The sequence below is a fragment of the Haemaphysalis longicornis genome, unplaced genomic scaffold (genome assembly GCF_048455015.1).
Source record: "Haemaphysalis longicornis isolate Haplotype H1 unplaced genomic scaffold, Haemaphysalis longicornis Haplotype H1 scaffold_2, whole genome shotgun sequence".
In the NCBI taxonomy this organism is placed as follows: Eukaryota; Metazoa; Arthropoda; class Arachnida; order Ixodida; family Ixodidae; genus Haemaphysalis; species Haemaphysalis longicornis.
The window spans coordinates 121,402,879-121,530,484 of NW_027526295.1; the positions used below are offsets into that span (position 1 = coordinate 121,402,879).

At 47.2% G+C, this 127,606-nt stretch overlaps 1 protein-coding gene across 1 annotated transcript; it reads right to left on the reverse strand.

Annotated features, from left to right (window-relative positions):
* Positions 1-20,276: 20,276 nt before the first annotated feature.
* Positions 20,277-77,551, reverse strand: LOC144168255 (uncharacterized). Its single transcript, XM_077697274.1, has 6 exons — positions 77,353-77,551; positions 52,481-52,832; positions 43,329-43,549; positions 28,698-29,061; positions 20,918-21,060; positions 20,277-20,317 (listed from the first exon to the last, which is right to left on the reverse strand). Exons 1-6 carry the CDS (start codon positions 77,411-77,413, stop codon positions 20,277-20,279), a joined length of 1,182 nt encoding a protein of 393 aa, XP_077553400.1. The 5' UTR covers positions 77,414-77,551.
* Positions 77,552-127,606: the final 50,055 nt, after the last annotated feature.

The window sequence follows — 127,606 nt, forward strand, 5'->3', positions numbered from 1 at the left end:
ACTTTCAGGACTTCAATAAAAAGCATGCAATTCCAGAAAAAAATTGGCTGCAATATACGCTGTGAAGGTGGTTGGAAAGCTAAGCTCTAAACAATAACCACTACAATTGCCCATGCGACGTAACTTGAATTCACACACGTGGCTCTAAAAAGAGTGAAACCAGCGATTCTGCCAGCTGTTAACTGGATTTCGCGGGGTCGGTGTCCCCAACGCAGCAGCAGCGTCGGCCACGGCCGGGCTAGAGCGGCGAACGACCCCGCTGTAGCCCGGCCGTGAGTCGGGAGGGAGAAAACGGCGAAGAGCGCCTTTCGAAAGGTGAGACAGCGGAACCTAGCCATCCTAATGGGGGTGGCTCCCCCCTAATGGTTCCCGCATGCTAATGGGGGAACCTAGCCATCCTATCTTGGGGCTACACCACCGCGCGGCACAAGCGCCGACACCGAAACAATTTGGCATGTGAGCATAGCGATTCCCATTTATACCGATTTAAACTAGCTAGTTTAGTGAGCCTGAGAATTGCGAGAAAGCAGAGGGAGCTCTTACATTCGCTGTTGATTAGAACCAGTTGCTAATTTCGCCTTTTGTAATACCTCTTTAAACACAAATGAATTGGTTTCTACCAATGCAGAAAACGGAGTCCCATTCGTGGCAAGCAGTGCGCAATAGGTAACGTGTCTCTACCGGCCAGATGTCTGTAGGTGGTATGTACATTTTGTTTTCCCGCCCTTCAAATGAATCCTTAACATATGTCTGCCGTACGACCGCTTAATCCCGTCGGGTGCGCGTTACCGTGGGGGTGTTGTCGAACAAGTTAATCAAGCCGTGCGAAGGCAGCGCGCATTGAACGCGATGCTGCGCCAAAACAGGACCAAAGCAACCGTTGCTGAAGCAGACGAGAAAGCCGTACCACTGATGTCGCCGCCGGCGAGCAGGCGCTACCGCACGGGGAACGCTGGGTAAATTCGCCGCGCCTTCTAGAGTGTGAAGCTCTCCGCTCACTCCCTTCCCCAGCCACCGCTTCCGTCGCGTTGGGAGTTTGTTGTTCCGCACGCCACGAAAGAATAGTTGGCTGGTAGAGCTAAAAAGCTTTACCTTAAAAGATTCCAAGAAACGTAAAGGAACCGTAATTTTTATTTCGATTGACAAATGTCTGCACACGCTGAGAATACGGTAATTGTTAATTCCAAAGTGCAAAGATCGATAAAGTACATGAAAACAGCGTCTACCTCGTTCAGGATGAACTTCACATTGATGACGACACGTTTGTGTGGAATGGCGATATCAACCACCGGGTGAAAACTCACCACTGCCCGGAAAGCGCGCGGTGTCGCAAACTACGCAATTGGACGATCCACGGAAAGCACATAAGGGGTTCCTTGCTTTGCAACACAGCAAGTAAGACTTGTAAACATTAATTTTGAAAGCATGCTAAAGAAAAGCCTTGAATTAGAAAGCGTCCAGTTGTGTTATAATGCTCATGCGGTAGTGTCAACCGAAGCTTAGCTAACGGATAGCATTAGGGATGGCGACAGGTTTCCTCTCTATAAGAGTTATAGAAAAAACCTGCCATTTCGTGGCGGTGGCGCAGCTGTTAATTTGACCAAAAACCTGTTAGTCGCTGTGCTCGAGCAGATACCGGACCATGAAAGTTTATGTCTGCGAGTAAATACCTATGAATGTGCGTTTAAACTTAGTGCGGCTTACCATTCACCTTTTGCTGACCCGGTTTTTGCGGCCAAACTGCATGATCACACAATCAGCTTCTCTAAAAACTGCGTCATCCTTGCCGGCCATGTCAACCTCCCAAATGATAAATGCAAAAAAAAAATTGGCACAGCTTGCGCTAATGCTGAAAGGCTGGAGGAATAGCGGAGCTGGTGGCCACAGCTAACTGATTCTTTGATCGGTTGAGTTTGAGTGGATATGCTTGAAGACTCGGTGAACGTTTCTGCATGGGTATGCTTGTAGACTCAGTGAAGGGTTCTGCCTGTTGTCGTCGTTAGCTCCCCAAAGAGCAATGAACAATCTGTCATTCTTTAGGTATGTACAATGTACGTGAACTCGTAACTCCGGATTTTCTGCAACTCGCGGACGATTCGCCGCCGCTTCTCGGGCACAATATTCGGTACGGTACCGAATTTGTCGCATCAGTTATCGAGTTGCGGCGCGGAAGCTTTCGCGCCGCTGTTGCTCTTTTTCGGGAGTGCCACTCTTCTTCTGTCGGACCATCTCTCGTTTCGGGCGAGACCGGGCGGTTCTGTCTCAGATGAATTTACGAACCTGGCGCTAAAAGTTCTCCATGACTGCAGGTCCGGATCGTTTTGTCCGCAGTCGTTTGTATGGAGCAAGAGATAGCTGGGTGCAGCCCCAATAGGAATGACGGATGGAGGGGTATGAAGAACAGGTGAGACAGGAATGATGGCCAGGGTCCGATAGATGTGGTGAAGAACGGGATGGGACGGGAGTGAAGAGGTTTGAGCCTGCCGAATGGCGCACGCAGCCTTATGTGTTAGCGAAAGTGACCCAAGGAGGGAGTTCCGGTGGTATGGGAGGCAGTTGTGAAGTGGGGTAGTTAAGTGTGTTACGGATAGAACGACCTTGGGCAGAAGTCTGCAGGTGTTCTAGTTGGGCCTGCCGATGGCACGCGATGCGTACTTCAAGAGTATTATATATCCCGTATTCTAAACGGGTGGCGCTGCGGGCGTAGGATGATGTTTGCACAGCGATGCAGTAAAATGTACGGAGGAAGGCCTCGAGGAACGAAAGCTGAAATGGTGAGGGTTGCAAATTCAGTATTTTATGTAGTATACAGGACCTAACAAAAGCATCGATGAAGCGGAGCAGGTGAGGTTCGTGCAGACCAGCTCTTCGGTTGGCGGCCCGGCGGATGATATGCGAAAGCTGAGTGATCTGTTCGTGGAGTGTCTGCACAGTCGGTACAGAGCAGCGCGCATAATGTAATGTGACACCAAAGATCCGGAGGGTGTCGACGTGTGGTATACAGCTGCCAACATTAGGTCCTGGGGAAGAAAGCGGTCGTGTGCCACCCCACGCTTGTTACTGACTACACGGAGAGGATTTTTAACACGAAATAGACAGGCCGACAGACGGGACATAGCCTTGGATGACGTCACAGGCTGGGTGAAGAGTGTCCTTCAGTCGGCTGCCCTTGGTTGACTAGGGCATGATATTATCCGCGTATATAGAGTAGGAGAGGAGGGGGATGACATCAACTAGTGGGGAAAGCGAAGCTAAAGCGATGTTAAAAGGGTGGTTGATAAGATGAGGGGTATCAGCTGATAGGTAGAATGGGGGAAAGGTAGAGCCAACGATAGAGACATAAGCGTTACGGTTAGAGAGGAAGAATTAGATGTAGCTATACATACGAGATCCGCCGTTAGTGTTGGCTAAGTTAGCGAAAACGGCACTGTGCAACTCACGCTGTAACTAGAAGTGTAGATATGCACATCAAATCGCTAAGCACATGGTGCGTTCTGCGTTCCTAAAGGCTGGTCGCTCAGTGTTCCAGAATTCCTGGTCGACCACTCACTGCAGTAGAGAACTGTCTCCACGGACCCCGAGTGTTTTGGACATACCGAGGTGTTTCCCGCCCCCCCAGGGAACAGACCACATTGTTAGCAGGCCATGGATGCTTCCCGCACTACTGTTATCGCCTGCAATTACAGAATAATTGCCAGTGTTTTTGTGGACATAGTGTTTTGTGGACCCACATTAGTTACTGGACGGCGTTAAAACAAGACCCTACATCCATAAACTGCTGAGGCTCACAAAGCATCCCTTGGAACCACCACACCTGAGATTACCTGGTGACAATGCTGCAATTAAAATCCTTATAGACCTTGTGGACTACGTGGACACCTGAAGTTTGACTGCCGCGCCTGTCTTTGCGGAAGCCAACTTCATCAACCGAAGAAATGAAACGCGGTCATGTGACTAGTGGGTTGATATACGTTGTGCAGTTCAATACACTAGTGCGATTGTTTGTGGTGGGTTTCCCATCGACCTAATACGCGTTATTAGTGGCTCCTACGTCATCTAAGTGTGGTTTGGTGAATGGTGAACTCTAGTTGTAGAACACAGTGATGCAGACACGGAAGTGCAGTGAACGGTATTTAAAGACAGTGACTTTACAATGTGAAATACGGTGCACATCTTAGTGCACGATAGTGTTTACTTTCAGATCGAGTGCTGTTTCTTTGAACTATGTGGTTTCGTGTCAGTTCTATTCAGTTTATATCTGTTGACCCGTTTTAGTGTGAATATTCTGTCCATAGGCCTCCATGTGATGAGAAAATGGTCTTTGATGCACCATCTAATTCAGCATAGCTCCAGAAGTTGCTGTAAAGACATTGTTAGTGTACTGGTTTGCATGCATTTTTTGTGTTGTCATTTCATACCGCCCTTCAACTTTTTTGGCATCTTCACCTAATATCGTTAGATTTAAAAAATAGCTCGAATAGATATGATTATTTTCGCGTGGCTGTAGACAGCAGTGGCCTTGTAAGTGGAGTATGATTTCTTAATTTTTTTAAATCAACATCAAATCGGCTTTTTTCTCAAAACTGTTGCTGGCCTAGTGCCCTTCTATTTATTTTGAATTGGTTTAAATCTGCCATAGCCTTGTTGGTGCGGGTTTTGTCCTTGAATTGGTAAATGTTTTTCTGTTTTTATATTGGATTTATAGACAATCTTAATGTCGAGCTCTTGCAGGCGCAAGCTGTATCGCCCGAGTCGTCCGGAGGAGTCCTTCAAATTCAGTTCCTCTATAATGTATCCATACTGTGAGGGTAAAATAAATGAAATAAATAAAAACAAATTTGTTGAGCCAAACGTGTCTGGTGGTCTGTCAAATCTTGCACGTTGTGCCATACACGTGCTACGAAATTGTGAAATGCCCAGCATAATAGCAAGGCACTCTTTTTGAGAGGATGGGCAATCTTCTCTTGTTGGAACAGACCATGGTTGGCATACGGGAATATTTTTTCGCAACTGCTTTGGCTGTGGACGAAAATGGTACCCATGCCTGAATTACTGGAATTCGTATGGTTTTCTTTGTGTGCGCTTTTGTCGAAATGAGCGAGCAGAGGAGGGCTTTGCAGGCGTTGTTGCATCGGGGGGGGGGGGGGGGGTATCCTTCGTTTAGCGTCTCAGTGGCTGTGCAGTGCGTGGAAGGTTTGCGACGTAGCGCCGGTAGCAGGTGCACTGTTGTAGAATTATTCGCAGTCCCTTATTTTCCTTTGGCATTCCAAAGTTCGCTATGGCTAAAGTTTTCGACGGGTCAGGCAGGACTCTCGTGGCGTTGATGCCGTGGCCCAAAAACTTGAGTTCCTCCTACGCGAAGCGGCACTTTTCTGATGGCCTCGAGCACAGACTCCAACCTTGCAAGTTGTTCGTGGAAAGTCCGGGCAAATAGCACAACGTCTTCCAGGTGTACGAGGTAGGTGTGCCACTTCAGGCCAGCTAGCACACCGTCCAAGACCCCTTTCAAACGCTGTTGGCGCCATGCACAGGCCAAACAGCATCATATTGTATAGGCAGTTGAAAGTTATAAACGCAGTCTTCTTTCGGTCTCTTTCGTCGACGTCGATTTGGCAGTAGCCGGTCTTAATATTTGTCGAAGTGAAGTAATTCGCTTGGAGAGGGTGGTAGAGGGCGCCGTCGATCCGTAGCAGGGGGTACACGTCCTTTTTGGCGGTTTTGTTTGGGAATCGGTAGTTAACGCAGAACCTTAATGTGCCGTTTTTTTTTTTCGCGAGTACGACCGACGCAGCCCAGGGGCTTTCCGATGGCTGTATAATAGCATCGGAGAGCATGTCTTCAACTTGGGTCCGGATGGATTTTAGTTCTGGTGAAGACACGCGATACGGGGACTGTCGGCTGGGTCGGGAGCAATCCTCGCTTATAAATCGATGCTTGACTGCAGGTGTCGGAAGTAAGTCCGAGTTCGACAAAAACACTCGCTGTAGCGAAACAGAAAAGCCAAAATTTTATCTGATTTTTTAGCGGTAGCACCAGATTGACGTCGAAGGGATGTGGGAGCTTGAAGGAATGCTCGCGTGCGCCTTTAAAGACAGCGGCCGCGATCATGTTACTTTCTCCTTGAATTCATTGCAGGAATAAACTACAGCGGCCTTGTTTTAAAGCTAGTACTCTTCGATGAAGGTGGTTACCAAAACGAGGCTTTTTTTATGCTCCATTCATGCAATGCCTCCTGAGGAGGAGAACCCGCGGTCAGGAAGCAAAATTTAGTCTCTGTGAACAATAGCTTCCACGACAGGGGCAGCATCTTCGCAGTAGACGGTGATGATAAAGTTTGCCAGGGGTGGTAGGGTGACGTGATATCTGCTATCCTTACAGACCACGGTGTTCGGGACTTGGATATACGGGAAGGCGGGATAGGCGGGGAAACGTTTGGACTTGGCCTGCAAGTCAGTAATCGCACCTTTATCAGTCAAAACGTCCATTCCGAGAATCTTGTCGCAGAAACAATAGGCAGCATGACGAACGCAGCAGCCTGTATATGCTGGCGCATGAAGTACAGGTTCCACATAGCGTGCAGTTTCCACATAGCATAGCACGGCTGGTCTGAAACAGATAGTCAAGGATTTCAGTTGGCCGTTGGCAGGGGAGAGGACGCGGCAGGACGAAGGAAAAAAAATCTGAAGCCGAGTTTTTTGTGGAGACGGCGATGGTAAATGTAGGCAGCTTCTACGCAGTGGTTGCACAACGAATTGCGGCCGGCAGCGCGCCATGGGTCAGTCTTTCTCGGCGTCGAGGTTAGACCGCAGGGAGTGGACAGGCCCTCCTTATGACGAGCTGGAGCTGGGCCTGGCCGATGAACAGCTTGTGCGTAGCTCGTAGTTTGTTGCTCGCGGGGTGCTTCCATAGGCGTAGAAGTCCACAGTGTGTGTTCAACTTATCTCCGATCATGCCGCGTAGTGAAGAGGTGTAAGGTAGGGGTGGGGCAAGCAATTGGTACTCCGCGGGTCGTCTCGCGGGCGTGGCAGAGAAAATGGCGCCGTCGGTGACCTCTATTACGAGCGCATTTACTAGTCCGTCGTACTGTCTTGTACGAATCAGAAGAGTCTTCTGCATGGCGGCTGCCTCAGACTAAAAAGGCAAGCGATGAACTCTTGCTCTACTGCTCACATTTTAAAAAACCTTTTTGTTTTCTTCCGTCGTTTCAGGGTGCGCACGAAGAAAGAATCTTTTCATCTCTTTCGCAGAGACCGCGACCCCATCGTTGGGGTGCGCGTTTGCATGTGCCCTAAGAGTGCGGCTCGTTCCTTACGTACGACGGTGGCGATTGCTTTAAGGAACTCGCTTTTGAAGTTTTTTTATTTGGTCAGGGACCCTTCGTCTTTATCGAACGAAGAACGAGCTGCAACTTGTAAAAAGAACACATGTCGGAAAGTTCCTTCGTCGTCCCACCTGTTAAACATCCAGACGCCCTCCGGATTCTCGAACTATCCCTCAGGGTCATCAACGGGAGATCCGTGGAATGGTGGTGTTTCCAGGAGGTGTTGCAAAACAATGGAAGGGCCGGCTTCGTGCACCATGTTATCACTTGCGGCGGTTTTACTCTTGGTGTTTTCTGATAGAAGACCAAATTCGGGCGGTAACCCTTGCAGTCAGCAGCTGGCTCTAGTTAGGCTGGCTTGGCGGCTTCGAGAGGGCGTAGGTGCGCAGGTGCGAAAGGTGCGCAGTCTCACCGGAACTTAAACCAGCTGTCATGCAGTCAACCACAACAAAGGCTTTTAATAAGGAACAAGAGTTTACTGGAGCGAACTTGTGTTCCACTAACAACACAAAATATTACACAAGTGATGACGGAGTAGTCAACGACGCGGCGTGCGCTGGCGATTGTCGGTGAATCGGAAGCCACGGTATTTGCCATGCGAGCATTCGTGCTTCGGCGTCAACCCTTCAGAAACTATCGATTCAGATCGCAAACGTTGGCAGTGAAAGATGAACATTTGGTTATAGTGACGACAGGTGATACGCTCTTGGTGGCCTGCGCGTCATGCAAAGAAAGACGAAATCGCGCGCTTCAACAGTAGCTTATATAAGACGGCTGGGTGCGGCGGCCGCACGCTGGCAACGAAACATATAAACAAGCAAACGAGTGGACATAGTCCGCGGCAGTATATACACCGCGAACCGGAAGCGTGGGTTTCGTTCTGCATATCGCACGCGGCGCTGCCGTGGCAGGGTGGTGATAGCGCGCTAAATGGCTATCGCTCTCGCATGGGGAAGGTCGTTTGAAAGACGATATTCTTGATCGAGCTACTCAGATTTCAAACTTCTGGTCTGTGCATGCGTGCGTGTGCGTGTGTCCGTGTTGAGGAGTTGACTTGGTGAAATTGATGGGTTACATGTTAGCATAGACAAAACATTTTCAATCCGATCTGCAGGGTCATGCCTAACTCAACACGATTGTTGAGCTGGTGCACCAACTCCGCTCTGCCCGTGCCTGTAAATTCTCGATGATCGGTGCAGCCGCTGCGCTAGCCCGGTACATGGGGTATGTTGTACCGATTACCACTGTGAAACGTTCAAACATTCCTCCGTGGCAGCGAGTACACCTAACAGACAACAAACCAATCAGTCGCCTCCGTCAAGCAGTACCTCGCCAGGACACGGCCAAAGTCTCTCGCCTGCATAGCCCAGACACGGAAACAGCAATTGCATACGTAGACGCCAGCGTCAAAAACGGCATGGAGGACACTGCACTCACCTGCTCCCAGCTACAATAGGCTCATAAAACCAATCTTGCTTTTATGAGCCTAAGTTGTTGCCACCAGCGTACCTTGCTGAACTAGCAGGGGTACACGATGGGATGGCCGCAATACTGCCTATTGTAGAGGCAGGGCCATACAGTCGAATAATATTACGCACTGACTCTACGCAAGTCCTCCACGACATCCGCCGCGTAACACAAGCTACATCGTTCGCCGATGCCATTCACCACTTAGCACGAAGCACTCTATTGCAGATCCGCATAGAATGGGTACCCCGTTCAGCTGTACCCGGCGGTATGGAGCAAGTCACGGCTAGTTGCCCGCATAGCCTGATGCGACCACTAACAATTTTCCCCGAAGATCCAAGTGGAAACTTGGCACAAGAGAAGGAAATTCTCCGCCGCACCACACGAGCCCTCATACCCCGGTGTGGTTTAAACTTCCCGGGTGGCTTAACTCGCCAAGGAGAGGTTGCGCTGCGGAGAATAACCGTTATGACGGCCCTTACGTCGTCTGTGACTGCCTCTTGGCCATCGCAGTACCGCAGCCCATACCTGCCTACCCTACCTGCAGGTAGCCATACCTACCTGCCCAATCTGCGACTCCGCCCTACAGAATGTGAATGTGCAGAATCTGCTGTGGACCTGCCCCAGACTTTATCAGATCCGATTACGGCACCTTCGTGCAAAATGGCCTCCACCCTGGCCGCCCTCCAGACCTGCAGCGCTTGGTTCATGGACCATTTTATTGGAACCTTCTGAACTTTATACAGGAAGCAAACTTGTTCGTGTACCTGTGAATCATGCGCCCTTATGCCGCAGGGGAAACTATCGAATACAAAAAAATCCAATAAATCCGGAAATATGCTCCAATACGTCAATACGTAACCGGTGTTTGCAGCGTTCTCTTAAATTCAAGTAGATTGGTCATCAAAATTTGCCAGAGAAAACGAAACAAATAACCTTCTTGAAAACAATGTTTACTCACGAATTTCAAACAAGGCTGACGCCGGAGCCTCGCGCTCGGGCTCAAGGGTTAAATCCCCCACGTCCGAGCGGGTGGAGCACCAGTGCGAATGCGTCAAAATTGAACTCCGCCAACCTTCCACTATGAACACAGACAGAAAGAGAACATCTTGAGAGGTGGATAGATAGGACAGGAAAAGCAGTTACGTGAGAGGGGTGGCTTCGTCTTTCCATGTCATGTGCCCTGACACGAGCAGATCCGGAGCCAGTTTTTCATTTTTTTTTTCTAAGTAAGGAGGTAAGTGTCTTTAGGGTTCTTTGTGTGAACAGAGGCAACAGAATCCGACCTTTGTGTGAAGTGCCGGTCTTATCGGAGCCGTTTGCCAAAGAAAGATTAAAAACAGGCTCATTTACATCTCTAGCACGCCGCATAAAAAGGCAGTAAAGACACGCGCACACATAAGCGTGGAGATACTGACACAGGTATGTTAATAAGAAATCTAAATAGGCTTCTGAAGGCTGAGAATTTAAGCGCTGAGTCGCTGTACAGTTAAACCTGGAAGCAACGAACCTCTATGCAAGGAGTTCGTGGATTTAATTTCCATTCCTCATTGCCACCCCCATTCAAGACCATGTGTTTGCGGCCTTTATGTAACGAAACGTCGCGGCGGTTAATTTTGACGTGACTAAGTCGGCGAGTTGATCAGTCATGTTTCTTGCATTCTTATTCAAAATCTACGGGAGAAATGAACTAATTTAGCGATTGCTAGCACTACCGTAAGCAGCAAGCACCAATGAAAATGTGTGGAATCGCCTAAACACGAATTACTCATATTGGTGACGATAATCAATGTAGGAGCTAGCACCATTCCATGGCTGATGTAGCAGTCACTTCTGGTTTTGCTTCTGTAGCGTGACACCACACCACCTAGAAAGACTAACTACCCTTCACTCTTTTTAGCCCGCACTGCAAACCTCAGCGAGTTTCTACGAGTGAGTGAGGTTCCGGTAGCAGACGTACCTTTTGACCTGCTAGGCCATTCTGACGGCGTGTAGTCGCGCGTCTCCACTTCTTTCTGTGGTATCGGTTTGTCGGTGATGAGTGCTGCTGCTAGAAAACGAAACGTTGTGTCTTTTCAAGGAAAGCGCACGATTTTAAAGGCAGTCTCCGCTGGCGAGAAATAATGTTGTCCGCCAGTATAGTATCCAAGCTGACACCCTCTCAACAATCTTAAATGCGGTAAAGAGCATCAAGGCCGCAAAAAGGCACCCTTAGTATCAGTTTGCTTCCTGTAACGCGTGAGGGAGCTGAAAAGTGTCAAAAGACAAACTGATACTTAAGCTACGTTTATTAAAAAGGGGGTAAGTGACCTTGCTTCTGTAGAGCACCGTGTAGTGGGTAAGCTCGTGCGAAAGCAAAAGGACCAACTCACGCAGCTTCTCACTGCAAAACCTATGAGTTCACCTTCTCTACTGCATAGCATTTTGGCTTCTTTTCTGCTGAATTTCCGGGAGCATTACTTCGCAACCTGCATGTACTGAACACCTGCATTCAGAAAAAAAAGCGAACCTTTGTCAACTCTGTTACACCCAGGTTTAACTGCAGTACGAGCTAAAGCCTGTCCCACAAAAAACATGTTTCAAGTGTTAGACGTGGCCTTGTTATCGTTCACACAAAGCTGTATTGATAAGGTTTGAGGCTTTCGCTCTTTTTTCATGTTTGAAATGTGGATGCTACGGGTTCGCAAACACAGACATGAGTACCTAGATACATTGTTCAGCAACCTTGTTTCTCCGCAATGTCCGCAGTTACTAACTCTGCACGATGGTATTGCGCGCATTTTTTTGCACCCGTCGTGGTTGCTGAGGCCAGTACTTCTTGTGCCCGTTCGAGTTACGACATTCACCGCGCTGGCATTATTCGGAAAGTTTTTGCGTACTTTTCGCAACGAGAGACGCTGGAAAAACTACTTTTTTTTGTTTTTTCTTCACCCCCCCCCCCACCCCTTCCAGGTGGGGCCCAGAGCAGATGTCCACAGAGAGCTCTGGCACCAAGGCATTCACTGAGTCGACATGGAGGACCTTCTATTCCTGAAGATGCCTACCGCCACTCAGCAGCTGCTCTACAACCTCAAGACGACCGGCCTCACGCAGCGGCTGTAGCCCAGACGGACGTGCTACTGACTGGTGTGCCAGCCTGACTTAACCCTGTCATTTGTTCTTCATTCTCTTTCTCAATTTCCCTAATACTCTTCTCTGTTCTTTTACTCCCATTGTACTTCGCCTCCTCAGCGCTGGGTTGCACGTAGGGGGGGGGGGGGAACCTGCTGGGTCCAATAATATTCGCAGTGCACTTGCTTTCTTTTTCTTTCCCTCAAACCACTCAATAAAAACAACTACAAACGTTTTTCAGTATGGGAACCTAATATTTGAAAGAAAAATAGAGGGCCCAAACGCAACACACTAACCCACAAGTTTTCGAAAATTCCCACGTTTATCCCAGTTCCACGTAGCACGCGGCGCTGCTCCGTGGAACAGTCCCCTCCTTCGTGAGTTTAGATAGAACACTTTAGGACTAGCATTTCAGATTAGGACAGTATGTTTTCGCTGTGTGTTGCGTACTGGCGACCGGAGGCGAGCTGTAGCTGGTGCAGCCTACACCTCTTAGTAAGCCTACATCGTGTGCCGTGTGAAAATGTGACTTGGGCGTCGCGTGCGCGGACTGTTCCCGCCTGCATGGTCTGACCTAGCTGGAGGCATAACACTGCATTAGCATGCGCGACAGCGTGCCTGACCCTGGATGAAGCGCCTCGAAGCTAATCATATGAAACCATTATTAAGCCTCAGCTTCAACTCCACAGGCAGAACATTTTTGACCCAAATGTGCCTGCGCTCACGGCTGCAACACTGCCAACTGATGCGACTCAGCTTCCCCATGAGATTCTCCCATTCATTGATGTCACCGCACTGCCCGGGAACATGCATCCGACTCAGCACTAGGATCGTAGAGAGGCCTGAGCAAAAGCTTTTTTCAAATGGTATGACCACAACTCTAGCACAGTGTACACTGATGCAGCCTCCTTCCCCGGAACGACAGCCATGACCGCTGTTGTGACTGCAGCACAAGCCCACTCACAAGTGCATCAATTTTTACAACGCATGCACTATAGGCAGAAGTGGCCATCACCCTAGCAAATCTCCAAACCCCTCAAGAGATCAGCATTACGGACTGCCAACGAGCGTGTTGAGCTTGCTCGAGCGGGTTCCTCTCACCGTACGGTACACAAATTTTACTGCAGCATCCTCTACAACACTGCATAAGAACCATTTGGGCTCCAGCCCATGCCGACGTTGCCGGCAAAGAAGCTGCCCACCAGCATGTTCGAGATCTGACACACCGGGCTAGTCAGCAGTTCTGCGTGCAGTGGAATGTCTGTACCCTCTTGTCCTTTAAAAAAATCGCGCAGCACTACCGCCTGGAGCAAAGAATGTGCCCCTCCCGCATGAAAACCTCACAAAAGGTCAAGAAAGCCACCTTTGAGAGAAACAGTGCCAACTCATTTTTCCACCCAACTAGAGCCCACATTCTCGACCCCGCGCTACACTCCTAGCAGTGCCACTTTTGCGAGGCTCCGGCTTCTACCATATTATGTGGGACTGTGTTAAGAACACCAACATACCCGCCCTCCTGCCCTTACCCTCCTCTAAACACTGGGAGAAAGCATTGTCCAGCTCGGACCCTGACGATCAGCTTTGAGTCGTGAAGAGCGCCCAAGAAGTCGGGCGGTCTTAAGGGATCCTAGAATAATGACTCTTGCCCGAGACTAACTGCTCCATAGGGAAACTTAGTCCTGTTCCTCCTGAAGCTCTTCCGCTGCCTCACTCGGGACATTTCGCCGCCTACTCCGGATGTGCTGGGGAGCGACCACCACTATACCCAACATAATACCTCGCTTCATTATTCTCTCAAATATAAAATCACTCATACTAAGATCAAACTTTGATACACCTTCCAACTATATAGCCAACACATACAATCCACAAGGGGGGCCCTAATGCAATGGGTTTCTATCTTTCTACGCACAAAACCGCACGATCTCATAATCCTTCCGGACAGTGTTGCGCAGTACGTCGGCATCGAATTCTTCCACCTTTGGGAAGGATATGGTAGTCCCAAGCGACGGTGGAAGCGTTACAAACACCGTGGTTACCTCCGCCTCAGGTTTAATTTGCTTCGACAGGAGATAAGCACACATGCAGTTTATCTGGCCAAAACCAGTTAGATCCACACGTGAGACGATTTAAAGGCCAATCTCTCCATGCGGCGCACGTCAGCGTTACTCTTCCATACCACAAACTGTAAATACTGCAAACTCAGTTTCTTATCACTCCTGAAGGCCCCCGCATCACGGCCACGGCCGCTTCATGATGTAGCGCCATCCTTTGAAGACTGCCGCCACCTAGTTTCGCTTCCACCCGGTTGGAAAAACGTGTTCCCTTTAGTTTCCATCGTTCGGCGTTGGGTGAGAGCAGTCGCGGTCCGGAAATAAGGGCACGCCTATGCGAGCTTTCCGAACGCTCTTACGTTGTCGACGGCGGCTTTCTGCACTGCAAACTAAAAATGGATGCATCGGCACGCCACGATGACGGGGTTGCCGTAGCAAGCGGTGGCGGCTGAGAATTTCCGGACAAAAGTGTCACGGCGGCACTTTCGCTTTAGTAGCTCGTAGGAATTGAGGAAAAGGATGAAGCCCCTCCATCCTGCTCGCTATGCGGCAGACGAAAGCACTACTCGAGAGGATTACATAGCTTGGGAAGCAACTCAACAACATAGCTACGTCCAATGCGTGTACCAACAGGCCGTGAGAATACGGTCTCGGAGTAGTTCGCTTAAACACTGGCAACAAAAGATGGGGGAACATCCGCTATAATAGCTCGGAGAAAATGAAAGTGAGAGGGCCGGTCGGCGCCACTTAATCTAGGCAACGGAAGATAGAAGCATGGCCTTTAATCACTCCGAGTCTTCCTGGCATTAACCACACCCAAATCTACCGTGATGCATGTGCATATTCTCGATGTCATTTGCATCACTGCAGCACATCCTACGGGCACGAGAATCCATCACATCGGAGCGCAAGCGCCTACGCTTCAGCATTATCCGCGTCACCTCACTCTCGCAACTAGAAGCCGCCCTTGACTTGCTCAGACCCCTCCATACAAGAATAACTTTGCCACGTTGCCGAGAATCTCGTATTGTCCTGAGGTTGCAGGCTGCACCAAAGAAGACTAGCGCAGGGGACCGTTCGCGACTTACTGTTTTTCAAATAAAGCTTTTTGTTTCTCTCTCAGTCCCAGAAAACCTCGGACGCACCAATACACCCGCATTATTAAGTTTCTCCCAAATCGAAACCTCTTCCAAAAGGCCATCCTTGGTCATCTTCAAACTACATCTATACCACCCAAAGCGATCTCCATCTTACCCGACCACTGTGTATACCCCGGCGTCCCAATCAGGAGAAACAGCAATTTCGGGCTCTTGTATGCTATCCTGTGTCTGTATCTTTATCAGCTATTGCTGAGTGTTCTGACGGGTTGTCAAAGGTCGTACCAACATAGCGTGTCCAGTTACGGAGCTAAGAAACCGACGTCGCTTTTTGCCAGAGACCTGAGCGAAGCGCGACATTTACGACTATAGAGATATGAGCGGTTGAAAACAAGAACACTGTTTTTTGTTTTTTTTTCCTTGGGGGTGTCTTGAGCGCCGTCCAACGGTACTATTCGCACCTCTTGAAAGCTACGTCCATTGGCGTTTCAACAAAAAAATTCCGGCGTCTGGGGCTACTTAGCCCTCCCTTACCTAACTGTAACGGAAACTAACCTAACACAACCCAATGAACAGAAAAATCTTCCAAAATGCGGAAAACTAACCCTAGCCATTTAAATGTTTTTGGAACAAATGATTTAAGAAAGAAACAATGGATTCCACAGCCGGACTCGAACCACCGGTTTTAGTAACAGGAAGCTTAAGCGGAACCTTTATAGGTTGCGACGGATGGAGGCCTGGCAGGCATCAGTCCGGTCTTAAAGGGACCCAGAAAAGCCTTCTGTAAAAGTTACAAGAGGCCTGTATTGTCACGTAGCACCAATATAGCGATACAATGCCGTTGGAATTATTGATCTACATTCAGTATTAGCTGCGCCAGAAGCAATTAAAGGCACCTCTCCCCACTTGCCGATCGACTCCTCCTCCCTCTCTGCCTCCTTCAAAGCAGCTAGCTACATTCCTGCGCCTAGGCTCGCGTCAATCACTGCGGACCCGCCTTTGCCGCCTTTGCCTCGGGATCGCGCAGGAAGGAGGAAGAGCAGCCGGAAGCCAATGGCAGTGACGCCGCCGGCGGCCGACCTTGCCGGCGGTTGGGCGAATCAGGGGGCGCCTTCGCCGTTGCGTCACCCGCGGTCGCCGTTGCGTCAGCCGCGGTCGGCTCGCTGCGGCGTCGCGCTCATCGGCTGAGAAAGGCGATCTTAAAAAATTGTTTACAAATTATCTGTACAACGTATGGGGCTCACACTTGGCTCAAAAATCCCCCGTTATGTGTTCTACCACCTGAATGCATTTGATTGCCACCTTCACAAAGCTTTTCGGGGTCCCTTTAAATATTCGAACGCCGTCGCACGCACTCTAGCCATGGTTGTAGCTCTGAGCAGGACTGCCGTCGGACGACACTCAAGACACTGCGTTTTTCTTTCAGAATAGCATTAAAAAATCCAATACAAACAGAGCTTCTTCGTGGAAATGTGCGGTGAATGGACCAACCTGCAGTGACGGGAATGATTTCTGAAATAGATGCCTCGATATGCAATCGTGCGCAGATTTTGAGAGCGGAAGCTCTGCTGGGACTTTTGCGACACAGCACGTAACAATTATAGCTTTTTTAGTGTTAACAGAAAGTATCATCAGGCACCTAGGTCTATTAGGCGATTTCAATGCGAACGCCTGCGATTATCGAAGACTTCTTGGCTGCTGCGTCATGTTTGGCTGCAGCATCACAGTGGAGTCTACCGGCACGCATCCGGATCATCTTTGTTCCATCCTCGGACGGTACCGGTGCTTTGCTGGACTTACCACACTTGGCTAGTGCTCTGCAACCCGGGTTCAAATCTCATCCTAACTCAAAGAGGTTTTTAAGTATATCGTAGGATTTTCTTTTTACAGCGGCTCCAATTCGGTTTTCGTGTATACGCCAGCAACTATGGTCAGTTTCCGCGGTTTGTAAGACATCTAAGCATTTCGCCTAAAGGTGTATGTTGAGCTTTATATGGATCTCAGCGGAATCGTGTTTTCGCATCTTTTCATGGTTTCATAGAAAATAAACTTGAAAAAAGTAGCGGAGCTTCCCTTAGTGGTGCAATGTTGGAGAATCCTTAAGTGTATGTACTCTTTCTTTGATAAGGGTGCATCTGAACGAGTAGGGCCTAGATGCCAACATATTCTTAATCTGAACGCGGTACTGAATGGTTGGTCTGACGGCGAGATCAGCCAGATTACCCGCAATCTCATTGCTGCTGATTCCCGTGGGGCCAGGGACCGTGCCAAACGCACCTACTTCGTGTGCCTGGGAACGAGAAAAGTAGTGTGAGGTAAAAGAGAGAGCTGGAAGAGGAAGTTAACGCCGAAGTATCTTACACTAAATCGAAAAATATGATGATTCCGGTTACATATTGTGGTGCTTTACATAGAGCGAGAGATATTTTTACGTCCTGCCGTAAAAATCGGTTTGTAGTCCGGAATTCCTAGCAAATAACCTCAATTAGAGACTGCTAGAGTATTCCAGTTCCAGCTTTCTCTACGTTTTGAGACCAGTCTGTGTAAACTACGGAAGACGCAGGGTACTGTGATATATAGTCTGTTCAAAGAGCTGTTACATTATTGTTATTCTCGAAGACATTCTCGGAAAAGATATCCCCTAGCAGTCCATGCGGCTGCTCGATAATGTTTTCTTCCTCACCAGCCTTGCGTTCATCAGCGCCACTACAACATTGGTAGTGACGCCAGTATAAAGCTGAATTTATTTATTAAGTGCCTGTATGATCATTCCCATTGATGGATCCAGTTAAAGCCAAACACGTTACGCAAACAGTAATGTAGAAACAGAATGAAGTCAAAAATTATTTTCAATATTTATTAACCGCACAAACATTCCGTTGACAAGTGTATTATGTGACCATGCCGTAAATTTATTACTTTCTGGAAACGTAGTTTCCATTTATTCGCTGCAAGAGTATTCGTTTACAGTGTTCAGGCAGTCTTCGATTGTGTCTTTTACGAGTGAATAAAAGCTATCCCGAATTATACCGGAAATTATTTTTGTGCCGGGCATAAGGTAATTAAAAAACGAAGCAATACCACCGATCGCCTTGACACTAGCATGTGTCACGTTCACGCCATGGATTTGCAGCCTTCCAAGCACAGCCTTGGTGTTTTCTCTGGGAAACGAATAAATGGGCACACTGTTAAAACTCTGGCAATCAGAGTTAATGCTTGCAAACACAAACCGTTCACCATCGGGGTGATCTCTAACGGCCCTCAGTCGAGTATGAGCTTCATTTATTATAAAATTTATTAATAATTTAATGTAGCAGTTCGCAATCAATTTCTGACTTCCAATATCAACGTAAAAATCCTGCTGTCTACCAATTCAAGGAATAGAGGGCTGCATTTAAAGGGATTACAAAGGGGACAGGCGAAAAGTGAATGAAAGGAGCAGCAGCGAAAGAATTTATTGTCAGTACTGGCGGTGAGCTCGACCTCGGGCGACGCTGCAAATCGCGTCTCCATAATGTCGGCTTAGCGATTCGCGCATTTCTCATCTGTTTCAATCGGCCTCACTCTCGCAGCTATTTTTTGCGGTCGGTTATATTGTGATTCTTGTCGGCATCAGATTTTTTATGCGCGTAATGTTTTATGATAATAAAAGACCTGCAATTGCACAGACTAGCTCAAGGCGTGATTTAAATCAATAGTTTCTGAAACCGCTTGGTGAAAAACATTGCGGGTGTCGCCACATAATTTACAAAACCTGTCCTCTGGAGAGCGGGATGAGTTGAAACTAGGCGTCACCTTCTGTATCAAAGAATGTTTTGAACAAAGGGAACAGCCGACAAAAGAGAGAATGCAAGGCAACAACAAATCGCACGCCTTCGGGGTTGTTGGCTTCGACAGAAGGCCAACGTTGGATCGGTGGTGCGAATGCGGGTTCCTACATTTATTGGAACGATACACCACCAAGAACTCGGGGCGCCGATGACGAGCGACCACCAAAGAGCACACTCGCGTTAGCCTGGCAAAGTGGACGCGCCCCTCTTGGTGCCACCGATGGCGGCGATGACACTTATGAAGATGGTGACAATGGCGTCGCTAAATGGCTCCCACAAGCGCTCAGCGTGTTAGGATGACGAATAGATGCAGTTTATTGCAGGAAGCAAAAAAGAGACTGTACAAATGTGTACAACAAAGGTGATCAATAAGATTTGGCAGAGTACAATGTCCCAATTTCGTCCCAGTCAGTCCTGGGAGAGAGTCTGGTGACTGCACTGCCCTCTGGTGCCCATGCCTGTGAATGGGGGAGCTGTATCCGGTGGCCGTGGGTCTGTTGCAGTGTGGAAGCTGTTGGGAGTGCCCAGAGGCAATAGCATTTTTCCATAAAGCTCGATGGCACTGTCTTGGCAACGATGTCAAAAACCCCGGGTGGAAAGTGCTTTCGGGTGTTGGGCGGCTCCGTCATGCACACAGCTCTTTCGTAGCATGGGGCGCGCTAACGTGTGCGGCGCTAGTGACGCAGTCGACGCTGTGTTCGTCTAAGGGTTGGCGAGTTTGGGGCCATGGACCATTGCGGCGGCATGAGGTAACGCTTCTGATGACGTGTGAAGGCACGCATCCCAGTCGCCAGTGTCAAGTTTCGATGCCGTTTATTGCGTAAGCGAGTCAGAGTCCTGCCACTGGGTGCGGCTAAAACATGCCGTTCTCGCGCTCTCGCATCATAGACGCGAGCGCGTGAACCCCGGGTTACATAAACACGTGAATGCCTTGCCGGGTACATAGCAGTATTGAGCACTCCTCCCCCGCAGTTTTTGAGGTTTTGCATTATTTTACTCATCACAATGTCGGTTGGGGAAGTCCACCACCCTACATGTTCTCTGATTGGCGAACAGGTCACTCGAACGTGTTTTCACATTGTCGTTGCAGCTATGGGCGTCTTGCACCAGAGTTATGCTGCTCACAACGCTCTACTAAGACTTAAGATGCAATGTCAGAAAGGAGATTGGTGGGTGTGTCGTTGTGCGTCTCATCCGTGGTCGACTGTACCTGCCGTGTAGTCTGGCACTAAGGATGGAGGATTGCAGTGCACAGGTAGTGAGGTGACATAGGTCATGGCTTGCAGTGGTCGTAACTTCGTAGTGGTGTCAACCGAGGAGGAAGTAAGCTCGACGCAACGGAATTGCTTGGCTCACCGGTGTTTTAGCGTTTGATGATAGTCAAGGGTGAGGAACGCTATGGTCGGAGAGTGTCCGCGATGTGATCGGCTGCAGGTCCTGTTGGGGAATGTGGGAATGCCCCGCTGAGGAGAGCGGCCCGATTGGTTGAATATGAGTTTAACACGCCGAAGCTGCACACGTCATGAGACGCACCGTAGTGTAGGTCGGATTAGTTTTGACCACCTGCGGATATTTAACGTGTGCCGAAATCTCGAACACACTTGCGTTTTCACTTTTCGCCTCCATCCGAAAAGCCGTTGCCGTGGCCGGGAAACTGAAAGCCGCGCCCTTCGGCTCACCAGCACAAATGTGTAGCCACTGAGCCACCGCGGCGGTGGAGAATAGCAACCAGGGTGTCTGCACCGGAGGTAGAGGATGTCGCCGTGCAGGGTGGCATGGAGGGTACAGAGTGCAGCAGCGTAGCGTGCACAATGGGTGGGGGGACCTCCGGTGCCACCGTTAGAGGCGGGTTGTCGCGATACCGGTAGTGCGCCAGCACGGAATCGCGCAGATTCTGCATAAGGGGTCGCACTGGTCGATGGTACGGCTATGTCACAACGCAGCTTAAATGGGAGCGTCTCTCAAAGATCAAACGTTTCAGCGGCAACATTGTGACGCCGCTAAGCCACAAGATGCTCTCAAGATGCTGAAACCAACCTTTGGGGCTAGCGTGGGTGAAACTCAGGTATCGTGCCCCAGGTCGCCATGCCGGTGCGACGCTGGTCGGTTCACGGACGCCGAACTTCCGGTTCACCACTTGTTGGAAAGGAGACGAGGGCAGCTGGGGCGGATGCCGTTTTCTGCATTAATTGAAACGCAGGCCCGCCTAGAACTGGGAGCGCAGAAGACGAGCGACCACCCAGGTGCGCAGTCGCGTTAGATCTGTCGAGCTGCAGAACTGAGACGCGCATTCAGGTAATGCTGCTGATGATGATGGCGTATATGAATGCGGTGACGATGGTATCGCTACAAGGGTAGGGTTCCCAGATATCATAAAATTAAGTTTTACCTCTGCTTCTCCCCGTTTTTAGATATTCGTTTATGGAAAACTTCACGCAAGAGAGCGAGAGCTTTTTCTTATTTTCAAGGAACGTCATCCAGAGCAGGCTAGGATTTGTTCTTTTCTCCTGAAGGGGTTCGAAAGCAACAAAAAGCTGCCTGGACGTAGTCGTCGGTTGCGATTGTTGTTATCCGGGAAACGGGCACCTATACTATTTATTGCATTCGTTATCTTGTATATGAAGCCTTCAACACCGTAATGACGTCGCAACCGTTCGAATTGAGAGTGACCTCGTTATAACGGTGGTTACGATATAAAGTCGGAATGCAAAAGTCACATTGGAGTACACTGCATAACTCTGTCTTCGCCGTTTCGCGGTGGCGTTTCACAAACCTACTCGCTGTATTTGCATGTGAATAAAGAACGCGCGCAGCGGATACGCGCGTTCTTGCAGGCCGCTATCACTAGAACCATTTTTTCAAGACGAGAATATATGCCGTACAGCCTGAATAAAATATCCTCAGGAACTTTGTGCTCGTCGCGAACATCCGAAAACGTCGTAATAAGACTTTTTTTACGGTGACGAGAAATAAAGCGTGGGCAACAAAAAAAAAAAAAACGTTTCGGATACAAGTCAAGAATAAAGCGTGGGCAAAAAAAAACAACGTTTCGGATACAAGTCAAGAACTACGGAAGAAAGCTGCTTTTTTTCCTGTGGGGGAATGCACGGATACGGGCCCGCTTGGTGATGCGCAGCCTTTCAGACTGTTGAGTCTTCATAAGAGCATCACAAAAATACCGTAGGAAAAGGCTGCGTATTTCAAGTATTTATCGCAGGGCGCTGAACACTGAATCTCGCCAATAAGCTAGAAAGAATGAGTTACAGATGATCTTCTCTGAGAAAAGTTGTTCCCTCTCTCCTAATAAGTTGGAAATTGTGCGGGATGCAGGCCAAAACTATTCAGAGGCGTGAGAAACTAGGAAATAACTGAAGTACTGGAAATGCGATTTTATTGCTCTGCAGCAGTGGTTCTCAGCCATGACTGCCCCGGGACCCCTTTTGGGCTTGCAATAGTGATGGGGGACCCCACGATGGAGCGTATGTTGATCTGTGCCATAATGTCAAACAATTTGTACTTGAATCTGTAAGTCTTCTAGACACCTATATGCTGCCTTTTGTTGGTTTCTTTTCTTTGTCTTTCATAGCTAGCGTGTTGGACAAAATGCAGATGTCAAACTATGTGCCACGCGGAGAAGCTAAATGTACATTTAATCCGGCGGATCCACCTTTTTGCTTTGCAAGCAAATGCTGGCAAAATCGAGAGAAAAATGGCGGGTGAAACGTTTGGCGGGAAGCTTCGCGGACCCCTGAAATGCTATCGCGGACCCCCTGGGGTCCGCGGAGCCCCATTTGAGAACCACTGCTCTACAGGATCAAAACAGGTGATTTCTAGCACAAGAAGCTGTGCCCTTAGAAGCGGATGTAGAGACAAAAGCCCCTCCAGTTTCGAAGCTGGCGCCAGGAGCCATGGGGCACCTCTCAAACTTCTCACCGCCAATAGCCAGGCGAAGCTAAGTTGACCACGTGAGCGCAGCGCATAAGCTTTTGATTAGAATATGTTTTGGGCGCAATTGGGTCTGATGCCCGCCTGGCTTGCTACGTGCTAGGCTGGCCGTCTCGTGGAGCTTCCGGCTACGTTGTTCCTAGCCGGAAGAGTGGGCAGAGCCGGAGGGTGCGGAGTCGCGAAAGGGAGCTGCGAAGGCGCCCGCAGACGCACATCAAACCCCCACTTGCGATTGGCAGAGGCGCTTTTTCAGGTCGGAAAAGATGCGAGCGCTGGAAGGCCTGTTGGAAATCGCGGCAAGGAGGAAGAAGTGGTCCCTTCAACATGCCTCTCGAATCATCATCATTGTACGAAGTGTTCCATCCTGTCCCATTAAAGCGGCGGCTCCCGTTCGAGGTCCCGGCTCGGTCCTTTCCGCGACATGGTTTCGAAACGACGGGAAAAGCGGCTTTCAAAGACGTGAGACACCCTAACGTGCGCTGGCCCCATCGACCTTCGAGAAGAAGTTTCCGGCGGTGCATTTGTGTCCTCGTCAGGAGCCGCGCCAAGGGAACTTAACGGTGGAAGGTCCGAGCCAATGACAACGTGAGCCGTGGGGCGAGGACCGTTGAACCTGACGCAGAACGAGCTTGAAGCACAAGGGAGCGACCCGAGGGGAACGAGCTTCTAGCACATGCATTCACGATGAAGACACCACCTTCATACCTTGTAACGACGGTGTACTTCTTTGTGGCCATACCAAGGAACTCCTACCTACCAACGATTTTGTGGACTCACTAACGCCGAGGCGAACATTGGAGGAGCTTATCAGCCAACGACTCCAGCTACGTGACGAAGATCTCCACAATTATTAGGCAAGTTGAGAAACATCTTTCGTCTGGTTCACTTTCGCCAGTAATGCTTTCTAGCTGGAATAGGACACTGCTAGAGAAAGAACAAGCTTTAAAGAAACTGGATGGCGAAGTCGAAGATCTCATTGTCGTAGACAAGATTGCCGAGGAGATCGAAAGTGCTGAAACATGGGCCAATACCATCGTAACGATGAAGTGGAAAATACAAGAGGTTATCGGCGAATTACAGCAGCCTTTTAAAAGCTCAGTTCGGCAACGAATCAAACGCAACGTGAACCATCTAGACGTAACATCGTTCACCGGTGACGGTTCGAATGGGGAGGAAACTTCTCCCGATATGTCCGCTACGTCACTGATGGGCATTACGGGAGAAACATATAACAAGCAGAGCATCACCGACTTCAGAAACGAGCCAGAACTGAAGCGGAATCAAGACTCCGACATCGGTCATTTTGCGAACAGCACGTCATTTCCTTCAGCACCAACAGAAACTTTTCAATGCAGCCATCTGGAATTTAAGGCAGAAAACGACGGTGACCTTCAAAAAAGACTAATCCGCGCGGTCTCTCCTGTGAACGTCTACGAAGAGGCTCCAACGACTAACAACGTAGAAGAGCGTATGCTGTGTGCGAAAATAACGCACCAAAAGAAATGCAGAACGTATCGAACGCGCAAAGAAGGAAAGAAACGGAGAGGTACTAACCTTCCGGGGAAAAGCCTGAAAAGAAGTGTCTTCCTAATTTCATGTGGGTAAAGACGAAACGCTCTTCGAATGGCAGTAAAGAAGATGCAGAGACATACAACGGTGAAACCTCGCAAGCAAAGATGTAATGGCAGGGTTCCACGCCACCTGACGATGTCTCAACGCTGTCAGGAGAATCCTCCTCGGGGGGATACTACTGTTTCCTGCGGAGCTGTCACAGCGACCTATGTGCCCCATTTTACGTGGTACAACTCCACACTCCGACGTTTGGGCAGACGGTGCAAGCACCAATGGCGAAGCAAGTGCACTGGGGCTGCGCCGAACAGCTTTCTAGACTACACCGGCTAGTTTTTGAATTACCCATGTACTTTGGAACGATACTGCTGTGTTTGACTTAGTCGTTCAGTACCTTCTTCTTTTCGTGGTCGGGAAGATGTTGGAAATCACGGCAAGGAGGAAGAAGTGGTCCCTTCAACATACCTCTCGAATCAACATTATTGTTTGTAGGGTTCTATCCGGTCCCATTAAAGCGGCGGCTCCCGTTCGTGGTCCCGGCTCGGTCCTTTCCGCGACAAGGCCTGGTCACTGACTCATCACACGCCGTCGTCTCCCAGTGTCTAAGTACAGATTTAGGCGGTTTGAATGCAACAAGGTGATAAACTAAAAACAGTCTTTTTTTGTTTTCCCAAACAGGATAAAGGTAAGAAAACGAGTATAGCTACCTAGACGAAATGTGTTGTGATGCGGCTCCTTTCGACGAGCTTGAAAGCCTCTATTTCCACTTTTGAGATAGAGTTGCGAGTTGCCGATGGAGACGCGGTAGTGGGAGCGGCCATGCCGAACCAAAAGCAGCAGTTAGGCAAACCCATCCAAATCTTAAAGTCATCTATTTCAAGCGGTGGACGGCATAGAGGAGAGCCTGCGCGGCACGGGTCTCGGATGCGCCCCGCAAAAGTCGCAACTCCTGGTCCTGCCCCCGACGGGACGTCACCGCAAGAAGACCGAAGCGGAGCGCAGCATCGTGGTGCGCGGGAGCGACGGCACGGCGATCCCCGAAGCGACGAGCATCCGCATCCTGGGTATGCACATCGACGCGAGCCGACGCTACAACAACACCACGGTCGAACGGTTGGTAGCAAAGATGGGCATCGCCACGCGCCTCGTCAAGCGTCTCGCCACGCGGGCGCGCGGCATGCGAGAAGCGGGCCTGCTGCGCCTGCTGCAGGCGTTCGTGGTCAGCCAGGTGGCCTACGTGGGAGCCTTCCACGACTGGCGGACCCAAGAGCGCGCAAAGATCGACGCGGCGATACGCAAGTCGTACCGGGCGGCCCTGGGCCACCTCAATAGCACGAGCAACGCGGCCCTCGCGTCTCTAGGAGTACACAACACGCTCTCGGAGATCAGCAAGGCGCAGCGAACGTCACAACTGGAGCGCCTAGGGTCGACCCGCACGGGCAGAAGGTTACTACAGCGCGTGGGACTAAGCTGCTCCTTCGACGAGGAGGACGAGCTAGTACCGCTGCGCGGCGACATCGCAAGCAGCCTGGTGATCCCGCCGCTACCCAAGAACGTGGCGCCGGGGCGAAACTCGGAGCCGAGGATGGCGCGGGCGTGCGCGCTCGCCAAGGGGTACAATGGGAGGAGCAACGCGGTGTACGTGGACGCTTCCAAACGCCGCGACAGGGAAGACACCTACGCCGTGGTGGCGATACGAGACGCCACAGGAGAAGTACTGAGTGCGGGCAGCGTGCGAGCCAAGACCGCCAGACAGGCGGAGAAGGCGGCCATAGCGCTGGCCCTGCTTCACCCCGACACGCGAACGGTGTTCAGCGACTCGAAGTCGGCCATCGCCAATCTCGCCAGGGGTATGTTCTGCAAGACAACGATGCGAGTCCTCTCCGGCATCGGGGAAGGCGCGCGCAAGAACGCAACGACGATCGTGCGCTGGTTTCCGGCCCACATGGACGGGAGCTGCGAGGCGGCTACATTAACGTCAACGAGGCAGCCGACGCTGCGGCCCGTGATCTCGCCGCGTGCCGGGCCGCGCCAGCGGCGGACGCCGACGTCGACGAGGAACCAAGCATTGACGAGGACGACAACGGCGCAGAGCCCCTGACCACATACGGTGCTACGCTGTGTTGGTATAGGACAGAGAGGCAGGCCTATCCTCCGCCCCACCCGGGGCTCGTGAGGAGAGAGGCCGTGCTTCTACGACAACTGCAAATCGGGACGGTGCTTACGCCGGCGCTCGCGCGCCACGTGTGCCCGGACATGTACGAGGACGAGGTGTGCAGTGTGTGTGCGCGTGAACGCAGACTTGGCCCACTTGATGTGGGGATGTGCGGACCACGACTCAAGTGCGGGGAGGCCGATCCTCCCACCGGACATTGCGGACTCAGTGCGCTCTTCGGGGCGACAAGATCAGCTAAGGGCCATCCAGCGGCTCGAGGCTGCACTGGACAGGCAAAGGCGAAAGGGGAACCCGCACTCCACTCGGCCTCCTCCTGCGGGAGCGGGGGCTAGGGGCGACAGCGGCGGCACTCCAAGTAGCCCGCGCCGACCAGGCGCAGACCTCGGGGTCGGCCCGACGCCGCGGTGAGCGGTGAAGACTACGGGACGGTGAAGCCCGGCGTGGCCTGATCCGTCCCCGACTGCCGGTACCTCAATAAAGTCCTCTCTCTCTCTCTCTCAAAAACAATGGGCACTTTTCCTTTAACCTTTCACAAAAAACGCGTGCCAACGTCTTTCACACAAAGACCAATGAATTCGGTGAATTATTTTTGGACTATTGTGTAGGAGGGAAGCACTTTTTGAAATCAACGCCTTGACGTAGAGTCACGCACAATTGTTAAACCGGACGCACTGCTGGGTCTAGGCAAAGCAGCTCAAAAAGAGAGACAGGGAGAGGCACACGGCAAGAACTGCGCTGATCAGCACAGTCTTTGATGTGTGTCTCTCTCCGTCTTTCTTGCGCTGTTTTGCCTGGAATGTGTACCAACACGCCCAGCTTTACGCGCTGCTGGGATTTTCGTAAAAAAGCATGCGGCACGTAGGCCTTCTAAGCCATCTCAAGGAGAAAGACAGAGATTAACAAACCCTTTGCCAGTGCTGTATCGTGTTTGCGGTGCCCTCTCACTGACGTGTCACGCGCACCGCATCAGACTTACTATCGCTTCATTCTGGCATGATACCGGGTTAGCGCTGTAGCCCCCCCAATCAGCTGTTGCTTTAAAACCCGCGTTCAACACCTGTTTTAAACCAGCGTTTTACGTTGTTAAAATGAACCCGTTAGAACCAAAACGTGTCTTTTTTGTTTAATTTATTTATTTTTCATTTCCAGCCCCCATTCTTTCGGTTTCATTTGGATTCTCGCCGAGAACTATGGTATGTCTTCCCATTTGATGAGACGTCCAAGCCGTAATAAATTGGTCGCGTTTTTTTAGGATGTGTGCGCAATCATCTTCATGAAATCTTTCATATTTTCATAAAAAGAACGTCGATATTTTCCCGTCCCTCGAAAGATTATGAAATATTTCATCTTTATGTCTGTCGCGCTACAACCCAATGCCAAGGCCGGTTGTCGGTCGGTTGCAACTCTATGCAAACACTGTCAATCTTGCGCTGCACTGTGACCAGGAAACGTGGTTTGCGTGTGACAGCAACGAAAGGCATAAAAACAAACATAAACCTCTTCGGTATAGCCCTACTTATCTTAAGCAACGCTAAAGCCGGCCAAATGTAGTATTCGTGTAAAAGCTCGTTTCTACTTCCTACAAGACGCCAGAAAATGTAACATAATTTACTGGGTCTAACGTTTCTCATAGGTTCAACAGCGAAACCTGAGTGGTATTCAGCAGTGTGGAATCAACTGGTGCTCCATTTATTATCTGAATTGGTGAAAAAACGCTTTGATTTCTATGCATGTTCAAGTATCTCTACTTTGAAAGCACAAAAAAATATGCAATTACAGTTTTAGCGCTGCGCTACACAGCACATGTCTTCTGGCAGCGCTGGGTTTGTAACCTCGCAACAGAAGAGCAGCTAAAGAACGCAGAAAAATTTCACTATTTTCATGTATATGCAGTGGTGCAGTTGTCTGTTAACACAGTCAAATAATCACGCTCAAACTACTGGTGGTGTATCCGAAAAGAGGTTTAGGATTTCCTTACCAAGCCGCAACACATGGTGGCTCCGTGAATAAGAAGCTTTGGCAGCTACCTGCTTCCGGCAACAAATCGCTATTGCTTTAGCAGCTGAAGGTTTCTTATACAGGTCATTTTAACTGTTAATTACCTTCATTGAAAAGATGAGTACTTACTCCCGTATGTTTAAGGCGAACCTCGCCGACAGGATTACTTCAGCACAGATGGCAATATTCATGATGGCAGTATGAAGCACCATGTTGACAATTACCGCGATATTCTCGACCTTCAGGTGCACGTACACGAGGAGGCCATGAACTTCATCTACACGGATGGAGGCGAGACCGGACTGGCGCGTCCTGGAGAGGCCATACACGGCGCCGCTGGTGATATTGACTCTTCCAAGCACCCCCACAAGGTTTGATAGGTAGCTGATAGAGCTTGGCAAAAGGGGAGCGGGGTCCATTCCGAACCTTTGCATGGCCTCCCATACAAGGGCTTCGAACGGGGTGCACTGTAGCTTGACACACTCTTCTGTTTCTGAGGGGAAATAGAGAAAAGTTTCATAAGGCACGCATTCCAACTAGCTTTTATTGGATCCACCCAACGAGAAGAGCTTTGTGCTGCTTCCCGTACATGTTCGACGATTTGTTTATTTACGTGAGACTATTAGTAAATATAGGTATTTACACATGATTTTGTAGAGAATTCGAAACAAAGGCAGTAGAGCGTCGATGAGTAAAGGATGGTTGTACGCTGCTATCAGCACTAATGTTAAGAACAATAGGAGTTACAACGACGTGGCAAACCATTCAACGCACTCATTGTTTTCATCCAAGTTTCTTCCCTTCACGTTGCTAGTGCTACAGTTTCTGTTACAACACAAGCATGTACGCGTTAACAGTTTTCTAAGAGGCGTATTTTCACGTTCCGCGTACCTGTCACCTTCTCTAAAGAGTTGACTTCCACTCAACCTGTGATCTATTAAATACGGTAGTCGTTGTTTTCCAGCTCCAATGCAAAAATTCAGACATCTGTCTGTCTGTCTGTCTGTCTGTCTGTCTGTCTGTCTGTCTGTCTGTCTGTCTGTCTGTCTGTCTGTTGTCATGAAGTGAAGAGAAAGAAGACTACGCAAGGCACGCGCAGCCTAAGTCATCTACACAAGCTACGGCACCGTGCCTCTCGAGACCGGAGCACGAGCTGCGCAGGTCACCGGTGAATCGCAAGCCTCCAGCAACAGCGGCCGGCGGCAGAAGGCAATCCCGGAGAGAAGAACACGGGGAGAGAAGAGAGCCTCAGACGTGTGGACAGTGACCGGGATGCGCGGCGGTCGGGCGACCGGACCCGTGCCGCGTCCCAAGAGGTCCTCCACAGGCCGAACCTCCAGAACATCTCCTCCGCGAGGAACTCGTCTCGCCGGACATCGTTAGAGGACCACGACACCCCAAGAGAGCTGCGTCGGCTACTACGCGACGGGAGCTGGGAGCGCGTTCTACCGCTGCGGCCACGACACGTCGCCTGGACCTCGCAACACTACAACACCACCGCACTGCTTCTCGGAAGTGTGGTACAACCCCGTTCCAGCAGCGAACTCGTATTGTGACCTTTTTCCATTCCCGACCTGGACTGTTTCCTGTTTGTTGAACAGTTGCCCGTTTGCTCTGCCGCATTCTCGCTAGTTTCTGCCTTGTTTAATAGCTCTTCCCTATTATTCTTTAGTGTGTCTCTGTCCGTTCTGTGATTTTGATTTGGGTTTCGGGTTATCATAAACTAGTCGCGTTTCCTCAGTTTCTGCTTCTATTTATTATTGTCCTCCGAACCTGACGTCTGTCTGTCTGTCTGTCTGTCTGTCTGTCTGTCTGTCTGTCTGTCTGTCTGTCTGTCTGTCTGTCTGTCTGTCTGTCTGTCTGTCTGTCTGTCTGTCTGTCTGTCTGTCTGTCTGTCTGTCTGTCTGTCTGTCTGTCTGTCTGCGTTGCCAGGCAGAAGCCTCGCTACACTTACTGGCAACTTCTTTTCTGCAGCATCGCATTTGCATCGCTTTCTTCGCTTTCGTTTTACTGCTTTGGCGAAGTTTACTACAACTGACTCCTTTTATGCTGCACCGTGTGCAAGGCTTTTTCACAGCTTTTGTTTCTTCGTCTTACGGCACAAATGTTGTCAGTAAGCAGGCGAACGCACGCCAAAGCTTTTTCCAGAATAAGGTTTCTGCGGGGATGCTCTGCACCAGTTCTCCTCACGTGCCAATACGTTCGCACGTCACAGCGCAGGCAATATTCCACAACTTGTCCGTCAAAATGTGCAGTTTCGCGAATTTTTGGAAGCAAGTATATTTCCCCTTAAACGATCAAATCCTATCGGATGACAGACGTGATTTTAAGGCAAAGCCCTTGATGGCCCATTTTGCGGCATACCTCCTGTTTGTGTTGTCCGGTCAAGGAAATGGTCGCCGCTTCGAGGATGATTAGGATTCTGTGACGGTGTATGACCAGCCTCACAGCTTCACAGAGTCAAATACTCACGACCTGTTTCGGTGCTGTTCTAGAGGTTTGCATATCGTTGTAGCATATGAATGTTTATTTCATATTATACCTATGCTGACTTCCTTTGCAGTCGTGGCATTAGCTTAGGCCAGTGCATCGCCAAATGTTACTTTGGTGCGTATACATAACGGATTCTTCGTATATAATGGTACAGTGGTGATACATAACTAGATGACGTTAGTGTGCTCACACGACTAAATCCATTTCGAGGAAACTTTATAAAAAAGAAAAGATAGGAAAAGTCGGTACATTGTAAATAAGTATAACTGTTCAACAACTAAGCACAAAAATTAAAGTATGGGCACGTCGCACGGTGTTTGTCCGTATAATCTTTCTTGTGATTTTTGTTTTTGCGCTATTACTTCCTTAAATATATTTATCTCATTAGTTGTCATGGACATGTTTATAAGTCACACCACTCTAGCAAAAAAGTGCCAGCATCTTGTGCTTTCATGGTGGGGATTATGCGAAATGGTATAACAGGTATTGAGTTATTTGCTTCGGGTCATAATTACTTAATCGTGGAACTGTATTCAACTAGGATCTTCCGCGTGCCGTCATTACAAGGGTCCTACACGAGGCGTGTTGTTAAAAGAAATGGCAGAAGCCGTGTTTTCCTAATGTTATTTAACAATATTCTACGACGTTGGTGGGCTAAAACATCAAATTGGTACCGTGAACATGAAAAAAAACGCCCACACAAAAACATGAACGCAATCACAGAAATAGCGCTATTGTTTTCCATGCAAGTCAATATGCCGCTTGGCGTAGTTAAAGTAACAAAGCGTAAAAAAGTTACACTATTGGTGCAAGACTGGAGAAACAGCAGATATGCGAGATTATCGTTCAAGATCAGATCAAAGTTGTCTTTCGACCTCGAGGCGGATTGAATCTGAGCTGCCAGTATCCGCTAACCCTGGTCAACTACCTGCAAACGCAAGCATTCCGCCCTTCTCAATCACGAGGTGAAATCAGGCTACACCTGCGTGCCAACTACGTTGTGATAAGCACTCCCCCGGACGACCGCGCCAATCAATAAGGGGCACTCAACAATCTGCGTGTCAACAACCAGCTATACCCCCTTGACACCCACGTGGCGGCAACAGCAAACTCAACTGCCTGGGTACTGTCCGTTACTCTCGACAGGATTGATTGTTTGATTGTAGCGTTTAACGCGGCAACGCAACGCAGGCGATAAGGCGCGCCGTAGTGGAGGGCTCCGGATTAATTTTGACCACCTGGGGATCTTTAACGTGCGCCGAAATGTCGTGCACACGGGTGCTTTTCCGTTTGGCCTCCATCAGAAAAGCGGCCGCCGCGGCCGGTAATCGAACCCGCGACCTCGTGCTCAGCTGCGCAACGCCAGAGCCACTGAGCCACCACGGCGGGTCTTCTCGACAGGAACGCCGATGACGTCCTCAGCGACCTGACACACTTTAACCCCCATCTTGACATCCTCTATGTCCGCCTCATGGGCTCCTTTTCACTCACCCAGGCTACTATCCATAGATCCATGGTTCCTTAGATGCGCTACCATTTGGGAACACGACGCTGCAGCAAACGCAATAAGGATCCGAACCTGGAGTTTGCCTTGCGATAATAGCGCCATTTTTTGTCGTAGCGGTGAAACGCGGAAGTTGTGGGCAGGCGATTGATGATCTCACCCAATCTTGGCGCCACTTTGTTTTGTGTGCACGGAACCCGCGATGCGGTGGCGGCCGAGCGACGCGTGCTCACACAGGCAGTCCCGCTGAATTGACGCTACTTGTCTCACGCGGCGACGGACACTTTGTCCTTTATTTCTCCCTCATTCCATCGTCGCGACGAACCCAGTTTCAGCGGATGGCAGAAAAAAATGTCAGTTAAAATAAGGAGATGCCGAAGTCCCGGTTACTCGTTCTCCTCGTGAACTCTCTGTCTCTCGCTCTCCATTTAACAAGACCTAACTGACGAAGCATTGAATCTGTGAAATGAGCCTCGGTTCTTTCCAGTTTTTGGAGCCTGAGGGCGAGTCCATGTTTGCGGAGGGGACGCGATAATATGCCAGAACTACGAGTGTTGCAGGCAGAAGACAAAGCCGTGTGGGCCCGGCCGTTAAAGCTGCGAGGCTGTCGGAAGAGGGAAGAAAGTTTCTTTATCCGGTTACGTTTAGCGGCCGCATATAGCCACGTTTGTTGAACTGTTACGCTGTGTACTCAGCGCATGATTTTTGCTGGTTCTCGGGGCGTATTCATATAATGATGGTTGCGGCAAATGCGTACCGTGTAACGCAAGTTCGTCTATCTAAAACAACCGTAAGCAGACAAAGAATTTGGTGAGGGAGAAGCAGAGTTCTTCCTTTGCCCGGTGATTGGGTGCAGTGCTGTGGGGGGAGCCAGTGTCTGTGAAAATAACCTTCTTGTGGCTGCATATTCTGAGCTCGTCACTGCTTGGAGGTTTGTCAAAGGTAAAATCGGAATCTTTTGGGTTGCTTTAAAATGTTGTCTGTCTATACTGACTTTATCTTTTTGTTTTATACCTTTACTCATGTCGGCTACCATCGTGTGAAGTTTTTTGTTACGTAGTGTAACAATTGCTTTAGATTGAAGAGTTCGCTGAGTTGTTGTTTTTGCCCGTTTTTGTTCGTGCTGCGTGCGGGCAAGGTTTAGTGGCCGTCCCATGTGGAACAAATTTGTCATGATACCTGGGAAAACGTGTTTAGAGTTGTTCGTTCTCTGTGCCGCAACACCGTTCGATTGTTTTTGTGTGCATTGCTGATGAGTTAATAAAAGCAATAAAAATGTTCGTACTTGTCGTCTCATAGCGTAAGGAGTGTTTTTTAGATTGTCATAAGCTCGTACCAGAACCCATACAGATTTTTCTTTGAAGTGACTGTGAAGAAAGCACTCTGCTGGTTTTCGGGTGATTTATTGGCGTTGGATGGTTAGGCTGCTGTACCGTACTGTAGCCGCGCCGACGACACATTTATTTGGATTCACCGGTTCGCTAGAAACTGCAGGAGATAGGACGGTCCCTTCGCCCAATGCTACGGCACATTGTGCACGATACCTGGTTTGGTATATTGGATGGGCGTCAGTGCGTGAAAAAAATGGATGGGGATTAACTCAGTTATGCCAGGGTGTGCGTAGTGAGAGGTACGGTTAATGTTACTGCTAAGCTTGCTTCTTTGTATGGTTTGACGCTTGTCGAGGCTTGCGGCACGTTCTTCCTTCCGTCTCCTCGGCTCGCTGTGTCCTCTTTGTTTCGTTCTGACGACAACGATTGGCTTCTTACAGTCTCACCGACTCACTTTCCACATCCGACGATGAATCCCCCTGAGCGGCCCAATCTATAGGGACTGGGCAGTTAGACGGGTGGCGCTACCACTCGACACCCAACTCGTTAGTGGAATGAGCTGGTCGTTGCAGTGGACTACGCAGCCTTCCGCAGTTTTTGCCGTGTTTTCTTCGGCGTTTTGAATGCTTTGGGGGTGTTGTGAGCGGATAGGGGCTGTGAAATGGAGTCCAGACCGATGTGTTGGGTTCATAGATGCAGTAACGGCTGCGTAAACTGGTCGGACGCTTCTAAAGTTGGGTATGGGCTACAATGACATGAGCGCTTCTTGCAGCGATCTACGCTCTGCTCTACCTGATGTGAGTACAAATAAAACTCTTATTATTCGTATTATTTCTTCTTAAACGCGTTTGGAACGGACCACATTGACATGAGCGCTTTTTGCGGCGCTCTGGGCATGGCTCCGCTCTATCTGAGTAGGAATAGAACTATTATTATTAGTATTCATTTCTACCACTTGAAATTATCTTAACTGGTTTCAGTGACTATAGGTTTCCACGCCAGCATTAACGGTGGGATACCTCGATACGTGGTGTTTGGAAAGAAAGGCACTTACGTACGAGATTGATCACTGTGTGGCAGTGGAAACGCCGCGGCAGTTTACACTTTTTTCTGTAACCGTGAGCATTGTGCCTTCGGTTTTCTTTAGTGATAGCACGGGAACCTTAGAGCTGAAATGAAACTCCCGTGTTAGCAGTGGCATTTTATGAAGAGCCAAACAGCCCAACCAACCTGCCAACCAACAGCCCAAGCTACAGACCATCCGGCCTCCCCTCCTCATTTTACCACCTGCGTGGAATAAAGGGTGGCACCGACAGTTGGAAAATGTGGCAGTGTTAACTTCAGCCCGTGTTTTTTAGTGGTTAAGTATTCTTGGCACAGAACCTAAAGAAATTGTACATTGCCTTGTGAAGAAATATAAAACTCGAGACTAGTTGCCTCAAACAGGGCTGCATCAGCCCTAGTCCTTCAGCACAGACGCATTTTCGACAAGTTGGGATCAGCTAATATTTGGAGTGTTCATGGAAGTGCAAAATAAACAGCAAAACTATGCACTTTTCAGTCTAACGGCGACAATTGTGCAACGCGAAGATTTCTTCGTGGGAAATAAAATGGACAAACGGTTAAAACAAAAACGCACCGATCAAAAGACCAAACTGCGTGCTGGTCAAATTCAAAGCAGAGCTAGTTAAATCCAGATGGAAACCAAGGAAAGCCACACGAGAAATCTTTGCGATAAATCATCAGCGTTGTTAAACGGGGGAGTGAATGATTTTTCTTGCGTACGTGGCAGCTTGTAAAACTCAACCGCAGAATAGGTTTCTGGAATAGAATAGACTGAGAATAGGTTTCCGGCGCCCTCCTGTCTATTGTCATTCAGCCACGCAGGTTCTGTTTTTTGAAAAAAGTATTAGTCAACTAGCCACCAACCTTTGCAAGTCTTAAAAAGCAACGCTTTTCCGTGACAGGCAATAACGTTCTATCAGGCGGTATTTGTTCGATAAACCATTCCCGATGGCTGTAGTAAACGCATTTCTGTGAAATCAAACACGTTTCTACTGTAGTTAAAGAAGTTACGGAGTGTCGTATATCACAATTTCTGCTTTGGGGGAACTCTTAGAAGGCACCCCCTAACTTTGTCTTTCGCTTGTGTACGACGCCATTTCATCATCAAATATCAAAGACGAGCGCCGCAGCATTCCTGAATCGGGAGCACACACCGGCTTTGTAGGAGCATTTAGCTGCAATATATTCCTCGATGCGCCGAACTGCATGCAGACATAAAAAGTTTGCATGAACAAACGCACTCGCACTTCCAGCTTTACTTCCAGCTTGGCGTATTGAGCGTCGTCTGCTATTTCTAATTACTGAAGATGGGCGTGAATCACACACATGACATTCTTCGTAAAGGTCGCCTCTACTATGAAGATTTACCGATCTGAAAAAAAAAAACGTTTTGTGGTGTTTTGCGCTTTGCAAACGGCACTTCAGCAGAACGACAGAAAGCCATGCACATCTAGGATGCGCTCACAGTCACTGGCATTCCACATTCCACTGACGAGCGGTTCGAGGTCATGCAACCTTGTTACTACGAAGAAAAGCAGCGCAAAAGACAGAACGCAGTAAAGAACTACAGAACAGAGGCGCCTGTGTTTTGTAATTTTTTGCTTAGTCCTGTCTTTCGCGCTGTTTTTCGTCGTAGTACAACGTACCAACTGGCGCTTCAGCAAACCCTTCTGGAACCTTGCGAGCTGCCCAAATTCCGTACTTTGCGCCGTGCGACTTCCCAAATAAATTCCCCCTCACATGCATTTCACATTATATCTTGGATTGACACCCTCAAAGCCGACAACAAACCACGCACAGCACAGACTATCATTACAGAAAGGGCACTGAACCCGGACGTGCACATTGCGCATCTCCTGGAAGCGCTTGCTGAAATTATCCGGCGCTAAAAAAACAACCGTTACAACCGCCTCCTACACCTCTGCATCGAACGAGTCAAACAAAATGCAGAAAAGTACGCCCAGCAGCTCTAGAACGCACACTGGCAATCCGTCTGCCACTCATTACACAATGAAACCACTCGTAAACGCCCCTGGCATCTTCTTCAGCACCTGGTTGACCTCACGACGACCGAAGGAGAAACTGGGTCCCGCCTAGTTACGCTTGCACACAACCCATCTTCCTCCCTATTCCCCTTGACACCATGCGCGATATCGTTATTGGCCAACCTCCAGCCCTTTTCGCCCCTCAACCACATTACCGCGCAACCCCTAACCTTAAAACCGACGCTCTTTTCACAAAAGCAGAGATTACGGCCGCCCTGTACCCCCGTAACCATAAAACCAGCCGAGGTTCAGATGGCATTACACATTCAACCCTCCCAAACCTCGAAACCGAGTCCATCGATAGTGTGCTCGAATATTTTAGCGACTGCTCGGCTCATAGTGCGCTCCCAGAATCCTACCGCACAGCCATAGTTACCCTTATCACGAAATGCCACAAACCCGTAAACGCCCTAAGAGTCAAGGGACATTCCCAGTGGCGATTCGCCTCGTCGCGCGACGAAACGCGACGTCGCAAAGCGATGAGCCCGCCGTCGCTTTTCGTCGTTTCGCGACGGCGGAGCAGATCGCTCTCGGTCCGAATTCCCTCGTCGCGCACGGCACCGCAAAACCGGATAGCCAGTCATGGCCGCGGAGTAGGCTGACGTAGCCGGAAACGAAACGTTTGTTTACATCCGGCAATGCAAACGGCGGTGGGCGGGCGAGCCGCCGCCGCTGGGCTCGCTCGGCCAGTGCTTGGCCCGCTATCGCTGGACCCGCCGGGTCGGGCCGCCAAGCAACTTCCCGTGCGCTTCGGTTCTTTGGTCAGTGGCTTCCGCGTACGCCTGCACTAATCAACGAATAGCGTGTAACTCTTCAGTGCGGAGAAACGTGTATGGGTTGTAAAAGCAAGTATTCATCGTATCTAGGTGGATAGCGATACGGTAGGTGGACTTGCAGCCTCGTCGTACCTCTATCGGCGACTGGTAAACACACGTAGAGTTCGGAGGCGTCAGAACTTTGCGCGTGTGAAAAGAAGAGAAACGTGTATGGATTGTAAAAGCAAGTAATCATCATATATAGGTGAATAGCGAGACGGTAGGTTGATTTGCAGCCTCTTCGTACCTCTATCGGCGACTGGTAAAGATGCGTAAAGTTCGGAGGTGTCAGAACTTTGCGTGTGTGAAAAGAAGCGAAATTTGTCGGCCGTAATGCGGGTGTTGTGGCGTGAAAGCATTTCTTCGTGCAATAATATGTTGAAAAAAGCCTTCTTGAGTTTGTTATTTTCTGCTCATCCCTGAACCCGCAGTGCTTTGGGCATTGGTACAGGTTAGTAGCATGTGTTTTAGTTTGATTTCTACCTGCTTTTTCGCGCTCGTGTAACATAATTTTCTTTGACTGCGAATGGTTGACGCACAAAGGAGGTCGTACACGTCGGGAAGCAGCTGCGCTGAACGCAGGCGCATCATCGCTCATCGCAAGTGCGAACACCGCCCCATGGCCTCATCGCCCGGCGCGCGCCGTCACGCGACGAGGCAGATCGCCAGTGGGAAGGTGCCCTCAGACACATATCGCTCCCCTCCTGCATCGGCAAACTCCTAGACGGAGTGGTCCTCGCCCGATTGATGCAACATCTTGATGACATCGCTTCTTGCCCCTACAACATCTCCGTCTTTTGACGCCACTTCAGCACCAACGACATTCACCCTCAAGTTCACCATCAGCTATTAGCGAGCCCAACCCAACAAGAAACTTTAGCCATAGCAGCGTTAGACCTCACCAAGGCATTTACCAAGATCAGTTGTCACGCAATTCTGGACAACCTCAACTCTTTGTAAGTCGGGGAGTGATGCTGTGGTTACGTAAGAGCTATCCTCGCTGAACGTAGAGCAGTTATTTCACTTTGTCCATTAATGTCCTTCCAATTTTCACCACCGGCCAAAGGTAAACCGCCGGTCTCAATAATCTCCCCACTCTATTTCTATGTTGCTTAATACCCCTTGCTCGGTGTCTGCTACGGATACCCACACTACACAGCCCTTCGTACAGTGACGACATCACGGTATGAATATCATGAGGCAGCGACGCGCATACTTCCCACCCGGCTCCAACTAGCGGCCACAACGATCACAGCGACAACGGTGGCAGCAGAACTAGCCCATACAAATCCCAGCTCCTCCCACTCCAACCGGCCCACTGACTCACACAGCAGACACCCAATATTCAAGTCGCTTTGTCGGGCTCAGCCATACCCCTGGAAAACCATATTACAATACTAGGTGTCACTAACCAACAAAATCGACTCAAATCACACACCAACCACCCTCTCAAGACCACATAGACCAGTACTCTTACTACGCGTCTCCGTGCGAGCACACGGCCCACGGGAGTCAGATCGCCCCAAGAACAGTCACGCGCTTTTTACCTCATCCATCACGTCACCGTACCATACCGAACTGGCCCGAACCGAGACCGCACAACGCGCAATATATCGCCGTACACTACAGCTACCCCCTGCGGTGGTTCCGGCGCTCTCCTGCCCACATGCACCTCTTCCGTCTTGCCCTAACCGACACCCGCAGAACGGCCCTATTCTCCCTCAAAATTAACCCGCCCATCCACCACTACCCATGCCTTCACGTCCCTCCCAAGTATCGAGACGTTCTTTATCCTCTTCATATCCCCTGCGACATGCGCCCCACCTACCACACGAACCATCGCCTGGCACGAGCCCGATGCCATGCCCAACCCGTCATTCCCTCCCCGGACCCAGTATACGTTGATGCCGCAGAACAGCAACGGCGCCATAGATAGACTGTAGCACCAGTGAACAACACCACAACACTCTTACATCAGCCACCATCTGGGATGCCCCGACCATGAGGCGGAGAAAGCAGCAATTGCTTTCGCCACCATCCTCCACTCCACACCTACCCCGATACAGTCAAATCTGGTTACAACGAACCCCACATTAAAATTTTCGCAGAGTTACGAACAGTTAGAAAATCTTCTCCAGGTTGCCTATATTACCAATGTAAAAATGTTTCAGTACTACGAATTTCAGTCAAAAGCCTATTTTAGAATAACGCGCATAATTTTTTCTCCTTTACAGTCAAGGAACACCAGTATTACGAATTCGGGTAAAGTAACAGTGCCACAGCTCTTGCGCGAAACAGAAACCGCCATTTCTGTGTGTGTTCCCTCAAGTGAAGTAGCTGTCATCATCACCATGTTAAGCGCCACTTGTTAGCCCCACCACAAATCTGTAGTTTAATGTGCAGTAGCCTAGCCAGCCTAGCCATCTTTGACCCTATTCTCTCTGGTTGCTTTTAGTGTCAGTCGGTGGCGGGTTGGCGGTTCAGTTGTTTTTCAAGCTTTCACGTGTGTGGGCAAGTATTGCTTTGTTGTAAGGGATCTAGCTACGAAATTTGTGCGTGATCCAACCATGAATGTAGCTAGCGACAAACCTAAGAAGATGTGACGGCAGTCACACTCCCGACCCAAATGAAGCCGTCTATCGGTGACAGAACACAGGAGATGCGGTAGTGTCAAAAATGTGGTTTTACCGCACATGAAGTCCACACTTTAATCTCTCGTTGCGATGATGTGCCGATGAGGTATAATGCAGAGTGAAATTCGTTGTGCGAATTTTTGCACTCTGGAGAAGAAAATACCAGATTTCTTCAAATAAAACAGCTTTGAAGTGAGTGCAGCGTTTTTGTTTTAGAGTTTGCTTGCCTGCACACGCGTATACTGCCAAGGCACGTCATTTCACTCCTAAGAATAAGCTCTGGCTTATTCTTAGGAGTGAAATATCCATACAACGATATTTCGAAACAGCCACCGATTTCGGACAGCCCCGCGTGATTCGTTATCTCGACATTGGACTGTATTCACAGATTCGCAAACGGCAGTTAGAAACTTGTACATGGGAATCATTTCGCCCCCACCCGAAAACGTCTTTGCTCGCGTCCCTCTCCTGAACCCTCCATCTCCCTTTTGTGGACTCCTGGCAACGTGGGGTTTGGCGGCGCGGAGACGAAGGCCCACGAGGCGCCCCGAGCTTTGACACAGCGGACTTCTCAACAGACGGCCCTCCTAGTATGCCACCTTCCTCCTCACCTGGAGCCACTGCTCACCTTCCGTGCCAGCAGCCGCCGTCACAGGCTTTCAAGCACCACCCTTCCGCCCTCTCACCCCACGTTTTCTCCCGTATAATAAGCACTCTGGAGACATATTCAAACGTACTCCCTCCTCTCTCAATCCATCCTCACCCACCAATCACCATCTTTCTTTCCAACCCCCGCTTGTCCACACTTCGGGGCTACAAAGATACTCCCATGCCATCAAGCACCTCCACGCCCTGCTCCCTATTCCCCTACCTAACCCCTCGACTCCTGGGAGTCTGCCCACGGGCGTCCTGACGCCCAGTCCCAGCGAGCCCTGGTCGACAGGGCTCGGGCCCACACACCTGCGCTTCCGTCTCTCAACCGTCCCTACCAATCCTGGCCACCAGGAATAAGACTTTCTTCTCTCTCTCTCTCTTTCCCCATGTGAATTGTGAAGGGTAGGCTTAACAGACGTGCGCTCGGAATTTCTTTCTTTTTTCTTTATAAAGCCAGCGCGGGAGCTGGCACAGCTCGGCAGTTGCTGGTAAGCACGCGCTCACGTGCGCTCGGTATTTTTTGCAAATTGTCACGTGGTGCCCACCTGTACGACGCCGCGCTCGTTTTCCTCGAATTTTTTTTTTGCAAGCATATTTTGCCAACGCCGCCCGACCAAGCTCAAGCTTTAACAGATCTGCTGCTACAAAAACAACGCTCAAGAATGGAGCGTCAAACAGTCGCGCACATCGCAGAACGTGGCACGCGTGCAGCTTGGACAATAGAAAATTGTATGCAACTCCCAAAAGTCTATTCATTTCTGCACGGAACTTTGAGAGGGCAGGAGAACATCATGTAGAAGGGAGGATACGAGCTGTAATTAGGTGCAGGGACAGCAGAACTCTCACCTTTCGTCGTTATTTTTAACAAAGCATGCCAATACGCGGCTGATTATTCTCACTCTCTTAAGGCGATTGTGTAAAAATTTGGCTGAGGAGTACAATAAACCCTAGTGCGATATGTGTGCGCACGACAAACTACAGTCTCCTGGGTGGCGGTGCGTTTCGGTTGCGCCTCACGAAGTGACCTGCCTATCAGCAAACGGGCCAGAGCGCAGAGTATTTTCTGACGTTGCCACATCGCCGGTCGCCTTGGGGCACCCTGTTTCGCGCCTACCGCCCTACTTTCTTTTTCCCCGGTCCTGCTCGCTAAATCTTTGCGGGACTCTTTGGCATACCGCCGCCCCCCCTTTTCAAACTTTTGCACTACTTTGATATTCCGCTCTCCTGCTCATTGTATGTCTTTTGTCTGCGAGTCACCTTTGTTCGCTACGTTAAAACGATAGACGACGGGGACATGAAAACACAAAGCGGACGCTTAAGTAGCGCTCTAAAATAGAGCAGAACGGAGTGTCTTCATAAAAATTAGGCAGTACTCCTGGAAGTTCACATCTGCAAGCCCAGAATTTTGCAGTGGGTGGTAACAAAACATCTTAACAATTCTCACTTCATGAGACGTGCAATTTTAGAAATGCCGGTGACACTTTTTTGTACTAACGAACAAAATCTTGACAGTGGTTTTTGTTGATTTGTAAATACAACCAATCGCACATATCAACGGCGGGAACACTCATCGTCAAGTCCGCAAACACTTAATTTAGCCTAAATCCAGATTAGCCCTTGGAAGTGTTGTTTAGGAGAAATCGAATAAAACTTTACAGAATCTGCATGGGCTGCCCCTCAGCAAAAACTAATTCGATGTCTTATTAAATGCGTGAGATATGATGAGCAATTTCTAAAAAAATATTTAGGCCTTTTTACTTTTTGAGAGAAGGAATATTTTTCACCCCAGAATTTCTGGTGTTGCCAACATTAACAAGCTCGCATAATAAGCAGACGTGCTGGGCATTGATATAACCCGCATTTTCTTTACAGTCCTTTAAGATGTAATATAAAAAATACTCCCGCCATTTTAGCCGCGTTACAGTGCAAAATCCTTAAAATTGTTTCTGTGTATTGCCAGGATAAAATATATCAGAAAAAACACTTCGATATATATCAAGCCGCCAAACATAAATTGCGGAATCTGTACACGCCCCAAAGTGTCCCTCCGCTATACAAGGAATGCAACAACGAAAGTTCAAGTTTATGTATACACCTCCTTAGGCTGGGCGTTAATGAATAAATCAGTCATTCAGACGGGCACTACCCCATGGGTGCATCAAAATAGTAATATTAATTGCTGCATAAGTTATGAAGATATATGTAAAAATGCAAACTTACTCAGCTTTTTTGTGTACTCCTCAAATGCTCCCTCCAGCTGTTCTGTACCATGTTGTACGAATTGGCTTTCTAGGTAGCCGGACAATGATGATTTAATGTTCGCTGCTATGAGGTCTTTCAATGAATTTGCTATTTCGGAGTTGCTGCCCACAAATTTGAATCCTACGTCGAAGTAATCTATTTTGGGTTCAAATTTTATTACCTTCATTCCAGAAGTCGACCTGTGCAAGAATAAACATAAAAAGTACTTTTAAATATGTTCTGTAAAGTTTAATATCGCTGCATTGTTACAGATCACGTTATCATATGTATTCTCAAGGATGATCTAGTTGAGCATGCGTTTTTGTGTGTGAATAAGTACATACAACACATCGGAAGGGAATATGTATTGACATTGAACACAACTAATAAAAAAATGTACAATTACTGAATGGGTCTCAAGTTTGGCTAGCACATTCAAAGAACGACCAAGTGTTAGTAATGCAAAGAGTTCTCAACCTCCGTAGGAACATCCTTGCGGTTTATTAGCAATTCAGATAACAGCGGGGAGCCTTCGGCGTTGCTCTGTCTTCGTGCACAGGCCCATTCAAAGTGACATCAAGATATCTAACCTGATCATTTGTTTGCAAAGCAGTTCCAGTTACTGCGTATAAATCTGCTGGCTTATTTGTTTGATTTGCAAACTGTATATGGATGAACCGTGTATTTAGGACGAATACTCTCACCATAACTTGCAGAAATGTCAAGGCCTGTCAGCAAAACGTCGTCATTTGTACGTATAACGGGAACGCCGAACGCACAGTGATATGCGTACAGTATAGCGGTGTACCTAGTGTCAGCGGAAAAATAAATTATACGCTACGAGCGTAAACTGTAGGGGGCTGTACTGGACGCTCCCTATCGCCTAGTTTTGAAGGCAGCCGCGGGTCGCTCCCGGAGCCTCCACACTGTCTCCAGTGCTATTGCGGTACCTTAAAGGCTAGGATTTAGGTGTTGTAGGAACAGAAAATGGATATTTATGCGTAGCAGTCAGTGTGCTCACAAATAAGGTGTATAAAAAAGAGTTTAAAAGCTTCTGACGTTATTTGAGTCGGCTATATTCGGTGTGTATGAACGCCAGGTGTGTTTTATATAATAGCTTGGCGAAGCATCCATGTCGGTAGAGTTGATTGTAGTTCAACCAACATAAATTTACTAGCAGCGCCTCCGTAAACACCGTTTCTTAAGATGACGGTGGCCCGGATATGTGCTGCGACCTAAATCGGTTTTATGCATACACACAATATAGTGTAGCCTCGATATCTTCAGCACACTAGTTACGGTTGTTGGTGCCATATCGCGGATATGGATCACTACCCTGAACAAGCCAATGTAGCAGAAATTTCGCGCACATTCCCCTGGAAGAGTAAGGCAAATAAAAAAATGTGCTCGAGGATCAACACACGGCAGATAAAACAATGCTGGGTAGGCTTGTCCTGAAACGAGCCTTCGCAAAATCGTCGGCTGACTCATGGCCTCCGCCACCATAGTGCCGACGGGCTTTCCCATTTGGCCGCGTCTGCATCCCAGTAATTCTTCGAAACATTCCCAGATATAATAAAGGGCATCTAGAAACTAGCGCGATCTAAATTCGCAGGGCCTTAATAAATGCCACTATCGTATAAAGACACATTTTTGGTTTGTGGGCTGGCGATCCTGCGCGTCGAAAAATTCACTGCCGTTTCGCACTTTCAAGAAGGGGAACCAACAAAACTGGGCGCTTTACAAGGCGGGCACAAAACGAAAGATTTGTTTATAAAGAGCTACTAAGCATACTTCTTAATGAGGTGAATGAATTTTGGAAGGACTCGATGATAATTCCAGCAGAAAAAAATCGCGCCAATCCACCCCGTGAATGTGGTTGGAAAGCAAAGCTGTAAACGGCACCCATAACGATTACCCATGCGACGTCACTTTAATTCACTCACATCGCTCCACAAATAGTAAAACCAGAGAGAAGTAAAATGCACTTAACCACACCATTTATTACTTCAAAAGATATTCTTGGTAAGGTTAAATCAATGCATGATGCATGAACGGTGTTTGGTTGAATTGCATTGGTGTAGCCCAAAAGTGGAAACTTTTTTTATTAAATTAAAGTAAGCTCCAACCCGGTGTTAGGCGATCTGACTTCTCCGTCTCTGCGCCGCGGACGGAGGCGACGAGATTTGCGGCACAGAAGGAGGCGGAGGAGGAAGAAATACTTCTGTTCAAATTTCTGAACGGCCCATGGAGAGTGCTGCCCTGGGGAGTGATTCCTTCGTCTGTGGGGCCCATATGCACTACGCGCGTTCTGTGTTCCGTCCACCCGCTGAAGCTGGGTAGGTAGAGAGGGGCTGGAAAGCAGCATCTCCCATTGCTCTTGTTGGGTAGTTGACAGAAAGAGAGGAGGGTGCTCAGGGCTAAAGTCGCACACCCCGATTACGGGGCAGAGTGTTCCTACTTCTGAACAAAATTTACATTCAGCGTCGTAGCGATTCGGATGCATTAAGTGAAGACGCCATGCTGCGGGAAGGAGCCCCGATTGTATGATTCGTAGGGTAATTTGTTGTTCTCTGGAAAGGTCACGGTAATGCGAAGGTACGGTCTGTCTCAGAAGGCGATAATGCTGGGTTATCTCCCTGAACGTGACAAGCGGGTGACTGTCCTCGTGCAGCTCCATAGCACGGGAGGTAAAAGCGCAGGCTTGTTGGGTGGGCGTGTTTGTTGCCCTCCACTGAAGCGTGAGGGGGTGTCAAGATGAGCTGAATGTAACCGTTTGGGGAGTGGTTTTTTAGCACGCGCAGTGCAGGTCAGGACACGCAACCAGACTGGTAATTCCAGTAGGCTTGCTGGAAATCGGGGACTACCCTCCGAACCCCTGGTTGAGTGAGAGCCAAAGTGATGGCTGCCTCTTCTGCGGCCGTCATTTCTTGGGTCCCAAGCGAGGTACACGCAAGGAGGTTGGTTCTGGAGGTAGCCACGATGATGGCGTATTGCTACCCTCGATAGTTGCAGGCGTCTGTGCAGATAACTGCGTGATCCCCACCGAGGGCGGTGTTTAGCGCTTGAGCCCGTGCTTTTCGGTGACCCTCGTCATGTGAGGGGTTCATATTTCTAAGCAAAGGGAGCCTCTTTAGTTTTAGTCGCCAAGAGTCTGGGAGTACGTCAAGCGGAGTGACATTCTGGGCTGCCCAGCCAATCTGTTGAAGCATGTGGTTACCCACCGCAGCTCTGAGTCGGACCTTCTGGTTTGAAAGATGGCCTTCTATCAGCTGTTCCACCGTGTTGTGGAGTCCCGTGCTAAGCAGCCTCTGTGTGGACGCACTCATGAGAAGACCAATGGCCCACTCGACCACCTTTCTAATCATTATATAAAGCATCTCTATGTCTTCCTTGTCGAGAAGAAGACATGGGGTTGACGTAAGTAACTCTCGACAGGACAAAATTTTCAATTAATCGAAAGGTACCGGATTCCTTTAGGCCTCGCTTCAATGGCAACTCGCCTGATCATGTGTATGATTTGATTAATGCTGTTTTTGAGGCGATGCAAGGAGATGTCACCCTTGGTGTTAGCCTCGAAATGTAGGTCTAGAATCTTGATGCCGGGGCGTGGAGTGATGGCCTGGCTATTAAGGCGTATTTGAATTTATTCCTTGCTTTGGCGTGAGGGCGGACGACAAGGAGCTGTGATTTTTTACGTGAACACTGGAGGCCACAGGCTTTAGCCCATTGGCGTACTAGAAATAAGATGCCATGCCTTGGGGTGAGCTTCCTTTAATTTTCGTAACTCTTAGCACATGAGCAAGGTGCGCACACGGCCGCTAGACGGGTGTGAGTGGTCGCGTGACGCTTCCACGTGGCATTCAGCGAGAACGCAGGGGGTAAACCCGTACATGTACTTGGTGAGTACACCACCTGTCTTCCCTGTCTTCGTGTGGGCTCGTAGCTAAATCGGAAGGACAACGGGCTGTCGCTTTGTTGGTCTATTAGTTCCAGGTTCGATTCCCGGCGGTGCCAGTAAATTCTTTTATTTGTTCGCTGGAGTTTTCTGGTGACACCAACGGTCGCAAAAGAACCCTTGGGGGGTAGAGGTAAAAAGTTTTGCTTTAAAAAGAATTTACAGCCATTATGCCCCCTATATTTACAATTCCGACAGGGGCCTTTGCGCCTCCATTGGAAGTAGCAACTGCCGGTAAACTATCACCAATTTTATGGCAGAATCAACCACAGTGACTGACATGGCTCCACTCAGCAGTGCTCCCGGCCCTGACGGAGTTAACTACGAATCCTTCGAGAACCTCGAAGAGCCTTTTTTTGTGGGACTCCTACAGGCATACAATCGGGTATGGCCTGGCTTCACGCGGATGTTATTACTATTTAAAAACCGCGAAAACCAAGCACCGACATCCGGAACCTCCGGCCAATCACACTAACGAACGAAATTTGGAAGTTTTTTGAGCGACTGATCCCCACACGCGTCAGTGGTGGCTCGACGATCATCATCTCTACCAGTCATGCCAAATAGAATTTCGTCGCCAGCTTGGTGCGGAAGATGGTCTGGACCACATCTTCGAGATTACCTTCATTGGAGGCCGGTCCCATCATGTTCGTTCTGTGGTAGGTATGGACGTCCAGAAAGTCCACCTTGGTCACGCCGCCTCATTGACGTATCTTATCTCACTCACCTGAAATCACGCCCACGTGCTTTCATCTCCTCCTTACAAAATCGCACCTTTTCTATTCGCCTCAATAGGTCTCCCACCGGTTCACTTCAGTTCCGCCATTGTGTCCCTCAGGGGTCTGTTCTGGTCCCTTTACTTTTTAATATTGCATTGATCCATGTTGCCTGGCGACTCGACTCCACTCCACACGTCAATGACATCTTATATGCAGACGACATCATGGTCTGGTGGGTTCACCGGGACACTCATCTCCAAGAGGGAAGCCTGCCAGACGCTCTAGGTGACAACACTTCTTGGTGCACGTATCTGTGCCTCAACCTCTCCCCTACCAATACAGCCTTACTTACCGCGGCCCACGCATGGAGCCGTCACCGCTCAGCTGCTTTCCCTATCCGCCTTTCTGTTGAAGGCACGCCTATACAAACAACGTCTACTCTCCAGTAATAGGGTTTTCATATCGCAGCTTCCGGTTCTGCGAAACTTTGAATTCACTCTGCCACGCATACAGCATCAAGGTCGCTGCACCTGTTTTGTCTACTTTCTCACAAAGTTGGTCGTGCAGCATCCAAGATCATTCACATGCCGGTTCGAGCCATTTTTGAGCCCCGCAAAGTGTATCAGGCTCAATTCATCTATCTCACAGAGTCAGACCGGGCGCTTCTCTTATACTTCAACAATTCGGCTTTGCGAGCCATAACTGTCCTACCAGCCGTCACCTCATTCCAATTCTCCAAGGCGAAGCACCGATGAACACATTTGATGAATTAGTTCGTGATCGCCGTCAAACGCGCGTCACAAATCAAACCCTCAGCCCATATGCGGCTGCTCTTCCAGCCTACATGGCCATTTCACCTGCCTTACAGTTATCCCATATGCGGCTGCTCTTCCAGCCTACATGGCCATTTCACTGCCCTACAGTTATCTAACGCCACAATAAGATCACGGTTTAAGTTTCACCAATTAACAGATACAAACCTATTTCCCGCAATCTACCTCCGAGTGGTTGGTGCTCTGGTTCCGCTTTTTATGGAAAGTTCTGCCACTTCCTCTGCGGGGATGTTTGTCGACGCCAGCGCATCCGAAGCTTTGCTCCATACTTCCGTAGTTCCCGAACATGGCTCCCGCCCTTATTACGTGAACGTACACCACGGCGAAAAAGTGGCCATCCACCCAAGCTGTGCTCCTTAGAATGCGGGGTGCTCATCTGCGCACAACTGTACTTTCCACCACAGCTTCAGCTAAGATTTTGTCTACACAGATTTATCCGCTGCTGTTTGAGAGCTTTGAAAAAAATGTGGCTCCAATCCGGGCTGTGAAGTTGGTTGGAAAGCAAAGCTTGAAACAACACCCACAACAATTGCGCATGCTACATCATTTGAATGCGAAGCCGTGGCTCTACAACGAGTGCAACCAGAGAATATGCCAGCCGTTACCTGGACCTCGCACAGGCGGGTTCTCAAACGAAGCAGCGTTGGCGAGGCCGGGCTAGAACGGCGGACGCCGACACTGGTGCCCTTCTGTGAGTCGGCCGAAAAAAAAGGAAAAGAGCGTCTTTCGAAGGATGAGACAGCTGAACGTGTCAATGCTGATGTGCTAGATCGGGGCTACACCACCGCTTGACAGAAGCGCAGACACCGACACAATTCGGCATGCGAGGTTAGTGATTCCAGTTTATTCCTACTTAAACTAGTTAGTTTAGTAAGTTGGATATTTGCGAGAAAGCTGAGAGAACTTTTAAAATCGCTATTTATCAGAACGAGTTGCTGCTTTAGCCTTTTGTAATACCTCTTAAAACAACCGAATTGGTATTTCCCAATTTAGAAAACGGAGTCCCATTCGTGGAAAGCAGTGTGCAAAAGCTAGCGTTTGTTTAGCTGCCAGAAGTCTGTATGGGGTTTGAGCCTTTTTTTCCCGCCCTGCAAACCAATCGTTAACATATCGTTGCCGTACGGCCACTTAAATACGTCGGGTGCGGGTTACCCAGGAGGTGCTGTTGAACAAGTTAATCAAGCCATGCAAAGAAAGCGTTCAATGAACGCGAAGCTGCGCCAAAACAATCCCAAAATAACCGTCACTAAAGCCGATGGCAAAGCCGTTCCGCCGACGCGCCCGCCGATGAGGCGGCACCTCATCGCGGGGAACGCTGGGCACATTCGCCGCGTCATCTACGATATGCTCCATGAGTGAAACCTTCCGCCCGCTCCCCCTCGCGTCAACCCCTGCTGCGTTTTGGATGGGAGTTGATTGTCTCACACCGCGAAAGAACCGTTGGCTCGTAGAGGTAGAAAGCTTTGCTTTAACATTTCCCTCAAGCAAAGGGGCGTTAGAAATCCAGGGCATAGTGCACATTGACCCCAGCCGTATTCGCGTGTCATGCCATTAACGCAACAGCCGCAGTAGAATGGATGCTGCAGATGCTGGTACGCAGCCTGTGAGTTTACAATATCCCGCTCCACTGGCCCCTTCCTCAGCGGATATTCGCCTCGTCAGTGGAAAAGAACATCTTCGATGTACCGCGTACGCACCCATACCTTTGTGCAGTACGGATCTCCCTGGCGGGTTCTGATACTTATATGAAGTCATGCTCCGACGACTGTGCTTGGAGGTGATCCTGACGCCGGCTGTGACAAGGACCTGGCCACCCCAGTACTATGTGCCGTTTGACTGGAAGTGCCCCTTCTGCCCCACTCATGTTAAGCAAGCCAGAGCACGACAATTTGTTTAAAGCTGCCTGCCCTACAAGACTTAGCCTCGTGCACATTGCCTCCTGCGGCACGCACCTCGGCCGAACCCCTGACTTTGCCTCATGGACACAGAGTTCGAATCACAGCCCACTTCTTTGGTATCTTCTCGAATATAGAGTTTGTATGTGTAGATAGTATTACGCTGATTAGTAAACTTCCGCAATACAAAACTGAGCTTAAAATGTCGCCGTCGTGAAGACAAGTCAAATGGGGACTGTTCGGTTGCACTCTTAGTTCTTCCGCGTATCAAGAGAATGCGCATCGAGTCTTTCCGAATAATTATTTGGATAGGTGACCACCCGTCGTAATTTTTATTCGTTCTTTTTCTGCATAATAGAAACGTGTGGCTTTGAAAGGATTTGCATCGATTTAACATTTAAGAGAAAATTCTGCGCTCACAATGTGGCTTCTGTTTAGTTATTATCTGATAGCACGTCGTTGAGGTACGTCCCGGCATGACCAATAGAAACCCATATAATGTGGTAATAGTTGTTGCGGAGTCATTAAAACAAATTACTACCCGTCTGTCAAAATAAAAACGAGGGGGGAACGCAAAGCTTTCCAAATGCAACTAGAGCGCCAACGAACCTGTTTCTTATTGGGAGGTTTTACTACATTGCAGTTTTGCTTTCATGTGCTTTACTGATACAGCAATGCCATAGCTTTCACTAACGTTCAACCCTCGTCAGCGTTAGACGGAGGGGTGCATTTGCTTTTTTTGCAAATCCAGGCATGCCTCTCAAAATTCAAACTGCTTCGACCGACCGGCCGTATTATCACAAAATAAAAAAGAGAATATATCGGAATAGCGCAAAGGAACAGACCTTAGATTTGTAAGGCGAAGCACCCAGTTTTGATTCTGATCACGGAAAACGTTTTATTTGTCTTTGCTTCACGGGGGATCACCATCAAACTTGGAGAAAATTGGCATCTTCTATTGCTTTCTCCGTGTTTTGTAGACGACATATGTGACGCGATGAAATCTTCGTTTAAAAAACAGTATTCGTTGGAAACTGATATTGGACAGGTAGCACCTCTTACTGGCGAGTGAGTTCATAAATTGTACATTTATTGCACTATAGGTTGACCTTGGGCTAGCTGGGTACACCATACGACTTGAAAAACAGCGGAGAAACCTTGAATGAAGTAGGAGACAACAACAAGCGCTCTCATGCAGTAATGGGGAGAACGTCGTGGTCGCTACAGTGATGGTCCGAACGTCATGACTTTATAACTTTAGGGCATGACGTTGCGTCACTCTAGACAAGATGATGTAGCGATTGTGGGTTTTTACTTTTCCCGAGTTTGCCTCGCTGTTATTCAAGAAATTCGGATCTAATGCTAAGAGGAGGGTGCTACCTGAGTACAGAAACGACGGCAAAAAGGTCTGTGGTAAGGTGAAGCACAATTGTGCCAAAACATTTTGTGTTGACCTCACCAACATGACCCATTAACATGGATTCACTGTGTAGGCGCGCCTGAAAAAGAATATTGTTATGCTTTCTTGACCCATTGACAAGAGAGAGCAGCACAAATGTATATGCATAGTATCCAAGTCAGCACACTTTATGGGATTGTCGTGAAACCCTCATATGAACGGGGAACTTGCGATACTGATAGCACGGTCATCGCAAAATCGTTTTTTAGAGTGACTATTATTTAAATTGACCTAACGTGCTGTCAAAATACCTTCCAGCTTACTTACAATGAAATTTCAATCGAAACGACGATCCGTTGGATATAAACCGCCACTTGGAAGTGTGGCTGGATGAATAAGAAGGTTGTCCTCCCATTGTAAGTAATCATGAAGTGCTTCACGGTTACTGTCAACTGCAGTACCAGTTCGCCCCTTTTGGGAGCGAATATGTTAAAACTAGGCAACCAGACAGCGTAGGGTGGAACAAATGTGCCACCGTAAACTTGTGCATCCCCGCGGTCGATGTCTGGGAGTTTTATAATGCTCCAAAATTTGGGAGTCAAGAATTTCTTCATAATTCGATTGACCAACTGGGAATACGGATTCCGTGGCTTCAGTTGAATATTATCTGAAGAGACCCCTGGAAAACAGCGGAATAAGTTTCTGAGAAAATGAATTGACCAATGTGATAACAAACAGTTACACACTGCATCACTAGGTACAACTACTTTGATGTTTATTCTAAATAAGAAAGTTATTCATGCGGGCGAGAGCCCACTTGAATTATTTATAAATAAATGGCAAATAAATAAATAAATACGTGTAGTGATCCAGCTTCAGCTCCATATTTATTTAGAGGTCACTATACAATGAAGGAATGATATATTTTCTATCTTTACTGTGAACAGTTGATCGTTCAACCAGCAGACATCGGCGGGGGACACGCGTCTTCCAAAAAACGCAGGGTAACGACAAAGCACATGATCGATTGTCTCTTCAGCGGTGGAAGAGTCGCAGAGGACACCTCTGGCCATCCCAACGAGGTAGGAGTAGGCTTCCGCGAAGGGCGCTCCTAACCAGGTTACGAAGAGACATATGCCGTGGTTGAGACTTCCTACACGGAAGATGGCGCTGGAGTAGAGAGTCCCGGTTGCGGTCGCGCAGATGCACAAAGTCCGGTGTATTGCCCTGACTAATGGAGGTTTTGCGTGCGAACTCACGAAATACTATAGCGCCTTGGTATTTAAGAGAGGAAACAAGGCGGTGCTTTCATTGTTATGGCCTGTGCGGAGAGCAGCTGCATGCATCATCCGAAGCGTTGGCAGTGATTACACAGTGACATGGCCTCCACTAAAATAAAATGTGGCCCTTTATGAAGGCGTGGTGACATATATCTCGAATATATATATCACCAGTTTGTGGGAATGACCATAGCTTACATAGTTCATTGAGAAGCTGGCGAATCATCACATTTAAAGCACGTCTGAGAAGCACGCGTCAATGATGCACTAAAAATCCCTAATCATGACTGCAAGTTCAGTAGCCGTCGAGCTGGTGACATGGGCGACACTGACTGGAATTTTGGTTAACCCTGATGATATTACCACCGCTCCTGATTTATATCGAGGATGTTACAGATCTATCTGTGTATATATATGTTTCCGGTAATTGTGGTGCTCCCACAATATGGGCATGAAAAGCTATTTGAGGGCTACTAGCGGCAAGTCGGCCTTGTTTCCTATGCCTGAAAAAATGAAGACAAATCTCGCGGGTTGCCAGGCGCCACACCTCGGGGAACAGTGTGACTGCGGCCGTGTACCTTGATAGTATGTCAGCCGGGTACGGTGAGACCATCGCTGCAATTTAAAAGCGCGGTAGAATTTGAGGAAGCTTGGCAAGTTGCTGACATATTAGCATCGTGACGTGGCTGATGTGTAGCCAAAGAGTCGCAGTGGTTACATACGTTGACATAGGATGGTATTTGGAAATGGGGATTGTTTCCACTGTTGAGCCACACGGCGGGAAACCCAGACACGCGCGAAACGCTGGCGCGTGGTTGCTGTGGATTGCCCAAATTTTAGTGAAGCACGCACTGGAGATCACCGGCGAGCTGAACGCAAGACTCCCAGATAAAATGTCCTGTACAGCTGCACCATTTTTATGACCGCGTACCTTGATAGTATCTCAGCCGTGTACGGTGAGACCATCGCTGAAATTTAAAAGCGTGATCGAATATGAGGAAGCTTGGCAAGTTGCTGATATTTTAACATCGTGACGTGGCTGATGTGTAGGCAAAGAGTCGCAGTGGTGACATAGATTGATTTGAAATGGTATTTGGAAATGGGTTTTTTTCCACTGTTGACCCACACGGCGGGAAACCCAGACACGTGCGAAACGCTAGCGCGTGGTTGCTGTGGATTGCCCAAATTTTAGTGAAGCACGCACTGGAGATCACCGGCGAGCTGAACGCAAGACTCCCAGATAAAGTGTCCTGTACAGCTGCACCATTTTTATGACCGCGTACCTTGATAGTATCTCAGCCGTGTACGGTGAGACCATCGCTGAAATTTAAAAGCGTGATCGAATTTGAGGAAGCTTGGCAAGTTGCTGATATTTTAGCATCGTGACGTGGCTGATGTGTAGGCAAAGAGTTGCAGTGGTGACATACATTGATATGGAATGGTATTTGGAAATGGTTTTTTTTCCACTGTTGACCCACACGGCGGGAAACCCAGACACGTGCGAAACGCTGGCGCTTGGTTGCTGTGGATTGCCCGAATTTTAGTGAAGCACACACTGGAGATCACTGGCGAGCTGAACACAAGACTCCCAGATAAAATGACTTGTAGAGCTGCACCATTTTTATGATAAATGTGCCGGACGCCTTTCCGGCAAGAAATGTGGTTATGTGGAGAATGCCGGTGACTTTTGTCTTTAAGAAAGCTACATGTGTGCTTAATGTCACGTTTCTGTCGATGACCACGGCAGGAAACGTGTGAAGTCTGGAGTAAGGTATCGACATTTTATTGATCGTTACGGGATACCGAGACATGGGTTTACGGGTAAATTCTACCACTGCGCAGAACCTGTAACTACTCTGTTCTGCTTCCGGGCATAGGCCATGGCCACATTGGCTGATTTTTGACGTTGTGGTTGCAGCTGATGTCTATTGAAGCACCTTACTTCGGGTAAGATGTCATCGGCGGAAATAGATGCACAGATAGTTTTCGGGAAGGCGTGTAAAAATACCATTAAAAGTTTGTTGAAAAGGTTTGGGCTTTGCACACCGCCTTGAGCAAAACCAATTTTAATGATGCGCGGCAATGTAGGGCTGTCTTCGGTTAAAACAGAAATAATTTTCCGCAGAAGAAGTTTTGGATGTATATGAAACTTTGGCCACTCAGTCCGAAGTGCTGATGGGCGAATAGAACACCCTTATGAAGGGAATTGTGATAGGTGCCCTTGACGGCAAGACATACGGCTATTGAAAGGCGTTAGCAGCTTTGTTCTTGCTGTACAGGCGCTACTAAATTTACCACACAGTCGATAGAAGACCGCCTTCGGGAGAAACCGGCAATAGCTTCCGCATATGTATTGTGGCATTAGAGGTTTCACTGCAGCCGCTTGACTATCATCCTTCCGATGACCTTACGAAGACACCTGGCCAAGGGTAATAGGGCGGTAAGAAGACACGTCAAGGGGAGATTAGCCAAGGTTTACCAATGCAACCAGATGGTTTGTTTTGCGATGGTGGGGTGCAAAACCACCCTTTCTGTTTGGACTAATGTGTCCAGAAGGGTCTATCGAGCTCTAGAAGCAACGTATTGTAAAATAGGGTACGTTAGTTCGTTATCACATGGTTAAGAACAACGCCTGCAGGATGCCAGGGGCGCCGCTAACTATTCAATTGAATATAAAATGTCAGAATCGGAATCAGAATCAGAAAAGGTGTTTGTTTGTTCAATGATACAGTGTGCATGAGTGACCCTACAGAAGGAGGTTCCAGAGCCAAGAGCTGAAAGGGGACCTCCTGTAAGTAAGCGCATATTCGATGGTACCTTTGATATTGGCAGTAGATAAAATAAATCAACAAAATAACACATAGCCAAGGGTAACAGAAGACAGGCAGTTGCACAAAAACAATAAAAAGTGTGAATGTGGTTATTACTGCATATAAAATTCAAGAAGACCTGTTTTAAATACATGTAACGACGAAGAGAGTTTAACGATAGTTGGCAGGGAATTCCAAAGCACGAGAGCTGCAAAGTGGTCAGTTTTCGATAATTAGTGTGAGCGAGAGGTAAGATCAAGTTATGATTAGAGGCAAACGTAATGGAATTTAAGAGAACAAGACTTAACCGGGTGAAAACATTCAATGGATCCATGTTATGTAATGACTAAAGAGCAAGATTGTTAGGTTATAGTTGAATAATTCATTGATAGGTAATATACTCAACTGACGAAGTAATGAAGAAGCATGGGTGCGTTACGGGCGTTAAGTTAATATGCGAACGGCCTGGTTTTGGGTATGTTGTAATGGAACCAAATGAGTGGGGCATGTGTTACCCCATGAATATAAGCAGACCGCAAAAGGGCTATGAATAAAAGCATAGTAAAGGGAAAGTAAGGTGGATACACTGAAAAAATGGTGTTCTTTCAGTAATATCCAGATGCCATGAGGAGCTTTCGTCCTTAAATATGTAATGTGCTGAGTATATTGTAAATGACCATCAAGAACAACCCCAAGAAACATGCGTTGGTTGACTACTTGATCGGTGTGATGACTAATACTTTTTATCGGTTTATGTGTAAGGTGCCGTTGACTGGAATGGAAGATCATGAATATTGTTCTAGATGTGTTAATATGCAAACAGTTTTGGCGACACCATAGCAAATGTTGTAACGTCAGAGGTAAGTTTTTCTGTCAGGGCATTAAGACATTTGTCAGTAGGTAATATTGTAGTCTCGTGGGCGTACAAGGTGGGTTCGGAGTTAGAAGCATATTTAGGCAGGTCATTGATGTATATCAAGAAGAGGAGAGGACCACGAATTGAGCCCTGGGGCACGCCTTTGTGTTTTGAAAGTTTGAAAGATGTTGTGAGACACACACTGCTTGTCTTCTACCAGATAAGTAGCTTTTAAGTACTGACAGAGCAGGACCTACAACGCCCATTGCAGCAAGTTTATCAAAGAGAGTGGTATGATTTATCGAATCGAAAGCTTTTCTTAGATTAATGATGATGGCTCCAGCATAATTTCCTGAATCCATTGCATATTTAATTTTGTCAGTGAAAGACAGTAAAACAGGATTAGTGGAATGACCGGCGCGGAAGCCGAACTGGTGATTTTATGAGGTGCGGAACTTTGATAAAGAGTTGTTTAAACGCCGATCAATGCATTTTTTATTATTTTGCTACAACACGGAAAATTTGAACTTGGTCTTTATTGGAGAATAAAGTTCAGTCCCCTTTTTTAACTACCGGTGTGACTTTAGCTGTTTTTGTTCGGCTGGAAATACACCTGCTTTGAAAACAAGATTAATAATGTGAACAAGTGGTTAAGCTATCAGGTGAACTATCCATTTATTATAGCAAAGGTCCATTTGGTCGAGGCCGGCACTTGTAACTTTAGTCTCTTTTATGGTGTTGATGACTTCATCCGAGCTAGTTAAAAACAGGAAAAATGTCTGTAAAGAACGCTGGTGGTGCTGCTTAAGAATTACTGGTGAGCATGATATGTTAGAACAAAAAACTCATTTAGGTCGTTGGCGATATCTAAGGGGTGATTGTATACAGACCCTGATGACTGAAGCTCAGAGATAGGTGCCTCATTCTTATGATTCAGAAATGATTTAAATACTTTCTATCGTTTCCTTACATCAGAACGGCTTGCTCAATTTTTGCTTCATAATGTTTTTGTTTTGCTTCTTTTAACAGTTTGTTTCTGTACATTGCAATGTTTTGTGTAGCGGGCTCTGAGTTTGATATTATACGGTTGCTTTTTAGTCTTTTCATACAAATTATCTTTTTTTCCGCATGCTCTTAAGTACACTAGTCGTTAACCATGGATTATGATGAGCAGAAAACTTTTTTTGCATTTTATAGCAACAGAATACTCGTTTAGGCGTTTATTATTATCAGTATAAACTGATCATACGCCTCATTAGCGTCATTTGATGTTAGAATACGTTACGGTAATTGCGGGAAGTTAATAGCGGGAAGTTCGGGCTTGGATACGCGTAGCAGACACGACGCAATTGATCGTAGTAAAAAAGTTACATGCAGAAGCCCTCCTCAACTTCTAACTAAGCGGTTTCCATGGAGCCCTATGACTTCAACAGGCATGGCTGCCGCGCAGGTGTTACCTGCTCACTCATTGCCCTACGTAGAGAGGACATAGGCCTCCGGCGGTTGAAGGACGCGCAAAAGGATTTCTACCTGTGTTCATGAGCCTGCTTGGCATGTCGCTGCGCTTTCTTTCTGTGCGTCTGGCAGCCGTTAAGTTGAACATATATTTGGTACGCCCGTACCTTCGCCCGGCGCGCCGTCTAATTGCGCGAGGGCATTGAAGCTGGATGTCAAAATTCATGCCTCTTGGAGGTAGCGGTACATCACCTAAGTGCATGGGCTTCATTGCTGCTAGCGACTTCTAGGCTTGCAGAAAACCAACCCCGGCATGCACACCCATCAGGGATTGCAATTTCGGCAGGTCAATACGTGTCGTCCGGACGGCAAAAAAGAGTGATGGAATCCGTAATTTAAATTTAAATTGCTTGTTGTGCAGCTTCCACAGGTACAAAATACAAACAACGACGTTTGGGTCCTTAGTCTTCGATAAGTTCTGGCCCTATTCAAGCCATAGAGATTGACCTAGGGGAGTATAGGCACGCATACAACAAGTTAAGGCAAAAATGTTTAAAAGTAAAGGTAGCCTTGAGGAGCAAACCAAAAGAAACATAACAACAAATCAACCAGAAAGATTCCGAATCAACGGTTAAGGCACGATCTTGTGAAAACTCTTGATCAAGATATTTGGCTAGCCAGGAAACAAGACAAGAAGATACCGAGAATAATACAAGATTATCGCTTGCGTAGCAATACATAAATATGATCAGCGATCTGTAGCATTAAAAGGAGTGTTACTTTAGGACAGGGAAAATAAAAAATAGGCTTTTAAATAGGCCGTTAAATTGGAAGCACATTGACTTAAAGACAAAACAACTAAACAAGGAAGCTCGTTTCATATCTTCACACCAGTCTACTGCAATCGCCGCTGACCATATACGTTGCTGGATGGCGGAATTAAATATTTGCCTCGAGAGCAAGAACGACTATTTACACTAGATTTTCTAAGATTGGTAGATCAAAAAGGCGAGTTGTTGTGAACTACTTGATGCAGTAGCACAACTGAACGATTGTCACGTAGCAATATCACAGGCATTATCTGACTGTGAATGAACAAAGGTTTTGACGGAGAGCAGGGAGCTGCGGAAATAATTAACCTAAACGCTGTTTTTTGAAGGCGCAAGATTGGTTCAATGTCCGTCCTGTAAAAGAATCCCCATGCTTCCATGCATTATAAGTGCGAGTGAAATATCAAAAATTATATAGTGCGCATTCTCTCAAAATCGAAGTGAAAACCTTGTGGTCAGGATAAAACCGCCATAAGACAGTTATTTTTCTAAGAGTGTCAAGGTGGGGCCTCCAGTTAAACAATTTGTCGAGAATTACACCTAAACGGGAGATTGCCTCAACATGATCACTTTCGATATCCCGTATGCGCAATGTAATTGGTATAGTGTTATGTGCTTTATAAAGGGGCCTAAACACAATATATTTAGTTTTGTAACGGAAGCTGCTTAGCACAGCCGCAATCCTTTCTCTCCCGTCTGCACCCGGCCTCTCGACAGCGCGCCTTTGTGAAAGACTGGTATTCGCAACGCCGGCGCCTGCTCCCTACCGTCTTCGGGGAACAAGTTGTTATCCCGCCGACTCCTTGGATTAGTCCTGGCGGCGTTGCCGTCTGCTCAATCGGGGGCCTTTTTTCCTCTCTTTTAGAGGACACGGGGTTCCCCTTCTTTTCCTAGTCGGGGGGAACTCCCGGCACTCGCATCTTTGGAAAATAAACAGTGGTACTTGAAACTGCAAACCAGCTCCACGTCTGCTTTCTCGCTTGCTTCGGTAGCCGATATTCCCGGCTGCTACAAAATTGGTGACCCGAAAAACGCTTCAACGAACACGCCGCGGTGAGCAACAACGACAAAACTGCAGCCTCCACGCCTGCAGTCATCGCCACAGAACTGAAGCTACCTAATGTCTGGCCTACAAATTCAAGAGTTTGGTACAGCCAAGTGGAGGCCAGTTTTGAGCTCCGGCACATCACCTCGCAGTCGACGAAGTACCTTCACGACATCGCATCCCTGCCCCCAGAAATCACCGACGCTATCGAAGACGTTTTGGTTTCACCCACCCCCCACAAAGGCAATACTACACCCCCAAAAAGACGGAGCTGGACCGCCTCGAGGCGCCTCAGGAAAGCAGACTTCAGCAGCTCTTCTGTCGTGAAGAGCTGGGTGACCAACGACCTTCCCAACTGCTGCACCGGATGCGGCAACTACTCGGTGTGCACGCGCGTCAGGAGGGTCAGCTCCCACTTCTTCGTGAACTTTTTCTGAAATGGCTGCCGCAGTCGGTGCGCGTGGTTCTCGCGGGTTCAAATGAGACGTCCCTTGATCTACTAGAGCAACTGGCCGATCGCATCACGGAATACTCTACTCCAACCTTCGCGCCCATAGCTGCTGCAAAAACACACGAGCAACCAGATTGACTGTCGCGCCTTAAAAAGAAAGTGCAACTTACCGACACCATGCAGCAACTTTTGCTATCTAGCGCTCCCCAACAGGACGAGCAACGACGCAACCGATCCCCTTCAAGACAGCCAAGCTCTTCCCAGAGAAGCCAGTCACGAGATATACAGGACGGAGTTTGCTGGTACCGCTGTCCTTTCGGCACGGGTGCTAACCGCTGCACTCAACCTTGATCGTTTCCGGGAAACGCTCCTGCCAGTTGTTAACAGCGGCTTACGACATCGGCCCTCCACCTAGCCTCCTGTTCTTCGTAGTCGACCGCGTAAACAACTCGTGCCTGCTAGTCGGAACGGGAGCCGAAATCTCTATTGTCCCGGCAACCCCCGAGGGTCGTCGACGTAGCAAGAACGCATCGTCGCTGCAGGCAGTGAACAACAATGCCATCCCTACGTACTGCTTCCCCTCGCTTACAATAGACGTCGGGCTCAGGCGCCTGTTTCGCTTCGTCTTCGTTGCTTCGGGCGTTAATTTCGCCATACTCAGAGCAGACTATCTCAGCCACTTAACCTGGAGCGTACGTAACCGGTGCCTCAAAGATAACAACACATCCCTCAAAATACGTGGTTTGGAGTCAAACATCTGCTCATCTGGCGTCTGTGCGTTCCAGCCGGTATCTGCCTACCACCACGTCCTGGCCGAATTCCCTTCTCTGATCAAGCCCCGCAACATGGAACAGCCGGTGAAACATAAGGTCACTCACCTCATCGTCACCACCGGGCCGCCGGTCACCGCCCGGCCGCGACGACTGTCCAGCCACAGGCTTCAAGGTGCACGCAGTGAGTTCGAGCATATGCTGCAGCTGGGAATTGTTCGCCCTTCGTCTAGCAACCATTCGTCGCCGCTGCACATGGTGGTGCCTAAAGACGACGGATACAACTGGCACCCGTGCGGTGATTACAGAGCCTTGAACGCATCGACAGCGCCGCACCAGTATCCTCTGCCACACATTCACGATTTCAGTGCGCGGCTGGCAGGTACAAAAATATACAGCAAGATCGACCTCGTAGCGGCATACCACCAAATCCCCGTCGCACCGGAGGACATACCAAAAACAGCCATAACAACTCCGTTCGGCATGTTTGAGTTTGTCCTCATGCGCCACGGCTTAAAAATGCCGCACAGACCTTTCAAATGTTCATGAATGAGATCACCTGGGGTTTTCCTTTCGTCTTTGTCTACGTGGATGACATTTTGGAGGCCAGCAGAACGCCTACGGAGCACCAAGAGCACCTCCTCTAGCTCTTTCAGCGTCTAGATGAGCACGGTCTCGTGTTGAAACCTCAAAAGTGCGTGTTTGGTGTCGAGGCACTCATCTTCCTCGGCCACCACATCACTACTGAAGGCATTATGCCATAGGAATCTAGGGTGGAATCCGTCAAGAAGTTGCCAGCTCTAACAACTTTCCGCAAGCTGAGAGAGTTCCTCGGGGTCTTAAACTTCCACCGGCGGTTCTTTCCGGCTTGTGCTCGAGTACTCTAGCCATTGACCGACCTGCTGCGCCGAGACGACGAAAAGGCCCCACAATTTTGTTGGTCTGGCGAACACCAGAACGCTTTCCAGAAAGCTAAGGACGAGCTGGCCGCGGCTACCCTTCTCATTCATCCACTGCCTCAAGCACCTACAGGCCTCATGGTGGACGCCTCTTCCACATCGGTCGGAGCAGTGCTGCAGCAACAGGAGGGTGCACAGTGGAAGCCACTGGGCTCCTTTTCGCAACGTCTGAAGCCTGCAGAAGTACGGTACAGCACTTTCGGATGGGACATGCTCGCAGTCTATTGTTCCATTAAGTATTTCCGCTACACCCTCGAAGGTCGTGAGTTCTACATCTTGACAGACCACAAGCCCCTCACCTGCGTATTCAACAACAACCGTTTCTCTTACTCAGAACGAGAAATTCGTCAGCTCTCATTCATGTCTGAGTTTTCTACAGACATCCACCAGGTTCTCGGGGTCGAAAACGAAGCAGCCGACACCTTGTCTCGAGTCAACGCTTCCGGCACAAAAGTCCGAGATTTCGAGGCGATGGCCGCGGCTCAGCGGGAGGACACTGAGTTGACAAGACTGAAAGGGGGAGATGTTCACTCGCGCTCTCAGAGATTGCACTTCCCTTCATCCAGCGCACCCTAACCTGCGACACCTCTCAGGCAACACCACGACCTTTTGTCCCACTGAATTTTCGCAGAGTGGTATTGAACACTTTCCACTACATCACCTACCAGGCGTCCGCCCCACCCAGCGGCTGATAACAGAACGCTTCGTTTGGCCCTGCGTCAAAGCAAGCGGACGTGCGACGTTGGGCTCGGAGATGTGAAACGTGTCAGCAAGTGAAGGTGACTCGCCACACTCGTGCCTACAGGACTCGCCACTACAGGAATTTCGGACTCCTGAGTCGCGGTTTGACCACGTTCACCTCGACCTGGTGGGACCGCTACCGCGATGCCAAGGTTTCAGGTACGACCCGCCGCGGTGGCTCAGTGGCTAAGGCGTTGCGCTGCTGAGCATGAGGTCGCGGGTTCGATTCCCGGCCGCGGCGGCCGCTTTTCTGATGGAGGCGAAAAGCAAAAAAGCCCGTGTGTACGAGATTTCGGCGCACGTTAAAGATCCCCAGGTGGTCAAAATTAATCCGGAGCCGTCCACTACGGCGCGCCTCATCGCCTGCGTTGCGTCGGCGCGTTAAACTGTACAATCAAATCAAATCAGGTTTCAGGTACCTGCTCAAATGCATCGAAAGGTACAGCCAGTGGCCCTAAGCTATACCAATTGCGGACATATCAGCTGATACCGTCGCGCAGGCGTTTATTCCAACATGGGTGTCCCTCTTTGGCTGCCCCGCCCGCATAACTGACCGGGGACGGCAATTCCAGAGCAACAATTTTTCCGCACTTTCAACCCTCCTCGGCACGAGGATGCAGTATACAACCGCCTACCACCCCGCCAGGAACGGAATGGTTGAGCGCTTGCACAGGCAACTCAAAGCTGCAATTGCAGGGAAACTCGATAGCCAGGTGGAGAAGCTCCCGCTCGTTGTTGTTGGCCTACGCTCAACGGTGAAATATGACATCGGCTTCAGTGCAGCGGAAATGGTGCACGGCTCAACAGTGCGCCTCCCGAGAGAATTCGTCTCCGACCAGGCACTCGCATCTTTGGAAAATAAACAGTGTGTCTTAAAACTGCAAACCAGCTTCACGTCAGCTTTTTCGCTTCCTTCGGCAGCCGACATTCCCGGCTGCTACAGTTTTATAGGTGTTCAGTGTGAGCTTGTTAGATACAAACTGTTTTCGAATACTTTATAGTTCATTATTGGTAGTGAATTCGGCATCCAATAAGGATTTAGATCTTACTAATATTGCTGTATTATGGGCGAACTTAATACCCTGGGCACTACAGCAGACAATCAGGCAGGTCGTTGATAAAGAGTATAAATAGTAACGGCCCTAATAGGGATCCTTGCAGTACTCGCATGTTTACTTCTTTTAAGATTGGCGTATATTGGTCTATGTTTACGGCTTGGTGGCGACTGCAGAGGTAACTTTTAAAGAACTCATAAGCCACACACTTAATGCCATATTGTTGTTACTTCATGAGTAAAATATTCTGGTCGACAGTATCAATTGCTTTTTTTATGTCCAAGCAAACAACAGTCTGATATTCACAGTTGTAAATGCCATCATTGATTATGTCCAAAACACAAACTATGGCAGATGGAGTAGTCTTAGCTTCCCTAAAACCATGGTGATGCTGTGAAATTATGTCAATTTTTTGAAGCAACTGTCTTTATCGCTTGGGTATTAGCTTTTCAAATAGAGCAATAATGCAGCTAAAAACAGAAATTGGCCTGTAATTAGCGTGGCCATTTTAGTCGCCAGTTTTGTATATAACAACGACACGTGCCATTTTAAAAGTATCGTGATAAACTCCAGTGAAGAACGCCTTATTGAAAAGCGAGGTAAAAGTGGGGGCCGAAGTGTTTATTTTGTTTTTAAGAACAGATACCGGAATGGTATTGATTTCAGGGGCCTTAGCAGAGTCTAGCAGTTGGTGGTTGATATCACTTCCTCGCCCGGTATGTCCCAAAATGCAAAAGATACCTCATGCCATGGAGGCAAGTGAAGGCATTCAGTATCACGCATCCCTGCTGTGAAGTTCGTGCCGACTGCGCACAAGTTATTGCTTTAATTTTCAATTAAGGCTTGGATATCGGCTGAGCTGTGTAGAACGGGTAGCTCAGGTCGAATAATATAATATAATATAAGTCAGGTCGAATAATATAATTGACGGTCACCCAAAGTTGTTTGCTGTTCCCTGCTGAATGAATAATTTGTGTACAGTAAAACTGCGTTTTAAGGCGATAGCTCTATTAGGCTACTTTTAAATGCAGAGCATTTCTTAGCCTCGCCTGTTCCTGCTTCGGACGGTGTCAACAGTTCCGCGTCCGCAGCAGGTGCGCCTCTCCTTCCCTCTCCTTCCTTCCTTGGTTGACGCTCGTGCCCACGTTTACTCGTGTCTGCTACTCCAGCATCACGGAAGAAGCGATGGAAGCAACACTGCCTTCAATCAGTACTGAGGCCCCAATGCTCTGCATTTACTCGTGTTCCCCTCGCGGGAAGGCGCGGGAATTTTTTTTTGTTTCCCCCGTGGCTCGTCACCGTCCGCTATCAGCTGTGCTCATCCGGCGTTCAATGAAATACGAGAACTCTGCAACCCTGAAGCTACTACTGAGACAGTAAGATTCGAGTACTCCGCTGAACCTTTAATGTGGTGCTACAGCAACATAAATTTGGAAAGGAGGGCAATGCTACAACGTCGGATACGAAATAAAGGACACGCGTTTTCATCAGGTGCCGCGCCTGCGCGGTGAACTTTGTTCGATGCCCAGTCGGTGGTAGCATGCTCGAAGACACGGTCTCCAGCCGTGCTCGCCGCTTACGTTATCACACCAAAGCGGGTTTTCCCCAAAAGGTCAAAAATATATATTTTTGGTAAGCCATGCCCGGGGGCTACTCACGGCCTACAAGACATGTAGTAGTGGAAGCCTACGGAAAACTTTTGAACACTTTAGGGTCTTTAACGTGCGCCGAAATCTCGACACGCTGGCGTGTTTGTTTCCTGCTTCCATCATAAAAACGACCGCCGCAGCCGGGAATTCAATCAGTGGCCTTGGGCTGAGCAGCACAACGCCTTACCCTCTGAGCCACCGCACTGGTTTTCAACCGGGACTTAGGCCGGAACCAACAGAGGGTGATTTAACTACAACAAGGGATGAAGGAAAAACGCCGGTCTCATATAAATCAGGGAAGGCATTGATTATAAGCTGAAAATAGCTAACATAAAGCCCAGTATATAGTGCGGCGAACCATGCATGGGTTTGTTTATATATTGTTTCTTTTTACTGCCAGGCTACGCCCGGCTCTGTTGTCTGTGTCCCAAGCGAAGCGCGTGTTCCATTCTTTATTTTGATGCCGTACGGGAATCTCATTCAGACAATGAGACTGTTTCGCCCTAACCTCACGGGCCTAAAAGAATCTTCATTGATCTACGATGTCCTGGATGTGAATCGACCGTTCGAGAACAACGCGCACCGCAAGATAAGAATTCTGCAAAGGAGGTGCTGCGGTATTTGATTTGCCGACACCAGTCTGCGCACGTCACTTTTCTTGACTGCTGTTTCGTCGCCTGTGTATTCTTTGAGTTGTTAGGGGAGCACAAGATCGCTCAAATAAACTTGTTTTCTTGAAGACAACTGTGTCGTCTTTGGCTACGTAATATCTAAAGTGATCACGGGCTTCCGGACAGGAGCCTCCAGTGTCAGTGTCCTCTCCATCCGCAGTCAAACTTGCGGGCAGCCGAGATGGACAAAAGGGTGCGGGACCACTCCCGCAGGAGATCATCGTGGCCACAATCCCCAGAATCTCCCCAATAGGCTGAAAGTCGCGGTTCTAGATGGGGTGGAACCACGTCAGGTTCAACAGCTGTCAGAGAACCAGGAGGTGGCCGCTGAAGTGGCTGTGGAGAGAGCGAAACGTCAGCAGGGAGGCTGCACTGTTTCGCTGTGCTGACCAAACGCCTCCGGAATCCCGACGGACAGTGTTTGCATAAGGTTCATGAGTGGGCTCGGTGACATCGCTTGCAGACGGATGCTTATCCCGATTCCTTTTGTCCAGATCACCTATCTGGCACGTTTCGCCGTGGGATCAACTGAACCAACGTTCGAAAGGGGTTCTCGTGAACATGAGCTGGATGACCTGGTTATCAAGACACCGCCACAACCGCTTCAACAGACTGCGCCCCACGTGCATGAGGCGTATAAACGTATCAGCTCGGTAACATAATCGGGTAGCGACCAATCCAGGTTACACATGTACACCCTTGCAATATTCATTTAATGGGTTTGGTGACACCACTTGCACGCGGATGCTGTTCCCGATTCTTTTTATCCAGCTTGGTGACAAGAATGTAACTTTTTCTAGAGATCCTTCAGCCACATTGACGGTGTTGCCTAGCCCACAGTGTTCGCTCGGTATATTGTTTGACTGTTTGTATGGGATCAGGTTACTGCTGCCGAGAACCGGAGACATAGAGCTGAATCCTGGTCCCTCTGCTGATTCAAAGTCTGAGATATAGCTAAACAGTCAATTACTTAAGAAAATTTAGAAAGAGCAAACAAAAACAAACAAGACTCTGCGTTCCCTGACAAAAAATTTGAAACAGGTAGAATCGGCAGGTGAAGATATTCGAACCAGGATTACCAATATTGATCAAGAACTGTGTCGAATTGACAAATGTAAGCAAAGGTTGGAGAGAGTGGACAAAACTTGCAATAACGAACAAATTAGTTCTTGCGTTAGCCGCAAAGGTAGATTACCTCCAAAACAGAAGAAGCAGGAACATTGTAGTATATGGCGTAAAGAAATATCGAGACGACGGCTCAGAACAACTTGAGCGGAAAGTTAAGGAAGAAATCTTTAAAAAAGATTCTAGTTGTTGAAATAAACTCCATAAAGCGTATTCACTGAATCGGCCTAAACACGCACCGTGGCATGGTCTTATTATTACGAGGTTTTTCACTACGTAGACAAAACAAAGGTTATGTCATCCTGCTTCAAATTAAAGAGCACAAAAAAAGCCATATCTAAGGACTTTTCAAAACGAAGCACTCAGGATATTTGTGCAAAATTATGGCGTTCCCCGGCTTCAGCAAAGGGCAGTGGTTCAAAGGTTTCCATACGTTTTCACAAGCTCTAAGTTGATGACCGGCTATACGTATGGGACGCGACGCGTAATTACAGAGTAGAGGTGTCGTGTCCCTTCGCCACTGCGCAGTGAGATGACACTGCGCCTTCGCAGTGTCGTCTGCGGCTGCGCAACGATTGCGCAACATCTGCAAAATGACTGCGCGTGCGCATCCCTCTCGGTCGTCTCATTGGTGCCCACGTGCAACACGCGTAAGCGCGATCAAAAACGCGATAATCCCCCAAGACTCCCTCAAGCCAGATCTACGGCTTGTTTTGTTAAACGCACGCAGTGTACTGAATAAGATACAGAACATTGAAGATATAATTATGACTTATGAACCACATGTCCCAGTGATCACTCAAACCTGGCTGCATTCCGGTGTGCGAAATTTCCAAATAATACCTGCTTTGTATACGCTCATCCGTATGGATTGAGGGTGAAGGGGTTGCGGAGTTGCACTTGTAATAAAAAAAGCTTAAAATTCGCACGCTTAAATGGCATCGATGATCAGGAAAGCATATGGTGCAAATTAAAGTTTTTCAGTAAACCTATAATATTATGAATTGTCTATCGGCCTCCGAATGTGATTATTTGTTGCGAAATACCAAGCCGCGTGTAAACATCCCTATAACAGGTGAGTTTGACCTTCCAGAAATTAACTGGTGCAGCCTTTTTCATGACGGCGAAGATTTCGACAATAATGAATCATTATTACTAAACCGAATTTACGTTTTCCTTAAGTCAGTTGGTTTCTGATACTACAAAAATTTTCAGCTCGGCTCTAGTTGACCTTGTGTTAGCAGGTAGCTCGCTTCCAGATTGCTGCGTCAGTGTTAAGGATGGGATATCTTACCCCAGTTAGTTTATCTTGAGTGTACTATTTCAGCCTTGGGGTCGTATTTTAAACCTTCTGGCAATCTTGTAAGGGGCTATACGCATGGGGATGACCTTGGAGTTAATGGTTGTATGGAATATATTCCCTGTCGTTAATGAGACAATTGACGTAATGACCTGTGGTCGACGTTTAAGGACATCGTCATTCATTCTGAAAGCCCCTACGTACCTTGAAAGAAAAAGCGCATCAACACGGAGTACCCGTGGAAGAATAGTAACTGATACACCTGACACGCAAGATAACCCATTCTCGAAAACGCGGTGACCGGAAACAACTTAAAAATCTAGTACGCAATATTCTAGATAAACTCCGTGCTGCAAGAGACCAGTTCTCTTTGCATATTGAGTTCTTTCATTTCAGAACAACAGAGAGAATTCTGGCAATATTCATCTAAAATTAAAGGTGGTATCACAGAGATGAGAACATCTGGCACCAGAATTGACAATCCTTTTACCATTTCCAATGAATTCGACGCGTTCTTTTACTCAGTTTTTTCAATGAACGCATCGAACGCACGCTTGAAACCTTAAACGCTGAGTAAGCCGGCGCCCCGGAAATAAGTTCAAGCAAAAACGGCCTTCTTAGTCTTTTGCGCAATCTAGACATAAAAACGTCAGTTGTCGGGGCAAAATATCTAACTTTTTTCTCAAAAGATACGGAATCTGGTCAGCAGAGTACCTATATGTCTTAAATAAAACATCGTAAGAAACCTCCATGATACCGGATGACTGGCGCGCTGCAAGCGTATACGATTAACAAGTCGGGTCCTCTTTAGCATTGAAAAATTACAGGCGGTCTCCTTAATATCTACAACTTCTAAACTGCTAGAGCACATTTAATTTAAAGTTAATATTGTTACAGTGTTAGGTACAGGACAATCACTAGGTTGTCTGTTACGTTAGTCGGCAGTCAATCGCCTGTGTAGGGTATGTCCCAGTGGAGCGGGATCCAGGGGGTATGCTGACACGTAGAAGAGGAGGGCGAAGAAGAGTTTTTTCCCCGGCTCGCTGCTGACCGGCATCTGTGGTAGCACGTCTAGCCTGTGGCTTCGCACGACTTGTAAATAAACCCTTCATCCATTTGTTACGTCCGTAGCATCTGGTAGAGGTGCTGGGTAATTCGTCGTCCTGGAAGAGGCGGAACCACCCTATTTTCTACGCAGCAGGCGTGCTGCCGGGCTACCTCCGGAAGAAGCGACAATGCCAACGGGGCCGACGGGTGCCACCTCTCCTGGAAGGGTCGGTGTCTGGCCTCATCAGAGAGAACCACGCAAGTTTAACGGAACTATCGAGGAAGACGCCGAGGACTGGCTCAAGCACTACCAGCGAGTCAGCAAGTATAACAGGTGGGACGCTCGCGAACAGCTCGAGAACGTGGTCTTCTCCTTGGACCTTACTGCATTAATGTGGTATGACAATCATGAGCACAGATTTGATACATGGGACAGTTTCGTCAACGAATTCCGGGCGGGCTTCGGCGACACGGCTGCCCGAAAGAAGAAGGCAGAGCAGACTCTTGCGCAGAGAGCTCAAGTTCCGGGCGAAACTTGTACCACATATATTGAAGAAGTCCTCAAACTGTGCAGCCTCGTTAATCCTTCGATGCCAGACGAGGACAAAGTAGGTCACCTGCTTAAAGGTATCGCTGAGGATGTTTATAACTACCTCATAACTAAGGAAAACCTGGCGTCAGCTCTGGATGTAATTCGCCATTGCCGCGCGTTCGAAACCCTGAAAATGCGACGTATCACCCCCAAGTTTGGACGCCTGGCAAACGTGACTATTGTTGCCAGCGTGGACGTCGGCTCGTCCCCTTCCGAGGACATAGCTTCGGTGGTGCGTCGCATCATTAGAGAAGAACTCGCACAGCAAGGTTTGTGTCGTGACAAAAGCTTTCACCAGTGCGCTCTTCCTGACCCAGTATTTCGTCAATGCACAGTGCAAGCCGTCCAGAGTCACTCTGAGGTGCCTTGGGTTCGAGCAGGGAATAGGAATGAGCGTACCGCTTACAATGAAGACCATACCAGGCGTACAGCTTTCAGTCCTCCACCTCGGGAGTATGAAAATTACTTCGAGGAGCCAATCCGTTACGCACCTGTCGCCTACTCCCGACCACGCCGTTCCTTAGGTCAACCGGTCGCATTCCGTGAACAGCGCACCTGCTTCAACTGTGGTATCCGCGGCCACATTTACCGCTTTTGCCGTCGGCCTTCCCTATCATTACGAACCGCCACCTCGACGGCCATACACAGATAACCAGACCAACGCATCCTTCCAGCGGTCGTTCCAGCCAACTGCAATGCGCAATAATTCCCCGGGTTCCGACAGGAGCTTCACTCCTCCGCCGACCACTCGACGGCCGCGATCTCCAACGCCACGCCGCCGAATGAGCTCACCACCCGAGGGAAACTAGATGCTGCGGCCGACGGGGGTGAGGTCGCGGGCCGGTCATATTCGCCAATTCCCCTGCCCGTCGTTATGTCAAAGAACAAAGTGACTGTTTCTGTAGATGGTGTGAACACGGAAGCTTTGGTAGATACTGGAGCTGCGGTTTCAGTCATGAGTTTTGCTTTCAAAACCCGTCTTGGGCCAAAAGTTATGTTTTTCTGTGACCGAAAGATTCAGTATCGTGGAGTCGGAGGCGAGCGTTTGTTTCCAGTTGGAATCTGTTCAGCGACGGTTTTTCTTGGCGAAGACAGCTTTCGAACGGAGTTCATTGTTTTAGCCCAGGCAACTCATGACGTTATATTGGGGATCGACTTTTTACGTGATTGCGGTGCGATGTTGGACTGCGGAACTGGCGAAATTTCGTTCCGAAACGAAACTCTACCTACTTATGTTGAAGAAGGGTGTAATGACACTAAATGCCTGTTTTCTGTCACCGATGACGTCCTGCTACCTCCCATGACGGCTATGTTTGTCTCTGTGAAGTCCGAAACATTTCTTCGAGGGAGCTACGAAGTTTTGGCGGAGGCGGATGCAACAAACGCAGTGAAGAAGAATGTGCTGATACCCCGTGCTTTGGTTGATGTCGTTGATGGGTGCAGCTGCGTTTGGACGGTGAACGCTTCCAGTGAACCCGTACTTTTGCCCCGTGGACTTAAACTCGCTCGTTCCGACGAAGACGTTGCCGTAACCATTCATGCGGTGAATAGGACGCAAGACGCGACTACCAACAACACAGACTACACCACCCAGCTCAAGCGCATGATAAATACCTCGCTTCCTTCTCATAAGCAGCGGGTGTTACTTGAGGTGCTTACCCGACATGCTGCGGTATTTGATTTTGCTCGGGATGGCCACGAAACTTCACTGCCGGCGTCACGCATGCAACATCGGATTATCACTGAGAATACGGCACCGATTCGTCAAAAGCCATACCGTGTGTCCCCTTCTGAGCGCAAGGTAATAACCGAACAGACGCAGGAGATGCTGAAAAAAGGGGTAATCCGGGAGTCTTCAAGTACGTGGGCAGCTCCTGTGATTCTTGTAAAGAAGAAAGGTAACTCTTGGCGCTTTTGTGTAGATTATCGTCGACTCAATGCTGTGACAAAAAAAGATGTGTATCCGCTTCCGCGCATTGATGACGCCGTCGACTGCTTACATTCAGCGTCGTACTTTTCTTCGGTCGACCTTCGGTCGGGCTACTGGCAAATTCCAGTGCACCCATCCGACAAAGAGAAGACGGCCTTCGTGACGCCTGATGGGCTCTTTGAGTTCAATGTGATGCCTTTTGGATTATGTAATGCGCCCGCTACATTTGAGCGCTTTATGGACACCATTCTAGAGAATAACACTCTAACATTCTCTAACATTCTCTAACATTCTCTAACATTAGAGAATAACATTCTCTAACACTAGAGAATAATCGCTTACTTTATGCCAATCAGCATGAATTTAGGGAAGCAGGAACACAGCTGAGATAACGGATGATTTTCAAATGCACTTAATATGAGGGGTCAAATTGCCGCTGCGTTTTTGGACTTTTCGAAAGCGTTTGATGTAGTTGCGCATGCTGACTTAGTAACCAAACTGCTCTCTATGGGCACTGAAGGCAATATTTTCTGTTGGGTAGCATGTTACTTGTTCTCACGAAAACAATATGCGGCTGGTAATGACTGCGGTTCTGATACATTGGATGAGCACCAGGGATTGCCCAAAGGTCAGTGCTCGGTCCCTTACTATTCTTAGTTTACATAAATGATATCTATTTATCTGGGCAATCGCCTGTGAAGATCCGGCTGTTTACGGACGATTGTGTTTAAGCTAATGTAACTCAATACTTCGAACAAATAAGACGCAATGATGCGTTGCACTCAATTAGTGTATGGTGTGAAACACTGGGCTTTGAGCTTAATACTTCCAAGACGACGGCTATTACATTTACCAAGAAAAAAGAACCCTTGTAATTTGCATATACTATTAATAACGCCTATATAAATAAAATCCAGCGAATGAGGTATGTAGGTGTTACACTCGCAAGAAATTTATGCTGGGAGCCCCGCTTAGAAAACGGTTGCAGCCACACGGTAGAAAGGCTCGTATCTTTGAAACAGAAATTTTGTCGGACATAACTGACCGTAAAGTAATATCGTACAAAGGTCTCGTCAGAACAAAATAAGAATATGCGTGTAAAACCACCGCGCGAACGACGCGACCACGGACGAAATCAACAGGACACACGAAGCAAGAGGACACACGAGGACACACGAAGGACACGCGAAACATGCATCACCAATTCTCCCAAGTTCACACGTTACTAGAATATACGGATCTGATCTGCAGCTCGCTCCAAAAATACTTAATCAAAAAATAGAAAGAGGGCGAAATTTAGCCTCGCGGTTTACTTACTCCACATACTCGCGTTTTTCCCGCGTGTATGTTCTTCGCGATAGGGCGAAAGTAAAAAAAAAAGTAGCTCATCGCAGAACTGTATCTCGCATAAGGTTTTAATACCAGGTGTACCACGGTCACTACAAACGACCTCGGGAAAGTTACCTAACTGAACCCCCATGCAGTCTGATCGTACAAACCCCATCAAAACATTTAAGCAACCATTTGGCAATATTAACATACATTGAAATTCTCTTTTTCCCCATGCAATTCAACTTAGAATAAATTTCCCGAAGAAGTTAACGCTAATACGACAGAATCGTTCATTGAGATTTCAAACAACCTTTGTTACCTCTAAAATAGTTTTTTATTACTGTTGCGGAATGAAGGCAGCTGCTTGTGGCGTTCGGTTCTCATTTTATGCATTGTACGTAGTTTTCTTTATGTATTGCATTGTTGTATGTACATGTTTTATAACTGTTATATTACTATTTTCTGTTGTGTTGAGTTGATGTACGTACATATTGTATTGCTGCTATATTACTGTAGCGTTCGGAATTGCGAAGAACATTTTCCTGTTGATTTTAATCAATATGTCAGCAGTAGGTGTAATTAATGTTGTTGTACTATGTATGTACCAACTCGTGCTTGGGCTCGAATAGGGCCTGCAGTACTTGCAAATAAATAAATAAATAAATAAATAAATAAATAAATAAATAAATAAATAAATAAATAAATAAATAAATAAATAAATAAATAAATAAATAAATTAATAAGAATGTGAACGGAAGCAGCCTTTGATTTTGGCGCACAGCAGTAAAGGCGATGTTTTCTATTGCTTTAATATCAAGAATTTCTTTTTCCGCTTTTAATTCGGGGCAGGTTCCCGAATAGGCAGCGGGTGGGCCTCTGCCATTCGGACATTTCACTTAGCTTTTTGAACAGCCATCCGACGGAAGATCATTTTCTGCACATTTGGAACAAGCGAGCTCTCCTCGGTGCGATTGAGATCAGTGGCCATATTGCTGGCACCTAAAAGATCGCCTGATATTAGCGACATTTGGCTGTACGTTAAAGCTCATACAGCCCAACTTGACTTTTACTGGGGGGTTGTGCGATCAGTTGTTAGGACTAGATGCTTTGTCGTAATTTGTTCGTTGCTTACCGTATCACAATTCCTTTGGTAGAAGTTACTCATTGAGGGTTAAGAGCCTGAAGGAGTTCCACCTCTGTTTCAGACCCTAAGTATTTTTTGACGACATGACTCTTTGAGAGGAGTTGAGGGCCCTATGTGGAGCCACAGTGACAGACTCATTCGCTAGCATGATCATTTTCAGTAGGTTTGTGCTTTTGTTTTAAATGCGACCCGCCGCGGTGGCTCAGTGGCTAAGGCGTTGTGCTGCTGAGCACGAGGTCGCGGGTTCGATTCCCGGCCGCGGCGGCCGCTTTTCTGATGGAGGCGAAAAGCAAAAACGCCCGTGTGTACGAGATTTCGGCGCACGTTAAAGATCCCCAGGTGGTCAAAATTAATCTTGAGCCCTCCACTACGGCGCGCCTCATCGCCTGCGTTGCGTCGGCGCGTTAAACCCCACAATCAATCAATCAATCAATTGTTTTAAATGCGGAGCATTTCTTAGGCTCGCGATGTCACTCGTAGATGTTATCGGCGCCGTCCACACGCTCACTGCGCATGCGCGTCGCGTCGAGGCGCAGGTGCGCGTCTCTCCCCCGTACCCTCCTCGCTCTCAACAACAGCTGCGGCGGTGCGGGGGGAGCGCGTCTGTGCGCGAATGCGTCGTAGCTACCCGTGCGCTGCGTCGCGCTCAACAGTAACGGCGGCAGGGCGTGTACACGTGATAACGGCGTGGTGGGTGCGTAGAAAGTTCGCTCGCTTGTGTACGGAAGTGTGCGCACGCGCGTCTCTCCCCCGTACTCCTCTCCCTCGAACGCGGGCAGTGTGTATATAAGCGGCGGAGCGCGCGTTCGGAATTCAGTCAAGGGCGTTTTTGTTGCTTGACGGCACCAAGCAATAAAGACAGACTTTAACTTTACACTTTTTGCCTTCGCTTCTCCTTCATTCAATAAATAAGAATAATAAAGACGAAATAACAATTAAGCATTCCCAAACCATACCCAATTACGCAACATTCACGCGATACCCCCACCACTCTGCGACGCATTTACTCGAGTTCCCCCCGTGGGAAGATGCGGGCGGGTTTTTTTTTCTATTAATTTCGACAAGTAGGTTTCCAGATGCATGCTTGTTAGCATATTAGTCGCAACCAACAACAGACTCGGTGCACTTGGCAAAAAAATGCCCGCCTTCTTTGCTATAACAGTGTCCCGCGCGGTCCGTTTTGGGAGATACGTGAAAGTCTGCGGAAAAATGAGCAGGGCCTGCCACTCAAGAGGAACTTCAGCGGCAAATTTTGAAACCCGTGTGAAGTGCAACAGCCAGATCTGCGTCAATGGGGGGCTGCCAGTTCTGTTGTTTCTGGTTTCGAAACCTATTCGAGGTGCAGCAGCCCGGTCTACGTCGTTGGGGAGCCGCTAGTTCTGTCGTTTCTGGGCATACCAGAATATTTCCGGTATGCCCAATTAATGCTTAAATTGTAGAAGTAAACAAGTTTATTTGCTGCACACAGCCCTCGTCTTTGGAAAAGATTAAATAAATTAGAGTTGTTTGCGGATGTAGGAGATTTTGTTCAATTTTTATACAAAACGAGTCTGCCCGTTGTTTTGGGGCACGAAAGAAGAAATTTGCTGACCTATGGGCACTTTTTTGCACGGGCTGCTTTTTCCCCCCTACAAGGTAGCTTTAACTGACGCCGCTCCAAATGGCAGAGTTTTTGGGAGGCATGAGTAACTGAGTGACTAATTCTCTGTCGGAGTATATATTTATCAGCCTAGATCTATTGTGTCTAAAATGGCGATGCAGAAATCTTGAGGCATAACACAATATTATTCTGAGCATCACTTGTGTATACTCTGTGCTAACATCGCTACCAATTCAGGGGAAAGGCCACCCCCATCATTTGACCGAATACAGCAGTTGCGGAAGTATGGAAGTACTTGGCTATTGTGGAAGTACTTTTTAAAGTGCTTGACTATTAGCAAGTTTTTAGTGAAGAGAAATCTCGCAAACCTCTGTAAATTACTTTGAAAAACGTTTTGTAATGTTGGGCTGTTCAAGAATAAAAGGTGCTGCCGGACATTTCGGGGAATATTGTCAGACAAAATTTGAAATATATTTCTGTTTACATATGTTGTAATTGCAGGCTGAAAGTTCACATCGAATTGCTCATTTCACACAAATTGCAGATGTAATACATACCAAGTTCCGGGATTTGAGTTAGGAGCACAGAGAAGGTGGCAACAACTGTATAAACACCCATGACGGGAGTAGCGGAACCCTCGAAGCCAACTAATATAAACAATCATTTAGAAATGCATTCCTTGTCAAATTGCAAATCTCAAAATATTATTCTTCATTTAAAGTTTTTGAGATGCAGCATTGCGCGGAACGTCCCCGGCTAGTCTCCGCAGTGAGATGCCCGGACGCTATTGTGGTCGCATTGTCCTTTTTCACATCAAAATTTTGAAAGACATAAACATGTTTTGCACTTTCAAAGTGAATAAGCTATGTTTGTTGTGCTTTCATTTGTCTAGATTTCAATGAACCGCTACATTCCGCTGAGTCATTAGGTCTTGACGGATGACATTTAGCCGGAATTCAACGATACAGCCGACCCTTCTAAGTCAACTCTAATAAGAGATCAAGGCGTAGCCCTATCACTAGAGTAGAGGGCTTAATGCTTTGACAAAAATTGTGTTTGTTTTCGAGGAACACCTTTACTATCCTAACTGACACTATGAAAACATAACAATTACGACATCTTCTTGAATTACGGGAAGCGAAAATGGTGTTGCACGAGCTATAGGACGAATTCCTGGTAACACTAGCCCACGGCATGACGGCATTAGTGCCAAAGTCCTGGCATAAACCTGCCCCACATTAGCGTACTTATTGTCGCTGATTTGTCAGCAATCGCTCGACACGGGCTGTGTACTGGAGGACTAGAAATATGCCTTTTTAAACCCATATTTAAATCCGTCCGATAGTCATGTCCCAACAACTGCTGCCTAATCTCCCCAACTTGTATTTATTGCAAACTAATAGAAGACACCCTTTACTTTCACATTATTTCTCATTTGCAGAGACAACCTTCTCATCCAAAATGAACACGGTTTTCGGAAGAAATCACTCTTGCAACACCCAACTATTTTAATTATTGACTGACTTACATATATCCATGCATAGCTTTGTTACTACAATTGCAATTGTTATCGACCTTTTAAAAGCTTCTGATCGTGTTCTACCTAAACGAATTGTAACCAAATTCCGAAACCTCCAGCTTCATCAGAAAACTACCCAATGAATGCAGGAGCTCGTCTGTACCCACCGAAGTCAGCGAAACTTACCCACATAAATTCTAGAAAGTGCATGGTAAAGTCCTGCGTCCCCAGGGCAGTGTGGCTGGACCTTTCGTATTTGTGGTAAACATAAACGAAATTGGATGTAATACAGTTTCTCCCTACGGCCATTCGCAGATGATCGTGTTATATACAACGACGTAACCGACCCGAATGACATTACAACACTACAGTTAGTTTTGGTAGAACTGACAGAGTGGTGCAATTTGTCGCACATGAACATCAACGTTTAAAAAACACATTACAATACTTCCGTAGCCAACCCCTCCACAGACAGATATATAGTAACAACTCCATTATTGAGACCGTTTAATCGACAAAACACTACCTATTCATTTTCAGCTCCGACCTAGCCTGTAACAGTCATGTCGAATACATCACTAGCAAATCTTTGAAAAAAACTTGGTCGTTTGAAACGCCGCCTCAAGTGTGTAAACTCAGACCCAAACTGCATGCATATAAAGCTGTAACCAGTCCTTTCCTGAGCACGCTTCAGCCATCTGTAATCCACATATGGCTATATTGTCTGATATGGTCGAATGTGTGGGAAATAAGGAAGGTCGATTTATCTACTTCAGGTGTTGTCGCCACCAAGGTGTATCATTACTTAACCATGTTCTGAACCTTCCTTTGCTTCCCACGCGTAGAAAGTTTCACCGCCTTGCTTTTTTTGCACGGTTTATATTGTCACGTAGCCAAAGACGACGCAGCTGTCTTGAAAAAAAAAAAAAAAACAAGTTTATTAGAGCCAGCTCGTGCTCCCCTAACAACTCAAAGAATACACAGGCGGCGAAACAACAGTCAACAAAGCGACGTGTGCAGACTAGTGTCGCTTAATCAAATGCCGCAGTGTCTGTTTTGCGGTCATTTATCTCTCGGCGCGTCGGTTTCTCCAACAATCTAATTGCATCCAGAACACTGTAGATCATAGCAGATTAGTCTAGGCTGGTGACGTTATTTCGAAACGCTCTCCCTATAAAAGGAGATAACGCGTGCAGAATTAGGAATAGAACATGCGCTTCACTTGGCCGACGGATAACCCAGATAACATAGCCCGGCTCAGCTGGTCGGAAAAACCAAAACATAAACAAACGCAAAACATGGTTCGTGGCATTGCCCCCCTCTAAGAGGGCATCGACCTGACCCTAAAGTTAAAGGCAGTCCGGACAAACAAGAAAAAAAGGTTCGTCATCGAGTGTAGTAAGGTTTCAGGCGAACCACGTGGACGACTTTGGGCCGTGTGTGCGTCGTGATGTTCCGGAATAACAATCGGGGATCACATCGTAGTTCAATTGGCCAACACGTTGTAGAATCCTATAGGGTCTGAAATACCGTTGCAGAAGCTTTTCACATAGTCCACTTTGTCGGATTGGAGTCCAAACGTACACACAATCCCCCGTGTGGTACACGGCATCTCGGCGTCGGAGGTTGCCGAGATGCGACGCACTCGTATCTGCTCACGAGATCTTTAACACCACTGTGCAGAAGAAGCGGTGAGGCCCTATCCATAGTTCACATACTCTTCTAATGCAAGGGACACAACACATCACGACACAAACACTTTCCCCAACTCTGCAGACAACACATTCCACTCCACCCATCATTGGTTCGGGGTGACGATGATAAGGTCACCATTAAAAGAGTTTTTGTGCATTTGTCAGATGTTAAGTTTTTAAACCTTATTTCCTGTCGTAAAAACTCAAAACTGACAGTTACATCAGCCACCACTATTGTCTTCAACTGATCGTTCTTTCTTATTGAGCGAATTTAGTGTTTCATACTTCGCCCTACATACATAACCACTGAATTGGCGCCTTTTGCCCCAGTTTGCGTTGCTCAATAAAAATCCAACTATCATCATCACCAGCAACTCCTTTATATTTAGACAACATATGGATTAGTCGTGTTTCTAGAACCCCGCTTTGTAAGTCTCCGTTGTTTTTCTGTACATATTTTATATGCAGGACTCGTAAAATGCCATGGCATTTTTAATATTATTCATCAAGGCTTTTGTAAAGTAGAAAACACAAGAAAATCTATTCGCTTCCGTCAATGTTGTATAGTAAACTGTTGCTTTAACATCTATTGAAACAACTTTTTTTCCAAGCCATATAGAACAGACTACCAAATACGCCCACGCTGCGATACTATACTTCTTTGCTTTACTTGAACATTACTGAGCATTTTCTCATTATATCTTTTACGCTTTAATAAAAATAAACAAACTATATATGTTAAACCAACTGAAACAGCAGGTTTGTACAAGGCCCCTATTTGTGAGCTTAGCGTTAAAACCGACAACATTGCCGAATGAGAGTATCACGCTTCCCTAGAGGCTCGACACGCTATTTTTGTTGTACATCAGCCAAATGTCGTTTGTTAAGGTCAAACCGCGCAGAAGTCGACGCAAGCCATATTTTCCAGAAGATGCAACAAAGTACTACAACAATTTTCAGTTCCCGGTAAAATTGTTTGCGAAAGACAAATCAGCTTTGTTAATCCCGCGATGCGAACAAAAAACAACGATGTCGATAACGTCTGAAGTGGACAATGAGTAAGACATTTCGACCTAAGTGAGGCTTTCGTATTTTCACGTGACCGGTGTTTGTTTACGCTGATTGCACTGCCGACAAACCGGCTTCTGCGGTCAAGGGCATCAAACGCTACATTTTAAAAACTTCTTCTGAAAAAGTGCGGTATTGTTGGCGCGTGTTTATTGAATGTCGAGGTCGCACTTGAAGTGTACCGTGTATTAGTCAATATTTGTGATAACAGAGTGGTGGCCGTTATGGCAGTTCCGAAACCCTTTGCCTTCTACTCTGTTGTGCTTGTCCGAAGTCCGTACTGATGGTGTGTATTCAAACTTCTGTATTGCAAATGTTCGTCTTGGGCTAAAAGAAACTGAATACTGCCGCAACGCTATTATTGTAACGGTATGACATGTCACCTAGAAAATCAACTTTTTAAGCGCCTGCTGACATCCTGATTGAAGGCAACATTGACAGCATGACTTTTACACAAATGTTGATAGGAACTGCACAACACTCCGGAAATCTGTGTTGATGGTAGATTCAAGAATGACACTTAAAGCCCACGCTAGAGATGTTGAAGAATGTCATTTACAACTTGAAGCATACGGTAAGCGTCTGCTGTGAAGGTACTAGTATTTCTGCTAATATCTTTATGTGCAACTAAGGGGGGTCTGTGCGCAGCACAAGACACAGTGGTGTCAGTTTTTGAGGCGTCAGTATTCAATGCAGTACACTTATATTTATACTGAAGAGACAAGAAATTCTGTGAATCACACTGATGGGCGCGCGATTTTTCTCTTTGCGGTCCAAAGCTACATTACACACATGATTCAGGGGGACAATTCTGTAGTGCTGTTTAAAAGATGAAGACAGGAAAGCCGGTAGGGGCACGAGGGTGTTATCATCATTATTTGTAGTCCGATCAAGGATAAAAAGAAGCACTATAGTGCTCAATCTAGGACTCCGGCCGCTTGTCTGGCGATAGCTTCCGCGACATCTTTGGTGCCAATATCCATCAAATCACCCTTCGAAGCATCGCCCACATGGCTTTGCCGATCGACCGCCTTCTAAATACCAGCGGTGTCGTCTGGAGCGGCGTCGCGTCACCTCTCACGCAATGACCTGCCACAGCAGCCTTCTCCCGACGCGGCGAACCTAAGCTGCCACGTATATTAATATTAATTATTTATTTATTTATTGATACTGCAACCCTCACTTGAGGTTCATTACAGGGAGGAATACACACAAGAAAGCAATACAGAATGACAAGACAGACTTTAGGTTTCGTGTTGCCGGTAGTACAATTCGACCGAACACTCAAACGCTTTAATATTCAAGCTATAGTGTCAGCATACTCTGGAAGTCTATTCCACACTTCTATGCTATAAGGAAAGAAAGAATTTTTAAACCCGTCTAGACGGCCCAAAAAGGCCTTATTGGATGACTATGATTCAACCGAGCTCCTCGTTTGGGTGCAGGATGTATGTATGTGTCTTTATTTATTTTCATTAGCCTCTTATAATTTGAAACAGGAGTTTTAACCTTTGATTTTCGCGGCGCACTTGCAGGAGTTCTAGGTTACATGATTTTCACAAGTTTTGACGGATTCTGTCCTCCGGTACAATGAGCAAATGAAGCGCACGGCTAGCCTTTGAATTTTTTTTAGTTTATCACTCAGTGACTGCTGATGAGGACTCCATACAGAAGATGCGTACTCCAAAATATAGCGAACGAATGTCCCATATGAAAAAAATTTGTCATCTTTACGGGCATGTTCGAGTTTTTTCTCAAGTAAAAGAACTTTGTGTAGGCTTTCAAACACACCTCCTCAACATGAATGTGCCCCCCACCCCAAAAAAAAATCGCTGGTAATAGTCACCACCAGGTATTTATATCTGTGTGTTGTGGTCAAAACGTTATTTTAATTTTATAATCACATGCGAGTAGAGACTGTTTTTTGGTTAGATGGGTGAACGTAGTCTTTGAAAAGTTAATTTCCATCCCCCACTGGGCGCACGAATTATGCAAGGCTTGCAGACATCGATTAATTTTGATTTGGTCGTTTGTGTTAGTTACAGGAGTGTAAATAAACAATCGCCTGCAAAATGTTTGATTTTAACCGGGCTTTCGACAACTGCGGAAATATCATTAATAAAAATCAAAAACAACAAAGGACCCATAACAGACCCCTGTGGGACAACGGACAATACCTTGGATGAACTAGATGTGCAATCATCGACACGTACTTGTCTATGACGGTTCTTCAAATCCGCGGCTATTTAATTTAGTATATCTGAGCTAGTCCTAGTTGCTGTAGCTTAAAAACCATTTGCTATGAGGAACTTTACCGAACGCTTTAGCGAAATGTACACAATGACGTCTATTTGTTGTCGAGCTACGAGAAATAAATAAAATCATGAATTGAAAAGAGTAACAGTTGACAATGCCTTCGTGAATCCGTGTATACGGACATAAAAAAAGTATTTCGACTCAAGAAAAATAATAATGTGCTTTGCTATGAAATGTTCTATGATTTTTCAACTCACAGAGGTCAGTGAAACGCGAGCGATAATTGTTCATATGAATCCGATTGCCAGCTTTGTATATAGGCATTACTAATTTACTATCGCAGTGCGCCAGTCTGTGGTAATGAGGATGTTTACAGACACTTTCTGAAAATGATTAGTAAATAGACACCGCCTCGGCATACCGTCGTAAAATATCACAGGGAATTTCATCTGGTGCGTTTGCCTTTTTAGTGTCAAGCCCTAGCAAGTAACTGAAAACCCCCTTCTTGCATAATAGTAAAGGTCTCCATTCGTTACGCAGGCTCGGGGGCAAGCCTGGTCAGCATCCACCTGATCGGTTTCAAGACCGACTGAAAGCACTGGTTGAAATCATTCGCTATCTGCGGTTTTTGCCTCTTTTTTTGGGTCCAATTCTTATTGTTCAATTTCTCCTTTTTTATCCCTCAAGTGAAGCCAAAATGTTTGCGGGGAACACTTAATAAAGTGAGCAAGGGCTTCGGTATAAAACTCGTTGGGATTCTTTTAATGCTATTGTTAACTGACCACGCAAATGTACGATTGCTTCTGAGTTGGTTTGTTTTTTTTCATGCGTTTTATTTTTCGTTTGATATGAATGATGTCCCGGGTTATCCACAGACTACGCTGTTTCGATTCTTTTTACGAGTTGGAGCAAATTTTTCAGTGCAATGCTTTACAGTGCTTTTGAAACGTTGCCGTAATTCTTCTACGAATTCTGAGACAGAAGCATGTTCAAATTCAGGAAGGGACAGTCCTAGATATTCAAGTTTAGACCTGTCATCAGCCCGTGCAAAATGTTTAATCTGAACCGGAACAAATGGCCGCTTCTGCGGCTTTTGGATATCAACAGTTATCAGCTTGTGGTCCCATATTCCCTCTTCAACCGATATAGCGCCATTTGTAACTCGGCGTAAAAGTAACACCAAATTAAGCAACGTTTCTGATTTAGCAGTTACTCGAGTATTTCTATTATAATCTGTGTTAAGTTATGAGAGAACATTATTTCCAACATTGTATCACCACTGAGAATATCTATACGTCAAGGTGTGACCCTTTCCCGATTTATATGCGCTAAATTAAAATCGCCAGTTAGTATCAACCTCGTGTTGCCATTCTGAAATTTGCACAAGAAACTGTTCAGTTGATCTTGGAAATCAGGCTTGGTACCAGGGGGCCTGTAAATTGCTCCGACAATAAAAAACACTTTTTGAGGAATATTTTGCACCAAAACCGTTTCGGAGAGAGAGCAATCAATTCTTTCGGTCGTAGTAGGCGACTTCACAAGAATGGCCACACCCCCACCACACGAATCCCTATCCAACCTGTGTACAATATATCCGGGCGGAATGATAGAATCGTCGGGAATTGAAGGGGTGAACCAAGTTTCCGTTATTACAGCAATTTGCGGGCTATGTGGCAGCAACATGAATTCGAGTTCCTTGACCTTATTTACAATGCTACGGGCATTCCGTACTAGTAGGCGTAGCTATGCTTTTGGCGCAGATGTGAAAGGGGGAGTTGTTTGACGCAGATGCAGCAGGTAGCAGGGGCAGCTCTACCATCCCTCTTGCCTTTTATGTTCGAAATCGCACAACGCCCCTTCTTGTTCTGATCCCAAGTGTCGAGCTTGTTTATTTTGAGCTTATCGCGATTCAGAGAAATCTTAAAACCGCTATCACGCTTAGCTTCTTCCGCGCTTCCACTGTTTCACTCGCATAGTCATTACCAATACTTATGAAACCCTCCTTCAGCTTCGGGCAATTTTTCATCACACGCTCCTTTTCCTGGTAGTCATAGAATCTCATGATGACTGGCCTAACCTTCGCGAGCTTTACCTTTCCCATGTGACGTATTCTCTCGATTGTATTAACCTCTATATCAAGTTTGTCCTTAGATATCTTGTCCACGACCGACACCCTTAAATCCTATTCTGATTTTATACTTTTTTCAGCGAAACCGCATACCAAAAGGTTGTTTCTCCGGCTTCTATTCTCATAGTCAACCAGCCTTTTCGCCTGCTGCCAGACAGTAGCTTCCAAAGCATCGATTCTAAGGTTCATCTCAAGGAGTAAAGCAAGCAAAACTTGTTAGCTTATCTGTTTTAACGTTTACTACTGGTATTTGGTCTTTTATAGCATTCAAATCCCGCCCAGACTTGGCCTGGTTTTTAAAGATTGTTTCCAAGAGCTTTTCCGTCGTTCTTCTCGACGTCTCCCGACATGACAAGCATCATCACAGCTGACCAACAGTAAACTATATTACAGTAATATCTTGGTGCAGCATGTCATTTAGTGCCACGCTGAGCTCATTGCGCTAAACGGGAAGATTGCCGAGGCAACGTACGATGACGTCCTGGAGCATGAGCTCGAGGGCGCGGTAGAGTACAATCGCAAGGTTTCTTGAACCGTCTCGCGTGCACGGTTTCGGCTTACAAATGCCCAGCCGAACGCTCCTGTAGCCGGCGAAAGCCAGGGAGCAACTCTTCCGGCCCATGATTCCGCAGATACGTCACCACGTTTCGCGACGGCGTCTAGGCGTCCTACAGTCACAGTTTCCGAACTTCAGATTACAGAGTTCTCCAGGAAACTTCACAAGTAACAGTATTTCTGAAATCACTACAGAGTGACCATGCATGACAACGTCGAGCTGCCCGAGATCGAAAAGTTCAAGTGCCTTCTAAAGTACTTGGTCGTTGATGCCATGAAAAGCGTACAGGTAGTCCTGCTCGCGGTGGCGAGCTATGACCTTGCGGTGAGCACCCTTGTTCAACAATTTGGCTGCCCAGAGTTGCTCATTAAGTAGCATATCGACCATCTACTGGCATTGGAACCGATACGTACCTCGACGGATATGAAGAGGCTCTGAGACTTGTACGACAAAGTACATTTTCTTATCCGCGCCCTGGCAGCTCTGGGAGTTTCGAGTTGGGGCTTCGAGTTGTGTTCCACGCTTGTTCGCAGGCAGCCGGCAGCCATGTCTGAACGACGTGGTGTGGAATGATGCGAAGTTTAGATTCTAAGTTTTTTGGCTACTGGTTGTTTTTTGCTGCCATCCCATTGTCATCGTTGCAGATATAAAGTAGGCTTATCTCCAGATGCTCGTTCAGCAAGAAGACCGTGCCGCCATGAGATTTCTCTTGGTGGAAAGACTGCCAACCCGAAACCACCCAGTGGCCCCCATTGTCACTTGAGGATGACGTGCATGCCGTTCAGCGCATCCTCGAGACCGTTCATGCTGGCTGATAAAAATTCTCACCATCTGCAGCCGGCTGGGAGCAGTACCCAGAAACTATAGCGGTACTGGAGAAGGCAACCCCCTCATAATGGGGATGCGAAGTGTCCCAAAGGCTCTGAATGCGTATGCGGAAGCACGGTGAGATATTCTCCGAGGCAGGAATGGAGCTACCAAAGTTGTCATCAAACACAGACGAGCTCGGGTAAATAACCTCGCAATAAATACTGAAGCGGGAGACGCAGTAAGGACGAAGGTGTTAGGAGTAGCATGGGAGGGCGAGGAAGACGGCGTCTAACTGTCAACAAAAGATGCATCTAAGTTCGTAGCAACCAGTCAGTCAACCTAGCGCACTGTGCGGCAGACATTCGCGTATTGTAGGATCTTTTGGGGGGCTTGGAACCATTTACATTAACGGCGAAACTTGTGTTGCAGCCCATTTGAAAAAAAAAATTGCGCATGGAATGGATGCCTTTTACGTGCCAAACAAACGCAGTGCAGCAGTTGGTGCAGCCAAGTGGCAGTTCTGGAAGAAGTCCAGCTTCCAGGCTTCGTGTTCTCACGCTCCTTCAACATGTCAAGGGTCTATCTAAATTCACGCTTTTTGCGATGCGAGCCCTCTAGCTTACCGTGTTGCTCTCTGCGTCCGCAAATAAAGTGCCAGTAGCATCTATGACACGTCATTGCTGATAAGCAAGAGCTGAATTCTCCGCTCAATCCCGTATCTCTTCCCCTTCCCGAGCTTTTTCCTGTGTCATTGGAGCAATACTTGTATGTTACGCCAAGATTATCGCAATTCTGAAAGACTCACCCGTGACTTTGTGGACGGACTCTCTTGCCGCGCTGCGCTCGATTACTAGCGCCAACGCAAACCGAGACGTGTTCGTGGATCAAAGTGTGGCTGAGATACGGCTACTAACCGAATATACAGAACTGAAGCATTGCAGCTAGGAGGGCCAAACGGCGGATTTAGTCACACGAGGTACATCGGCAGCGGTTCCTTTTTAGTCACAACAGTGGTGGCATGGACCGCCGTTGCTCTTGAATTCACAAAACGAGTTTCCGGACACGCATGCAGATTATGTTTTCACAAGGAAACCAGAAGGGTCCCAGGAAAGATAGGTTTGTCCTTGCGAGGTTAAGACCCGTGAACAGTTATTGACGCTAGAGAACTACAGCACGCTCAGGCACCTTTTCCAAGTCACTGCCTAAATTCCACGTTTCGCTCAAAACGCCCGGCGACTATGTTCATCTGTAAGCGCTCCACTCAGCGCAGCAGAAATAATGGAAGTTGAATGACACTTGTTGCGGCAGGTCTGGCGGTAGTCATTCTGCACTGAAGTACGAACTCTTTCTGCTTACCAGCCCGTCCCATCATCTTCACCGGTGCTTCCAGTTTCAACATTTACGGATGCCGAAGGCCTGATCGCACGTGATATCGGTTCCACGGACCTAAGGCCAGTATCTACGTTAAGAACCACATCCTACTGTCTGCTGGGATTACGTTTACCTGCGTCATTATTCTTGCGGCGCTTCACCGCCCTTTTCACGGTGGAGCTGACATGCAGACATCGAAGACTGACTGCACAAACAGCACCATTTGCCCTATTGCCAAGCGAGAGAATCAAGAAACTTAAAAATATGTTTAGTGCGAAAAACCAAATACAGGACACAAGAAAGGAGACGGGACAGGCGCTAACTTTCAACCGTACTTTATTCCCCGCCGGATCCGGTAAATATAGAAACAACTGGAGCATGCGCAGCATGCGCCACAATAAGAGTATCAAAAGTACGCATATGCGTCAATCGCCGAAACGCTCGAAAAAATATTTCTCAGAGTTAAACCAGACCACTGACGTATCGCTGATACATTTATTGCCTTTTTGCTTGATATGAATTGTCGGTAAAGAATAAAGGAAATGCGCATTTGCCCGCTCATTGCGATACATGCAAGTGTGATTCACGTCTGGGTGAGAATATTATTCTTGGTAGGAGCAGAGATGCGACAGCGCGGGAGCTCTTCGAAGCACTTTTCCTATCAAGGAAAAAGGCGATATGTGTATCAGCGATACGTCGCTGGTCCTGTATAACTCAGAAATCTTTTTTCGACCGTTTCAGTGAATAACGCGTATGTGTACTTGTGATACTCTTACTGTGCCGCATGCTGCGCATGCTCCAGTTGTTTCTATGTTTACCGGCTCCGGCGGTGAATAAAGTTCTGTTGAAAGTTAGCTCCTGTCCCGTATCCTTTCTTGCGTACTGTCTTTGGTTTTTTGCGCTAAAAATATTTTAAGAATAGTGAACCAACTAGCCCCCCCAACAAGTTTTGTTAAAGCATCCAGACAGCCGTTCCGTTCTCTGGGATAGGGTTGGATGTCTGTGGACCCCTCTACGTGCGTAGAAACGCTCTTTTTCAAAGGGCTACACTTTATAGTTTTCATGTGCTGTTACTCGAACAATATACTTGTAACTGACTTGATACATGACAGCGGCCACCACACTACTAGCCTTCCATCGGTTTGTGTCAGGGCGTGGCCTACCTAACACGGTCTACTCCGACAACGCGCGGTCCATTCACAGTTCTGTTCGGGCAGTTAGAGCGGCTGCATCAGCTCTTCAAGAGGACGCCACTGAGCTCAACATGCAGTGAAAGTTCAGCATTGAGTCAACGCCTTGGTGGGGTGGCTGGTGGGGATGTCTCTTTCACTCCACCAAGGACGTACTGAAGCGTTCTCTAAGGTGAAGCAGCCTTGTGACCGAAGCTGTGAACAGTACCCTTTACGAAGTGCAAGTCGTTACTAACACTTTACCAACCGTAGACGAGCTAAACTCGACCCCACTAAAGCTAGCGCTTGCGGGCTACTGCAGTCCAGATGCCGTGAAATATTGTTCTTAGTTTAAATTCACTTTAAAAGATGGCACTTTAAATAATTAAAAAAGAAACACGCCTAAATATTTTAATGTATGCCTTTTGGTTGAGAAACGCTTGGATGCTGGCAACAGGGTTTAAAACAGGCGTTCTCCTCCGTGCATGTGCCTACCGGTGTCGCCCGCGCTCAGGAAAAAAGAAGAAAATGTGAATTAGCGAAAGTGTATTTGGACTGAGATAGTAGATAACTTCACTTATTAACCAATAGGGAACGCAACGATAGAGAGCAGCAGATTTTCCCTGAATTGTCGGATTCGGATTACGACAGTGTGTGAACGTATGCATCGCCAGTGGGCACCGTTCGATGTAAACAAGCCGCCACCGGCACCAGCAAGGTTTGTCCTCGCGGCCAAGCCTGGCCTTAATGTACCCGTGACAGACGGCGGAAATTGTGCTCGGTATCTTGAATTGTTTAAAACCAATGAAATAGCTAGTTTGGTTGTCCGCGAAGCCTTCCAGTGTGCTGCGACTTGTACAATCGCTTTTCTTTACTCGCCGGAGAGCCTTTGGCTCTCCGTCGTCGTAACGGAGGCTAGTCTCTTGGAGCCGGTGGCTAACCACACAAGCTTGACGAGACGGGTCCTAGTCCTGTGCTTTAGTCCGTGTAACAACAGTTAGGACTAACGGTCATTGGCATTTGAATCAGCAGGATTGTTTTTACCCGAATCCTTCTTCTTAACACGACGACGGTATAGCGATGTCAGCTGGTAGGTTTGAGCTATTATTGCATCAGCATTAATATCATCTAAACAAATAAAATAGTGAAAGTTTCTTTGATAGGGAGTGAAGTAGCATCTAATTCAATGCTGACGACTAAAATGGCGCCGTATGCCTTGAACACTGGAATAATTCCGTCCGGCAGAATAAGGTGCCCCACAAAGCAAACGAAGCATCAAATGTTTTTATATGTTTATCATATGTTGAAAATAAAGTGAACATTAGAGAAGGTAAATGACAATTCAAAGCCAAGCCTCAAGGGAAACGTTTTTCTGTGCCTCTAGTCTTTATGTACGATCGAAACCACAGTAGAGATAAAACACTGATTTTTAATTTTAATAACTATTTCAGCTGCAACAGAGGCAGGGACAATGGGACAGCGATCAATTAGGCACTTCAACGTACAACAAACGCACAGCACCACTTTCATCGTTTTATTGTTGTCGTATGGGGTGGGAGCTGATGCTACAGTATAGACGGTATTGTAATGGTGCGGAATGCGTTACATCAGTCATACACCGAGATTGGCCGTTTCACGTTCACTGGGATTCAGCAGGTGACTTGATATTTGGCTTGTCATCAGAGCCCGGCGCCAGAGGGGGCTGCCTTCCGGGTCACCGCTGTTATCGCCGATAATGACCCGCGTAATCTTCGCGTGCGCGACTATGTCTACCTCTTCCTTTCGCTTCTCGGGAACTGTGTGATTCTGCTTTCCGGCTTCCGGCGACGCACCTTGGATTTTGTTGTCAGTCAACGGCGATCTCGTTTCACTTCCTGCGTCGCCTTCGGTGCGGTTTCGGCCACCGTGTGCGCCTGTTAGGATAAAAAGGCCGAAAGTCACTCTCGTGAGTCTGTCTTGTAAGACGGCGGGGAGACCAAAATTTGCAGTGACATCAAAATTGGTGGGTAATTTGCGGTAAATGACTTTGGATATCTTTAGCACGTAATAGAGGCGTTTATGCACAGGTAAAACAAGGTAAAACAAGCTAACAAAGGCACATTTAGCAAGGTAAACGAACGGTAAGTAATGGTGTGTTGTGCAGGTGCTCTATAAACCATGAGATGAGTTTTATTACACTTATTCGCAAGCAGTGACAAAGAAGGAAGGACAAACCAAAAATAGCTCTGAAATGCCGATGTTACACTTCAAATTATTGGAGGCTGAATTGAATGGCTTCAGATAAACCTAAAATTACTGCAGTTCTTGGTGATGAAATAATCTGCGCATTTGGAGTTGTCTGGCGGTTGCCTCTGTGGAAGTATTCATGCGTTTCGACTACTGTCGTGTAAACTACCCTCTTAAACTAACGGTTATTAGACAAGCGGTTCGTAACGGTTTACGGACTCCTGGAAACAACCACCCTGATACGCCACCATAGGTTTGGTGCTGAGTGACTCTCGCTGTGCGCTACGACTACGACCAGGCTCGCTGATGCAGGTTACAAAGACCACACACTTTTCCCGACAGTAGTGTGCAATACTGATAATAATAGTGAGAAAGAATTGCAAAGAAAGTGTGAAACTCCGCAAAAAATTAAAGCGGTTCCCCTCAACGTGAAAGCTACCAAAAGTGCAGAGCAGTGATTAGCCATAATGGGCTGTAGGGCCGTTATCGGCTACCACCCAATGCAATTCAAATTTCCCGCGTCCGCAGTGCTCACGCACCCCAAGCCTGAACACTGCAAGCAGGAGTTCTCTTCTTTTTGTGCTTGCTTTTCCTCCTGCATGTACCGGCGTTGCACCGCCACATTTTCTCGCTTGCTTTCGCGAAAAACAACGCAACCAGCGTTTCTTGCTTAATGAACGCGGGCGCTGTCAGATACTTACATAAATTTGTACCCGCAGTATTCTTTGCGCTAAACAACGCGGAGATATGGCAACCGCCTGCGGTTCACAAGTTTCGAACAATTATGACTAATATAAAACCCAGAGGCTTGGCTTTCGAAGCATCTTGGTTACGTCTCGACGACAGCCGCTACGACGGAACGCCGTGTGGCTCGGTCCAGCGATTGAGCTACGACGACAAGACGAGCCGCTGAAGTACTCTGCTCTTAAAACATAATGATACATGTAGAAAAAAGAGCGGCTGACATTGCTACACAAGAAAGTATTAAGGCGCAAAACGGCAGCGTTCGAATTGTCATAAAACTTGGCGGAACCTTTAAATGTGCGTACCAAATGCGCGTTTCATTCGAAGTTTGTAATAATTTAAGTTAAACAAGTAAAAAGCGACCTATCAAGCCACAGCAACTACCGTGATGGCGCCCTGTAAACATTCTAGTAATAATGGCGGTACGAACTTTGAGTAAAATATTTTGGTGATGTTGATGTCTGCCAAATGCCTTCAGCCGGCAGGCATCAGCACTCCTGTAGCTTGGAGAGATGTGCACTATGCGCAGCGTGAATGCAAGCGCAGGCTCGATGTGGATACAAGGTGAGAATGCTATTGATGAGCGCCATAACTGGCATAATGCCCGGCGATTTGAGGGCCATTGGGAGTGATATCTAATTTTAACATCTGGTCAGTGTGCGCGGATTTCGTAAAGCACTGAACCCGTAAAGACCAAAAATTGGGTGCCCCGGGTGAGTGAACGCTGAAGTATTATATATGATAGGTGCCTGCGACATCGGCGCACCACTGTTTTGGATCAGCGACAAGAACTGCATCTACAAAAACCTTGACCTGTTAGAGGTATGGTGTAAAAACAGCGCAGTAGTAGGAAATACACGAGTAAAGAAACTAGACAAGACGAGCGCTGACTACTAACTGAAATTTTTTTGAACCAAAAGACATACAAATACATACAAAAAGTTGAAACGGCACATGCGCTAACAATCGTGCCATACCAAACACTGATAGAATTAAAAAAGAGGAAACAAGTTTTCTCCTACATAGTATCAACACTTCTTTATTATGTAAAAAAAATTGCACCCTTTCCCGTACACACAAAACACAAGTTAGCCTGAATGGGAGTTTTTTGGCGGGAATACGTCTTTTAAACTCCTCACGGCAGGCGGCCCGCTCCCACGTGTGGTAGTATGATGGTGGAAAAACTGCCAGTTTACACCGGGTCCACAAGCCGTCGTACATAGGCGCATTTACCACGATTGTGCATCTTCACAAAACGCACTATCTAGCTGTGAATACTGCTTTTGTCCTAATGGGAGTATTAAAAACTCCCACGCCTTTTCTATCTCTTTCTCCTCCTCCATCACACCTTCCTCCTCTACGTCTCCTCACAAAATGGCTGCCAGTTGGTGTCGTGTGTCGTGTGAGCTCCAGCGTCCCCGAAAATTTATTGTCGATGTGAACTTGCGGCCACACGAACGGATGTGAAGTGCTTCCCGACAATCGAAGCTCGTTGCGAACATTGTGGAACCAGCCTACACTGACGTGCCACACACTGCAACGTCGCCTCCGTGTCACCGACCTTCGAGCCGACGGAATACGCCAGCCAGCCGACGCGAGGCCTAAATGCAGTAATCGCTGAGAGTGGCTCATTAAAAACCACGCGGTTGTGCCTCTGCGAGGTGGTTGAAGGTGAGATTTTCACGTTTTTTGTTGTACATAACATTTTGGGAGACTTGTACCCCTTCTAGCGTCAAATAAACTCAACATGTTTCCCACGCCACTGCACGGCCGATTCTCCGCCACTGGAGGTGAGCGTTGTGCGTAAGAGACGGCACCATGCCCGGAACGTCATTGGGGAGGGCTAACGGTGTGAAAGCAATGCGTATTTGCGCGTGTCTCGAGCAGAACACTCACTCATTCACACTCGCGAGCAGAAGGAAAACTGTCCGAACTCTGGACGGCTGTTAGGTATTTTTGTTAGGCTGTGTTAGCCTGCTCACTGGCAGGCGAGGGTGAAGTTGGCCGGTCAAACGTCGCAGGGCGGCCGCTTTTCTTGAGAAGTAGGTGTGGTGCCAGCCGCACCTGCTACGAGGAGGGTGACTGCCGCGTTCCGCCGGCGATTAATTGATTTCACTGGAAAGGGAGAAGGTCGGGGCCCCGTGGGAGCTTTCCGTATGCTAGGGGCGTGTAACTATAATCAGCAAACGCCATTCGAGGGAGCTGTAGAGTCGACGGACGACTACTTATTTTATTTATTTATTTTTTGAAGGTTGGGGGGGGGGGGGGGGGCAGGCGCAGGCGTTACACCGACCGAAATTTTTCCTTAACTTCGGGTGAGGGGAGATAGGGGCAGTGCAGGTGGTAAAACCTGAAGCTCGCTCCCACAACACTACACGCAAGGAAAAGAGGGAAAGGAAGCATTTTGAGAAGTTGGTCGCCACAAGGTTCGCGCACCCTTTTGAACAGCAGAGTACTTCGTTTTGATGAACTAGTGAGCGCAGGTGTCTCGGACGGAAGTGCAATTTCGCCTGCTTTAAATAAAGTTTCAGACAGTAGGGAAAGTTGGACACAACCGTGGAAAGTTCACCCTCTTTACAGTGCCGTTTCTTTTTTTTTTTCAGGTCGGATGCCCAATATGCTTCTGTATTTGATGCCGTACATTTAAAGCGTTTTGTTATCCCTGTAATGCGTGTGCTACTGTGGCTTCCTGGGGAACGTGCCAGGAGGTGCGGCAACGTCAGCGTTTGGGAGGTAGGTGGAAGAAAACAGTGCACCGACGACATGCTGATCTCATTGTTTCCAAATGGCTTAAATTTTTTTCGTTGAGGAGTGTTGTAATAGATAAAGTTCTTACCAAGATACCTTGTGTTCTCGATGTAGGTGTTTTGTTGATTTAGTGTCTTTATTGTCTTATTAACGTGTTCACACGTATATCGTATTTATGAAATTTTTATGCAATAAATTGACTGTGCAGAAAACAAATTTTCACGTTTCGCCATTCAACGTTTGAAGCGGAAAAAGACAAGAAATTACGTAATCCTAAACGAAAATAGAAAATGCGGTCTGTGCACTCATTAAGAAGTCCCAAATACAGTAATAAATTACTTTGCAGCGATTATATCAAGCGCACACACAAAAAAACCTCGAATGCCGGTCAACACTGCTCCCAACGCGCCCCCTGAAACCTCCCAGTTGGAGGAAACAATACACTCCCAATGGTACCCCTGGAAACCCCCATTTGTAGTGGAAGTAAAACGAAACTCCCATATGCTACAGAAAAAAACTGCGGAAATAATGGGAGTAAGGCGAAACTCCCATAGGAAGGAGCTTTGAAAACTCCGAATTGGTCCTGAGTTATGCAACAAGCCATTTACTCCCATTCTGGCTTATTTGTGTTCTGTGTGTAGGGGTACACTGAGTAGTATGCTAAGCAGCCATGGGGGCGACTGAAGGTCCCTTTAGTTTTCAGCTCGTCGCTTCCGTTGACGCTCAGCTTCGTGTGCCTTCGTTCAATCAGTAGCTTTTTGACTTAGTTTGAATGAGTGAAGGACATAAGGCGCGTTCGTAGCACATGCCCCCGTCTCGGTTTGTAGCGCAGTGGGAAGAGCGCCACGTACCTCCCGTTGCGGCCAGAGAGTCATGGGATCGAAACCGGGCGCCGCCTAACTATTTCTTTTTATAGTGGACTGCGCTGACGTCAGCCCAAACTCTGACGGTGCTGAAGAGACGCACATGCGCAGTAGAGTGCGGACGGCGGACAACGACAACGACAACGACGGAGGGAGGGACACAGCCCCGAGCATGACATGCTTCGCATCTAATAACGGAAGCCTGACTAATGCATTCGTCACCAAGCCTGTTAATATTGAACGCCTCTATTATTTCGCGCTTTAGCTGATTAGAACGATGGAACAGTAAGACGATTTTTTTTTCAAAATGGGGCTCATAGTAGCGCGTAGGACACGAATGACATCATCATCATCATCATCATCATCATCATCATCATCAGCCTATCTACGCCCACTGCAGGGCAAAGGCCTCTACCATTATTCTCCAATTACCTCGGTCCTGTGCCAACTGTGCCTCGGTCCTGTGCCGATCACGAATGACAGTGATCGGACAAATGTGATGTAGGTGTACCTTTCAAAGAATGGAAGTGCTCCCTCAAACGCACATTCACACATTGCCCGTTTGGCCAATGTACACCCGACCACAAGATAAAGGTATTTTATAAACCACACCAACAGTACATGGGATATACTTGTTCTTGTGGTTAACAGTGTAATTGTCAGAACTAGCGGAATTTCTCTCTCGTTTCTTTCTGTCTACTACGTCACATACTTTACCTAGTTTATTTGGTGCTGATCTGGCAACCTGCACCCCATATCTGGAAGCAACCTTTTTTAATATGAGAGTGCTACGGCGGATGTACGGAACTACAGCGAACGTTTTTTTGTTGTTTTACTTCTTTTTGTGCGGTAAGCTTGTCGCAGCCTTTTATTATTCTTACAAGCTTATTGCATGCTGACGCCAGCGCACTAGTTGGAAAACCAGCTTCTCTTAGCTTTTTAGCTGTTCTTGGAAACTCGCGTCCATTGAGTGTACGCACGATTTGGACAATGCTGACCGAGTGCTGGAAAAAGCTGTAGCGTTTTTTACAATCTTGCTGTGAATTTTAGTTCAGCAAGGGCTTTACTGACCTGGGTGCAAATTTCCAGCAAACGTGGTTTCGCTCCAAATTTTAACGAAAGGACCAGAAATTGTATGCAGGACTTCTTCATGGCTTCAAAGGTGAACTTTAGGCCCATACCCTTCTCTTTAAAAACCCCGAATACATCCACAGTTGTGCGGAGCGTGCTTTGGGTAAACGTCTGTCGGCGACGGTCAAAAAATATTTTAAGGTACGCAGACGACTATGTAGTGATTGTTGAAAGGTGTGATATTCTCCGCACAACTATGGATGTCTTGAAGGATTTTAATGGGAAGGGTATGGGCCTAAAGTTCACCTTTTAAGCCACGAAGAACTCGTGTATACAGTGCCTGCAGCTTTCGTTAAAATTCGGGGCGAACCGCGTTTGCTGAACATTTGCAACCAGGTCAGTAAAACCCTGGCTGAACTACAATTCGGTCCACAGTGAGATTGTAAAAAAAATCTATAACTTTTTCCAGCCTTCGGTCGGCATTGTCCAGATCATGCGTACACAAAATGGTCGCAAGTTTCCAAAAACAATTAAAAAGCTAAAAGAAGCTGGTTTTCTTAATAGTGCACTGGCGTAAGCATGAAATAGCTTGTAAAAATGATAAAAGGCTGAGATAAACTTAGAGCACAAAAACAAGTATAACAACAAAAAAAGTTCCTGTAGTTCCGTACATCCACCGTACCACTCAGAGATTAAAAAAAGTTTGCTTCTAGATATGGGGTAAAGGTTGCCATAGCAGCACAAAAATAAACCAGGTAAAGTATGTGCCGTAGAAGACAGAAAGAAACGAGACACAAATTCCGCTAGTTCTGACAGTTGCACTGTTAACCACAAGAACAAGTATATCCCATGTACCGTTAGTGTTGTTTATAAAATACTTTTGTCTTGTGGTCATGTGTACTTTCGCCAAACGGGCTGATGTGTAAATTTGCGTTTGAGAGAGCACTTAAATTCTTTGGAAGGTACAGTCCCTGAAATTTTAGGTGCGAATGCACTTTATAAGCGACCCCAAACCATCCACCGCCGGCGGCGGCGGCGGCGGCGTCGGCGGCGGCGTCCGCAGTGCTCCTCTATATTTAAAAAAGAAACAGCATCCGGCGCCAGGTTTCGATCCGAGGACTTTGCGGCCGCAGCGCGACGCTCTACCGACCAAGCCACGGACGCGACGCTGATATCAGTGTTAGTGACGCGCCTTATATCTTTAACGCATTCAAACTACGTCGTCAGCGGCGTGTGTTGGAGACTCAGCGGCGTTATAGCGGCTTGATAACTGCGTGGTGTACACGTGATACTACAAACCCGATGGAAGAGATGGAAGAGAAGGCGGCGAGGCGGTGGGCTGCGGGGGCCGAGCGCAAGCGCCGCAAGCGCGCCGACAACCGTGCATTCGCACTTTCACATTCTCCCCCTCGGGGAAATGCGGGGGAATTTTTTTAATTATATAGCGGCAGCGACGACCGATCGGCATGACAGCGCCTTATTGCGGTGTTCACCGGCCCAAATAGGTGTGTACGCGCCGGGCATGGAACTATCGGTTGTGGGAGCTTCGTCTGCTCCGCTGTTCTTCTCAGGGTAGCACACCTCCTGTTTTTCTTATCTTGCCAGGCCATTTCACTACAACCAAATGTAGCTAAGCAGCGTGGGGCACAAAGTCATTCACACGCAGTGGTGGGGGATGTTCTACTCTCGAAGAAACAGCGTAACAGACGAGACACTCATACAGGAGATAGCCCTATGCGCGTGCGCGTATTCTAGCTTATTTTGTTGGTGAACACCGTGATAAGGCGGTGACGTGCCGGTCGGTCGTCGCTCCCGCTATATTATTAAACATCTTGGAGGGTGTACGCATATATCTCATTTGTCTGATCACTGTCGTTCGTGTCCTACGCGCTCCTGTCAGCAGCATTTTGAAGAACGGTTTTACTGTTCCGTTGTTGTAATCAGCTAAAGCGCGAAATAATAGAGGCGTTCAATATAAACAGGCTTGGTGACGAGTGCATTAGTCAGGCTTCTGTTATTTTCAATGATAAAGAAGTGGCCTATCTTGCTTGTTGTTGATACTATTTAGGAGCAAACTTTTTTCCTCTTTTTTATCTCTATCAGTGTTTGGTATGGCACGGGTGTTAGCGCATGCGCCATTTCAGTGTTTTTTATGTATTTATATGTGTTTTCGTTTTAATAAATTTCAGTTGATAGTCAGCGCTCGTCCTGTCTTGTTTACATCCTCGTGTATTTCGTCCTACCGAGCTGTTTTTATATCATGTCGACGTACCAACTCACCTAACTTTCCATCCTGCTGGTGTTAGAGGTATATTGTAGGGACATTTAGGCGACAAGTGGCGGTTGCTTCTGATGAAGACGCGATTTATTGCTCTTTTAATGGCCGGGCGAGCACAATGCTGTGGATGTGATCTAACCAGCTCGGAAATGTCACCAAATTCCAGCGCAGGCAACGGAGTTTTGCGGATATCACCGCTCTAGCTAGGCCGCCATTATCGCGGGGCAGTGGGAGCGGGTGTTTTTATGGTGAGGCGGCCGACGTAAAATCAAAGTGATTGCTGCTTGGGTCTGCAGAACAGGTGTGCATTAGAGCGATTGCCGTCAATCTGACCTTTGAGGAGGCGGTGTTACGCTGAATTGCGCATGCTTTAAACGAATATGGTGATAGCAGTGCATCCTGGAACAAATGTCCCGATGCATTATACCCTAATTGAAGGCTATTCATGGCTTTCTTTGAGCTTTGCGCTCTCATAATTTTTGCCTTGTTAACACGGTACGGCGTTCAACTTCAACGAATACAATATGCGGGAATGTGCTGGGCTCCGAAGCCTACGGTAGGTTAGGGATCCGCAACATTGCTTCAGTACCTGCACTCATGTTACTGAGTGTCCACAAGCTATAGAACGCGTTGCTGCCAATATGGGCACTCCATTTTAAATTGGCCACCCTTCTGCACATTAAGTTTGCCTGCAATGTAACGCGTTCATCCTGCCTCTCACTGGCATCATTCTTCCCCTTCTATGAAGATGGTTTGAGAAATGAAACTGCACCCCCTCCACTCTAGGGAGAAGTGGTTTCTTACGGGCACCTTCGATCTGTCAGAAGCAGCGATAAGGATGCTGGAGGACGCAATTTTTTTCTCCCGATCGGCAATTTATTGTTACCACGTCAGAAAGTGTGGCTACGTTTCGGGGCAGGTCCGTAGGGGGCTTTTGTAGGTAGAGTGTTTTCATGCGAAATGGTTACCATTGTTTAAATATTTCGCCATTGTTGCCAACACAGGACCCTGGTATTGCCTCTTTTGACGGCACGTTGGTAGTAAATGGTGGTCGTCTGCCACCACTTTATGGGATTGTGGATGGAGACGAAGCTACACCGTATCGCTCACTACTCAAGCCGCGAGCGTCGATACACAAGCAGCGAGGGCCCAGGGGCCACGAGACTTCGGCAGGGCATCACCGCGGCTGGCTGGCGATGTGTCGACTTCAGTGAAGTATACATGCTGTTACGTGGCTCAACGTTTTCAGTTCCGAGACTAGCTACAGGCCGAGACTAGCTACAACCACAAGTTCTAGGATGCCCAACTCTGAGTCGGAGCCACAGATGACCGGGGTCGAATGCGCCCACAGCGCAACGTATCGTGACTGTAGTTCTGGGTGGATACCCCGGTAATAGCCGGTTTAGAACAAATTTTGTGTTGCCTAGGTAAACAGCCAGGCCGCCACAGCAGCGGTCACGTCACACGCTGAAAAAGTGTGACCACATTGTCACCATACTGCTACCAGAGAGAATGTCGGAGTTAGGCGACCTGATCCTTGCAATGATGGCAAAAACCCATTACCACACATTATTGCGAACGAAGTCCAAAAGCGGATGCCATTTCGGAAGAACGTGGGTTACAGGAACAAACTCCAGCCGAAGTTATCGGTGTTCCAAAACCTTCGGAGCTTCCTAAATAAGGCAGTACTTCAGATTGAGATCTGCTTGAAGAGGTCGCTCTGTAACGCTTCTTCAGCGCTTTTCTCACATCGCGTGGGAACTCTAGGAGTTTCCCAGTGTTCCAGGTCGCCCAACTTGTTGACTCCTCCATAGACACATCAATTCTAGTGATTTCCCCGCACGGGGCACCTTGAGCAATCTTGGTGACGGTACTGGCGTTACCACGGACCCCGAGCCCCCAAACATAAGCTGGATCCAACCGTGGCGATGTGTTTATAGGTGGAGGGTTAGAAACCACGAACGGTGGCCGTCGGAGCCCAGGTCAAGCTCCGGCGGATGGGCTCCTTGTCTGTCTACCAGGCAGGGAGCTCCGGGACCTCTTTGACTACCAGGGTAAGGTCAAAGGAGAAAGTACCCCCGTCTCCCTGCTTGCCAATGTATCATATGGCATTTTCAACTCCCCCCCCCCCCCTAGACGTGATCGGCCCCCGAAAAGGGGCCGCACCGAAGTTTCCTTTCCACCCCTACCAACTATCAACGTTCCCAAACACGACAACTATCCCCGTTTTTTGGTCCTTGAATCAATAGACAAATCCAAACCCGTCTCCTCCCAATCTGTATTCCTCGTCTCCAAGTTCCTTGAAGGAATCATTGGGAAATCTTTCGAGGCCAAAAAATCTACGAACAGGCGAAGTGTTGGTTGAAGTCAAGACGCAGCAGCAAGCCACAAATCTCCTGACCCAAACCCGCATGGCAGATCTGGACATCACTGTCACACCCCACCGCAGCCTCAACAGCTCGCAGGGGGTGATATCTCAGACAGATCTGCTAAGTGAAACAGACACCGACCTTCTGGAAGGCCTGAAAGATCAGGGCGTAACAGCTGTCAGGAGAATCACCATCCGTCGCGACAATGTAGAAATACCCACAAAGCACATATTCTTAACATTCAGCAGTTCAAAACTTCCTGAACACATCAATGCTGGTTTCATTAGGTGTGGTGTACGTCCGTACATACCTAACCCGCGCCGCTGCTTCAAGTGCCAGCGGTTCGGGCACGCTACGACTTCTTGCCGCGGCAAACAGACCTGCGCAAAATGCGCCACACACGACCACCCCACTGAAAAGTGTGACTCCACCACCTTCACCTGCGCAAACTGTCAGGGGCCGCATGCGGCATGGTCCCGCAGCTGTGAGAAGTTTCAACAGGAGAAGAAGATAATCCACGGGAAAGTAACCGAGAACATCTCCTTCCCTGAGGCGCGAAAGAGGTTCGCCTCTTTTCCTCCGGGGAGGTACGCCGACGCAGCTCGCCGGGGGGCGGAGCGCCGTCTTGTTTCGGCGGGGACCCAGTACCGCGAGTCAGACTTGGTCCCGCCCCCGCCCCCCTCTGGGTTGCCTCAGGCAGCCCAACCCGCCTCCGCACCGCTCGCTGGGCCAGCAGCGGCTGTGGTGGCATCCACGTCCGGTGGGACACGGCCGGGCTGGAGGAGCGGCGGGCGCGCAGTTTCATACGGCCTGCGCTTCGGGTATAGTTCCCACCTTTCACCGCCGCTAGTTCGTGGCGCTTCGGACCAACCCTCGCCAGTTGACCCACAGCACGGGCGGGGTAGAGGAGCGGTGCGCGCGGATTTGCCGCTGCCCTAGCCCTGCCGTGGTTACAGGTGATACCTGCCAGTGTTAATTTACATGGGCGTTCTTAAAATAGTTGATTCCTTACCCCCTCCTGAATTTTCGGTCTATTAGGGTCAAACAGCCTAACATTATCATTCGGAAGCGCCGAATCAAACATTTGAAAGAAACATTTCAACGCGGGGCGCATGACGAAAAATATGCGAGGTCTTCATATCTTATCAGCGACTGTATTATATGAAAATGGTGAGACAGGCAAATAAACACGGCACTTTCCGTAACTATAATATCATTTATTTTTTTATTTTTCCTTTCGAATGATGTCTTGGTTTGCACACGCACAGGGCACGACCAGTGACGCGAATGATTCCCCGTCGAGGGAGATAGGGTTATCGCTTAGCTAAACGTGATTCTGCTATTCACGCTCCGGTCGGGCTGAGCGGCCCGCCGGCAGCGAAGCGCACTGTCAAAAAATTCCCCCGCATTTCCCCGAGGTGGAGAATGTGAAAGTGCGAATGCACGGTTGTCGGCCCGCTTGCGGCGCTTGCGCTCGGCCCCCGCAGCCCACCGCCTCGCCGCCTTCTCTTCCATCTCTTCCATCGGGTTCGTAGTATCACGTGTACACCACGCAGTTATCAAGCCGCTATAACGCCGCTGAGTCGCCAACGCACGCCGCTGACGACGTAGTTTGAATGCGTTAAAGATATAAGGCGCGTCACTAACGCTGATATCACGTCGCGTCCGTGGCTTGGTCGGTAGAGCGTCGCGCTGCGGCCGCAAAGTCCGCGGATCGAAACCTGGCGCCGGATGCTGTTTCTTTATAGAGGAGCACTGCGGACGCCGACGCCGCCGCCGCCGGCGGTGGATGGTTTGGGGTCGCTTATAAAGTGCATACTTAAAACACACAGCTGCGCTCGGCCAGAAGCGATGCGTCGACTAACAGAAAGGCGGGTTGGAAGGGCAGGTTGGAAGGGCTATTGGTTCGAAGCGCCCCCACTGTAAAGAATCTGCTGTATTGGTTCCTTCTTGGGTGCGCAGGCCGTATGAAAGTGCGCGCTCGCCGCTGCTCCAGTCCGGCCGTGGGTGGGAGTGATGCTGCACCCTCCTTTTCGTCCTCTCCACCTGCCCAAAGCTCACGCGAGGGCCCGGAGGAGACGGAGGCAGAGGAAACCGCAGCAGTTCCCACCTCCGCCGCACCGCCTGTGCCACCCGGGGCGCTCCTGACGCCCTCGGCGGTCGCGGCCAAAACGAAGGGCACCGCAAAGGGTGCCAAGTCCGGGGGGTCCGGTACGCCGGTTACCCCTTCCAAATCAGATGAGGAGGTGGATGTGGGACCCTTCCTGTCTGCTTTGCAGCGGAAGGAGCGGGTCCATCCATCTAAACCTCCAGAGGAGGTAAAGAAAACCCGTCCAAGAGTCCAAGCCCCGAAAGACCCTACATAAATAGTCACACTCCAGTAGCTCTAATACATCATAATGGGAAGAGAAAATATCGTTCAATGGAACTGCAGAGGCCTTCTAAATAATCTTGACGACGTGTATGAGATTATGCATGCCAATCAGCCAAGTTTAATGTCTGTCCAGGAAACACATCTGAATTCCAAACACTCAAACTTCTTGAATGGTTACCTGGTGTACAGGAAAGACAGGGGTGGCTGCACACACTCTTCTGGCGGTGTGGCCATAATCACCCGCAAATCCTTAGCATGCCACCCTGTCACCTTGAACACCGTCATTGAGGTTGTAGGCGTCCGCACAATAATTGTTAATAGATTGATAACGGTATGCTCCATATACATTCCTCCTGATGTTGCACTTACGAGCTCCGACCTCGAGGCGCTGGTTGACCAGCTGCCCGAACCATACATCCTTACAGGCGACCTTAATGCTCACAACTCTCTTTGGGGCTCTTCCAGAACGGATGCCCGAGGCCGCCTGATAGAGAAATTTCTTACATCATCTGGAGCATGCCTTTTCAACAATAAACAGCCTACATACCATAACATAAGTCACAACACATACACACATCTTGACCTGGCTATTGGTTCTGCAATTCTCCTTCCATGTCTTGAGTGGGGTGTGGGCACGGACCCATATGGTAGTGACCATTTCCCCACTTCATTAACGTATATAGGTACAGGCCCGAGCAGTCAATCTTCCCATAAAAGGTTTAATGAAGCAAGAGCTAACTGGAATACATTTACAGAGACATCCCAACTACACCACATATCCATAGGACACCTACACGTTGAAGAAGCTACCCAACTGCTCACGGCGCTCATCCTCGACACCGCCGAAAAGTCCATTCCCCACGCCTCTGGTGCCCCACGCAACCAGCGGAGGCCGTGGTGGAATGAGGACTGTAGGCGGGCGCGAGAGGCCCAGAACAAGGCGTGGGGTGTCCTTCGTCGGTACCCCACGTCGAGTAACCTCCTCTTGTTCAAACGGGCCAAGGCGTTCGGAAAACGTGTGCGCCGTGAGGCAAAACGAGAGAGTTGGCGTACATTCATAACTTCAATTAACTCCTACACAGACACACGGAAAGTATGGACACAAATACGCAAACTCAAGGGACATCAAACACACAGCCTGCCTCTGGTCAGTACAACATGGGACACACTCGAAGACCAGGCTGACACACTCGCACAACACTTCCAACACGTTTCCAGTTCAGCACACTACACAAACACCTTCATGAAACACAAACTCGTGGCCGAAAAGAAGCCTTTACATGACAATGACAGGTCAGCCACCTGTTATAACTCCGAGTTCACGCTTCATGAGCTGAGGGGTGCTCTGAGCATGTGTAAATCCTCAGCTCCAGGCCCAGAGAACATTACATATACAATGATACAGAACTTACACACAGACACTCTTGTAACACTTCTTCACCTTTTCAACAAGATATGGCTTTCGGAGCACATTCCAAAGTCTTGGAGGGATGCCATAGTTGTAGCATTCTTGAAAGAAGGGAAGGACCCTTCTTCTCCCGCTAGCTATCGACCCATTGCCCTGACCAGCTGCCTGTGCAAGCTTCTCGAGAAGATGATAAACCGGAGGCTCGTGTACTTTTTGGAGTATAACGGCCTTCTCGAGAGCTGCCAGGCAGGCTTCAGGGCGGGGCGATCCACGAATGATCAACTTGTGGCACTAGAGTCATATATTAAGGATGCCTTCATTCATAAACAGTTCTGTTTAACTGTGTTTTTCGACCTAGAAAAGGCCTATGACACCACTTGGCGTTATGGGATCCTTACTGACCTGAAGTCATTCGGTGTTTCTGGTAATATGTTTAACACCCTTGCTAGCTATTTGTCGGAGAGAACCTTTCGCGTCAGAGTTGGTTCTGCACTGTCAAAGGTACACGTGCAAGAAAATGGAGTGCCGCAAGGCGGAGTTCTAAGCTGCACTCTCTTCATAGTAAAAATGAACTCCCTTGGGAAGGCACTGCCGCCTACAATTTCTTACTCCATGTATGTAGATGACGTGCAGATATCTTTTAAATCATGTAATATGTCCATCTGCGAACGTCAAGTCCAGCTCGGCGTCAAGAAGCTTGCCGGCTGGGCAGACAAGAATGGGTTTAAATTGAATCCTGCAAAAAGCTCCTGCGTTGTGTTCTCCAGGAAGCGCGGGGTCCATCCGGACCCAGACATTACTCTTAATGGCGTGTTGCTTCCTGTGAACAAGGAGCACAAGTTCTTAGATGTGGTGTTTGATCACAAACTCACATTCATTCCCCACATCAAGGAACTTAAAAATAAATGTCTCAAAACAATGAATATACTTAAGGTTCTCTCCCACCAATCCTATGGTTCCGACAAAGAACTCTTGCTTCGCTTGTATACTGCTTTGGTTGGGTCTCGTTTGGACTATGGCAGTGTGGTGTATGGGTCGGCAACTAAGACAGCCTTGCGAATTTTTGACCCAGTTCTACAACTGGGCCTTCGTCTTTCGTCGGGTGCTTTTCGCACTAGCCCTGCTGAGAGTCTTTATGTTGAGTGTAATAAGTGGAGCCTTGAGAACCAACGAACATACATGGACTTGCTTTATGCTTTTAAAATTTCATCGCTGAATATTCATCCTTTTTATCCTGTCTTTAACGACACATCCACATCTCTGCTCTTTGTAAATCGCCCATCCGTTCCTCTGCCCTTTTCACTTAGAGTGAAAGAGAGAGCCTCGGATCTCAGTGCTTCGTTTTTGGATGTGTACAGGTCATCCTTTTCAAACAGTTTACCGCCTTGGCAAGTTCGTCCTGTGTCGTGCGACCTTTCTTTTATGAAACTTGACAAAAATCGGGTACCGCGGGCTGCAATACTGCAGCACTTTCGGTCTCTGCAGTTTAAATACCCATTTGCAGAATTTTACAGTGACGCGTCGAAAACCTCCACTATGGTCTCCTGCGCTGCTCATGGTCCGAATTTCTGTGCAGCCAGAACCATGAGCGTCCACACGACAATTTTTTCAGCAGAGGCGTATGGGATTTTGCTGATTGTACGACACATACTTGAAAATCAAATTCCAAAGTCTATCATCTACACAGATTCCTTGAGTGTTGTTCGCGCACTGTCATCGCATACACCCCCCAAAAACCACATAGTTAATCTTGTATTTAACACTATCATGTCTGTGTATGCAAAGAAGCATCAGCTGCTCCTCTGCTGGGTTCCAGGACACGCTGGGATCGCTGGGAATGAGTTGGCAGACGAGAGGGCTGCTGCTGCTGCACTCAGGAACACTGTAGACATAACAACCGTACCCTACACAGACCTCAAGCCACACATAAGAGAACACCTGCGGAGAACATGGCAAACACACTGGGACGAACAGACAGACAACAAACTACACGTAATAAAGCCACACTTGGGACGGTACACAGCTGACTCACGCAACAGACACACGGAAGTCGCCTTGGGTAGGCTGCGGATAGGGCACACCCATGCGACGCACTCGTATCTGTTGACGGGATCTCCTAGACCCCAGTGCAGCAGGTGCGGAGAGGCCCTATTCGTAGTGCACATACTAATCACATGCAAGGCACTTCACACCACACGACGCAAACACTTTCCAGAAATCTATAGACAACAAATCCCACTCCACCCATCGCACTTCTTAGGCGATGAACCAATGTTTACTATCAAACGTGTTTTTAATTATCTACCAGAAGTTAAATTTCTGAATCTCATATCGTATCATGCATAATCACAACCTGGCCCTCTACACCAGCCATCCTCATTTTCTTTATTTGTTTTTACTTCTGGTACTATTCACTTCTAGTATTGACCTTAATCTGTGGTAGCTAACCATTTTTTTGGCGCTCTTTGCCCCAGTTGGCCTTGCGCCATTAAAATGCAACCATCATCATCATCAATTCTAGTGATTTAACTTGTAAAGACCGTTCTTGGCCGCCTTCAGGGGTATCCATGGCACTGTATTAAAGTTTACTGGAGTTGCTTGTCTCCATCTAATAGGCGCCGGCTTCAAGCAACAAACAATCTCGAACACGCTTGGTTCCAGGTAATTTGTTTTTGGTGTTTCCCAGAAGCTCATAAACTAGGTAAATATTGCCGGTGTTTCTGCATATGTAGAGGCAATCTAAAATGAGATGGGGAAACATGGCTGTTGTGCCGTCTATGCGTGATACCTTACAGCGCTCAAAGTGTCCAAGCGCTTTGGCGTAGACGTGGTGTTAAGCGCGCTGGCGAATATTTCCCGTGTTTCCCGGCTGTTGAAACAAGTGCTAAAACGTCACATTTCGAGTAGGTGTGGTTTTGCTAATAAGGTTGTCCCTTTAAAAAATTTAACCCTATGTTGTTTTCATAAATTGTGTTTGCTTCAGCCCGCGGTTTCATATGTTCCACGTTCACGCTTTTTTGCACTTCGTATCATCATGATGCGTTGTGTGGTGGCGGTATACAGTGTGGAAAGGTGCGAGGGTCATTCTAAATGTTTATGGATGAACTTTGTCTTACGAAATACTTTGCCGTTTTAAAACTAAATGTTTCAAGAAATTCTCTATAGCATGCAAATATTTTAACAGTATACCGTTAGAGATAGTGCCTGAGTCTGCTGCCTGACTTTGCCACTGCTGAAAAAAACCTGTTCCAGAACAATGACAAGGCTTTCAAGCGATACCTCCTCGTGGCTTAGGAGCTCCCATCGGTGTTTCCTGCATAAAAAAAAAAACAGCGAATCACATTAGAACCCTTTAGGAAAAAAAGGCACATAAGGTGATTTGTACATTTTTTCTCCCACAGTGCACATAGCTCCTTTTTCTCAGCATAAAGTTCAGTACAGTAAACGTGTTGCTATATAAAGGTCATTTCAGATGCCAGAACGTAAGCGACTGGACCGAGAATACAACGTGTCCAAATAACTGCCACGTGAATTTTACTTTTAGCTGAAGGTTCTGTTCTCGTTCTTCTGTTGCAGGTTTTCTTTATTTGGCCCGTTAGAAATTGAGACTAGGTCACACTGCAACATCTGTATTACAAGAAACACAAAAAGATAGGCCCGTCACACGTTCTGACGCTGAATTTTAAAAATAAGAAAAATACCCCACTTCAAAAAACTACTGCGTAAACATTGGTTTACTGTGCGTTCTTTTTACGCAAAGTGGCCTCTGTTCTAGTGACTACTTTTTTAACGCACCGATTTATCTGATTGATCGCAGAGAATGTTTTCTTCAGACGGTCGAAGACGGAAAAAGAATTTTAGGATTTTCAGGATGTGTCATTAGTAATTTATCGATGCAGATCACAACAAAAGTAGTTTCATCGCGAGCGTCCACAATTATATATTATTGACTAATTCGCCGTAAGCTTGTATATCAGGCTGCATAAACAACAGAACGTTTACCCTGCTATGACTTCTAAATCTTCTCCGAAACTTATCACTTTTTTCAAGTACTTTAAATTTTGTGACTCAACCATACATCGTTACTGGGGCTAAGAACTGCTAACCGCAAGAGGCTATTCGAGTCGACTGGCCTGACGGAATATTGTCGAAGCTTGAGATGCAACAAGTCGTTGGGTATGCAGAACGTTGCCAGAAGGCGAAGGCCATGCAGAAGGCGATTATGTGCGACCTTCTGCAGCTAACGGCTGCACAACACCCCACACAGCTTAGGTTTTGTTGCATGGCTTACAAAACACGTCACACTAACAATATTTGGGCCACTGACGTTTGTGGCGTCCTATTCGTTTTAAAAGTTTCACTATTTTTTAAGAACACAACTCTGTGTGTATTTTGCATAGTTCTGTCATGTGTTCGCAACAGCTGCACGTTTTACAATGACTAGAACAATGCGTTTAATTACTTATGTATGGAAACAATTCCAACAGGTTCCCTCAGCAGTGTTTTACTTTGTGACATTTTGCAGCAGCCCAGTACGTGGAAGTTAGATTTATGCATTGGTAAGCAAAATCGGTAAGCAATGCGGCCCTTAACCCTGCCGTGTTTAATAGTTATAACAATATTGCAGAATGTGTTACTTCGAAAGATTTATTCACCACCACATTTTCTCAACATAGCAAACAACAATCACAGCGTAAGTTGCATAAAATATGCTTCAGCGTCTCGTAAATCCTTCACCCAACGCATGCCCGCGACGCTATGCATATTATCTTCTTTCGAGAAACGTTTGACGGTGCCGAAGAAATTTTTCTTTCTATGTTTTCACTTTGTTGAATGTCACTTTTCTAACAGCACACTGGATGACTCTCGTTGTGCCACAGTTGCGTCCCCACGGTGTAGTACATCGAATGGTGGAGTGGAAAAATTTAGAGGAAAAAATTCCCAAATATTTGGCGTTTTTTCATATGGCTGGAAAAGGTTGTGGCCCTGTAAAAACCAATACTCCAGTAAAATTCTTTTTGGAGGAGCACTGTAGATGTTTCGCACTCTACAAAGTCAATAAGTTTTGGCGTTCCTTCAAATCCAAGATCCAGTGACATAACACAGGTGAAATACGGCTTGATGTTCTGAGTATGTCATCCTTTAAATACGATTGTTTTTTCAGTCGTCTTTTTAAATAACTAAGAACCTTAGTCATAGAGTGATATTTTTGACGTAATGCCGAAACGTAAAGTGCCAATTGCGCTATTTGTAACTTGGAATTACTGGATAAAGTTTCTTTAATTATGGGGTTCCAACATTGTGAATATAACTACCGTACAAAGGATTTCTTGTGTCAATTTTTGTGAAAACAATTGTAAAAAAGAAACTCTATGGCGCACGAGATTTAGCAAACGTTACACATATCCCGCAGCCTAAATATTGAAGTTATCTATTCAAGTGCTTCCTACGAACCGAATCAAGATTAAGGCAGTAAAACTCCAACCACGTTTTTCGTACACGTACCATGAGGCACTGCATGGTTATTTCATCGCTGCTTCTCAAAAGACACGGCTGGAAAACAAAGACAAGAAAGAAGCAACATGTTACGTAAAATGTAGCTCTTTTGACGTAGAGTGGAAAGTTTGTTCTGGCGGGAAGTGTGTTATTGTAGAATGGAGGCGGAGACTTGATAAACGAATTCCGCTTTCTACATTTATGCGCGCACGTAGGCCCTGTCAGGAGTGCGAGCGGAGAGAATATGGGACCACACAGGCGCACCTAATACATGTTCTGCCACATGACATTGCTGCTGCTCTAGGCGACGCAACGCTGACAATAATGATAGGAAGTGCTGCATGATGATTATAGTCTCGCTGCGAGCAGATGAGCATGCCGCCATAACAGTGTAATAATCTATTTATTTAATACCTGCTTAGTTCTTTGGGCATAATTGTAGGGGGGCAGAAAACTGGCATTATATTTGTTTGCGCACAAGTGTTTGTTTTTTTCGAAGCAAACACTTTTGAAAAAAGACAACAAATAAATAGCATAGCACGATATACTCACTTGGGAATACTGTGGTTTGCATTTAGCCATTACCACTAGCAATTACATATACATGTACCAAATATGATTCTGTGCCACAAACGTGCGGATGTCAATTTTCGAATAACTCATTGATGCAATGCTATTCCTTATTACTGCTTCTGGTCGCTTCCCTTGTGCGTAGTAGGACTATTATTCTTGCCAAACAATTGCTCTTCTCAGATGTAATTTTTTTTTATGAATTAGCAGCCGGGAAGACTTACGTGTTCCGGTTTATACTGCTCGCTTCGCACGTTCTATCTGCCCATCTTTATTATCGTGTATGGAATCTGTCCGCTTATACCGAAATGTTGATACAGTTGTCTACCGCTTGTTTTTGTTATCGCTTAAAGGGGCTGCCAAGGCACTGCCCCCTGACATCTTTTGGTATTTTATCGTTGGGTGTCAAGCCGAAAACCTAAGAAGTAATAGAAGCTGTCGGCAAGAACGCTGACAAAGGGAGAGAAAACACTCAAAGGAGCACTAGATGGCCACACCTGTCGACCCTGTGTTTTCGTTTTCCGTTGCAGCTCGCTTGCCCTCTGATTTACACTGTGTGAAAGCATGACGCAACTCTTCCATAAGTCTTTTTTAGTAAGATCTCAAGCTGTGGCTCACTGGCGTAGTGTTATTAGCAGTAAGCGTATAGTGCTTTTTTGTAGCCTGTCCTTGCATATGAATGTACGAGGAACGACGTGACTTGCAATATAACAGTTGAACCATTTAAAGTGTAGTAATGTTTCAATAAGCGGCTGGTGCTGTCTTACCAAGAAGATTCCCAACTTGCGCTCCTGTTGAAAGTTAAAAAGATTGTATTAACAAATACGTCACTATCAGAATACAGGTGAGCCACTGGCTCTTGGGCACGCCTAGTGTTGCACGCCTTGTTATTATTTATAGCAAACCTTGGCATCAAATTATTTCTCGTTTTTATGGCGGGCGAGAAACAATGGCTTGAGTCTTAACTGCTGCTATGTGTATGCTGCCTTTAAAAACATGAGAGCTTTAAAACACATCTGGCGTACCCGAACTTCAACTGCAACACGGATTGAGGGCAGGCCAGTTGGTACATATTTCTGATATTAACAGCGCGAAAGAACGGGACAACAGAGGAGACGACTAACACAGCGCTTGTATATGTTTACACATATACGAAAAAGTAATCGACAAAGTTTACCGAACATTTGTGTTTTACGTCTGCAGCCATCAACGTTTTCATTAGTTGGGCTTTACACAAGCCTAATGGCGTGGGAAGTGAAGAATTAAATGCCACATTGCGCAAAGCGTATTTCTCAACAGCAGAAAAAATGGCGACAGGAACAGAAAGTTTGATGACATGTTGAAAACCCCCAAAGATGAACTTCCCAATCGCTTGCACACCGCGCGCCCATAATTGTAATTGGCAAAACTCTATTGAATTTGCGCGAAAAGCCCTCAAGAATAATTTCCCAGTTTCTGTCGTCGGCCGTGGCGAATGGGAAGGCCGGAGCGGCGTTCTTCCTTTTCGCCACCGTAAAACGGCTTCACCGGAATGAAAACTGAAGGGGGGATTAAGACACACACTCTTTAGCAGTAAAAGTACTTACGCGAAGCCCGCATACAAGATGGCAAAATGCACATGTACGCGTTTTTGAACAAAGGTAACTTGGTTTGCTGCGTACAGTTAAGGAACGAGGCATTGCGTGTTCGGAAGGCATATATTTGTAGGACGATTCGGCATCCTATTTCCTCATTACGAAACCTTATAGCTTCCGCAAAAAAAGCAGCATGCTGTGATAGAAAATTGGATCGTGTGGTCTATCGTTACTTTCGTCTCGGTGTGTAGAAGCATCTGGGTGGAACGTGTATATGTCTATAGTGACGTTTCAGTCTCGCTCAAATTGAATGTTTAAATAATGCCTAACGTTGTGAAGTTATTAGGCAATGGCAATTACTCTTTAGGGGGAAGTACACTTGTACAATATTGTCCTGTTCAAGTTTCGCTTCTTTCTCCGTGCCATCTGACATTTAAATTCACTGAAATTCACTCCAAGGTGCTTGGTTTCAGAAGAAACGAAGGCATGCCGGAAGTGCATGCCCCCGTAAGCATAGTGAAAATATTTGTTGGACGACTACTGTATCTATTACTGCGGCAGAAGGTTTCTGTCCAAAAAAGGGGCCGTTTTATTACAGAGGGAGACGCCATTCAACAGTCAGTTCGCGTCTTTAAATGTGTGAATGGTGGAGCAGGTGATGTTTTTTTTAGCTCAGTGAATAGGTCAGCATACAGCGTTGGCAGGTAAACACTTTTGTCAATGGTGGCCAACCTGTTTTTACTTTCGCCCTGCATAGCACCAACTTGAGGTTGCGCTCTTCTAATTCTTAAAAAAAAAGGCGTCCCGCTGAAATGTTTTTCATTCTGTGTTTAAGCACCTGGGCGAGGTACAATTTCTAATCGGTCAAAGTAAATTTCGTTTTTCAGATTTGTGCGAACAGCATTTACTCATTTTCATGTATTCAAAACCCGACAAAATGTGAATAAAATTAAGGTAAACCTCAAGGTAAGTGCTGTATTGAGCCATTCATGTACGCACAGAGCTCAACGCAAACAGTTCTAATATAGGGAATGGTTCAAATAGATTTTTAAACTGAATAAACGTTTTTTAATGTGGTACTCACGATGTTGGTGTAATAGTAGGCGTCTTCTTTGTCGCAACTCTCACCTGACCGAGTAAGCTGCGAATACCGTACCGTTGACAGTTTATACTTTTTTGCCTTTGAAGGTATCAAATCAGCGTGAAGCTGCACCAACCATTACTGGTGACACACCGGGTACCTTTGTTCTCCACGACTACTAATTCTGAACTTATGTCAGCATTTTGTACGTTTGACTTGTTTGCACATATTCACTTCGTGCTTTTAGCAATCTATTATGATGTGAACGTATGACAGAACTGAAGCCAGTTTGTTGTATGCCTTCGTGTATTCCAGTAGGTTTAGGATTAGACAAAAAATGACTACGTACAAAGGATGATCTCGTTGCGAAAACAGAGTGAAACTCGGTAACTTTGTGAAGTCAAAGAAATTCTAACTTCGGGATGTTAATTCTTGGTTGACGTAGAATTACGGTTGAAACAGGGACACACGTACGATGGATTGCTTGTGCAGGTCTCTTCCTTTAACTTCAATGCATGGCAGTGGGCAAGAAATGTAGGTCTAAACGACACACGTCGAGCCTTATAGCGGCAATGAGTGAGAAAGGCTGAGTTGTAAGTTTCATTCCGCTCTTAGTAAATAACTGTCTCGCACTCTCTCAGCACCAGGCATAAAACATGACATGCATTCTCACAGACAGCTGGGTAGTCACAGATTATTCCGTACATTCGTAGCCAATGAAGCTGGTGTAAACAAGAACCTATCATTGCCGCAAATTCACTAACTGCATGCCGGATTCTCGACAGGAAGTTACGTGCGGAGATGACGGAGTTGTAAGTGAAAAAAGAACATCGCTGTCTGCCCCAAATACGGCGCTGCGAGGTAAAAATCTGTCGAAATAGTTTGTCACCCGCTCAATTCGGAAATGACGACGTACGTTTTAACGCCGAGCGCTGAAGTTTACGTGACAAACACAGTAAAAGGACAAATGAAACAGTTAATGGCGATGCAGTTCTTGGGCTTCCGTGAACAACCGTAGCTTTAATTTTCGGGATGCCGAACGGCTCGCAATACTTGCCTACTTTTTGTTACACATTAGACTCAAGAAAAATAGCTGCTCGTGAGTCTTCACAGACCTTTGAGTTTACTTAAGTTCTATGTAACTGCCCTGAAAGTAGCCGGCTTGGTCGATCGTTTGTAATGATTGCACTTCCCTCGCCAACTTGCTGACCTATAACTACCTGTACTAGAGTGTAGAGACGGGCTAGTTATCATTATAACTACCTTTTACTGAGGCACCAGGTGTAATTTTTTTTCTTACAGCTTGCCTGTTTTTCTGCAGGTAAAAAGAACACACTATCGTACTATTTCTGGTTCTCCGAAACACTATGATATGACAAAGATATTTCTGCAGCAGTAGGTTACGGTGCTGTAAACACCATGGCTGCAGCTTAGAAACGCAAAACCATGTTTTCTTCTAAGAAAATGTTCACAGACTACGCTGGCTTTGAACTGATTGAAGATGGTTTCTTGCCCGCTAACAGGGCGTGAAACAACACTCAGCCTGCTTGGTGACTGCTAGAGTACCCGAAGAATATCACATCGTCTCTATTTTTTACTGCATCATGCTTATGAATTCGGGACAGTTAAAATTAATCCTAAGTGCAGCCTATTTGAATGTCAGCGTATGCTCTGCCTTTGAAACACTATAGCGCAGAAGCTAAAACAGCAACTAAGCACATTTGGAACCGGCAAGCAGCAACATCTAAAAAGGAACAATTATGTGCGTGGTACTGCAGCGCGAGAACATAAGTCTAAGGAACACCCCAACCTGCAGCTTTTTCATTTGTGATAACTGACTTAAGAGTACAGTCGGCCACATCTTTGACTAGCGTGCGCAAGCGGTGATTTTTCAGTCTTCCGACGCTCTTAGGAAGGAACAGCGTCGCAGATGATCGGCCGGTTTGCAACTTAACTTCCGACCTGTTTCCAACTCGACCTGTTTGCAACGTGGCTTCCGTCATACGCCGTTGACGCATGAAAGGCCGCCGCTCCCGAACGCTAGCTAAAATTTGTCCGACTGTACGTGTTACTTTATTGGATCATTAAACGTAACATAAATCAGTGTTTCCGGCCACAAGCTGCCAACTTGAAGGCGGAAAAAATTCGACGTTCCGGCAATCTTTCCATTCAATGGCGTCGCCTCAACCAGCCTTAAGCTTTACACAGTTATTAATTAACTTTAATCAAATAAACCGACAAAGCCCCAACAAACACTGACAGATTCTTCACGGTATGGCTCCCTCGACGTGACCCAACAAAAGTAGCAATAAAGGAAAGGACTTCAATAACAATGCTAATTGTCACGTTGTGAGAAGGACTGGTGAATCTGGAATTTTTTTGTATGCCCATGTCTAAGGATTGACGCCTAAAGTCTATGAAATACATCGTATGAGCACTCGCCCTTAGAGAAGGGTTGTCCTTAAATTTTTCTTTAGCGGGAAGCTTTGTAGATGCGAACGCGCTTTGCCTTCAGCGTTGCTGGTCTGCGATGGGAAAGACGGCAATAGGCGGAGGGGGTCTGCACGGAGCAGGCACTTAATTTGAAGCCTTATACTGTGACCCATTTTTTTGTACTCTGCACGTGCGTAGCTGGAAACAAAAGTAGAGCTGCAGTTTTCCTCCGGCACGGTTTCTTTGGGATACTTTGTTGCAGCGCGCTCTATGCTCAACTGATTAAGCGTTTTAGTAAGTATAACTTGCGATTTCTGACGAATTGAAGTTATGTAGCCCAAACAGGAAATATTATTTTTTTTGGTGCAAGCAGTATCAGCCCCATTGCACTTTTGTATTTCGGAAGAGTTTTAATTATATACCTAATAAGGCTGCACTAAAATATCTCGATTTGTGCAATCGGCCGTCACGTTGCAGGGAGAAGAAGGCGTTTTTAGGATATTCACAAAATATACATGAAAATCTGTCTTGGAGGATAAATATCCATAGCACGCTTTCCAAAAAACACAATGATATGCATACATATTATGCATAAACTAACCTTTGGCAAACATTCTTCTTCTTTCGTCGTTACGTTACACCGTCCTGAAAGGGTGAAAATTGATACCCGGCATTATCGTAGTTAAAATGCATTCAGTTCGCGTCATGCACACGATTGAGAACTACGAGAATGTAAATAAATTCACAACTGCGTGCACGTAAATCTCTAGAACGTGATTCAATAGATGCGTGCTTCAAGGTAACGAGAACCTTTGAGCAGTCCAACCTCATTTTAGCGAACTAGTATTGATGCGGTAAATTGGTTCGCTATATGCGACATTCGGCGTACCAGTACAGGTAAAGTTCAGCTATAATAGACTGGTAAACTGGCGTCCGCAAAAATGGTAGATAGAAAAAGACATTGTCCTAGGCTTCAAATCCACTCTAATGAGGCAACCCTTCTGTTTTCTTGGGGGTGTTCTAACTAATCAAGCCGGGCCTTTAGCACGTGAAATTTCAATAAAACAAAGTTTCCTTGACAACGGAAGCCTGCGTTTTTTTTGTTTTGTTTTGAATAAGGATGTGATCTTCGTCTCGTGGTTTTGCATGGCCCTAATCAGAAGGGAGTTTTAACAGTGGAGCTGTTGTACAAGCCGCAGGTTCGGTGTTGCCGAACAAAATACAGAGAAAATTACAATGCTCATGAGCGCGTGCCCCGCGGCGACCTCGAAGAGTCCCCAGCGCGCGCAGTAGCTTTAGCAAAGAAAAAAAAAACTTGAAAAAAACTCCAAGGGGAGACAAAATGCCCAGCGCTCGTGAGCGCATGAATCGCGCCGGCCGCTGAGTCTCCGGCTTGCGCAGTGGCTTTAGTAAAAGAAATCTCCAGCGCTGTCATCAATCGCTTCCGTGCATATATAAAAAAACTCCCGCGCTAAAACTAAGGATTAAGATACACCCTGCTTTGGAGAGGTCAGTGTGGCTGCTGCGCTCTCTAGGAGCCGTTGTGGATAATTGGAGACATTGCCACGAGTGTGCCAATCCTTCCCAAGAGAACTTCCAGATCCCGATACCGCGGCCTCAAGGTAATGACGAAGATCTGGTCGAAGTCTGCAATGCTGAGAAGGACTTGCCATCAACCACTCGCCGCGAAGAAGACGACGACCTCTTCGATGCATTTGAAAACGATTACTAGCCCCGCCTCCCTGCAGGTTTTGCCCCAGCGGCTTCGCAACCTCGCGCGAAACCAAATATTTTTGGTACATTAGATATAGTACGGTACTCTCGCGCTTTAAGTATCATTATGAAGAGATAGGTGTCACTGCAATGAAGCGTGACCAACTTGAGTTCGTATTATTTCGTTATAGCCAATCATCCGCTATACAAGACTTCGTTATAAAGAGGTTCAACTGCATATAAATATCAACCGCAACGAGGAGGTGACATCAATTTCCGAATTTGAAGGCGGGTTAAAAGGCGGTTAATCAGGAAAACTTTTACAGAAAAATATAACTTTATTTACAGAAATATTACTTACTTTACAGAAAATATTACCAGCCACTCTTAATATACAGTCATTAGATTCAGCAATGGATGACTTGCTTATCACTCAGGCGGGTATTGCTGCAGCCATTGATAGACTCCTTACCAACTCTGCACTAGGCTTCCATGAAATATGCACCAAACTACTAAAAATGACTAAAGTGGTCATATCCCCGATCTTAGCTGCTTTATTTCAGCAATCGATAGACACAGGATGCGTACCGTTTCCTTGGAGAATTGCCCGTGTTATCCCCATCTTAAAGTCAGGCGACGCATCTGTGCCTCCTAACTACGGACCGATTTCCTGAACCAGCATAGTTTGCAAACTTCTTGAACATATAATATCATCTGCCGTAATGAGCTACCTAACAAAACAGCTTCTTTTTTTCTAATCAACATGGTTTTTTGAGAGGCCTTGTGAAACTCAGTTATTCGAATTAATGACTGATCTCCATAATGTAGTACATTCGTCCTTACAAATAGATGCTATATTCATAGATTGTGCCAAGGCCTTCGACAAGGTCCATCAGATCCGTCTAATGGAAAAACTTTCTGCTTTTAATATCAACACTAAGGTTAACAGGTGGATTAAGAACTTCCTAACCCATCGGGTTTCAGTCAGTAACCATTATTGATCATTCCTCCTCTTTAGCTCAAGTAGCTTTCAGTGTTCCACAGGGCTTGTCGTGGGTCCTATCTTATTTTAATATATATCAATGACATTAACACGAATATCTCTTCTACAATCCGATTATTTGCGGATGACTGCGTCATTTATAAGCAAATTAAAAACCCCCAAGATTTCATATCCTTGCAAGCAGACCTTAATCAACTCACGAAATGGTGTAGGGATTGGCAGAGGAACGTAAATGTGCCCAAAACTAACGCCATAACATTTACCAAAGCTAGCGCGTCTGACCCCGTCACTATTTTCTCAATAGTATGCCTGTACAAGCCGTCACCATGGTAAAATACTTGGGGTCAACATAACGACTGATCTAACCTGGAATCACCATATCGATACAATAACCAACAAAGCTTCTAAATCACTCGGATTCATTAGGCACAATCTGAATTCAGCTAACACATCCACAAAACTTCTGGCCTACCAAACGCTTGTTCGATCAAAGATTGAATATGCAGCTCTAATCTGGAACCGCCATCAGTCGTATCTCGTAAATGAACTGGAGTCACTTCAAAATAAAGCTGCCCGATTCATTCTCAGGAACTACTCACGAACATCAAGTATAACAAAAATGAAACAATCCCTGAATTTACCACCTCTACAACAACGCCGGCTTTATAGTCTTTTATCGGTTTTTCATAGGCTATACCACAGCCAGTCTTCTTTCGCTGCCTCGCACATAAGACCCGCTGGTCGCGTTTTTTCCCGTTTAGATCATGCATTCAAAGTTCAACCAATATTCGCGCGTACCAACCTATTTTTCTTCTCGCCACTCTTACTTGCTATTCGTCACTGGAATCAGCTCCCAGATAACATCGTCACCCTCAGTAATCACGACTCATTTATCAAAGAGGTACAGTTATTCCTCAATCTATAAATCATTTTTTAGTGTTTGTGTTATTTTTGAACCTCTTAGATTGGTTCAATCTTCGATGTTTGTGTTATTTTGAACCTCGGTCATTTTTTAACCCTCGCATTTTAGGAATTGGATAACTGTTGCGCGCCTTTTGTGTACCCCTTTTTTGAAACTTTGCATTTGGACATGAATGTATTTGTATTCGCATTTTTATGGGTGTTGCTGTTTTTAATGTTACAATATGTTTTTATTGCGACCCCTATGTAACGCCCGCAAGGGCCTTTAGGGTATATGAATAAAACAAATGTCCCAGTGGCCGTCTAGATGTCCAGCAATTAGAGTGGGATCTGTGGCACACTTGTTTAAGGAAATAGCAGCGCAATAGACGACATAAGAAACAGAATAGAAACGCAGGTACTTTGTCGCTACTGGCAATATATGGCATGCGTTATATATAATGTTCCAAATGGGCTAAGACATAAAGCGGACGGTCCAAAGAAGTCCGCAAACTCCTGCCATTAGGCAATTTCTTACAAATTGCCTAATGGCAGGAGTTTGCTTTTGGTAAACGTTGGTATGGAGTGTCCCAGATCTATTTTGTTCGCTACGCGAAGCGACGCGGTGGGTTTCTGCCGTTCTGCTTGTCCAAGGAGTATTTATTCTGCACTTCTCCCTTTGTCCTTATAATCAAATGCATCTATTAAATCGCTTAACACTCGTGAGTGAATAGCGGGCAAAATAATTTCATTTTGCGGCACTAAGACATGTTTAAAATTACGTTTGCCAAGGCTGAACGTTTTTGAACTGTCGGGAAACCCAAGCTCTCTGGAAACGTAACACGAGTCTCCCTACAACGTATACATCCAAGCAGGTGTGTAATTGCGTTCTCCGTATTCAAAGGCCAGTAGGGCTGACTTACCCGGTACACCCAACGGCAGTCGTTATCAGGGAACGTAAACTAAATATATGAACTTATTCTACGTACCGCACACAATATTGTTGACAATCCTAAATGCAATGGCGAAGTTGTTCATGTAGGCAGCACCGGCGAAATCTTCACGGTAACCATTTTCGCGCAGGATGTCACCAATTGTCTTTTTCCCCCGGCCTTCTGAAATACGGACAAGTACAGCCCACACCGCTATTGCGGTGATGCAGAAGAGCGAGAGCCACCTTGTCATCACGGGTCAGTTCTGCAAATAAGGAGCAGTGGAAGCAATATTCGTTTCAGAATACATTTTTACTGGCGTGAAAAAAAATTTGAACATATACATTTGACGCTGTGCCTCTATCTGTTGTCACCTTCTCGTAGAAAATTTCTTGGAATGAATTAAAGAACGACCAAAGAGAAAATACTGTCTTGCGGCACCAAACTAAACAAACACAAACTTTGCGATAATAGAGGACTTCGCCCCTGCCACCCGTCTTGCTCGCTCAAAGCTTCTAAATTCATCAGGCTTGCGCAATGCGCATATAAACTTCGTCTCGACAGGCTGCATGTTGGCAAAAATGCTATTATTACGATGACGCCTCCGACTCCATCGTAGAATATTCTAGACCACCTGAAAATTTACAGAAATCGACGATTCAACCACTAACCCAACCGGAAAAAGTAAATGACGTGATTCGCCCCGCCCCAACCATAACGACAGCCTTCGGCATTTGTCCTACTTGAACCTTAGCATTCCATTCACTAATATACTCAGAATAATTCCAAAGCGCGACCATCTAGACAGTTTCATATGTGCCGCTAATGGAGACAGTCATCCTAACCGAAACCTGGCTTCATGGTAACATTCTTGACCGCGAAATCTTTCTTCCTAATGCAAACTTCGCTCTGTATCGCCGCGACCGAATCGGCCGTATAGGGAGAGGCGTTCTGACTGCTGTAAAAAACACCATAGACTTGTCACTTGTATGTCACGACGATAAAATCGAATTAACCTAGGTACAAATTCATTCCCATGGAGTAAAAGCAATTATCGGCGTGTCCTGCAGACCACCTGACAGTGAACCGACATTTTGCAACCTGCTCAGCCGCTCCCTAACCGCTATCTCTAAGACGCATTCCGATGCTCCTATCTTCCTTTTTGGAGACTTTACTTTCCTTCACATTAATTGGCCCCAGCTCTCCGTGTCGAACAGATACCTTTCGAACGATGCTAACCATTTTGTCAGCCTGTCACTCGATTTAAACCTTCAACAAGTAATAACCTGTCCGACTAGATGTAATAGTACGCTTGATTTGCTGTTAACAACGCGCCCCGACGACGTTACAAGCGTGACATCATTGCCCGGTTTGAGTGAATACGACTTACTTCATGTTAACACAGCACTGCCATTTGGAAAGAAACTCCCAGCAAAAAAAGTAATAAAGGATTTTAATAAAGGGAACTATGATGCCATTAATCATGAGCTCGCTAGTTTTATGGCGACGTTTGTAACTCATAGTTAGCCCGCTCCGTGAACGCTAATTGGGAGTTGTATAAAAACAAACATCTTGAATTACAGAACGAATTCATCCCAACACTAACCGTAACCTGCGACGCGAACAATTAGTGGTTCAGTATGCAGCTGAAATCCTATCTAAACCGAAAAAAAAACGTCTCTACAGACTAGCTAATCAAAACAACCCGGCCACATCAGAAAAATACCCCACGTGCGCCAAACAGTACATCACAGCACTTACCGAAGCGAAACACAATTTTTTTTCTTCTCATCTACTAGCAATTCCTAAAACAAAGTCTACCAAATTTTGGCGCATTCTATCACCCAAGTGTATGTGTGAAGAACTCCAGCTAACAAGTGCTGACGGCGAACCCATACACAGCAGTCAATGTACAACCGTCCTGAACAATTATTTTACCTCCGTGTTTACCTCTAGCTCCGGAACCATCCCACAACCAGAACCTCCTTCATGCGATACCTTCCCAGATACACTGAGGAGTGCTGAGGGAATAACCAACCTAATTTGTAATCTGAAGCTATCATCGTCGGCAGGCTCGGACAAGATTAACAGAAAACTGTTAAAAAACACCGCATACTTCTCAAACCTAATCCTCTATATATTATTTACACAGTCATTACAATCAGGCGTCGTATCAGACGATTGGAAGATTGCCCAGATTGTGCCTACCTTCAAAGCTGGTAACCGCTCTCTAGCAACCAACTACCGCCGTATTTCCCTAACGAGTATTCCTTCCAAGCTACGTGAACAGATCTTAACTTCTAATCTAATGACTCACCTGGAATCTGTTAAGTATTTTTACCTGCACCAGCATGGCTTTCGCAAACACTACTCATGTCAAACACAGCTTTCAGAATTCACCCACGACTTACTACAACAAATGGACAATCACCTTCATGTAGACGCTGTCTTTTTAGACTTCTCAAAAGCGTTCGACCGTGTTAGCCATAACCATTTACTTGCTAAACTATCGACCTTAAACATTCTTTACAACTTACTCTCATGGAACGAGCACTTTTTGAAGGGACGCACACAATTTACCTCTGGTAATCATCACAAGTCCGATCTAACCAACGTAACATCCGGAGTCCCACAGGGGGCTAGTCTATCGCCTGTACTGTTTCGAATTTATATGAATGACTTGCCCTTAAACATCACATTGAATCTCCGACTTTTTGCTGGTGATTGCGATTTGCACAGAACTATTGCCGCCAATATCGATTTATACACCCTACAAACTGACTTAGACAACATCTCTCTCTGGTGTAACAAACGGCACATGCCATTAACCTAACAAAGAGTAAATCTCTGTCATTCCTACGGAAACATGTCGCATCTCAGCACACCTATCATATCAACTCTGTTCCAGTCAGCTAAGTCACTTCATACAAATACCTCAGCGTGCTCTTGACCTCATCTCTAACTTGGGCGACGCATATCGATACCATTTGCTATGAAGCCTCTCGCACGCTCGGGTACCTTCGACGCAATCTAAAACTTGCTTCTCATGAAATTGAAAAACTTGCTTACCTAACCTTCATGCGACCGAAAGTGGAATACGCCTCCGCCATCTGGCATCCATCACAAACATCTCTAAACCACCAGATTGAAGCCATTCAAAACCGTGCCGCACGTTTTATCCCCTCGCAATATTCGAACCATATCAATGTCCCCGCGCGCTCAAGCTATCCCTCTCCTTCCCGACTCTTCATTCGCGCCGCATCATTGCCCGCTTATGCCTAATCCATAAATTCTTTCACTGGGCACAATCTAGGCACTCTTTACTGAGGCTTCCTTACAGAATTTCATCCCGTTTAAATCACAGTCGTCAATAGCCCCCATTGCCGGCAGTACATCAGCATTTAGCTCATCCTTTTTTCCTGGCGCTGTGACACTATGGAACGCGTTACCCTACGACATCGCCACAAGCACTGATAATAAACGTTTTAGAGATCACCTAGAAACAAGTATGCTCACTTAAGATTAACCATCAAGTCCTACTGCTGTAACACATATTTTGTGCAAGATGTATTGTTCAACTTATTCATTGTGCGCTGCTTCGACCTATTGTTACCTCTATAAAATTATGTAACACTTATTTTGTGATGTTCCTACCTTAGTCAATGTTTCGAACTCTGGTGCTCTAGTGCTTTTGTGTTTTTGCATGTTTTTTTTCGTTTTCAACAATATATAAGTTCATTTGTGTCTCTGTAAACACTGTTTCATTTTTTAACATTTAATAGCGTTGGTGACGAGACGTGCAACAGAGACACGCAACAAGTGCTTGGGCAAGCACATTGATGAAGATAGTAAGGACAACTACCGAAGAGGAATGTCCTGTTGTAGCCTTTAGGCCCAATAAAAATCCGGAATAGGTTTACGTTCCCCGACCGCAATATTTTATTAATGAGTTTATTATTCCCTACTCGCGGGGTCGATGTGCCGCGATTTCTTTCTGTGTCGGTAAATTCGTTGTATCGCTCTTGTGTGCAATAAAGAGTACATCCTTTCTTTAGCATTGCAAGAACCCTCTGTCGCTAAAGATGAGTTACTATTACAGCAATTTTAGTCATTCTTCCCGGCACAGGCTGAAGCCGCTAGAGGGTACGGAGTGCAGGCATGCTTCAGATGGGCTCTTGCTACTCAGTGGAGTTATCCCAGTTAGCTACGACGCAACTCTGTCTGTGAGCAATCATCGGACTCGCCAAGTGACGAAGAACACGCGGACATCAAGCACTGACTGGTACGTGGAGTGTAACCACAATAACTGATCACCCGAGTGCGCGACGTGGCCTAAGCCCCAGCTTGCCAGGCAGCAGCTCCACGGTGCACGTGGCGCTCGTAGCCGGGCGCGCCGCTCGCCGGTGAGCTCGCGGCCGCTTGTTACTCCTCCAGCATGCAATCGCCGGAGGGAGGAATGACCCAAGAAGCGGATGAGGAGATGCAGGACGAAACACCAGAAACCGTAGACCAAGGCGTAAACAACGCCGTAAAAGTAAGTTTTGATGCAGACAGCGGAAGAACAGTATACCAAACGCTCTGGATGAAAGAAGTCCACAGATGCAGCGCAGCCAAGAAGAAAAAAGACGAGGAAGGAAAGTCCGAAACCGCTGCAGGGATCAACAGCCTATCGAAAGGTGCCAGCAACCCCAGTACCAGTATCGGCAAATCACCCAGAAGAACGGTGAAATCCAAGGGAAACAGGTCACCACCTTTTCCGGAGACCGAATACAAAATAGTCTTCAGACCAGCTCCCGGGCTTCACCTCGCTAAATGGAAGGACTCCGACGCTGCCCTCGCAATGGCAAGAGCCGTAGGCATGCCGCTTCGAGACTTTGTAAACAAAGTGACTACTCAAGTTCAGTGGGCTTAAAATCTGCTTGTGGCAAGCACAGCGCACGAGGATATTGTCACGAAGACAAGGACGATGCAGTTGTCTTGAATGAGAAACACGTATATTGGAGCGAACTTGTGCTCCCCTAACAACTCAAAACAATACAGAGGCGGCGAAGCAGCGGTCAACAAAGTGACTTGCGTCGGTGAGCGTCGCTGAATCGAATGCCCCGGCGTCCGCACTGAAGGATTTTTATCTTTCGGCGCGCGTGGTTCTCGAAACGTCGATTCGCATCGAGAACATAGTAGATCCAAGAAGATTATTCTGGGCTGTTCACGTTAGATCGGAATACTCTCCCTATCACAACAGATAACACATGCGGCACAGAAAGAAAGAATGGAACACGCGCTTCCCTTGGCGCAGAGATAACACAGACCGGTGCAGCCGGGCGGTAAAAGCAAAACACAAATAAACAAACCCAATGTATGGTTCGCGGCATTACCCCCCCTCTAAGAGTGCATCGACCCGATGCTAACATAAGCGACAGCCCGAACAAATGAAAATAAAAGTTCGTCATCGTCCGTAGAAAGGTTTTAAGCGAACCACGTGGACGACTTCAGGCCGCGTGCGTTGTCGTGATGTGCCGGAGTCACCATCGGGGATCACTTCGTAGGTCAGTTGGCCAACACGTCGTAGAATCTGGTAGGGTCCGAAATACCGTCGCAGGAGCTTCTCACTGAGTCCGCGTCGTCGGATGGGAGTCCAAACCCACACACGATCCCCTGGTTGGTACTCGGCGTCTCGGCGTCTAAGGTTGTAGCGGCCCGCATCCAACACTGCTGGTCCGTTATACGAACTCTAGCGAGCTGGCGGGCCTCCTCCGCACGTTGAAGATATCCGTGGACATCGGCGTTGAGGTCGTCGTCTTCTACGTGCGGAAGCATGGCGTCGAGCATCGTAGTCGGCCTTCTACCGTAGACAAGCTCGAACGGCGTCAGCTGCGTCGTCTCCTGGATAGCCGTGTTGTACGCAAACGTGACATACGGGAGCACTTCGTTACAAGTCTTATGTACAACGTCAACGTACATTGACAGCATATCTGCGATTGTCTTGTTCAGACGTTCTGTTAGTCCGTTCGTTTGCGGGTGGTACGCCGTCGTTCTTCGGTGATCCGTGTTGATGTAGCGTAATACTCCTTGCATCAGCTCCGCAGTAAATGCCGTTCCGCGGTCTGTGATTAGGACTTCCGGGGCTCCATGTCTCAGCACAACTTGGCTTATAAAGAACTTCGCCACTTCTTGTGCAGTCGTCCCTCGGAAGAGCGGCGGTCTCTGCGTAGCGCGTCATGTAGCCTGTCGCTACGACAATCCACTTGTTCTCGGATCGTGACGTAGGGAACGGGCCTAAAAGGTCCATTCCAATCTGTTGAAATGGTCTCGATGGGACGGCGATCGGTTGCAGAAGTCCGGCGGGTCTTGTCGGCGGCGTTTTTCGTCGCTGGCAGTCACGGCAGCTCCGGACGTAGTGGGTGACGTCAGAGGTAAGGCCGGGCCAGTAGTACCTCCCCTTGATTTTTCCAATAGT

Bases quoted from the DNA above. Each gene is read 5' to 3' on its own strand.
- LOC144168255 (XM_077697274.1), bottom strand. From the start codon at position 77,413: ATGGGTGTTTATACAGTTGTTGCCACCTTCTCTGTGCTCCTAACTCAA. The intron at 43,550-52,480 runs GTAAGTAAGCTG...ATTCTTGCACAG, and splicing joins GTTTCGATTGAAATTTCATT to GTCGACTTCTGGAATGAAGG. The intron at 20,318-20,917 runs GTTGGTTTCAGC...ATTCCCCAACAG, and splicing joins CACCCACGCTAGCCCCAAAG to GACCTGCAGCCGATCACATC.